This window comes from Delphinapterus leucas, chromosome 15, assembly GCF_059928025.1.
Source record: "Delphinapterus leucas isolate spDelLeu-1000000601 "Yukka" chromosome 15, BTC_Dleu_Yukka2, whole genome shotgun sequence".
NCBI classification, from domain to species: Eukaryota; Metazoa; Chordata; class Mammalia; order Artiodactyla; family Monodontidae; genus Delphinapterus; species Delphinapterus leucas.
Window position 1 is genome coordinate 19,469,495 of NC_143143.1, and position 144,179 is coordinate 19,613,673.

The 144,179-nt window shown below is 39.8% G+C and overlaps 1 protein-coding gene across 5 annotated transcripts; it reads right to left on the reverse strand.

Annotated features, from left to right (window-relative positions):
• Positions 1 to 495: 495 nt before the first annotated feature.
• TNRC6A (trinucleotide repeat containing adaptor 6A) lies at positions 496 to 97,701 on the reverse strand. 5 transcript variants are annotated; one of them, XM_089896007.1, is made up of 26 exons: positions 97,531 to 97,700; positions 97,109 to 97,156; positions 96,940 to 96,999; positions 75,553 to 75,640; positions 67,847 to 67,868; positions 50,692 to 51,075; positions 38,352 to 40,925; positions 36,834 to 37,010; positions 35,766 to 35,941; positions 34,605 to 34,637; positions 32,940 to 33,020; positions 32,514 to 32,565; positions 27,502 to 27,644; positions 26,963 to 27,109; positions 26,662 to 26,799; positions 26,062 to 26,190; positions 25,535 to 25,612; positions 25,064 to 25,274; positions 21,400 to 21,531; positions 10,292 to 10,450; positions 9,512 to 9,652; positions 7,990 to 8,097; positions 6,227 to 6,448; positions 4,011 to 4,081; positions 3,082 to 3,221; positions 496 to 2,565 (listed from the first exon to the last, which is right to left on the reverse strand). In XM_089896007.1, exons 1-26 carry the CDS (start codon positions 97,533 to 97,535, stop codon positions 2,190 to 2,192), a joined length of 5,895 nt encoding a protein of 1,964 aa, XP_089752133.1. In that variant the 5' UTR covers positions 97,536 to 97,700; the 3' UTR covers positions 496 to 2,189. The 5 variants fall into 5 exon arrangements, with proteins under 5 accessions (XP_089752133.1, XP_089752134.1, XP_022444211.2 ...); XM_089896008.1 differs by lacking the exon at positions 34,605 to 34,637 and having other exon boundaries at positions 97,531 to 97,701; XM_022588503.3 differs by lacking the exon at positions 96,940 to 96,999.
• Between the last annotated feature and the right edge of the window lie 46,478 nt (positions 97,702 to 144,179).

The following is a 144,179-nucleotide window of genomic DNA, read 5'->3' on the forward strand; positions in this document are numbered from 1 at the left end:
ACACCTGGCAAGTTGGAGCATGATCTGAAGTCATACACTGAAATACGTACACAGGTTCTGCCCCGGAGCTCCTGCAGTGAGGAGGGAGGAGGGCCGTGAAGGGGGAAGAAAAAGGCCAGTCCAGGCTGTGGCATTTCTCGTTGTGTAACAGAGGTATGAGAGTTTAACACTAGAAGACTGTCAAGTCATTAAGCTTCATGTTCCAAATGGTCTCTTGCTGAGGCTTGAGATGGGCACAAATGGTGGGGAAGATGAGTCACAGAAGAGTTTTGAGCGACAAGATCCCAAAGATGCTCAGAGGGCCGGAAGGAGCAAGCGACAGTTTCCCACTGTTCTCACATTATTTCAGGGTGAAATTGTGTATAAGTTCGGATAAAATATTCAAATATTTGCTTAGATTTTTACCAGTTGCTCTATGAGAACCCTCATACATAGCAACTTTGAAACTTTCATTATAAAAAAGAGCGTACAAATAAATTCACAAAAAAGAGACAATTAATGTTGAGCAGCCAAAAAGTCATGGTTTATTATATCTGAAGAAATTTCATAATTCAAACACAACCAAACTGTACATTTTACAATCACATTCTATTTGTAAACAGTTAAAAGCCACTGACTTCTTCTGCATCTTAGGACACAAACAGTTAGAATCAAGGCAATGAAATGATGGCAAATTCTGTACTGTTAAAATTTTTACCCTTGTTTAGTCTCTCTTCTTTGACTAAGCAAGCATTATAATACCATTTGTGGGCAAAAGAGGGGAAAGGAGAGAAAGAAATTTTAAAAATGGTGTAACTCGTTAGTTTGCAACAACATTTAAAATTTTCTTTATACAACGAACAATTCTGTAAGCCCAATACCTTGGTTACAGTATGCATAGTTACTGATTTCGGCTTTAAGGTACAACAGTTAAACATTAACACAGTCACAAGAGAGCAGAAACATATAGAGCCACTTGATGGGATTACAAAAAAATTATTACCTACTGATTATTAGCAAACCATCACCACTCACTAATAAAAAGACAGCATCTGAAAGCAGAATCTCAAACTCCAGCTTTAAGCGTTTTTTTGTTTTTTGTTTTTTTTCTTTTTGGCAGAGAAGATTCTTTAACAGAGCAATATGTAGTATCAGTGCTAAAAGTTGGGGTTTTTCTTTTTTTCCTATAAGAAACTACAAGGAGGGTTTTTTTTTTGTTGTTTTTTTTTTTTTTTAAACTGGGGAACTGGTTTTCCTGAGAACCATGCTCTTTGATTTAGGACAGGAATAGAAAAACAAAAGAACATGGCCAAATGCTGCTCCTTTTTCCCAGAGATAGAAAGCATCTTTTAAATCATCCTCCATTTTTTTTTTTTTTGTCTTTTAATTTTTTTTTTTAAATGATGGAAGAGTAAACATTTTTTTCTCAAAAAACAAACAAAAAAATCTGTAAACAAGAAGGTTCAACGTGGGAACCTTCAAAACAAAATGGAAAGCCTATTCAAAGTGCAGGGCCCGTCCTGGGTGGCAGGTGGGCTGCAAGTCACAGCTGTGGCCACAGTTTTTCAAACTGCAGAGCGAAATTCTTTAGTTTTATAACATGAAAAAACTGGTGCAATACTTTCATTTATAGTCCTAAGTCAGTATCATAACTTGATCTTTTAAACTCCACGATACCACAATAAGGTAGGCAAACATCAAGGCATAGTAGAGAGCGCACACCTTTTAAGAACATCCTTGAGTAAACATTTACACTGGAACAGCTGCCCCCCCATATTGCCGATTAGATGGAGAGAACATCATTCAGTGCAAAGTTAAAAGCTCATACATTATCAGCCCAAAAAAATGGTTTTGCAAAAAGAAAGAAAGAAGAGAAAAAGAATGAATGGGGGGGGGAGGGGTAGAAAGGGGAAAATTAAAAAAAAGAACCCAAAGGCTAAACATGATGAATATACACAAGTGAGCTCATTCTATACGGTGTAGCATGTATGGCGCTATTTGGGAGTGTAAATAGATAGATACCTTTTCACATTATAATATTGGCCTGCATGATTCAAGTATTCAAACTGATATGTTTCAGGGAAAACAAAGTGGAAAATGTGCAGAGAATAGCTGTTCCCACAGGTGGCCCTGGCTGCAGGCGGCGAGCCCAACTTAGTGCTCCTTTCTTTCGCGTCTTGAGGTCGCAGTTCTGAGTCGAGTCTACACTGTTACATGGACTCTCCACCCCCACCCAGGTGGTCAACAGAAAGAAAAGCGTTAATGGGGGACGGGCTGCTAATTCCCCGGGGGTCGCTGCTGCTTGGAGGACCCCACAAGCTTGTGGAATAATGTGGGGTCCCCCAGAGGGAAGTGCCATGAAGGTCTCCACAGTTAGTTCCCGACAGCCCAGCACCATTCCAGTGATTGAGATCGGTCCGGCTGGAGAATGAGTGGGAACAGTCGAGGGAGCCCAGCCGGCTCTGGCTGGACCCGAGAGACTGCCAGCTGGGAGAAGGGGTCAGAGACTGACTTTGTGCAAAGAAACGACTGATCTCCTCTTCACTGGCAAGCTCAGCAAGAATAGTAGTGTTCCCCAGTACACACCTGGAGGAAAGAGACACAAGCGGGCTAGCTGAGGGGTCTGGGTCAAAGTCACGGTGACACTGTCTCTGCTACAAAAGCAGTGGAGGGCGAGAGGGAGAGGGCGGGGCACACAAGGACCCAGCGTGCCCTCCCTTCCAGCCAGCGTGTGCCCCGGAGGCTGCACACGGCGGGGGCACAGCGCCCAGGGCTCTCCGGGTCCAGCCGTGCCACCCAGTGCTGTTGTGGCATCAAGATCATGTCTTCTTGTCTCCTAACAAGCAATTTAAGGGATTTTCTAGGGCCATTTGGATCTGGTGTGATGCATCCCTTTCTGAGTACTGCCCCTGGAGCCCAAGACACAGTGAGGCTGCAGCTTTTATGAAGCGCTCACTGCGGGACCCCAAGTGCTGGCCCAGAGATGGCACACAGAGTCACCAGCTGCACTTTCATACACACAAGGGAGCCCTAACGAGAGAATTCCAAGCTTGCAATCCCGAGGGCATTTTCCAGGTGCCATGCGCAGAATGGCCAACTTACATGTGCAGAGACTTTTGTGCCTTCACTACCTCTTCCTTTGAGCTGTAACGGACCAGAGCATTTCCATGCGGGAGGTTCAGGTGGAATGTGATCAGTGGGCCATGCTGCATGCACAGGGTGCGCAGAGTTGAGCCGTCAATCTAGGGGACACAGCGTGGGGACCGCCAGTTAGGTGCACCGCCATGAAGACTGTCCAGGTAGGTTGTCCCAGGCTGGGACTCTGGTCCTTTCTCTCTTGCCCAAGGTTCTTCACTCCTGGTGCCACTCTTCACTGGGACTCACTGCTGTGACAGGGTACAGTGCCCCCCTCCCCACCTCCACTGGTCCCAGAGCCATACCTCTGTGGCCTCTAGACTCCAGGACATTCCCCAGATCCCCAATTCCTTAGTTAGTCACTGCCCCTGCTGTGGCTTCATGTCTTCTCTCTTCCCTGCCCTGAGGACAGGATGCATCAAGGCACTGCTCCCTGGGGAGGAGGGGGGTGGGCTCTTAACACCCAGCCTCCAGAGGAGGGGGCAGTCCAGGGACTAAGAAAATGTTCTCATCTAAAAGGGCAGACAAGTTTTCTCAAAGTGCAGTACAAGGACCACCTGCATCAAATCCATCTGAATGCCCTTATAGAAATGCAGATCCCTGACCCTAGCCCAGATATGTACTAAATGAGAGTCTGTGGGGTGAGGCCTAGGACTCTCTATTTTCGGTCAGCTCCCGTGCAGTTTACAGTGTGAAAACCACTGGGTCAGACCACCAGCCTGCCTGAGGCATCTAAAGACCATTCTCTGCTGTTTTCTCTGCCCGGCCTTGACATCTACTCAGCACCACTTTGGAAGGCCTGGGTAGTCCCCATCTCAGACTTAAACCAGAATGCAAACCTTTGCTTCCATGCTACCTGGCGTATCCACATAAGCCAGGATACCTGATGTTCTTACCTGAGGTGTAAGGTTTTTCAGAACAAGCCAATTTGTTATTCTCCCTGAGCTGCTCTCACCCCAGCTGGAACCTAAACAAGGAAGAAAAAGGACAAGTCAGTTTTCCAAGACTGTGGCCTGAATGACTGTTCAGGACAAACATACTCCAGTCAAACTGCAGACATTCAGGAGGATCATCTGGGCTCGTGGCGTCCTTCTCTTCCTTCTTACTTACCTGTGCGTCTACATGAGGTATTTTCTCTGTGGGCCCAAGATGCCAGCTCACGCCAGCTCGGACCAGGTGTTAATTTCTGGGGCACGTGGCTCTGCCTCTGGGTGGAGGGGGCTCAGAGGGCTGCCAGCTCATCACATGGTGGGCTAGTGAACCAAAGGCCAGATGCCTTTGGGGTCTTCCCATTTATAAAGCTAGAACTATCGCAAATGGTAGCCTTTGGGGAATCGCCTCAGCTCACGATGATCTCACGTTATCAACTGATGACTGCATGCACGTCCCACAGGGTGTGAAGTTCGAGGGGATTTAAGAGCTTGCAGTCTTCCAGACATTCCTCGTTTCAGTCTGGGCTACCACAGGGGCTCCACACCTGGCTCTCCTGCCTGGCCCTACAGCATCATCTCTCCCTCCCAGCAGCAGAGCTTTAAGACATGATCAAGTCACTTCTGTCTACAACTACTTAAAAGCGCCTCAGACCTGATGAGGATGATTATAATTTTTGTGACTTTCTGTTTGAATATTAAAAAAAAAATCCCACAAGGACTCAGAGGCAAAAAATATACAAATCAATTTTCACTGCAAAGTAAAGGAGCTGTTACAGTGGAGGATTCCTGGACTGAACGTCAACATTATGACATAGTGTGCGTGTGTGGTAATTGCAGTCATTGTAGCTTTTGTTGTGGTCATCCATTTACAATGCTTGCTGTCAGTTTACTTATCGCTTGTAAAAACAAAATACAGTGTGTGTGTGTTAAAAAAAAAAAAAAAAAGAACTTAAAAACAAAGAAAACAGTGCCTCAGAAACACTCCGGGTGGCTTAGGAAGATGGCTGCGTGACACAGCTCGTGCCCACTCAGCTCGCCCTGAACACCACCCCTTGCCAAGCTCCAGCAACTCCAGCAGGAAACCCTTGTGCTTTCCCAGGTCTCTGCGCCTGGCACATGCTGCGCCCTCTGCTGGCCTGGCTGACTCTTACAGGCTTCCTGAGCCCATTCAACTCCACCAACCGCCTGAGGGTGAGGGTGCCACCAGGCACTTAGCTGGCATCCAAAACACATCTGTGGCCTGAAAGAACCACTTACACACGACACCAATTACATTAACTTGCATTCAGTAGCTCAGAACAGACTCATGTGCTTTTTTCACATAATTAAAACTTTCCCCCAAAGGAAACACTGCAAGTTTTATTTCAGCCAATCACCTGTCCAAAGATAAGAAATTATTAATGAGGTTTTACTACAATTTTCAGCCTGGAGGTGAGAAAGTTTGGTGCATTTGAGGGGCGGGGTAGAATGGATGAACTGGTAGACGAGCTCTGAGCTGTATTTGTGGCTGTGTGTGTTGTGTATGTTGGGGCGAGGCGGGTGGGGACATGATGCCAGTACAAATCCAGTGCTAGTCATTTACGGAAAGAGTAGAGAGGTAAGGGAACCATCTGTCCCAGTCTTCCTGGGACAGTCTGGCTTAGGCCTGTACAGTTAACTAACAGCCCCTTTTCACTCTCAAGCGTCCGTGTTGAATCAGTAAGTTTTATGATCATCCTAAGTACAGGCCAAGCTTTCACCCAAACAGACCCCGTCTTCAAGGCCCAGATGGGCTGCTCCCACCTCCCCAGGCCTGTCAGACGACACTTCTGCTCCATGTGACACGGCATTATGACAAGCCTGCCATGAGCAGGAAGTTACTGTACCTAATAAGATGAGCCCTTGAGGAACTTCTGAAAGAAAGGAGATCCCCATTCCATTAACTTTACCACCGACAGGTGTGTGTCTTTGGGGACATGTAAGTAAACTGGGCAAAATTTAAAATAAAATTTAAGACTCTCAAAAGCATGGCAATTGCAGAAGACAGCAATGAACTAGGAATCTTACGTTAAGTTCTAATCTTACTTTATAGAGGATAATGCAACGGTCTGCTGTTTAGGTCTCCGTTAAACTAGGCTGTTGGTACTGATTAGCGTTCAGCAAATAAACCACATGAAACCACCTTATGCATGTCGTCTTACCTGGGGTATACCTGGCGTCAGAATTTCCCCATCCTCCACCTACACGAAGGGGAGAATTATCCCACGTAGACAAGGGTGGCTTCTGACCAGTCAGTCCCGGAGGTGGGCGGGACGGAGCAGTGATGTTTTTAGGTGGCAAAGGGACCTTCCACAGCTCATGAGCCAGAGAGGTGTTTGTAACTGAACCAGGAGACCATGTCAATTTGGAATCACTATTTCTGGCTACTCAAAGGAAAAAAACAAAAGTGGGAAAGAGGGGAGATAAATGCTTTCAGAAAAGAGAAAATTTAAATAATGACAACACTCATTCCCCCACTAAAAGCAAATCAAACAAACAAACTTAAAAAAAAACCCAAATCAAACTAAACTGCAGAAGAAACAAAAAGCCAAAAGGAAACTGCTCCCTTGCCTCAAAACAGACTGCCTGTCTCATTAATAGTTTTAAGACCTGTGAGACCCTTAGTCCAGCGTATACAACTACATTGAACACTGCTTTGAGCTGCTCTAAAGTAGCAAGTGGGAACTCCATACCTTAACAACCATAATGAGCTGCTCAGGACCAACACTTAGGCCATTCGATTTTAGCATTGTGTTATTCATTCATGAAAAAAGGACTACAAAAGCAGCCCTAACTCAGGGAATCTTCACAGCAGACATTCGCTGGGGGCTACTCTATGCTGAGCGCTGGGCTGCTGGGCGCTTGGTGTACGCTACCTCTAATCCTCACACACATTTTACTGAGGTTCAGAGAGGTTAAGCAACTTGCCTATGGGTCCAGTGAACAGCCAGGAACACAGAAAACTAAACCGAAATAATACCAAAAAAAATGAGAGAGCAGAAGGGGATAGAAAATTTTATAACTTCTGTCACCATCAATTATTTTTTCTACCTGCTCATAAGGAGCATGTCTTTAAGTCAGCACGTCTCAAAGTGTGATGGGAAGACTGGTCACAACACAGCTTACTACTGGTCTGTGACAGTACAAATGCAGAAGTTCAGAGTGAGCGTTTGTAAACTCTTAACAGCAATCTGATGCTGCTGTAACTCCCAAGTGTGTACTCCAGCAACTCGAAGTTCAGGTTTACTGTATTTTACAAAAGTTACCAGTCTGCAAAGGATTGGGCATTAAAAGAATAAAAGGCCCGGGCTTCCCTGGTGGCGCAGTGGTTGAGAATCTGCCTGCCAATGCAGGGGACACGGGTTCGAGCCCTGGTCTGGGAGGATCCCACATGTTGCGGAGCAACTAGGCCTGTGAGCCACAACTACTGAGCCTGCGCGTCTGGAGCCTGTGCTCCGTAACAAGAGAGGCCGCGATAGTGAGAGGCCTGCGCACCGCGACGAAGAGTGGCCCCCGCTTACCACAACAGGAGAAAGCCCTCGCACAGAAACGAAGACCCAACACAGCCATAAATAAATAGTTAAAAAAAAAAAAAAAAAAAAAAAAAAAAAAGAATAAAAGGCCCTTCACTACAGACTGTTGAGGACTACTGCTTCGAACTAAATTACATTTAATCTGAGACAGCTCTCAGATGAGAGTGGCTAGTCAGTGAAACCTGATTATTTTAGTAAATGACTACTGGATACAGTAAATTTTAAAAGGGAGCAAATGGTGTTAAAAGTATCTTCCCAGGCTCAGAAATATACTCTCCCAGCTCCCTGAAAAGAAGACTCTGAATCAAAAGGAGAGGTAAACACAACGGCCCGGGCCCCAGGTTCTGCCCCTTCCTCTGCCAGAGCCTTGGCAAACTCAGGACAAGGCCCACCTGAAGTGCTTTGTGCTGTACTGCTGAGGGGAACGTTGTAGTTGGAGGCACGAATGGATGACCAGGCACTAGTTGAAGGCAGCGTGGTGTTCAAGGATGAGGATGACCCTACACAGGAAAAGAGCACAATTGGTCATCCCCAGAGCAGGGGACATGGTATTAGAGAAGAAGCAAAAGCACCCAGTGGACCTGCACCTTAACAGTATGCCAGAGAAAGGAAACAGCCATGTTCAGGGCCATGGGAACGGCGCCCATGACTGTAGCTTCCTTCCTGCCTTCAAAACAGCATGTGGAGAGCTTGCTCACTGTTTCCACCGTGGCTCAAGAGGTATCCCTCCCATTCCGGTCTTCTAATAACTGTCTGTGAGAACGCACCCCAACAATGGGATCCAGCAAGAGACAACAGCAGCCCTGCTTCTCAGCAGTGGGCTCCACCAGGGCTCCCAGTCTGTCTCTGAACTCTAATGACTTCTTATTGGGCAGCTCACCAAGGTGCCCTGGCACTGGCACTACCAGTGAGCCAGGCCTTTGTCCTCTCCCATCGTGCCCCACATTCAGTCTCGAAAACCTAGCCTTTCTTCCTATTTTTTAAAAAATCCCCTTGACCACTACCCTAGTTTAGCTCCAGACCCGACCATTATGTGGATCACTGCAACAGCTCCTGCTGCCAGATTCTTTCATTAACCACCAGGCTGTGAGGTTTTATTGCTGGCTCTGTCCCCACGCTCTCCTGTGAAGGCAGCGGCTTTAACTATTCTATACATAGTGGGCTGCTAAACTCAGTCGCTTTAGAATGATGAGGATTCTTATCTTACCACTGTGATCTGGCAAACACCTGTGTTACATTCTGTATTTAACAGAAAGTGCTGTTCTACATTTTCTTTATTACAAACTGTTTAAGGGGACAGCTATGAGGCTGTACGTTACAGAAAGAGAAGAGACCGTCGCTCATTTCATTCACCTTTCTTCTACTGCATGCATGGAGTACTTACAAATGCCTGGGGTGAAAGACAACCACGGGTAGGTGGGAGGAGGATTTCATTGGATAACCCACTAAAAGTGCACTGGACTGCAGCGACCCTTAAATTTTTCTTATTTTCACTCTCTGGGAGACAAAGAAAGCCAATTCCTTCTCCAGATGAAAGTTCTTTAACATCCAGAGTGTATAAACAAATAATAACATAACATCTTCCATAAGAAACACCCACTTCTTAATAACCACAATACGGAAACTTGTTATAAAATGGGTAGCGAACTTCAGTTGTTAATACAGTTACTGGAAAGCAAGTGTCTGCTGGTCCTTTGTGTTTACCACATCAAGTGATAATAAATCCTCATCATTTTAAAAGTGGCTAAAGAGTCACCTACGGGAAATCGAGAATTCTGTTATCACTGTCACGAGCCCCTTGGAGGTCAGGCGCTGTGCTGTGCTGGAGTGACTCTCGCTGCTCAAGCTTTCACATCTACTTTGAGCCACTGTCCTGCATCACTCAGAAATCCTGAGTCGTATCCGCCTACATACCACTGTTCCTGTCCCTGAGGTGGTCGACTTCCCGCACAGTATTAATTGAAAGATTGTTTATGACACTGCCAGGAGTGACATAAGGGTCAGTTTCAGGGTCAATGTTTGGATAACCTTTCCATGGTTCACCAGGGCGAAATTCTGGAAATAAAAATTTAAAATTAGTTCAGGCTTAATCAGCAGCTGAGAATCCATCAGTAACTACCCAAAAGTTTTATTCCTAAAGTCTATGCAACTATCAAGTATCTCCCAGTACTCTCAAACTATTTTCCAGTACCCTAACAGGCTGACTCAATATCACAATATACTGTTTTTTATGAATAACTTGCAACTTTTTTCTGGGTTTATACATTCTTAAAAGTAACACTTTAAAGTGCTTTATTACAAATCACAAAGCCACAGCAAGTTGGAGAGGACGAAACAGGTCATAGGTGCATTTCTGGTGATTCCTCAGTAAATGCAAATGCTGTCACCTCTGTCCCCAGACACAGCTAGAGAAGAACAATGAATGAAGGTTTATATCATTCTTCGAGCTGGCCTAATCCCTTTGTGGGACCAACCCCACCTTCACAGAACGGAGCATAAAGGTGCTGGCAGTGGGCCAGGTCACTCATCAGCCCGAGACCTGGGCTCAACTTCCCTTTCGCATTTCTGTGTTCTTCCTCATCCTTCGCGTAGTTCAGTGCAATCACAGATTCAGGGCCAAATCATTAGTATATCTAGAGGTATCGAAACCTTAATGGACACAAACTCTCATAAAAGAAGATGTCGGCATTTTACCTGGTGGCCAATTAACACTGCTAGAGCCGTTAGGCGATTTGGCACGTGGCCAGCCATCTCCTACTGAACCCGGAGGACTGGCTGGTGAAGTACTGCTGTTCATAAAGTCATAGGGAACAAATGGAGACTCTTCCAGCCTGAAACCACTTGAAATAGCACCTAAAGAGAGAAAATGGAAGGGAAATGTGAGCAAAATATAATATCACATTTATTTCTTGTAGTTTGTCAAATATAGTAAGAAAACTTTTTATTAGATCTGTGGGTTCCAAACTGTTCTGTAGATTATGTGAAGATGTGAGGAGAAAAGAAAGCCCTGTGCTTTCTTCCAGATTTCAATCACTTCTAGCCTCTGATATGAATGAGGTCCTTGCCCACGACGACAGTATATTTTCACAAAAAGCCAAGTAAATGGACAGAGGGCAGAAGGAGAGAATGTGTGTCAAGGAGCGGGCAGGGACAGCATGGAGAGTCTGGGGGAAAAGATTCTAGCCAGTGGGTGCGGCCTGCACAAAGACTTGAGGAGAAAAACTGTTCGGCACATTTGAGGAACTGAAAGACCATTTTGCCTGAAAAATAGTAAACGGGAGAGAGAACAACATGAAGGAGTGGGGCCCTGATCTTGAAGGGCAAGGATGACCAAGTACATTTTGTTTTAAATGCTTGGAATTCAAAGATCCTGAGGTGGGGTGTGCACACTCTAGCTGTCCCAGGCCCTACCACTCCAGACTGGACTATGCCCTGCCTGTTCCCCGAAAGCAGCAGAATTTACAACACCCTCAGACAGGGCTTTGTAGGACTTGGCAAGGAGTTCTTTATGCTGAGGGGTTTTAGGAAGGGAAGTAATACAATCCCATTTGTTTTGAGGTCACATTTGCTGCAGTGTGGAAAATGGAAGGAAGGCTAGCATAGAAGCAGGGAGACCATTGGGAGACACAACAGATGCATAAACTATGTATTTTGGAAGCAGAATGGGTACTATTCACAGATGGACTCAATGTGCAGATTGGAGAAAGGAAGAAATCAAGAATATCTCTTAGGCCCAAATATCCATCAACAGATGAATGCACAAACATAATGTGGTATATATTATCCAATCCAACTATAAAAGGAGTGAAATACATGTGCATGCTACAACACGGACGAACCTCGAAAACACTACGCTAAGCCAAAAATACGAGTCATAAAAGACCAGATATTATATGCTTCCATTTATATGAAATGTCTAATACAGACAAATCTATAGAAAACAAAAATATTAGTTTTTACTTATGGCTAGAGAGATGGGAAAATGGAGGTGGGAGAAATGACACCTAAGGGGTTCTTCTAGGGTAAGGAAAATGTTCAAAAGTTGATGGTGTGGGGCTTCCCTGGTGGCACAGTGGTTAAGAATCCGCCTACCAATGCAGGGGACAGATTCGAGCCCTGGTCTGGGAAGATCCAACATGCCGCGGAGCAACTAAGCCCGTGCACAACTACTGAGCCTGCGCTCTAGAGCATGCGAGCCACAACTACTGAGCCTGCATGCCGCAACTACTGAAGCCCACGCGCCTAGAGCCTGTGCTCCGCAACAGGAGAAGCCACTGCAATGAGAAGCCCACGCACCGCAATGAAGAGTAGCCCCTGCTCACCGCAACTAGAGAAAGCCCATGTGCAGCAACGAAGACCCAACGCAGCCAAAAACAAGCAAAAAAAAAGTTAAAAAAAAAAGTTGATTGTTCGATGGATACCCAACTGAGAATGTTACTGAAAGCCACAGAATTTTATACTTTAAAAGGAGAAATTGTATTATATGTAAATTATCTCAAACTGTTTGAAAAGGAGAATGCCTCTTAAACTTCTAGCTTCAATAACTTGATTGAAGGAGGTACAATTTCTGGAATGGGGAGGAGCAAGGGTGAAGAAAGTGAAACTGAGCAGGTCCCTGTGTGGCCCTCCCGTGTACAAAAGCCATTCCATGTCCCCCATTTCTTGTTTGTAGAAAAAAGGTTTCAGCCTCCTAGACCTTCCCTGAACCCCAAAGGGCAGATTCAAACAGTTACTAATCTGGGGAGTGAGGGAACGCAGAAACAAAGGAAAGGCAGTCAAGAAACAATAGTGTAGCCACCGGCCGGATCCTGGTTCCTCCTCAAAATCAAAAGATATACATCAAAAAAAAAAAAGATATACATCACAACCTGATAGAAATCTGAGTTCTTCTACAGGAACTGAGGCCCCCAACCCGGGTGGAGGATGGTAACTTCAGGCTGATCACAAACACTGGACCACAGACTGGATGGGACCAGAGGGCTAATGACTGAGACTCCTGGAACACCACCGTGTTATTTTCCCACCAATCAACCAGAGGAAGGTTACACCCCCTGTAGCCCCCCCCACCCCAATTTCACCTATAAAAATTCTTCCCCCCCTGAAAAGCATTGGGGAGTTTGCGCTTTTTGAGCACAAGCTGTCCATTCACCTTGTTTGGCCTTGCAATACTCCTTTCTCTATTCCAAACTCTGACATGTCAGTTTGTTTGGCCTCACTGCGCATCAGATGAACTTGGATTTGACAACAGAAGGAAACCAAGTGTCTTGTCCATTCATGTAGAGTTTGAAACCGATTTAAGGAAAGTCCTGGTTCATGGACTCAAGGCTGCTCCAGCTATGAGCTTCTGGTAAAATACAGGACCTCATGCCACTCACTGGTGGGCACTAACGTATCCGTGACTTGATTCAGTTATTCCACCAATTCCATTTCCCTCTCTTCTCTGGCTTCCTCATCTAGTTATTACTTTTATCGTAGTGAACTATGTATCTTAGCCTAATTAAAACCACTTGGAAATAAAGTGGGATATATAAAGTAGTAGTTGCAAGTAATACAGTAAGTAAGCATAACTGCCAAATTTGAAGTGATTAATTCTTACACAAGAACCAGCAATGATGAAAGCATCCGCCCCCCTTTTTAAAAAGAAATAATATCTACTTATTCAAACTTCATTTTATTTAAAAGGACAATAGACATAACTTAAGCGGCAGCCATGATCCAATTACATTCTATTAGACACTGCATGGGAGAGCATCAGAAAAATGAAATGTAAAATTTATGTGGTAGGTTTAGTTTAAGCAAATAGAGCTGGATTTACACTGGAGAAATGGTGCTGTCTTAGAGGTAGGGCACTCATGAGATGACAATGACGGCAATAACAATAATGATGAAAGCTGAGACCCACCGGCCACTTATGTGTCTAACCCTGTTCTAGTGCTTAGGCGCTTCGGAGTTATTGCCTTATCAATCCTCAAAACATCATAAGCAGTACTATTATTACTCCCATTTAGCAGATGAGGGACCAAAGTTCAGAAAGGTTAAGCTACTTGCCAGCAGCTAATAAACAGCAGAGTTAATTAGTAGCAGAGGTAGGTGTCAATTCTAGGGTCCATATTTATTTTGACATTTTGCCATTGTCTCAGCTCCCACTCCCTCTCTTAAGGAAAATTCCAAATGTGATATACCACTGTGTGGCAAATTAGCTTAGAATTCAGGGCTGCTTGATTTCATGTTTCAATGTTCCTTCAGTTACATGACAATTTCACATTTAATTTCTGATAATCATCAATCAGTCCAATGTGTACAAACCAGCAAACTGACCTTTAAGCCAAGTTTAGTCCAAGTTTCAAGATAAAATCCAATGAAAAGGGAAGGAATGAATGTAACAAAATATCCTTTTAATACTAATCAGAGGAACAATGATTTGGTGTTACTTAAGTCAGAAAACAAGAGTCTCTCCTGGCTCTTCCCTATTATTTTAAAATCACTAAGTCCTGTCAATCCTGCTGCCTACCTAGCTCTTTTTTCTCCTCCTGTGATTGCAAAGATTTCTGAATTACTTTGTTCTGGATCCCCCTGTATACAGCATAGAGCCAGATTTTGCTTTATGATCCAGTATGAATTTCTTTATAGATTCTTTAAAAACTCTTTGAAAATGTTGATTTATCTTTTCTGAAACTGTGGAAGGCTTACAGTTTTTGTTTAGTGGGTATCTTTATAACTTACACATTTAATCTTCATTTCTTTTTAAAATATTTTGATTGAGATATAATTGACATACAACATACTAGTTTCAAGTGTACAACATAATGATTTGCTATTTGTATATATTGTGAAATGATCATATAGCTTTTGAATAATGACACATGAGATCAGACTACTGTCATCTCGTTTGACCACGCTCTGGATTAGGCAGAAGTTTCCTAACTAATGTCTCTGTCCACTTCTACTCCCCAGTTCTTCACATTGCCTCTTCAAAAATGCCAATCTGATCATGTCACTTTCCAGCTTAAAACTCTTCAACAGTTCTCCATTACAGAGGAGTAAAATTCAAACTCTTCAGTAGTTTATAAGGCTCTTAAAACTCTAGCCTCTACTAACGCTTTATGGTTTTCCCTCCTTCCACCTCTGCCTGGCTAACGCCTGTTTATCCTTCATATCTCAGCTTAAGGGATCACAGGCCTCCTGGAAACCATTCCCAATTGCCCTCAACTAACTCTAAGACTAAAATAAATGTATTCCAGCTCCTGAACATTGTACTTTTCTCTGGCAATGAGGAGGGGAAAGGGATTTTCTAAACTCTGGTAAATCACAGAATCTTAGGACCATAAAGTATCACAAATACCCCAGTCCAAACCTCACCTGACCCACAATTCCCCTGTTAAGTGGCCTTGCCTCCACTCTACTTCCCTTAATGAATCTCGTTTTTTGACTCTGGAAGGTGTGCAGTACAGGGTTAGCACAGGGCTAGACTGCACATGGCAAAGAGCTTCAGGGACTAGTCCTTGATGGCTCCTGGGTTCCTGTAACTCACAGAATAGCATGCCAGATTAAGAGTTCCTCTGCATACATTGGGCCATGGCCATGCCAGAGAGTTTATGATAACAATGTGATTTATGGTGAACATCTGTTTTTGTTTGCATGGGGCCCGGGTCATGCTGTTTTGGTCTGAACTCTGAAGGGTCTGCAGGGGATTGGAGATTGACAAGCAGGTGTGCTCCATGTCTACACAACTGACCCCTGACAAAAAACTGAGGACACTAAGGCTTGGCTGAGCTTCTCTGGCTGGCAATACCTTGTACGTGTTGTCACACATTGTTGCTGGGAGAATTAAGTCCGAGAAACTGCACTGAGAGAGGACAACAAAAGGCTTCTCCTGGTTTCTCCTGGACTTTTTTCTATGTGCCTTTTTCCTTTGTTGATTTTAATCTGTATTCTTTTGCTGTAATAAACCATAACGGTGAGTATTACCGTTTTTCTGAGTTCTGTGAGTTCTTCTAGGAAACCAGTGTACTTGGGGATCTCTGACACGGAAGATTCTCTTGAATTTGCCCTTTCTTCTCTGCTCCACAACTATCTTACTAGCCCTCTAAGCTTCACTAGATGGGGATAAAAATAGAACCCACGTAAGATTGTGATGCAAAAGATCAGAGCCAGCCAAGCATCCCCACAGGCCTCTCCTGTTTCCAGGCTCAGCCCATCTCAGCCCAGCCTGACTACTGCTATTGGATCATTCCCGCTTAAAAAATGATCTCTACACTACTCTGGTACTATGGAAAAACAACCCCCGTTTTCTACAACATGGAAATACAAATGCCAATAAGGCCAATCAGGTTTTATATACAAGTGAAGCAACTTGCCTACAGAAAAAATATCCCATGGTCCCTCCTCAGACGGAAACATGACTACAGGGAAATACTTCTCTGGTTAGGGAGTACAGAAAAATATTTCTCCACCAATGGGAGGGAAGGTACAGGTGTGAGGGGAATGGGAAGCATGAGCCATGGGCAGTAGCCACTCAACTCTGGGTGGTGACTGCTCTGGAGCTTGGTGCTGGCAGACCTTCACATTTCTCCAGAGATGCCAGAAATCTGAATCTGTACATGAAACTTCCTGAATGTTTAAACAGATGTTGGTTCAAAAAAAATATTTTCAAAATAGTGTGTAACAAAGCATAACACTCAGACCAGTTTTGGGATCTCTTCCAGAATACAAAGTTAGATGCCAATTTTATTTTTATAAGGACAAAAGAACAAACTGCACCAAAATAATAATGGAAATAAGATGATGAACATTTCTCTATTTTTTTAATATAAGGAAAACTGAAAACAAAGCAAACAAATAAAAAGAGTATGCCTGAGAAGAAGATTCTAAGTCTCTTAGAAGAAAGAGAGATAGTAAGAGAAGGAAAAGAACCACAGAGCCAAGAGGAGCACTTCTGGGAGAAAATGATAGTATAAACAATTAGAGAATTATTATGGTAAGAAAAAGCACTTTCTTTAAACAGACTGAAAAGCTTAAAAAAAAAAAAACCCAAAAAACAAAACCCCAACCTTTTAAGACTTGAAATTTAGAGGGTTCTTATATACAGATATAAAACCAACCTGGTCTTTCTTTCTAGAGATGAAGACCAAAACCACACCAGGTCAAGGTATATTTCTGAAGTTATTTTTACAAGGAAGGAAAAAATACAACAATGAAGAAAGAATAAAAGCAACCACAGAGAAGAAATTCTATCAAACATTCTTGATTTTTAAGGGGATAAAGTAAAAGCCTGGAGATCTCAAAATAATATCCATGAAGGGAAGACTACTAGTCTTGGGCTGCTTCAGATTAGTTACAGGGCCTGCTAAAGTAAAGAAAATGAGAACATTTTGGGGGTGGGGAAGCATATAAAAATTTTGTAATTTGTATTAACAATAGAAAAATAATTTTAAAAAAGAAAAAATGACAGTTTCAAGATGTCAAGTTAAGTAAATAAAGAATAGTAGAATAAACTCACACTTATGGTCAATTAATCTATGACAAAGGAGGCAAGAACATACAATGAAGAAAAAGACAGTCTCTTCAATAAGTGGTGCTGGGAAGACTGGACAGCTGCATGTAAAAAAATGAAACCAGAACATTCTCTAACACCATATACAAAAATAAATTAAAAATTGACTAAAGACCTAAATGTAAGACCAGAAACCATTAAAACTCCTAGAGGAAAACATAGTCAAACACTCTTTGAGATAAATCGTAACAGTATTTTTTTGGATCCATCTCCTAAAGCAAAGGAAATAAAAGCAAAAATTAAAAAATGGGGCTTCCCTGGTGGTGCAGTGGTTAAGAATCCTCCTGCCAATGCAGGGGAGACGGGTTCGAGCCCTGGTCCAGGAAGATCCCACATGCCGCAGAGCAACTAAGCCTGTGCGCCACAACTGAGCCTGCGCTCTAGAGCCCACGAGCCACAACTACTGAGCCCGTGTGCCACAACTACTGAAGCCCACGCACCTAGAGCCTGTGCTCCGCAACAAGAGAAGCCACTGCAATGAGAAGCCTGCGCACCACAACGAAGAGTAGACCCTGCTTGCTGCAACTAAAGAAAAGCCCGTGTGCAGCAACAAAGGCCGGATGCAGCCAAAAATAAATAAAATAAATTTATTTTAAAAAAATAAACAAATGGGACTGAATTAAACTTAAAAGCTTTTGCCCAGCAAAGGAAACCACTGACAATGAAAAGACAACCTAATGAATGTGAAAAAATACTTGCAAATGATATGACTGATAAGGGGTTAATATCCAGAATATATAACAGCTCATACAACTCAACATATAAAAAAAAAACAACACCCAATTTAAAAATGAGCAGAAGACCTGAACAGTTTTGCAAAGAGGACATGCAGATGGCCAAAAGGCACATGAAGAGATGCTCAACATCGCTAATCATCAGGGAAATGCAAATCAAAACCACAATGAGATATCAGCTCTCACTGTCAGAATGGCTATCATCAAAAAGACCACAAACAACAAATATTGATGAGGATGTGGAGAAACGGGAACACTGTGCACTGTTGGTGGGAATGTAAATTGGCACAGCCGCTGTGGAAAACAGTATGGAGGTTTCTCAAAAAATTAAAAATACAACTACTAATGACCCAGCAATCCCACTTCTGGGTATATATCCAAGAGAAATGAAAACAGGATATCAAAAAGACATCTGCACGTTTGTTGCATCATTATTCACAACAAACAAGATATGGAAACAACCTGAGTGTCCATCAATGAATGAAGAAGGTGTTGTATACACATACAAAGGAATAATATTCAGCCTGGAGAAAGAAGAGAATTCTGCCATTTACAACAACACGGATGAACCTTAAGGGTATTATGCTGAGTAAAATAAGTCAGACAGAGAAGGAAAAATACTGTATATCACCTATACGTGGATTCTAAAAAAATACAACAAACTAGTGAATATAACAAAAAAGAAACAGATTCAGATATAGAGAACTAGTAGTTACCAGTGGGGAGAGGGGCAAGATAAGGACAGGGGATTAAGAGGCACAAACTATTAGATATAAAATAAGCTACAAGGATATACTGTACAACACAAGGAACTTAGCCAATATTTTGCAATAACTACAAATGGAGTATAACCTTTAAAAATTGTGAATCACTATATTGTACACCTGTAACTTACGTAACATTGTACATCAACTATATTTTAATTAAAAAAAAGAATAACAGGAACCTACACTGAAGTAAAGGAGAAAGAGCATCAACCTCCTTATTCTGAAGAAGAGAACGTTACTAGAATATGTTCATTAGATTGCTATGTATACAGGAATAAAACTATTTATTGTTTAAGCTAATTACTAAAAAACAAAAACTCACTGCTCACATTCCAGGTTTATGCAAAATCAAACAATAAAATGCATGATAAAAAATAGAAAACAGATACTAAGTTTAAATAGAGAAGATAAAATACAAAATTAAAATATAAAATTACTAATTGAATTGATTGAAAAACGAACTTATGATAGTAGGCTGCTTATAAGAAGACACCACCACCCACTACCTGCATGTCACATGCCAGGCAATGAGGTAGGAGCTTAATAGTTATTATCTCATTCAATCCTCAACAGTTTTATGATGCATCATTTCCACTTTACAGATGCAAACACTGTGGCTTAGAGGTTAAGAACTGGGATCAAATCCCAGGTCTATCTGCCTTCAAAACCTATGCTGCGGGCTTCCCTGGTGGCGCAGTGGTTGAGAGTCTGCCTGCCGATGCGGGGGACATGGGTTCGTGCCCCGGTCCGGGAGGATCCCACAAGCCGCGGAGCGTCTGGGCCCGTGAGCCATGGCCGCTGGGCCTGCGCGTCCGAAGCCTGTGCTCCGCAACGGGAGAGGCCACAACAGTGAGAGGCCCGCGTACCGCAAAAAAAAAAACACACAAAAAAACCTATGCTGCATGATGACACGCCATTTATATAACGCATACTATATACATACCAGTATGCCCTAGGTAAGTATGCCGAGCACTTGAGAATATATGATATACATTACACCTAAAACAGCAGTGAGAGGAAGGAAACATTTTTACAAAGAAACTGAGGGTCAGACATGCAAAACAGACATGGAAAAATTCATTTTAATCAGAGTAGACAGAAAACCATACGGCAGAGACATTTTTCTGGGTCTCCACGTCCTACCTCTCTACCCATTCTTCTCCAGGTTTCTTTACTACCACTGGCTCTAGGATTGTGTGTCCTTATTCCCTTCTATGCACCGTCTCTCCGGGCAACCTCATCCATGTCGACGACATCAACATTCTGATGAACACAAAATCTTACTCTCACCCAGATTTTTCTTCTGAGTACCAGGCCTCTAATTCTAATTTCTTACTGGGCTTTTCCACGTTGAGCTATCCCTAAAATACCACACTCAACAAGTCTAAAATCCATCCATTATCTGTCCCAGCAGGCCTGCTTCAATTCCTACATTTACTCTACCATTAACTGCATTACTGTCCACTCATCCTTTCACCTAGCAAATGTCCCCCGAGTGCTGCAATGTGCTCAGTGGGGCTACAGGTAAGCAAAGCATGGACTCTCTCCTCCAGGAATTTATGTCCTGTTACGGAAAAAGGCCTAAATGGATACTTACACAAGACAGATACACATAAGAGGTGCTATTCGAACACAAAGCCTGGAGGAGGCTTCTTGGAAATGACTCTTGAGCCCAGGGTAAGGTATAGGGTTGGACTGAGGAAGGCAAGAAGCACAGGAGGCACATCACAGATAATCATATATTTGCAGAATGAATTAAGTTAGTTACCAAGCCCTTTTGTCCTTAATTCTAACACTCTCTTCAATGCATCCCGTCTTCTCATGTCCGTTGCCCTCTGTCTCACTTAGACTTCTTTAAGCCTTAGGTGCCTTTAGATATCCACCATTTTCATGTTTAAAGTGATTTTTTTGGCACAAAAGTTTTCCATGATTGCTCAATACCTACTATTGCAGCTACACCTTCCTCCTTTCTCTCACTTGCACCTTCACCCCCAGACATGCCCACCTAGCAGAACTCACCAGGAGGTCCTGTCTTTGAACATTTCACATGCTATCCTCTCCATGGTGTTCTTTCTCCACTCCTTTGGTAAACTTGAAGACTCAGTTCAGACCCATGGTTTGTTATTCCTGACTCACTTCTCCATTAGATTTCACATTCTTATACTATTTATCCTATTGTATGTATTAACTTTTATAGCACCTATCACAGTGTAGTAAAGCTGTTTACATGTTTATTTTTGCTACCAAACAATGAGCTTCTTCAGGGCAAGTTATTTTTACTTGTTTACATAGTCAATTGTGCGCATGTATGTACATATGTATCTATGTATTCCAGGTGGCCTAGCACAGTTCTTGGAAAGCAGAAAATACCCCATTAACAATTACTAGATGAATAGAAAGGCACTGTTAGAAATCAAATTATGGTCGAAGTTTTTAATCCCTTACATCAGATTAAATTGAGTAAATGTTAAGTAAAACAATAAAATAACAGCAAAAAACTAAATGATCATCTAAAGAGGGAATAATTAAAAAATAAATGTGTAATCTGATCTGTTTTTCACAATAGCACAATAAAGGTCATTTTTTTTAGTTTTAACTAAGACTTAATAACTAATAAAGCACTTTTTAATAATGAGAAAAGGTTCTTAAGAGAATTTAGCTATGAAAATATATATATAAAATAAAGCCTAAATTTAATATTCTACAGTTATCTTTTTAAAACTCAAAATATAAGAATGTATTTTATACCATGTTTGCTGGAGTTTTGATCCAAAGATGTGTTCACAGAAATGCTGTCCACTGTAGTCCACTTCCTTAGTCTTGACTGTGGCTCTTTAATACTGTTCATATCCATATTTACATTCAAGTTTGAGTTCAAGCCTAAAAATAAGATAATAATTTTAAAAAACCACTTTATAAAATATAGCATCTTTTCCTTCTGGTACCACAACTTTCATTTTCTAGAAAAACATATGCAGCTAATCTAATGTTTTCAATCCTAATGTTCCTTAATAAATATCATCCTGCAAATGTGGCAGAGCCAAAAGATTATAGACAAAGGCAAGGCAGGCAAGGACAGACACTCTGGACTCCTGGCCGATGCCACGCAGATACAACGTCAGAAGAGCGAGCCATGGCTAGATTATCAAAGAAAGCAACACACAGAAATCCTAAACAGCTTGTCTAACACTCATTAATATAACATTTTCAAAACTGTTAGTACCATAAAACTGTTAGTACTATAATTGCATTAACTGTGGGAAACTACTCCATATAATATTATTTCTAAATTCCTTGGCAAAATTACAGAAAATTCTACGACAGCCAAATATTAAAGTTTCTCTCTCTATTAAAATATACCTCTTTAGGTACTTCCCAAGAGAAGAATTACATATGATCACTTTCAGTTGCTAATTTTTGCTTATAAACAATTTTCAACTGCCTGACCCGCCAAAGGATATTATCATTTAAAAGTAAAAATGTCCTGCTCTAACAATTGTACCTTAGGGCGAGACTCCCATATCCCAAGGTGCAACTTACTTGAACTTTGCTGATGACACACATCAGACTTAGATATTCTCTTGGAACAAAGATGGAAATTTCTATCTGAGATACTACAGTCAGAAAACTGACCATTAAGCCAGTGTTTCTTAAAGTGTGATCCTGGGGACCATCATCAACAGCATAATCTGAGATGCTTGTTAAAAATGGAAACTTTTCGGAATTCCCTGCTTCCACTGGGCACGGAATCAATACCTGGTCGGGGAACTAAGATCCCAAAGCCCGTGCATTGTGTCCCGCCCACCCCCCCACCCACAAAAAGAATTGATGATAGATGTTTTCTTAAGCTTAAGTATGCACAGGGTAAGAAATTACAAATATAGGGACTTCCCTGGTGGCGCAATGGTTAAGAATCCACCTGCCAATGCAGGGGACACAGGTTCAATCCCTGGTCCAGGAAGATCCCACGTGCCACAACTACTGAGCCTGCGCTCTAGAGCCCATGAGCCACAATTACTGAGCCCTTGTGCCACAACTACTGAAGCATGCGCGCCTAGAGTCCGTGCTCCATAACAAGAGAAGCCACCGCAACGAGAAGCCTGTGCACCACAACTACAGAGAGCCCGTGCACCACAACTAGAGAGAGCCTGCACACCACAACTAGAGAGAGCCCGCACACCACAACTAGAGAGAGCCCGGGAGCAGCAATGAAGGCCCAACGTAGCCAAAAATAAATAAGTAAATAAATTTAAAAAATACAGTTTAAAAAATAATAATTTAAAAAAGTATATAAATGGGCACACAACGAAAAGTAAGTCAGGGTGAGTTCTTAAAAAGTAAGTCAGGTTCTATTACTTTCTTGCTTCAATCTTCCCAGTGCTGAAACTCACACTAAGATCCTGCATGCCATGTGGCACGACGAAAAAAAAAGAAAAACACTTTTCAGTGGGAGCCAGAATCATTTAACACACATCGAGGTGGTTCTTAATCTAAAGTTTCAAAACAAATGGTTTTTAGATACTTGGGTCTGATGAGTCCTTGTGATACCAGGTCAAGCTTAAAACTTTAATAATATAAATCTCTAATACCACCCCTATTTGGAGAGAGTAATTAAATTTGCTGCTCTCTGGACTCATTAATTAGACCCAATACTTGGCAAGTTTTTTCTGTGAAGGTTTAGATAGTAAATATCTTAGGCTCTATGGGTCACATGGTCTCAGTGTCTCTATGCAACTCTGTTGTTACAGCACAAAAGCAGCCACAGGAAATACATTAACAAAAGAGCATGGCCGTGTTCCAATAAAACTTTATTTATAAAGTCAGGCAGCTGGCCAAATTTGACCAATGGGCTGTAGTTTGCCAATGCCTGATTCAGACAACCATACTGGTACTTGCCTGGGTTAAGCAGACTTCCTTTTTTTTTTAAATAAATATATGTATATATGTACGTATTTATTTATTTATGGCTGTGCTGGGTCTTCGATGCTGTGCGCGGGCTTTCTCTAGTTGAGGCGAGCGGGGGCTACTCTTCGTTGCGGTGCACAGGCTTCTCATTGCGGTGGCTTCTCTTGTGCGGAGCATGGGCTCTAGGTGCGCAGGCTTCAGTAGTTGTGGCACATGGGCGCAGTAGTTGTGGCTCGCGGGCTCTAGAGTGCAGGCTCAGTAGTTGTGGTGCAGAGGCTTAGTTGCTCCGTGGCATGTGGGATCTTCCTGGACCAGGGCTCGAACCCATGTCCCCTGCATTGGCAGGTGGATTCTTAACCACTGCACCACCAGGGAAGCCGCTAAGCAGACTTTCTTAATCAAGAAGAAGTCTCTTGCTGTAAGGGTAGCGAGGCTAGGAAATCCCTTATTTAGAAACTTATCTCCTCATTGGCCCAATTTATATGTCCAGTATGTAATCAGTGAGAGTCACTTCCTTTCACTAGTGAGACCAAAACCTCTCAGTGTACACTTGGGTATTCTTTTACCACTATACTGTTGTTTGGGATGACCCGGCTTCTCTGGTATTCACCTACAGTGGTAACTGACAAGGGAATGTAAAGAGATTGCTAACAACTCCTAAAACTCAAAGTTCCACCTGTGTCCTAGCTGAGAGTCCATGGCAATACCAGGGAGAGCCAAATCATGTATCAGGTTCAGCCAAAGTGAAACGGCACCAGGGGCAACAGCAGGCCCAACTCCTGCCCACAGCCCAGAACGTGCTAGTTAACTGACTCGTCTTCAACAAAACTGGGCCTGTTAACCAACAAAGCTGGTTTACAAGAGAGAAAGAAAAAGTTAAATGAATAGGGTGTGAACAATCAAAGGTCAAAATGTATTCAAAGGCACAAGAAGAAAAGGGGCCTAAGGAAGGAGAAGACATATAAGCCTGAAATTCCCAGAGGGAATAAAAAGCCTGGAGACGTCATAAAAAAAGAGAAGGGGGGGGTGCTACGGCAAAAGGAATAAAGGCAATCCCTTCTCTCACCCCTATTTTCTACATTTATGCCAGTAATCATTTATAAATATTTAAATAGTAATTAAAATTTCAGATGTGACTGTTCCCAGTTGTTTCCTCAAAGCAGCACTGCTCAAAATTTCTCTGGCGTGCTCTAATAATTTCAGTCCTCCCCTCTAATTCATATCCTACAATTAAGACATCTGAGTGTTAAAAAGAAATAATACCTTTACACTAACTCATTTCAAAAGAGCATGGGATTTTTTAAATAGTGTGATTTTCTTGAATGGAGACAGGCGTTCCTGAAGCATGAAGAGGCTAGCGCTAGAAGAGGCGTGGCCACCCTCTGAGAGGGAACAGCTAAAGATCAGCGTGGCACTCACAAGAGAACATCTGGACAGGTAAGACAGCAGGATGTTAACCTGTGATCATGAAGCACCAGCCGAATGCTTTGGCCAAGGAGAAACCCACCTATGGGGAAGTTGCTGAAAGCATTTATTGGTGATGGCCCTTTCTGCAGCTCAGGTGTAGTGTGGGGCATGACATTTTCAAGGAAAGACTTCATGGCTGGCTGATGGAGTGACTGCTGCTGAGATGGCGGAGTCTGTTGCTTCACCAGCAGGTTGGGATCAAGCTGACGCGACGGCTGCATCATCTGCTGCTGCACACCCAGAGGTCGACCCTTAAAACGACAAGACGACGTGAAAAACCGGAGGAAGGTCTCTACAGACACCTTCACGCCCCTTCACTTCTGAACTCACTTCCTTCTCAGTAGGAAGGTGAAGAATCACTATGCACCAGTTAATAAGACTTCTGGGCAGACAGAAGACTTAATGAACAACCTTTTCCATTATAGTTTAATAAAGGCATTTCGACTGTCTTCTTACAATGGAGTTGATATAAGTTGAGTACAAGCAAAGCAAGGGGAAGGATCAGATCTACCTGCTGGTCTTGCTGCTGCCGGTTCCCAGAAGGCACGCTTCTCTGACTCTGCGCCCTTTGCTGCTGCGCTAACAATCGCTGGAGGGAAGATTGCAAAAAGGTCATCAGTATCACGTCATCACAGACTAGCGTGCCCTAGAGTGACGGTGGCAGAGGGACCTACAAAGGCATGGTTTCATCTAGTCAATGCCCACATGCCCTGCCTCATCTAATATCTCGTTTGGACTCTCTGGCCTCCAGCCCTTCTATTGAATTCAATCTTTTGCTCAATCTAAACTTCCACTTCATCAGGGAAATTTTTCCTCCTCATCATACCCCGACCACCAGCCCAGACCTGGCTGGCCTTGCTCACAGAGCACCCTGCCCTTCGAGTTCACCATCTGTCTTCACACATGGACTGTTAGCTCCCTGAAGGCCATGACTATGCCCGTTTTGTTTACTGCAACACTTCCTGTGCACATTCTAGTGTTTAGCACACAGTAGACACTCAATAAATGTATACTGAATAAGGCTATTATTCTACTTACCTGTAACTGGGAGATCTGAGAAAGCTGGTTTAGTTGGGATAGCTGGTTCAGCATGGCTACCTGCTGAGGGCCAAAGAGCGGATTCAGGCCACCGTTGTTTGGTGCATACTTCAGCAATGAAACTGGAACCTTAGGATCATAATGGTAGGTTAATAACAAAAGTAACCCAAGCTAGCAAAATGTACTGTGTATTTTAAATTATCAGTAGAGCACTTAACATTTGTGGACTATGACTGGGGGGGGGATTGTGTTCTAACTGTCTTTCTTGACTTCACTAATTTATTGTTCACATATGTTTTCACGTGTTACGTATAAAGTGACAGAGATGAATCTTAAGCCAGTCAAATTTACTTTGCTATTGTCCTCCTCCCCTCAAGGTATTTTATGAAAGAGAATGATAAATTTTAGATTTAAATTATCTTTGACTCATTTTCTTCACCCTACCACATCCCTCTGTAATAATAACTAATTCAGAATTAGTTTCATCTCAAAGTTGCCAATAAATACTATGATGATCAACTAGTCATCTCATTCAAATATAAATTTATTCAAGGTTCTTTTCCAGGTAAAGGGTAGAGAATATAGTGGAAATTTATTCACCTGAGGGGAGAGTAATGGAGGAGGCACTTGAGCACGGAGATTAGGCTGAGATGAACTGAGAGGTTGTGCTGGAGGCTGCTGCATGCCCCGGGGTTGTGCTGCTGTGTTTCCAACACCAAACATACTGGGATTGCCATTCTACAAAAACAAACAACCACCACCAAATAACACTGGGATTCTTTAGGGACAAACACCTCATTACCACACTGAAACATTGATTTAAACACAGCAACTACATGTAAGAGAGATCTTATTACTTATACAAATCAACAGAGAGCCTAAAATACACATGTGGACTTACCTGTCTAACAGAATTCAAGTTTTGCATACCCAGCCCTGCTATGGAGCCAAGGGCCTGGTTAGGTAGTGCACTATTTGAAGGGGGAAGCTTCATGCTTTGACTGGACATAAACTGCATGTTTTGGGATTCATCTGCTACAATGCCATCCTGATTGGACAGACAGAAAGATGTGCAACACCAGCCAAGCAAACAAGTGGAAGGGAGAAATCATTGCAGGAACAGAAGAGAAGTCAATGACATTCCAGCATCAACAGGAAACAGGCAGAAAACAGAAGAGAGCGGATTAGTGTTAATTCTAGAGTACATAAAAAGAACCAAACATACTTTATGGGATTAAGAGGAAAATATAAATGCAACCCCTATGATAAATCGAGACATAAAAGGACAATGAACTACAAGTCCAGTAATATTTGGCACTGGGTTATAACACTTTATATTATATTAAATGTTCTAAACCGTTAATGAGAAAATTATGCTATTAAGTGTATTGCTTTCTTAGCCACAGGGTAAAACAAACAAAAAACAAACGAACAACTTACCTTATCAAAATAAGGACTGCGCTCCATGGAAGACTCTTTGGAAATCTGAGGCCTAGAACCAGGGCCTTTCCCGACCGTTCGATTGTAATCACCAATATTTAGGCTATGTTTATCTATCTCCATTCGTTTGTCTTGTAACATTCCTAATAAATGCAGGAGACTACGTTATCAAGTAGGAAGATAACTAACCTAGATGGTTTCAGATAAATGTACAGTAGAAAGAAAAGTACTCACTTCCAAACCAAAATGAATTCTGCCTTGACCAGGACCATGTGAAGAATGCACTTAATAAATCTTGCATTCCTCACAAGTTGGGTTTAGCGAATACTGTTATTTTATTGAACCAAATTAACTTGAAAATAGACTAGGAAATAGACGGTTAAGACATCTATTGGTCATCTATAATCTGCTTAATTTTAAAATAACAACATAGTTTCCAATGACAAACAACAGAAATAGCACTAAGACAAACCACCATCTAGCATATGCTTACAAAGTGCCAGGCACCGTTCTGAACATGCATTCTCATTTAATGCTAATAATTCTACTACCATCACTCCCATTTAGCAGACAGGGAAAGGTCTTCCTCTTTTCTCAGGGCTTGCTCCGCTCTCCTCATTCTGACTAAGCTGCAATAAATATGACCCCTCCTCTCACAGAAAGCCCATCTGGCAAAAAATCTTCACTCAAAATAGCCAGCTCCCAGGCTACAATCCTACTTAAACAAATCTCTAACTCCACGTCCTTATCATATTATACCCGTTCTGGGTTCTCTTTCTCCTCCTCTTTCCATAGCTGAGCCCACTTCTTTGTGCTTCTTCAATGCTGGGATGTACTCAGTATGTTTAAGGTCTCACTCTTTCAACTCTCTCTCTCAAACTGGCCTCCCCCAGGCTTATTCACTACCAAGGTGACCCTCAAATACTAATGCCTACTCTGAATTCACTCCTGTGCTCAGTCGCACATCTTTAACTGCCTGCTGAGCATAGCCACTTGAGTGCCCCTTTGTCACTTTTAACAGGTGAAACCAAGCACATGATATCGCCTCTAGACCTTCATGGGACTCAAAAGTGGCATCTTCATTCTCCTAGTCACACAGCCTTGAAACCCTGGTTTTTACCTTGCGAGAATACCTTTTCCTCCCATTTCCCTGTTCCTCAGGCTCCACATTTTCTCAGTCCTCAGATCTCACCCATAATTTCTTTGCAACTGCTGTCCTTCTTTGAGATGCCTGCTGCTGCAGCCACCACAACACTCACCCCTACTACCCTCATCCTAGGCAAGTGGAAAAAAAAATTTTAACAAAAGGATTCTTAAAATAGGTACAATTTTCAAATGCTGCTGCTTTCCAGAAGTACTGGTCCAGATATGTGAATAACCCACCCTTCAGCACTTGTAATTAAGAGCTCTCCCTTAAATGGCAACGAACTTTTTTTTTTTTGGCAATGAACTTTTGCAACAACCTCTCCTCTGTTCTCTTTCCCCCGTTAACGGTGTCACCATTCACTGACACACCCAAGCTAGCCATCTTGAACTCTTTTCCTCACTCTCCACATCTAATCTTGTAACCAAACCCAACCAACTCTTTTTCCAAGTCTCTCTCCAAGCTGTTCTTTCCTAACAATCCACATTATTTTTGCCTACCTAAATAAAATCTTTTCAAAAAGTGGCATGATACATCCTTTCTCCAAACCATTCCGCGTCACTTTATTCATTCATTCATTCATTCATTCATTTTTGGCTGCGTTGGGTCTTTGTTGCTGCGCGCGGGCTTTTCTCTAGTTGCAGCGAGCAGGGGCTACTCTTCGTTGCAGCGCGTGGGCTTCTCATTGCAGTGGCTTCCCTTGTTGCGGAGCACGGGCTCTAGGCACACGGGCTTCAGTAGTTGTGGCACACAGGCTCAGAAGCTGTGGCTCATGGGCTCTAGAGCGCAGGCTCAAGTAGTTGTGGCGCACAAGCTTAGTCGCTCCATGGCATGTGGGATCTTCCCGGACCAGGGCTTGAACTCGTGTCCCGTGAACTGGCAGGCAGATTCTTAACCACTGGGCCACCAGGGAAGTCCCCGCATCACTTTAAAAACCATCTGAGTGCCAAATGTGGCAGCCGCCCCTTGACCAATCCTTTAAGAAGGCCCTTGGCTAAAGTTACCAATGACTCGTCCTAACCCCCAGGATCAAATCCATCCCATGACAATCACTTTCCTCTTCTCAAATCTCTATTCTCATCTGACTACTGAAAAATTACTCTATTCTACTCTAACTTGTTCCATTTCTCCTCAGATCTCCCTTAAATGTCTTTATTCCCCCTGGAGTTTGTCTTTGGTCCATTACTCTATAAGCCTCTAGCCAACCTTCTTTTTTTATTAAACTTTTTAACCTTTTTTTTCTTTCTGGCCATGCTGGAGCAGCTTGTAGGACCTTAGTTCCCTGACCAGGCATCGAACCCAGGCCCTTGGCCGTGAAAGCTTGGAGTCCTAACCACTGGACGACTAGGGAATTCCCTAGTCAACCTATTTTTGAGGCTGTACTACCATCAGTGTCTAGTTACACTTATTATCTCCAGCCCTATCTCTTCTAAGCTCCACATCCAGATTTTCTACTGCTTACTGGACATCACCACATGGTTTTCATAGCAACTTTAAACTCAGTAACCTTGTCTATCAAACCTGTTTCCCCTACTATATTTCCTATCTCAAATAATGGCCAGTTATTGATTTATTGTCTCTCAGCTCCAAATTCAACACTTTCTGACTGCTCTGTGAAAATATCTGGGCTCTACATTTTTTTCCTTCACCAGTTGGCACTGAGGCTTTGTCAACAGAGGGCGCTGGAGAGACACTGCAGGCGGAAGTTTTGCCTACGTGCCCTTGGCGGCTTTGGCAGTGCTTCCAGCTTCTCCTGTGCCCTACACTTGCAGTACAGGGTGATCAGCCTCACTCGGAGGCCAGCTTCTCCCAGCATTCCCACATACCTCCAGGCAGCTTTGTAGCAGAGTGTCTAAGGTGAGACATCTCTCCATGAACAGCTTTTCCCAGCACCCTAGAAGGGTAGATTTCCAGCAAGTTCCAACAGCACAGCAGCACAGCAACTTCTCTGCCATTCAGTGAGCCATGGAGGAGGCAGAGCCTTGTCATCAGAGGAATAGATGCATATTCTGGATACGGACTTTCCCCCCCTGCCATCCATGGTCTCACAAAAGGCCTTATCCATCACTCCTCACAGCACTGTGTCTGATCAAGGAACTCATTTCATAGTAAAGGAAGTAGAGTAATGGGCTTAACTAACTGGTCTTACCACATATATCATCACCCAAAAGTAGCTAGCCAAACTGATAGGTACAAGTGGTTCCTGAAGACCCAGTTACAAAGCAAGCTGAAAGACAACATTCTAAAAGGATGGGCTTCTGTCCTACAGGATACAGTTAAGAACTGATGTCACTGAACCAGCTGGCAAGGGGGCGGGGGGCTCACCTGCTGGCTGGAGTGACTGACTCTGATTACCAAGGGGGACCTGGCTTCTTGCTACAAAACGAAGGCAGCAAAGACTCTGGAATCCGGGCAGGTGGGCAGGGGGTGGGTGTGTGCGTCTGGGGGTGCTTCTTAGTCATTCCATGCCCAGTAGTAAAGGTTAATGAAAAAACTATAACAACCAAAAAATCAGAGATGACTGAGGGCTCAGACCCTGCAGGAATGAAGGTTTGGGTCGCTCCACCAGCGAAAGAACCCAGAGCAGCTGAGGTGCTGGCTGACAGTGGGGAAGTATGGAATGGGTAGTAAAAGAAGGAAGCCAAAGATACCAACGAGAGCTTGTGACCAATTACAGAAATAAGGATGGCAGTAGTTTTGCATGTTATCGGTTGCTTATCTGTATAGGCCATCTTCTTTTCTCTTCCCTTTTTTCACTTTTTAAGCTGTTGAACAGCTGTTTAAGCTGTTGAGTTTATAATTTAGTCTTTAGGTTACTCCTTATATCTGCTATTCATATATTCATATATTCTTGAAGAGTCTCGTTATTATCTCTTCCTAGCCAATCCCTCATTCTAATAGTGATTCTTTACATTTGTATTAAACTTTCCCTGTTCAAACGACTATGTAGTTTCTCTCTTCTGCCTGGACTCAGACTAATACAACAACAGTACCACATATTAAACTGCCCAGGCAAGAAAGCTGGGAATTATCTTTTACCACACCCTCACCCTCATCCTCCACAGCAAATCGATTCAAGCCAGTTATCAACTTTTATTGATTCTAATTCCTATATCTACACTGAATTAAGATTCTTCCCACCAACTGTCTTAGTTTAGAGCTTTGAAAATTCTCACTGGCTACAGCAACAAATCTCTAACTGGTTTTGCTATGTTTAGTATCTTTTAGTCTTCCTCTGCTGCCAGTGTTTTCTGTCCCAAGATATTTTCAATCTACAGCCATGATTATTTTTGTAAAACGTAAGACCAAATCATTTCATTCTCCTGGCTTAAAGTTCTTTATTCCCATACTTTCAGAATAAAGCTCAGACACCCAAGCTCCTCATGATTTAGCACCTACCTAGTTTTCTGGCAACCTCACCTAAGTAAAGCTTTTACCGTCACCACACTCCCACCACCACAACCAATTTATATTTCTTCTTCCATTACATGGAACGACTTGCCATTTCCCCAGTATGGTTTAAGATATCTCTATCATGTAGCTGGGTCTTTGTACACACTGCTCCCTAAATTGAGAAGACTGTATCACTCAACCTGGATAACTTATTCTTGACAGGACTAAATGTGAGGTAATCAAAGGTTAACAGTATCACTACCTTAGATCTGCACAGTGATTTACACTTTAAAAGGCATACTAACTCATAAAACCCCCCCATTCTAATGTATGCTAGAGAGAATAGGAACACTGAAACAGAAACCCAGGTCTCCCTCTCCTGGTCAAGGTCAGTGCTCTTTCAGTAGGATCATGTCAGATAAGTTTCTCCATCAATGATGAATATAAAACTCAAACTGATTTAATTTTTTCTTACCTCCAGAAAGGTCCATCTTATTGCTCTGTACATTTTCTTCTGGTGAGTCTCTCTGAAGAAGGAAAAAGTAGCATGTTAGTAGACCTTAATTTATCAATGAAAATAAATTAAAAGTGAAGAATTTTACTTTATTTCCTTATTTGTGAAATTTAAGTGGATCATAAAACTTCATTTTTCACTGCCTAATATGATAAAAAAATATTTTTAAAAATAAAACTAAAAAAAAAAAGATACGTGATCAATGTTTTTAGCTAAAACTGTAAAAATAAAGAAGACGTCATGGAAAATTTTATTCTAACCTCAGCATATTCATAAGGACTCAAAATAATTATTTGTTAAGAAAACAAAAAAATGAAATTAGGGTATTAGGGTAAGTTTATGGATCACCATTAAAAGGGAAGGAGGTTGCCAAGAAAACATACTTACCGAAAAACTGATATTTGAAAACTGTTTAACAAATGGATTTATCCATGCTTCTTCTTGTTTGTTTCCACCTTTCATCATTCCCTTTGTAAAATAAAAGAGTAGAAAGATGCCATGGCCATCTCTATTTATCTGGGTATAGTGATGGATTAATAAAACTTCAAGACAATTCCCAACTCTCATTTTTAGCCAATAAATTTCTCCTCCAACCAACTCTTCTCACAGAGTTGTTCATAATTAAAAATCAACTTATTTGATTTTCAACTTCCTTTGCTCCAGTCCTCTGGTATAGCTGTAATGCACAGAGAAATCTCTAAAGGCAAGCAGTCAGAAGGAAAAGACAGAAGCAAAGGGCCTTGATGACCCACAAAAAGTTTAAAAGTCCTCTGGATAATGGAGAACTGTTCATCAGACAGTTTCCAATTTATAAATGAACTGTGTCCTAAAAGATTAACTATAATTTGGATTTGTAGAATTCTCACACAAAACCAAAGTAAGAAGAGTCACCAGGTTTCAGGTTAGTCCAAAGAAACCAATTAAACCCATAATTTAATTATGCTATGTGCACCGTACTGAAAAAACACCATATGTTTCCATATGAAAGAGTATTTTAAAATTCCAATTTATGCTGCCAAGAACACAATATCCCCAGCAGCAACTAAAGCTGGGATTCCTCCTACTTGGTGTTGGCTTTCTGTGGCTGCTTAGGGTATGGGAGGTACGGAAACTACTTGGAGACATGACTTCAGAGAAAAAATGGTCCGTGATTAGCAGTTTGGTAGACAGGGAGGCTGGAAGCCATAGAGACCAAGGCCTCCCATTAACGTGAGGATCACAGAACAATTCTCAGTTTGTTGCCTTCATTTCCCTTTCCCATTGCTACTACCTATTCCTTCTGACTGTGGAACAGAACACAGCTTCGTAATTTCCCCCTAACTGCAGGTCTCTGAAGCAAGCATCTAACCCTTTCCAAGGTTTCTGAAGTGGGCTTTGATTCCTTTTCCTTTTTCACCCCCACCCCATGCCTAACTGGTTGCCAATACCTGTCTCTTTTATTCCAAATGTCTCTCACAACAATCCCTTCTACTAAACATTTATTCTTGCTTCCCAATTCAGGCTGTCCTTTCTAACCAGAATGAATGCAGAAGCTTCCGAACTAAGATCACTAATTCTGGTCTCTCCTCTGTTCCAATTTATCTTTCATACTATCACTGGTTAGCTTTCTTTAAAGAAATTAATTTTAAAAACCAAACTGATGTTGCCTTCTATTCAATTTGATTGGCTCCATATTTTATACAAAATAAAGCTCAAATTCTCTGGCATGTTACTGAAAACACTTTGGTATCTGCCCCTAATCTAACTACAGATTAGATTGTCACCTCTTCTCTAAAATTCTGTTATTTTAGTAACATCAGGCTAACACTTTCCCTAACACACCCCACCCCGAGGCATCTTCCAAATTCAAGCTAACACTCCTTAGAGCAACTCTTAATGCCCCATACCAGACCCTGAGCTCCTTGAAGGTATGCTCTTATCCTAGTGTTTCTGAACCCCCAGCACCAAGCACAGTACCTGGCACACAGCAGAGGCTAAATAAATATTTGCAGTTGCTTTCTAAAAGATTTTTACTAGTAGAAACAAAGGAGAAAGAGTAAAAAGGCTACACACCCTTTCCCTTCTCCTTTTTTTGCCACTCAGACCCTGTAAGGAAAGACAAAGTCACAAAACAGCATGGTCCAGTGGGAAGAACACAGGGTTTGGAATTGGAAGACCTAAACTTAAGTCCTTGCTCTGTCACTTACTAGTTATGCAACTTTGGGCAAGTCACCACTTTTTCCAGTCTCAAATTCCTCATTAGTATTCTATCTCAGAAGGTTATGAGGATCAAATGATTCATGTAAAATATGGGAAAGCACTTCATAAGCTATATGGTGAGGCAATAGGCAAATTCAGCCAAATGAAAAATTTTAAAAATGAAAATGGCAGGTCCTAGACTTAGAATCCCAGGATCAAAAGGGAGGGACCCTGGCAGTGAGCTACTAGGTATCTGACTTCTAAGGTCCCTCAAAAACAAATTGTTCTCAAATAGGGTGGAGAGGATATATTAGAATCACCTGGGGGACTAGGCACATATTTTCAAAATGGTCCCCAAGAAAATCTGACACCAGTGTTCTCAAACCTGGCTCTGCATCAGAAACATTCAGAGAGCTTGTTTAGGACAAGAAACTTGGTCCAATTTCCAAAACAACAGTAGCCTAGGGTATAGGAAATTATACTTTTTAAACAAATGTCATACAATTCTGATGAAGAGCCAGGTTTGGGATAAGATCTGTCCACATTTAAAAGCAAAACAAAACTCTACTCATTCCTAGGGATTTTTGTCACAGGACCTTTCAGGGTGGAGAAGGGACAAAGATGGGGGATGAGTAAGGAGGATGGTAACTCTGGGTAATGCAGAGGTCGGGGACTCCAGGTGAGGAGGTGGAATGGGAGACGAACTGGCAGTGGGATGGAAAGAGTCGACATGGAGATTTGCCCTTCTCTTCATCCTCAGCACTGCAGGTACCACCCTGGGGTAAGGGGTTGTCCCAGGCAGCACTGGTGGAGGGGGAGGAGGAGAGAAATCCCAAGCTGTAGCAGTGGGGAGAAAGGAAGTTCCTGTAGTCTTATGTTTTTCTAGGTGGCTGCCCATACAAGAGGTTCTACCTAAGTTGGGGACTGCATGGACTATACTGATTGCATTAAACGGGTAGGCAGAACATTAATTTTCTGTGGGTAAACTACCTTTGGAATTTAAAGTTTCAAGGGCTTTGCCCTTGAAATGTTTACCTTCGATGACATTTTCTTTGTATATGGTGGCCAATTTAAAGATGAATTAAGCTCTTGAGATGAATTACTATTCCACATTCCAATCTCTACATCCTCTTCCTCTTCCCAGCCAGTGGGGCGATTTCCAGGCAATGGCATATCATCACCACACCAGCCATCTTGCATAGATTTTGGCCCTGATTGTGGATTTGTGATAAAGAGAAACATGCTTTAATCAAACAATTCTTTCTGGAGGCTGAGCATTCATTAAGCAGGCAGAGCAGGGGGAGAACCTAAAAAACCCTCTTTTATCTCCCTTACCAGATCTGCATGGCAAAAATGTATGTTATATGCTGAGCTAAAAGCTACATTAAACAAGAATTTATTTTTATTAAAATTTTCAATAAGACACCTGCCATGCTTTTACAAATCAGAGGGTTCCTAAACATGGGACATCGGTGGCATTCTTGCTCGTACTTGCTTAGCAAGCTGCATGGTGACGCACAGGGCCAAGAGGACGAACAGAATTTTAAAAAATTAATTTTAATACATATTTTTAAGGAGAATGGCCCAAAAGCATAGCAAGTCAAAAGCAGAAAGTATTTATTTCATCTCTATACTCGGCCTTTGGAATTCCTATGGGAATAGTGACAATGTTCATCTGAATATTGAGGGTCCTTCCTGAACTCTGTTCGTTTTCTGTGTAATATTCAGGGAATTATCTGGAACCTGAGCCAGACAGTTTGGACATGTGTCCCCATGACTATTATACTCAGTCTCTCGTGCTGGATAGCATGAAAGTTGCTTGACTATTTCTAAATAATCCAATTTGATAAAATATAATTTAGATTTGGTGAAGTACATGCAAATCATTAATAGTTATACACTTCTAAGAAAAAGAAAAGATAGGAAAATTCAGAAAGGTAAAAAAGCAAACCACATTAACAAGTTCAAAGAGCCAAACAAATAGTGAAATCATCCAGTATGATAATACATGGATACATTATCAATGACATAAGCATTATCCAATTACTTAATTATAGTCAATGAGATCACCACTGCTACAACCAGGAATTATCAATAACTTACCAGATTTGCTTAATGTTTGTGGACCAACAGAGCTGGAGCCCCACGTGGATGTGCTGGATGCCGCAGCAATGGGTTCGCCCCAGCTGGGACCACTGTCTATGGGTTTACCCCATGCTGAAGTACCATTATCCACAGTTGTGGCTGGAGTAGAAGTCTCACCCCAGGGCTCACCCCAGCCTTTAGAAAGTGTGGGAAAAGAAGTCATTAGCACACGGTAAAGGCAATAAGGAATACTTAGGGAACAAAAGAAGACGACCTTCACATTTATGTATTAAATAATAATGTTGTGATAGGCAGAAAGGATGGCATCTGTTTTATGTAAAGAAGACAAATAATTTCCCATTATTATAATTTAACTATATGGTATGAATTTTTTTTTCACCTCTTCTTTCAGAATTGCCCTCTGGGTGTACAGGAGATTCTTTTGAATAACCTTAATTATGGCAAGTCATCCTCCTTTGAAGATGAATTTAACTCCTGGAAAAGTCAAGTCATTCTGAGTCAAACCTAGTGAATTAAAGCAGGTGATCAAGCTGGGTACAGTATGTGTATAAAATTTTTACTATACGTACAACCTTTCAACATCACTGTTCTGGAAAAAGCAATTTACTGTAAGACTAGTAACAGGTAGGCATCCTACTTTTATACATGCTGAACAATGCTTCTTAAAAAATTTATTAGGTTGTCCGAAGCAAGGCAAAGCCAAGCCATAAACACGTTGTTTAAAAGAACCAAAACAGCCTTCCCCTTAGATACATACCTGTTTTTTCTAAGAATTATATCTAAATTAATAATACTCAGAAAAAAAGTTAGGTGCTGAAGGGTTAGTTCATGAAAACACTTCTGTCTCTACATCCAATGGAATATTCAATAAAACCTCCATTAACAAAGGCAACACATCTCGATGACAACTAATGAAAAATGTCATTGTCAAGGTAATTTGCAGAGGATAGGGATTAGTTCCTTGCTATAAGACGAAAGTGGAATATACTAGAAAGATATTATTAAATGTTTTAAGCAAACATACATACATGCTATATCCAATAGACTTAGATTTCATGCCTACTTAAGTAAATTCCTTCTAAGGCCAAATATAGTACCTAGTTTCTTAGAGAGCACTGTGCTTATTAGATGCTTGTTTTATTTCTGGGGATATTTTAGTCAAATAATAAAACCAAAACGTGATGGCTTGACTCAGAAGAACTGAAAAAAAGTGTACAGCATTCCAGCTTGACATCACTTTTCCAATTCTGCCTTCTACAGCATTCCTAACGGAGAATGGAGTATGTGGGATTCACAGCCAACACTGCCAAAGGCAGAGAGCTCTGTTCCCTGATGGTAAACACCTTCCCCATAATTTTCTTCCCTATAAACTTCTCCTGGATTAGAGTTAAAAAAAGCTTTGTGTGCACATCCAAATACTTGGTTAAACAAGTTTTATAATGACAGTAACTTGAAACAAGGTTCACAATACTGTGAAGTACTTTGTAACACAGGCTCCATAAAATAAAAACTCACCAGAGCCACTGCTTGCCTCCTTGTTCGAGATAGCACTTGCAGATGGTAGCAACTGATGTACCTGTGCTTGCTGGTCTGAACGGCTGCTGCCATTTGGGACATTTTTGTTCCACATGTTCACATTTTTGTAGTTGTATTTGCTTGGATCTCCCCAAGCTGAAGTTCCATCATCGATCTCCATTTTGCGACGTATGGATTCTGGGGATGGTTCCTCCCAGCCTGTGGGCTCTTCTTCTTTTGTTGGGGCTGGTATAGGTCCTCCCAGCCAGCCTGTACCAGGAGGTTTGCCTGTAGCTGATGGGATTCCCCAAGATCCGACATCTTGTTGCTTGTTCCAGTCTGGAGAACTGACTGGCTTTGACGAATCTCCCCAACCTAGAGACTGATTAGACTTTGGAGGATCTCCCCATCCCTGGGAAGGATTCGGTTTAGAAGATTCATCCCATCCTGATGAATTATTTGGATTTATGTTATTTCCCCAAGTAAAAGAACTAGTTTTACCAAGTTCGTTCCAACCAGAAACGGACCTATCACTGTCACTACCTCCTGAGCTAGATTTCTTATTAGCCTCACCCCAATGGTTACTCCTTGAAGTTTCTCCCCAGTTATCACTGGCAGAAACGGACCAACCTTGGTTTGATTTTTGTCCATCACCCCATCCCTGTTTGTTCTTTTGCGAATCATTCCATGCAGACTTCTCTTCTTTGCAATTCCCCCACTGATTGCTCTTGGCCATTCCTGTAGCAGCAGAATCATCTTCCCATCCCCCCTGGCAGTTTGAGCCTTTGGAATCTCCCCACCTCAGAGTAGGTTTGGGATCTCCCCACCCCGATACAGATGAGGTATCATTACTACTAGGGCTAGTCTTATCTGTACATGCCCCTGAGTTAAAAGTCTGTGTTGCAGAGCTTCCCCAGGCCTCTGTCCCATTGTCAGTCTTTCTTTCCCCTCTAGGTGATGTTTCGGTATCCCAGGCAGTATTCTGCTTAATAGGAGTCTGTCCCCAACCAGAGTTGGATAGGACACGTGGATCTAAGTCAGTTCTGTTTACAATGCTTTGGAGTAATGTGTGCTGATCAATTTTTCTTCTATCTCTACTCTGATTTTCCCCAGTTACTTTTTCCTCAAGGCGTCCAGTGCTTTCTGTACTACCTTCACTCTCCACTGTACCTCCCGTTTTGGCCCACACACTGTTTTGCTCATTTGTCTGAGATGTGGCAGAACCCTGATCCTCTTCCTCAGTAGATTTCCATCCGTTTGTAAACTTCTTACCATTGCCATTTGCACTGTCACTGGAATGCTGATTGCTAGGCAGTTTGCTCCATTCCACGCTGGGTATATTAGTGCCAGTGTTTTGTGCAGGAGTTCCCCATCCTCTTCGACTTCCTCCAGAATTTGCACCATTTCCCCATGATGCACTCTGGGAATTCACTGCCCCAGACTCCCACACACCTCCTCCTTTATTTGTGTTAACTTGAAAGTTAGTGCCCATAGGCCCATTTATGCCAGGCTGCATTAGAGTTGCATTCACAGTGTCACCATTAGCTTGGCCATTAGGGCTTGAACATTTGTCTCCAGAGTAATTAGAACCATAGGCACCCCATGTAGTACCATAAGAGCCTCCACTTTTTGACTCTCCGTTGCTAAGGTGAGAAAGGGAAGTGCCATTTACAACCGACGGAGCCTGTATCTGAGGATGATTCATTGTGCTCACACGCCAGGCCCCTGCATTACTAGGCAGTTCATTATTCTGTACTGAACCGGAGTTTGGTAAACTAGAGGTCACAAAGTTAGTAGTGTTATTTGGTCCAGTCATTTCAGTGGTAATATTTTGAGGTTGACCACTGAATGAAACCTTCTGTGTACCACTTACTTCAGATTCACAAGTTTCCTGAAGGCTTCCCCAGGTACCATGGGTAGAAGAACCACCCACTTTAGAGTTAATACTCTGATTGTTAGGCATCTGGCCTAAGGTACTGCACTGAATATTGATGCCAGAACTGCCACTCCCTACAGGCCCTTTTAGGGCAAGTCCGTTGTTCTCTAACACTGGCCAGGCACCATGGTTGCTAGCTGAATTCAAAGTGCTTGGATTTAACCCTCCATTTGATGAAGAACTTACAGTGCCCCAAGCATTCATTCTATTGTTGCTACTTTCTGATTTGCTTTCAGGAGCATCCACAGAGACCTGACATGTGCTTATTATGGCTCCATGGGAAAAACCCCATGGCCCAGTACTACTTCCATGGCCCACATTATTGCTGCTGCTACCAACCACAAACTTGTTTTGGGATCCAAGTCCAGTGCTATTCCGAAGGCCATCATTTTCACCACCTGTGCTCCCTGAAGCCATGATAGTGATGTTTCTCTCTGATTCAGAACTGGAGGCAGAATCAGCATCCACACATTCTGAAGCCAACTCTAGATCACTGCCAGGGACTGAGGGCCATGCTTCTTTTTCAGGCGAGTCGTTTACAACAGCATTCTTACAGTTTGTGCTAGAGTCACTTGTAGAAGACACAGGTCCCTGCTGCGAATTTTCATAATGGGATCCTGAAGTATTGTGGTTTATATCTAGAATAAAGAAGAAGCACAAAAATGTATGAAATGTTTGGAAAACTGATGAATATATTATAAATGTACATGGCTCCTCAACATCAACAAGCTATAATACTTGGCAGTATAATTACAAAGGCATTCGTTATATCTCAGCCACCAATTTTCCATATCCAATAATTAATTCCACATAGGCAGGGAATTTTGCTGCTTTCTTCACTGATGTTATTCCAAGAGCCTAGAGCAGTAGCTGGAACATAGGAGTTCCTCAATAAATATTTGAATGAGTGAATTGTTAACATATCAGCAAGTAAAGAATTTGGAGTCAGGAAGGACAAGGTAGTAATGATGTATCAGGATAATGGAGCAACCCAGGCTTGGAGGCCCAACATGGGAAAGAAGGGGCTGGGATATAAACGGTTAAAGACAAGTGAACAGGCCAAACTTGATAAAATGTATTAGAAATCCTTTTCTATCCACACTTTTTTAGAATAGCTTTTTCACAACTGTTTTGGGTATTACAACAAGTTTATAAGAATTATAAAGCCTTTTCCATTATATTTCCATTTCATTAGTGTTCATATTCAATCTGAAAAATACTACATGCAAGTAAAAATAATTTTAGTTCTACTCTCCTTCATAAAAATGTCTTAATAGCCATGTTTATTAGAAGACAACAGAAAAATGGTTGATATGCTGAAGATCAAAGTTATGATTAAAAAATCAATTGCTGACATTTGAAGACATTAATGACTGGTCACATAATCCTGTCGTAGACTTACTGCTACGTACTGATGTTATCATCTAGTTATTGTACTGCATGTAGGGCAGGCAGTTTTAGTGCTTCTAATGCTTTCCCAAATTCATTACTCTCATTCAGTTTAAGGATCTGGTAGATGGAAATCCTCAGAAATATTAACCTGCATAAGATGTTTGCATTTAGACTGTCCCTAGCGGGTTGTCCCTAGCGGGTTGCTCATATTGTAGTTCTCTACTACAGTAGTAATCAGAATCATATGCAGTGTTTTCTCAGTAATACATATGCTCAAGTCACATCCCAGATGCAATGAACCAACCACCAGGCATTGTAAGCCCAGAAAGTTAAGTGTCACTCACTATAAGGGTATTGCTAATATGGAAAATCAGGTTCATCTTGCATCATTTTCTCTCAAAGCACAATTGTTAAGCAGCAAAAGGTGATGAGCTAGAAAGAGTAGCAAAAAAAAGGACTAGACAGAGACCAGAAATATACACATAATTCACCAAATATAGATATACAGATATAGATATATAGATATATATAAAGCTCTGTGACTGTGACTTCTGCTCTCTGATTAAGAATCATTTGGCAGTTTTAAGCTGCCAGGTAAAGCTTTTCATCTTTCAGTGCCCATGGGGAGGATTTTTCTCATGAAATAAAGGATACTAACATGTCGCTCAGTCTCACTGGGTAAAGGCAAATCTACAGACCAGCACTGCACTGTCAGCAACACCATTTGGCGCTCTGGAGCACGTGCTTTATGTGCAATGTTGTCACTGAATCCTTGAAACAACCCTAGAGCACAGGCATTACCTTCACTTTACAGATGAGGAAATCGAGGCTCAAAGGTTGTAGAAAATAAGGTAAGAAAGGCAAGATTCATCATTAGGTAAAAAAGCAAGGTGACTCAGAACATGGCTGGAACTCTAGAGATACCCAGGTTCAAGTCTGGACTCTATGTAGTAGCTGTCTGACCAAACCTGCAAAATGGGGATACAAACAGTACGTACGTACTTCTTTACCTGGTTGTTTAGTTAACCTACTGTCATATGCCAAGTATGTAGCTCAGTGCCGGTTTCAAATAAGTGCTCCATGAAGGGCAGTTTGGTGTAGTAATTAAGAGCAAAACTCTGAAGCCAGCCTGCTTGGGTTTAAAAGCCGCTCTGCCATTTACCAGCTATGTGACCACAGGTAAGATCCTCAATCTTTCTGTGCCTTAGTTTCTTCATCTGTAAAGTGGGAATAGTAACAGTACCTATCTCAAACAGTTGTGAGGATTAAATGATTAATAATTAAAAGTGCTTTGAACCATATCTGATCCAGATTAGGTACTTAATAAATGAGGACCATTATTTTCATTAATTAATGTGTATCAGTGATTTTCAGTCCTATCTCTAAAGCACATGTCATTCCACCATGCCTCCCTCAAGAAGAACAAAATTAGAAATCATATACGAAATTGCTTACTTTAAATCTCCATTTAGATATCTCAAAAAGGATGCCAGCTCCTAGATTATACCCCTACAGGTGCCTCCTCCCAAAGGAAAAAACAATCCTGCTTCTTTACTAGTTTTCCTCATCTCAGTAAGTTTCCTAAAACCTAACATTTATCCTTGATTCCCTCCTGTGCCTAGCAAAACCAAAACATCACGAAGTCCCAAATCCATCCACTTTTCTCCAAATCTAAAACAATCAAGCCATCATCATCATCATCTCATGGACTATAGCAAAATGGGATGAAAAAAGATCCTAATTGTAATGGCCACAAAAACTATAAAGGAAGTTGGGGGGCTTCCCTGGTGGCGCAGTGGTTAAAAATCCGCCTGCCAATGCAGGGGACACAGGTTCAAGCCCTGGTCCCGGAAGATCCCACATGCCACGAAGCAACTAAGCCCGTGCGCCACAACTAGAGCTCACGTGCAGCAACTACTGAAGCCCGCGTGCTCTAGGGCTCGCGTGCCACAACTACTGAGCCAGTGTGCTGCAACTACTGAAGCCCGTGCGCCTAGAGCCCGTGATCCTCAACAAGAGAAGCCACCACAATGAGAAATCCGCACACCACAACGAAGAGTAGCCCCGCTCGCCGCAACTAGAGAAAGCCCACACGCAGTAATGAAGATCCAACACAGCCAAAAAATAAAAAACTATAAAGGAAGTTGGAATAAAGCTAACATAAATACTTTAAAAAGTCATATATGATTAAACTTTACTGCAGACCATAGCAGACAACTTAAGTATAGAAACTTGTTCCTCAATAGGAATATATAACAATGTTCCTTTTAAGTTTAATTCAATTATAAAAAAATACTAACAAGAGTCTGTAATTTGATTAAAGTGATTTAAAAGTTCACGTAAAACAAATAAGAGGATTAAACAAACTCCTGTTATCATGTAACAGTTAAATAGCACTGTACTACCAGAGTACATAAGAACTTCAATTGAACAGAAAAAGTAATCCAGAAACAGCCCCAAGTATATTATCTAAGGTTATATGTCAACGGTTAGCATTTTAAATCAGCAAAAGGAATATTCAATACTTTATAAAGATTTTTTTAAATGGACAACCTATCAAAAACAATACCAAATGATTCAGTGTTAAGACGAAACCAAGAAGTTACTTGTGAATGAGAATTTTTTATACATAAAAGCAAAGAAAGAAACCATTAAAAAAACAGAGATTGGACTACTTAAAGTTTTTCTTTTTTTTTAATGCCCAAATACATCAAAAGCAAAAAGCCCCAGAAAACAGCAGAATACACTTGGCAAACCAATTCTATCGCCTTTAATGTTAGTGAAACTTTCTCTCACAATCTGGTCATGACCTAGTTTGGAGGTGGTAATGTTCTAAATTTGCCTTTTGCCGTGTACTCCCATGCATTTTAGGAAAATAAGAGATGCCATCAGTAATTATTAGCTAAAATTCCATTTTTAATCTGGAACCTACTTGACACTTTCCCAAAAACCTAAATTAAAAGGCTATCTCAAAAGCTGCATTTACCAAGGCTGGATCACAAAGCCATTTTTGTTACAAAAAACACTGCAGCTTAGATAGAAAAATAAAAATCTAAGAGTAGGGGAGTGGGATAGGGAGTCAGGGTGGGGGTGGGGCGATTACTAGCCTGTCTAAAATTATAAAAAGTGCAGGACTCCTCAGCAATCATGACTAAAACATTTCAGAGTCAGAGACTACTTCAGAATTGGAAGAAGTCAAATAATATATTTCCCTTACACATAAGGAAGCCAAAAGCCATCATTACAAATGATCTGGAAGACAAACATATAGAAACATCATTAAGTAGAAGATGATAATTACACTTTTCCAGGAAAGGGGACAGTTCAGTATTACTGAGTGTAATGCGAAATACAAATTTTAAACTAAGATTTGGAAGACTGAACTTAACTGAGAAACATCTGAAGTCCAAAATGTCATCAGCATACTACTCTCATACAAAATTGCCTTAGGAAGACTGAGGGCAGCTCTAGCACCATACCTCAAAAAGAATATTAAAAAAAAAAAAAAAAAAAAAAAAGGAACTCCCTGGCGGTCCAGTGGTTAGGACTCTGCGCTTTCACTGCTGAGGGCCCTGGTTCAATTCTTGGCTGGGGAACTAAGATCCCGCAAGCCATGAGGCATGGCCAAAGGAAAAAAAAAAGAAGGACATAGCAGTGCATTATGTAGCACCTATTCAGAAAGAAGATATGTGGGGTAGAGCAAAGACTGGTGATAATTCAAGGGAATTGCATAATTCATTCAGGAAGAATTTAGATCCAGGAAAATTCATACAATTTCCTAATTAAATATGTATCATGTAACAAAATGGCTAAATATGTGCTTTCTGCCTTAAAGACTTCCAATCTCACCAAAAATAAAGACCTTCAGAAGTTAACAGTATTTAGGTTTTATAGTATTTCCAGGAAGTATGAACTGTTATCATTGGGAATATGAGAGAAACTTAGATGCACAATTTCAAACAGTACTTGAGTGAGAAAGTTAAAAATGTTTCCTTAGGGACTTCCCTGGTGGCGCAGTGGTTAAGAATCCGCCTGCCAATGCAGGGTACATGGGTTTGAGCCCTGGTCCGGGAAGATCCCACATGCCGCAGAGCAACTAAACCTGTGCGCCACAACTACTGAGCCTGTGCTCTAGAGCCCGCGAGCCACAACTACTGAAGCCCACGTGCCTAGAGTCCGCACTCCACAACAAGAGAAGCCACCACAATGAGAAGCCCGCACACCACAGTGAAGAGTAGCCCCCGCTCACCGCAAGTAGAGAAAGCCTGTGTGCAGCAACGAAGACCCAACGCAGCCAAAAAAACTTAAAAAAAAGTATCCTTAGTTATTCTAGCCTCTAGTCCAAGGGCTGGCAAACGTTTTCTGTAAAGGTCCAATTAGCAAAGATTTTAGGTTTTGCCAGCCAGATGGCCTCTGTGGCAACTACTTACCATAGTAGCTGGAAAGCAGCCATAGATAACATGTAAATGAACGGGCATGGCAGGTTAAAGAAGACAAATGCAATACCACAACCAAATGCAGTGTATGGATCATGACTGGTTTCTGGGGTAGGGACTGTGGGGAGACGACTATAGAAGACATTCATAGGGTTGTTGCTCTAGACCAGGTGGTGAGTGTCTGAACCAGGTCAATGGTGGCAGCAGTGCAGAGGAGAGAGGAAAGCTGAGAGATGTTCTGGAGTTAAGATCAGCAGGGCATGATAAACCAGTGGCCTGTAGACATGAAGAAGAAGGAGAGTTAAGCATGATTTTAAGAGTTCTAGATGGGTGACTGGATGAATGGGGTTGCCGACCTTTTGAGCAATGGGATCCAGAAGGAGAAACTGGTGTGTGGCAAGATAATGAGTTCGATTCTGGACATGCTGAGTTTGAAGGGCCCAACATCAGCTGAAGAAATCCAGAAGACATGGAACCTAAAACTGGGGAGAGAGATGAAACAAAGCCTTGGGAGGGAGTAACATCTGAAAACTGGTCAAAGAAAAATGAAAGAACGAAAGAGCTTTAAAAAGGAGGAAGTGGTCAATGATAAAAAACGTAGATATATGTTAAGAATGGAAAAGTCTATTTTGTAACCACAATTAAAAATAAAAAAAGTCTGGATTTGGCACACAGAAGATCAGTGCCCTTAGTAAGAGCTACTTTAGTCAAGTGAGCAGGAGCCAGACTCCAGAGGAATGAAGTGATGTATCAGAGATTCCAAGTCTAGAGTATTTCTGCAAGAACTCTAAAAGTAGAGAGAAATTCTACAATAGCCCCAAGAGAATGGGAGTTTAAAGGAATTTATTTTAAAGATTATAAAGACTTGAATATGTTTACAGACCAAGGGACAAGTTGAGAGCAAGAAGTGGAAGTTACAGGACAGCGAGGATGTGTACTACACCGAAAAGACAGTGACGAGCACAGCTGGATGGACAGTATTTTAATCTTTAAACATCTCTGGAAACTTTAAGTTTCTTAAAAAAATTGAAACGTAGGAAAATCTATAGTGTAATATAAAAAACACTCACACACCCCTCACCTTAAGGTATATACTACTAATATAATAGAAAACTCCTGTGTACCCCTCTCTTGATTACATCTCCTTTCTTCTACAGTAGGTAACTGAGTGGTAACCACACAAAATGCTATATTTGAGTTTACTCATAAGCAAAATATGTTGTTTTGCAAGCTTTATATTTTATATAAATGATATCACACTATAAACAAAGACTTTTTGGTACCATCTGCAAAAATGTGAACATGAACTACGTATCACAGGATATTGCTGAAAATATCCCTCTTCTGCTTAACGGTGACTGTGGTATCATGGTTGTATAGAAGACTATCCTTATTCTTTAAGAAATTACCTGTGGAAGTATTAAGGGTGAAGTGCAATGAACATTTGTGCACACGTGTGCATATGTATGTATATATAATGTACTAATAACGGATGGATCTGAATCTATTTAACTTTTCTGCATGTGTCATGTCAGCTGGATGATAAAAATGTGGGTTGGAACACTCTGCCCCATAAGAACAATACTGCTGCCAGCCCTGTTAAGCATAAGTCCCCCAAATCCTTTATCACACAGCCTTCAGGCCCCCCAATTCAAGGGTTTTTTTGGGGGAGGAGCAAGGCCTGATACCTTAAGGCTCTAAGAAATCAACTGCAAAAGAGAGGTCCTTCAGTGATGACTGAAACCATCACTAAGTGTTTGAGGCACAGCCACCAACTGGCAGCTCAGCCTGCCGCGTCGTGCGGTTTGACCAGCACAGGTTCTAAAAACTTAAAATGAGAATGTAAAGGTAGTCAGGCAGGGTACAAAATTAGTACATTTACCACAGTTCCCATTACTTCTTTTCATCCTTTACTCCACTTACCTGCTAGCCTATGAAGGCATTTAGTTTGTGTGACCTCTAATTCAGAAAATACCTAATGTCATCTAGGTACTATCCCTCTTCCTTGACTGCAGTGAACAAACGAGAAATGCATTCTGTGAGGACAAGGGAAGTGTATCCAGAACTCATCTTTACCATGCAAACTTGTAAGTAAATTTCTATGTATGTATTGCATGTATTAATTTAAATGTCAGATCTATTCCATTACCTATCTCTGTTCAGGAAACAAAAAAACCAAAAACAAGTACAAAGAGACAAAACAGTTAAGATTATGTTCTCACATTTCTGAACTACATGTAATTCACAACATGCAATTTTGGGGTTTCTGGGCTATTGTTCATGCTGTTTGTACTGTCCAGTACGCTGCTCTTGATTGATTGCTAAGCTATTCTCTAATCTGCAAAATGAAAATTAAACATGTTAATACAGTGTGTGGGTCATAAGCACCCCATAAGGGTTAGTCACTATATTATTATTATTATTGTTGTTATATTATTATTAGCCCTTCAGGAGCCAGGAGACACCTAAGAAGTCCTCCCTAATTCACAGACACCCAATGCCCTATTATGTGACTAGTGTTTCTATTATCATTTCTAGTAGCACCTACAAAAATATTTTAAGGTAAATACGTGACTATGCTGTTAAAGGGGGAGTCATAAATGTTTAAAACAAGACAAAAGCACAAGTCTGGTTCTTCTGCAGAATGCTTTGCCTTCATCCTCTGCATTCTCTAGCTGCGTGGGGATTTAATTTTAAACCTCAGGCAGATTGCTGCATCCTCCTTATTTCCATCGTAACCTCCACATTAACGCAGTCCACCTTTGTAAAGTTGTTTTAGAAACAGGTGGGATATTTTCCCTTCTCAGCCTTTTTTCGAAGACTTCTTCCTATGCCCACATCGTAGGCTTTCTTTTCATCTGAATGTATACCCATAACACTTTTGGGTTTCTTGACCCATACCAATTTTTGAGAAGTAAGATTCTTATACTCCCATTGTTTCCATTTCAAAAACGGCTTTGCTCTTTCATTTCCCAAATTGAAAAAGCATATTCAACATATATTTTCTAAATTTACTATCCCACTTTCCTGTTTGTTAATGATCATACCACTATTACTTAGCTTGCAGTAGGTACTCAAGCATTTGTTGTATAAATAACCTCTCCTAGGTTTTAACCACAATGATGCTGATGACTCAGTACATCTGCTTTGCTTCCAACCTGACTTCCCAGAAGAACTTCAAACCAAATTATTAATTGCTTGGCATTAGATCTAACATATCTAAGCCAGACTCTTCCTCCTGAAAAGTGCAGGTCCTTCGGTAAAAGTTTCAGGGAAGATAATTCATTCAGTGCCTAAATATTAGGCACTAAACTAGCTGCTTTAACATGTCACATAATATCATCCTCAAAGCAACCTTACAGATTGGGTACTACACTTTACAGATTAGCAAAGACAGTCAGATAAGTTAAGTGATTTGGCCAAGCTTATGCAAGAAAGTGTGTAGGGGAGTAGAAGTAAGTATTAACTTGGGCTGATAATTTAAGTTTGCATCCTTTCCAATAACGCGCTTCTCTAATTACCTATGCTCGAAAAATCACATCTGTGCCCTCTTCCTCCTTACCTATCACTACCAATATGCTGCCAAAGCAAAGCACGGTTGTTATGAACATAGCTTTGGAGTCAGACAGATCTCGATGTGAGTGCAGGCTCTGCTACTTATTAACTGTGAAATACCATATTACAATGTAGAGTAGCTCCTGGTATATGTAAGAGAGCATAGAGGTAGAAAGTGAATATTCTACCTGAGATAGTTAGGAAAGGCTGCTCAAACGAGACTCGAACACACGTAACAATTAAGTAACCTGCCAAGGTCACACATGCTGGTATATGGTGGAACTAGGACTTCAAAACCAGGTCCATCTGGCTCTAGAGACTCTGTTCATTACCAGTCTGCTACTGTTTTCATGTGTGGGAACCTTGATTATCCTCAATTCTCTATATGACTTGTGGTAAAAGTGTCAAAATAGTTCAATAAGTGAATGGACAAACCAGTCGTCAGAACATATCAAAACAAACTGGGCTTTGAGAAAACTGTAATCACATACTGGATTTATCTTCTGCCTCACAATCATTACTGAGCTGAGAAAAGCCATTCTGAGGCAATAACTGAAATGCATGTGCTCTGAACAGAATTTTCATGGGTGGTAGTCTCTTTGCGGCACGTGGTAACTGATCTCAAGCCATTTTTGTCTTGGTGCCTCAGTTTCCTCTACTGAAAAGTGGAGATAAGAACAGCTTACACCTCTCAGGACTGTTGAGGATTAAATGCAATAACGTGCACAGTTGCTTAGCACGTGACTTGGTGGGGGGGGGTGCTCAATTTTAGCGATAGTCTTATAATCAATTTTAGCTATAAGCTGTATATTAAAATGGGTAAAATCTGGAGGGAGAGCTCTAGTTAACCTACAGGAAACATTTTCAGATTCCCCATTCATAACTTCTGTATAGAATTCTTATTTTTACAACACAGATACTGATGAATACAAATACATATCACCAAACAGGCATGAGTTTATAAACTTGCTACACTGCTAATGACGACAGTTGGAGTCTCGTAAGAAATGCCTTCTCTCACCTGACTGGGTTTTGCTGATCTGCACCTCTCCGTTATTTTGTGGCTGTTGATTTGTTAGAGCACTGCTCTCTGACTGGCTGCTTAACACTTTAACAGCAGATCCCAGGTTTGCTGCTATGACAGGAAAATGCTGACCCCTCTTTAGAAGCTGCTTATGCTCCTGGTGGCGAAATCGAGGTGGAACGTCGCGCGGATGCCGAGGCAAGGCCTGTGGTGGCTGCGGCTGCGGCGGCTGCTGGGGCTGCGGCGGCGGCTGCGGCGGCGGCTGCTGACTGTTGGCTGTGGCTCGCTTGGCATTATTATTAGTGCTGGTTGCTGTGGAAGTGCCGTTATTAGAGTTGGCAGGCTGAGGCTGGCTTACACTGGGCTTTATCTGTTCTGGCACTAATCCCAACAAAAGAAAAGGGGTGGAAAAGATTAGCCAGTAAAGTGCACCTCCATTGCAAGCCATCTAAGTAAAAAGGCACTAAGAAAAACAATCCTAAAGGAACAGAAGCTTTACGTGTGCAGGGATATCCTTCCTCATTCACGGGCTCCAGTTTTCTTGAGAAGGATCACTGCCAAGCGTCAAATTTTACTTCTGCTAACTACCTATCTGATAAGGGAATGGACACCAGTCAGCATTCCCTGTCCTGGATGACAGTTCATGCTCACCATCTCCTTCCCATATTATCTCCAATTAGAGAACAAGCACTGTTTATACAACTCTGGAACTCACAATAACTAAAATAACAAAGGTGACAAATCAAGTTTTGGTAATCCCGAAAGAATCCTCAATTCCCCCGTAACTGTTCTTAATCTGCCTCATGTTTAATGTGCTTGGTCCCTATTTTTCATCTTTGAAAGACAACACAGAGTAAGGGTAGAAAATAATCCTGCTAGTTCCCTTACAAAACAGCAAAGTTAACACTGTTTTTTGTTATTAAAATGTAAAGCCTGAATCAAATAAGACAAATTCAGAATTGGGATGTATATACAAAGATCACAGACTGAAATCTATGAGACTAACCAAAATTGGAGAAATAACTTGGATACCCTGTCTTAAGCAAGTCTGAAAAACAGCTATCTGTCTAAGGTATGAACAACCAGAGACTATAGTGAATTTCTGGACTCCTAAAGGAGATTAAATAAGTAAATAAACTGAGGGAAATGCTCTAAACCAGTGAAAATATACCCCATCTCTAAAACTACAGGGAGGCAGCGTGGTATATGAACTTTTGGTGCCAGATGGACCCAGGTTTCAATCCCAGCTCTGCCTTTAGTAAGCTTTGTGTCTTTGGACAAGTTGTAAAAACCCAAGCCTGTGGTCTGTTCTGTAAAAGAGGGATAACACCTATTGCTTGCAGAGCTATCCTAAGGTTAAATATATTAATGTTTACAGAGCACCAAACACAAGGCTATACATGCATTCTCTGGTTTATTGTGCTTCGCCTTATTGCACTTAGAAGATATGGTGGTGGGTTGTTTTTGTTTTTTTTTTACAAATGGAAGGTCTGTGGCAACCCTGCATCGAGCAAGTCTATCGGCGCCGTTTTTACCAACACCACCTGCTCACTCTGTGTCTCTGTTTCACATTTTGGTAATTCTCGCCGTGTTTCAAACTTTTTCATTATTATTAGTTATGGTGATCTATGATCAGTGACCTTTGATGTTATCGCTGCAAAAAGATTATGACCCACAGAAGGCTCAGATAATGGTTAGCATTTTTTAGCAATAAAGTATTTTTAAATTAAGGTATGTACATTTTTTAAGATATAATTCTATTAAACAATAGACTACAGGATAGTGCAAACATAACTTTTACATGAACTGGGAAACAAAAAAATTTGTGACTCGCTTTATTGTGACATTCACTTTATCATTTTGTATGTGGCAGTTTTAAGTTATTAGTTTTTAAAATAAAAATATATATTCACTTTACTCCGGTGGCCTGGAACTGAACCCACAATATCTCTGAGGTATGCCTGTAGAGTGCCTATTTTTTAATGATTGGCATAATACCACTTAATACTTTTGTAGCAGTTTAATGTTTCTCTGAGATTTTGATGCATCTTCACAGATGCCACTGTCAGATAAATAAAGTGATGCGTCTCCATGTGATCAGTGAGGACACTCAGAGAAAACTGTTCAAGAGTTAAGAGCTCCAACCCCACCACTCACTAGCTACGCTATTTCTGTGTCTTTTTCCTTGTCTATATGGTATAGACAGTCTTGATCTAGTACCCAAAATAATGTAAACACTCAGTGAACAAAAGGTATTACTGTGGCCCAAATAAAAGAAATATTTATCAAATGCCTAAAATGTATGAGATTCTGCGATAAAGTGCTGGTCACATGGGTTGTTTCCAATAGCCACCCAACTTCCTCTTACAAACCCTCAGATCTCGAGCCACCTTTCATTTAACAGTTTAGCCTCACTATTGTCTTCTTTCTCTGAAATGGTGGATTTAGTCTATATCACTAATACTGATACTTTTTATTCTTAATATATGATCTTGACCTCTTATTTTTTAAAATCTGATTTTGATTTTTCTAAAGTAATACAAAAAAATTGTATTTCAGGAGGAATTACATTGAAAAATCACAAACATTCCATCTATTGCTTGGAATTCCTTCCATTCTTGAAGGCAAACCGAAAAGCCTCTTACTAGCATTTGGGCCAAGTGCATTCTAGGTCTAATTACTTTATGTAGAAAATTCTGTCTCCTAGACAATTTTATGCTCCCAGAATGTAACAATAATGTATATTCCTCTGTCATGAGGAAAATAAGGAACTAGAATATTCTAAAGTACCTCTGAAACCAAAAGAAGATCAAGTATATGTAACTGAAATTATAAGGCACATAAAAACTCTAACTCAGCTTTTACATGCCTAGTATTGGGCTCAGTATGGTATTTGGCAATTGAATGTAACCTTAAAGTGGTGCAGTTACCCACTGCTAAAATACAAGTTTGTCCGCCACTTTATTACTAAAGGGAAAAGATTGTGACAACAATTTAATACCCAAACAAGATGTTATTTATGTGAGACAGCAACAGGAAAGTGTTGTTTAATACATTCTAGGAATTAGAAGATATCCTACATGCAAACACTGTGAATAACCTACATGAAGACGTGTATAAGAACCCTAACACTACTTCAGAAGTGACTAGGAACTCAGAAGCAGTATTTACATAGGTCACCCAGCAATCCCACACCTACCTCAAAAATTCAAAGAACTCCTGTATTTCTTATCAATAAAGCGCCATGGGGAAAATAATGCTGAAAGAGATACTAGTTTCTAGGGCCAGAAAACTTCACTGACACCAGTGAAAACATTAAGACACGTAACTACTGACTATAATACTAAATAATCTAAGGTAAAATCTCAGATGTAAACATGGGATGTAGTAGTAAAGGAGAAGCTAACAGTGCACGTAGGTGTGCCAGGGTAAGGGTGGAGTTGCTGGGTAACAGATATAAATACTGAATAATTTTCGCTGCTGTATATGTGTAGTTAAAATTTAGGTTTATTATGTCAGTAAATATCTAAACCACTGGAAGGGGGAAAAATGACAAAACGATCCATTCAACAGACACAGAAAATGCAATAAAGAGAATTACTTTTAAATTGTGGTTAACATGAAATACAAAACGAAATGTCAAGCATAAAACTCAAAATATCTGTAATCAATAAAAATGTGAGTGGGTTAAATTAACTAGTTAATAAAAGATCTTAAACAGGGTTAAGAAAAGAAAAAACAAACTTAAGGAATATACTTATCAAAAATCACTCCTGAAACAAAATACAGGAAAATTGGTGGAAAAAAGTACAGAGACAGATATACTAACAAGAAATGCTAACAAAACTTAGATGAAAGCAACATTAATATCAGACTTTCAAAATTCAAAGAGAAAGCATTATAAAGATTTTGCATACTGATAAAAGAAACAAACTAAAAAGAAATAAACAGCTAAGAACCTTTATATACCAAATCTTAGTATCAAAACATGTAAACCAAGTGGGGACAGAAAAGAAAAACTGAGAAAAAGCAAAACCATGTATCTTGAAATGAGGTAACACCTTTTTTGACAAGTACCCGAGAAACAGTCATGAAGTGCACACACAAACCATCCAGCACTAAAGAAAACATCAATAAATTACAAAAAGTAGGAATAATACAGATGGTATTTCTGGATTACAATGGCATCACACTAGAAACACAGGCAAATACAACTGCCTTATTTAAATAAATTTTGAGTTGAAGAGGAAATAAATACCAAAACTGTAGAATTATATTAAAAAGAATAGTGAAAACAATACACATAATAAATTTTAAGGTATCATAGACTTAATTATCTTCAACAAATGAGAATGACTGTGAAGCAACCAACTCAAGTTAAAAATCAAACTAAAGGAAGCAGTAAGAAGGAATCAGTAAAAATAAAAGTAGAAATCAATGACTTTAAAAGTGAACCAATAGCAAATAAAGATTTGAATAAATATATGACACAGATATAAAAAAGGAGTATAAACAAAATATGCTATAATTTTACATTTTAATCTCTGGAATATTTTACGTTGTTGATTCAATAAAAGTTTTTTGGAATGCAAATAAGTGAACCAATAAATCCAAGGCATGGTTCTATGAAAAAAGTAAACTACCAATTAACCTAATTTTTAAAAAAGAAAACGGAAAAAAAATAAGAGATGATTTTCTAAAATTAAGATATTCCTTAAGGCTTAACTCATTAAATAATTGGAAAAACTGGAGGAGGGAATTATTTAACACTGATCCCAGAAGAAGCAGAAAAAACCAGATTAATTAGCATAGAAGAAGTGGAGAAATTTATGAAATCATCGATCAGGATCACATAGTTTGATCAAATACTACCATGCATACTTCTTCATTTTTTTTTTTAACTAGCATACTTTTAAGAGATATTTATCTCTAAATTAAATGCTATTTAAATTGTTGTAGGGCACAGCATAAGATGGAATACCAACATTAACACTGTTACAAATAAATCAGACAAAATTTTCGTAATCCCAAACAATGGAAATAAAAGAAGCAATATAAATAGTACTGGGGAAGAAAGGACATAACTTCAAATATAGAGATTCTGTAAAGACAAGAAAATACTATAATCTATACCAATAAAACAGAAAACCCAGCTAAACTGAGTGTTCTACAACATGGCTTGGCAAATCTTTCCTGTAAAGGGCCAGATAGTAAACATTTTAGGTTTTGCAGGCCATACAGTCTCTGTTGCAACTACTCAACTTGCTGCTGTAGCACAAAAAAGCAGCCACAGACAGCACATAAATGAATGGATATGATTGTGTTCCAACAAAACTTCACATAAAAAAAACAGGCAGTGGGCCAGATCTGGCCTGCAGGCTGTAGTTTTCCAGCCTCTGCTCTGTAAAATATAATTTACCAAAATGAGCTCACAGAAGAGTAGACGATCCTACGGAATAATAACAGCAGAGGACACTGAAAGATCTTGCAAGATTTACCTCCCTAAAAAGCACCTGGCTCAGATGACTTTACTGGGAGTATGTAAAGAAAATCCTCAAGAAGCATATATAATATCAATCTTACATAAACTGTTCCAGAACAAAGAAGTAAAGGTTCAAAAGACTGGCTGGATTCAAATTTTGGCTCTGCAACTTACTAGCTACATGACCATGGGCAAAGTACTTATCCCCTCTGTACCTGTTTCCTCATCTGTAAAACAGAGTCAAGTATTAATACCTACACCCATCGGGTTTTTGTGAGGTTTTAACAAGATAATAGATGTAAAGACCTAAAAACAGTACCTGGCACATGGTTAGTACTCAATGAATGTTAGTGATTACTATTACCATCTGGGTAAAAAAAGGGAGGAGGAATTAGGATGAACCCCAGGTTTCTGGCCTGGAATCCAAGTAGACAGTAGTACCATTTACTAAGATATGAAATAGAAGACAAAAACTAAATTCGGGAAGTATGTGAAAATGAGTTTAGTTTTTTTTTGTTTGTTTAATTGTTAGGTTTGTTATTACTATAGGACAGCCACTCTCAAACTTTTTGGTCTCAAGACCCCTTTACACTTAAAAAAATTGCTGAGAACACCAAAAATGTTTTGTTTATGTGGGTTACATCTATAGATATTTACCATCCTAGGAATTTAAACAAAGAAAATTTTAAAATATTTATTGACTCATTAAGAAAGCCCTTTATATATTAAAAATAAATGTTTTTTGAAAAAAACTTTCCAAAACAAAAAAAGAAAAGTATGCATTGTTTTACATTTTTGCAAATCCCTTTAACATCTGGCTTAACAGAAGGCAGGTGGATTCTCACATCTACTTCTGCATCCAATTTGTTGTGACTTGCACATTATGTACCCTCTAGAAAACTCCACTATATACTCATGAGAGAATAAGTGGCTAGACAAAGCCTTTCTACTATTATTATGAAAATAGTTTTAACCTTGTGGATCTCATGAAAGCTTCAGGAAGCCTCTCAGGTGCCCTTGGGTAAACTATGAAAACCACTGCTATAAGAATGCTACTGAATATATGGTTCTAGAATTTAGTAAAAGTTTGAACTAAAAATATGGATTTAGGATTCAGCATACAGGTAGAAAAAGAAGTTATGAAGTTGTAAAATAAGAAATGGCAAGACCCAACGAATAGGTTTAAATAGCAGACAGAAGAAGAGAAGTTATGGCAAGAATAAGTTACAACTGCCAGAGAAGTAGGAGCGCTGTTGTTTATTTTAGTAAACGGTCTATCTATCTAATTACTAAAGCAGGGACATCTTTCTCAAATTCTCCCTATCCCTTTAGGTCCAGTCAGTCTAAAGGTCCAATAGATTAATTATCTCCTTGATACAATCCAAATGCATCCTTGTATCTCCAATGTCACTGCTGTGATTTAGGCCCTCATCAATTTCATCTTGCAAAAACCTAATTGGTCTCCTTGGCTTAAGTGCTGATCTCATCCCATGCCCTTTTCACTCTCCCCAAATCTATCATCTCTCTGCCCCACATTATCTATATTATTAAAGTGCTCTCAGAATTAATGCAAAGTCCTTAGCACCACCCCTATCTACCACTTTTCCAGATTCATATCCTGCTACATCCACACACATCTCCTCTTCTGCATCAAATACCTCCAATTCTCTGAAGGGCATCATGCTCTTTCATGACATTCCTTTCTTGAAAATCTTTCTGTCTACCACCTTTCCTAGGAAACAACTAATCACCCCCCACTACCCCTCTATTCAGCTAATCTTAGAAGTATTTTATGACAACATCCCCTCCCCGCTCCCATAAAACTCTTAGGCATTCCTTACACCAGAAGTCCCCAACCTTTCTGGCACCAGGGACCAGTTTCGTGGAAGACAATTTTCCACAGATAGGGGTGGGGCGGTGTGGTTCAGGCAGTAAGGCGAGCGATGGGGAGCCGCACATGAAGCTCCCCTCCCTGGCCTGCCACTCACCTCCTGCTGTGCGGCCCGGTTCCTAACAGGCCCGGGGGTTGGGGACCCCTGCCTTACACTACATGTGCTCTGTAAGTGCAGGTTTCTTACTTCTTCTTCCTTTTTCCACGTGGTGGTCCCAGCACCAAGAACAGCAAATGGCATGTTCAAAAATCCTAGAGAAATCAGAAACATACCTTTTCCTGGGTCTTAGCTCTGCTTCTTCAAGGAACTCTTACCTTCCTACCCAAAATTTCCCATCTTAAATTACCAACACAAAGAGGAACATAGCTGATTTGTCCTTCTACAATCCTCTAGGTTTAGCTGACTGAGTAAATTCTTCCACCGAGCTTCATTAATGAATTTCTGGATGAAACCACCCTATTAACCAATTCTGCTCTTCAGCAAAACACCTTAGGCAAGGTACATCTGTTCTAACGTACAGATCTTCTTTAAGAGCTAGAGGATACCATACAATATTCACAATATGGTATTCCCAAGATCTTGGTTAATCTGTCCATCAAATTTTGTCCAAATATGTGAGATGCAGAAAAGTGGGATGATGAAAGATTTATTTTTCAGGCAGAGGCACGTGCTTTAAAAAAAAAAAAAGTCATCCACTGTATAGCACAGGGAACTCTACTCAATATTCTGTAATAACCTATATGGGAAAAGAATCTGAAAAAGAATGGATATATGTATATGTATAACTGAATCACTTTGCTGTACACCTGAAACTAACACAACACTGTAAATCAACTATACTCCAATATAAAAATCAAATTAAAAAAGGAAAAAAAAGATTGCCCTCAAGTCTCTCTTTCATAACTAACAATTCTAGAAGTGATCCCCAAATTTATTTAATTAAAAGTGCTATGGGGCATGTGTTTAAAACAAAAACAGGTTCTTCAAGCCTCACAGATTTACTAAATCAGAATCTGTATTTTTAAAAGCACATATCACGTGGTTCTCATTTCTGAGTAAATTCTGAAAACTAGATACTGTAGCAGCATCTACAGAGCTTCTGACTTCCATTTGTGAGTCCAAAACAAAAGATAATACGTAACAATTTCAACTGGAAGTTAGTGACAGGAACAACAAAAAACGTCCCAAACACACTGGGGGGAAAAAAAAGTTTGCAAAAGTTATATAATAAAGGAATTTTTAAATTTAATTTTTGATTAATTTGATTTTTTTAATTAGAAAAAATGGTCCCAAATATATATAAAAATGAAGTTCAGATAAATTAAACAGTTAGACTATACAATGCTAAAATTTTTTAAAGCTTTCAGAAAGCACAGGCAAAACTTTTTCTAAAATCTGAATAAACGGTAGGTTTTCTCAGCATAAAAATGAGTCAAGAAATCAAAGAGTAAAAATTGTTAAGTTTGAGCAAATAAAATTATGCAGTATATTTTATTTTTTCAAAGGTGTCTGTGTGTATATATTGATTCCAAATTAAAAGGCAAACTGGAAAATATTTGTCCTTTGGAACAAGTTAAAGGGATCCATTCCCTACCCCCCTCCCACTGCCCCCCCCCAATTTTCCCTAACCAAGGGGAAAAGGTACTGTTTTGGTTTAAGGCTGCTAAACCTAACATAGGAAAGCATTCAACAGAGGCACTAGAGTTTAGGACCGGAGTCTTAAACTAAGAATATAAATGTTATTTAATTTTGCTTTCCTTCTTCTAAACATATATTTGCATCTTCTGCATATGTACCCCCATGGGGTCTGATATTTAGATATTTCTACCTGGTATCTCATCCTCAGAACAACCTCAAACATATAATACAGTCCATAATCTTAGAAATTTTTGCATCAAACACATTAAATGGAATGTTAATGAGCTTCTTATACAGAGAGCTCATGTAAATAGATAACAAAAACTCTAGGCCCAAGAGGAAAATGGGTAGAGAATAATGGGCAATTCATAAGAGCAAAAAAGTACAATTAAACATATGATACTCCATTTTATCAATAAACAAACTGATTTATATTTAAAGCAATAAAATACCAATTTTGGCCTGACAGATTTATAAAGATAATATATCCCATTCTTATGTTGCAAGACATATTCCTTGCACTGTGGCAGAGACACTGCACTGTGATTCACCCATGCTGGGTTGGGTTCTACTTTAATGAGAGGAAAAAGCCAGTCATCGTCTGGGTGAGGAGGAACTCTGAAATGACTGGGGAAACTGCTAATATGATGTTTCAATGGACTAAAAGGTTGCTAGGATACTGCAAAACCACAGTTGTGGGAGTTACAATTTACCAAGTATCAGTTGGATGCCACACAATTTATCTAATACCTCTTTATCCTCACCATGATTCTATGTATTTGAATTATTACTTCCATTTTACCAATAAGGCAACTAAGGGAAGAAGAAGGCTGCCCATGACTAAACATCTAGTAAATGGCGAAGCTAAAATTTAAAACCAAATCTGACCCCCAAACTAATGTTCCTCCTAGTATACATTTTCATCTTACTTATAAGAGCAAAATCAAACTCTCCAAAGATAAAGGAATGACTAATTCTGGCTTAATGTCTTTGAAAGCTACAAATCAAAATTTTCTAACCAGCGTTTATAAGTTATCTATCACATATTCAGCATTAACTACCCTCCAGTGACTTATGTTCTATATTATATATCATTTCATTCCCACATTAAGTAACCTGGATTATCTCCTTTTAACAGAGTCAAACCGAAGTTTAGAGGTTACAGTACTTGCTCAAGGTCACAGAGATAAGAAATACAAAGGGAGTATCCAAATCCAAGTTTATCTGACTCAGAAGACTGGACTTTTAACCACTATGCCTGGTTTACACAAAAATTCCAGGATTATCTTATTAGATGAATCAATGCTTTTCGCTTCTGGCAAAATGCTGCCTTTAAGTAACATTTTATCAGGCGAACTTTCGCTAAGGCTACTGGCACTGAGAGAGAGAGCTCTTAGTAAGCATTCTGAAGCACAGCTACTATTCTAATTAGAACTACAAGTATATAAAAGTGAAAAAGATGATATATCATGTGTTTTTTCCTAGTCTGGAGCTTTCTTTTACCTGGTTATAACTGATAAAGCTATTCTTGCGAATCCATCCCGACTTCTACTCCAAAATTTAAACCAGAAGACTCCTGATTTGTTTTCTTTGAAATTGAAGACCTAATTGTTGCCCAAGCAGAGTATCTCAGGGCTCAGGACACAACCATACGATGCCTCCAACAACTATAGGCTCATTAGTCTCTGAATCTAGTTTTTGACAATAGTTTACTTTGTTAACTGCAGTAATCTCTGCTTTTCTCATATCTATTTCCTGTCTCCTTTGTCCTGCTCCAGTCTCATCAGACATCTGAATTCACCAAAATCTTTAATTTCTACTTATTTTAATAATTTATTAGTATTTATAAGCAAAACACATCTACATTTGGTAGAAATAAAATGGTTCTTACCTAAAACAAAAAGAGGTCCTTAGCATTCTTCATAACCTCCTGAGTACATAAATCTAGATTTACATGTATAAATCTATATAAATCATTTTTCTTTCTCAGTAGGAGAAAAGGAAAAATGGTGACTCTGATATACCTAAAAACAGTACTTTTTATCGACTCCCATGGAAGTAGAAGCCCATTTCCCCCCTTCCCGTTAGTGCATAGTTAGAAATCTTTTTGTTACACAGCTCAAAGACATCTTCATAGAAACACATTCACCATTAGTAAATTCTTAATCAGTAACAACCTCCTCTTCTTCAAAGAGGTCAGTACCCATTTGCCTTCAAAATCTCTCATAAAGCCAAAGTACTATCATGGCACATTTGGAATCAGAACCTGGTCTTCCAAATATTACCTAATACCTGCCTGTGGTACAAAAGTCATGTTTCTACCATGCATACTGTGGAGAAAAACACTGAACTGAACCCCGGTTCTAACAGCAGACCTTTCCAACCTGTGTGCCAGGAATCGGTTAGAGGGATGCTGAGGGGAGCAGCACTTCAGAGTCCAGGTGACCAGACTCTCTAGATCGTCATCCTCAGCTGAGAGCAGCCTCTTCTGTTTACAATAGCCCCACAAATGTCATTTTCTACATGTGCCATTATGTGAGTAAGGTCAGGCAATGTGCTTCAAGTCACAATCTATTTGCGCCTCAATTTTCTCCTGTATGCAGTACAGTGATCCTTTGTCAGGCCACCAAAGTTCCTGAATTTCATTACTGTAGGAGGCTTTGTGATTGAGAAACTTATGATCTCATGGAGAAAACAGAGTGCTAAGCTGAGATCACAGGTAAAAACATTTAAAACAAAGATGAGAATGGAAACACATTGGGGACAAGGACTTGGAGTTTGTTTTGTTCATGCACAGCAGTGACCACAACAGTGCATCAAACAGGGTGGGCACACAATAAATATTTCATGAATGTTAAATGGTTCCTGAAAAGTCAACCACTTCACACATCACAAAATTGTCGAAACCTCTCTGATTCAAAAAATGTTGCTGGTAATACAATTTTTTATTTATTTCTTTGTGCTCAGTCAACAGGGAAATACTATAAAATCTGTTAGAAGATCTTTCTGTAATATTTTTAAAAGATGCATTGTTTTAGTTCATTCATTGCATGTTATTAAACCATGGGCAATGGTGTAGCTCTCCTGTTCTGTCTTCCACGTAACTAACTACAGGGATATTTTCAAAGAAAAAGAAGCAGTAGAGCCCAGTAGGGTTAGTAGTCCAAGCCTTACTCAGACACCAATCGGCTGCATAACCAATAGGAAAGTTACTTAACCTTTCTTAATCTTGATTTTACCTGTAAATGGTGATAATACTATCCACTCTCATAGGGCTGTTGAAACGATTAAATGCAGGCTTATATTGTGCTAGTACACACTGATGAAGCCCTACTCCTGTATTAGTTTTTAAATATCCACTGCGTTAAGTCTCACAGTTCCCAGGCTGCTGCCCTGGTGCCTTCGCTGGGTCCCACACATTTCCCAAAATTCAATAGCTAAGAGTTACTCTTAGCACATTAAGATCTTAGGTCTGCTCCAGTACAGTGTTATGAATCACTGGTGCCCATTCACTATTAGTAATTAAATATTTAGAATCTCACCTTGACTAATGAAATATAATCAAGCACAATATAAATATAAAGCACAGTCCATGCTACAGAGTAGGTGCTCAGAGTTATCTATATCTTGACGCCTCCAATATGATGTGACATGCAGCTGATTTAACAGCTCTTGAATATTTTGATCACTCCCTAGATCAATGGATTTAAGTAATGAAATTGTGTTTGACAGAAAAACAGAAAGGCTAGAATTGAATACAAATAATGGTTTCCAACTATGGCAGGAACAAAAATGTGTTTTAAATGTTGATTCAATTCTCATGAGTTTTTAATTAATCCGGAAAGAGAATAGCCACAATTAACTATGCTTCCCTATGTGATCACCAGAAAACAAAATATCTGTATCAAATTTTCTCTACTCCTGCTTCCATCCCAGGCTCCCCTCACCTCCTTTAGGAGCTCTAGGGTTTGCTAGTCTCTGTAGTTAGCTTGCTTATGAAACCACTTGAAGAAAGCACTGGCATGATACAGACAGACAGAAAAATAAGTATTAGCTGTCAAAAATTAACAGTGCTTATTCTTTTGCAAGGAATGTACAATCAGTATGCTTCCAAAACAAGCCAGTGTCAGAGCTGGAAAGCTGTTTTTAAAAAATGACGTTTATTCTTGATAGAGTTCCCAGTCCTTCCCTGTCTTTACAATGTATAGGTCCACAGGATACCCATCCGTTCCTATACCTCACCATAATTTTTTTAGCGCTTCATTCCCCTGCTGTTTCAAAGAGATACTCATCATATACATATTTTAGAAAGGAATTTCAAATATCCAAACATTCAAATAGCTATGCTCCTTACAGTTTTTCCAAGTTCAAGTCACAGGTAAGAATAAAATTTTCAGAAATTTCATTATGTCACTCATTATAATGGTCCACATTTTTATGAGATGACGCATGAGTCCACTGCACCAAGAAATAAACATCATATTGTTTTCATATAAGAAAGCTGGTCAAGAATTTAATTTATGATACCTTACAAAAATCCAGCTTTTATATAGTTTCACCACTAAATGAGAGCAACATCAGCAGGTATTATTTAATCGGGAATGGCAGTAGCCTTAGAAAAAGAAATAGCTCATTAAGGCAGAATTCTACAGGGAGTGCCGGGCCTAACCAGTTACGCAGTCTGAGCACTAAAATCTTGACTCTTAACAACCAAGAAGGCTCTAGAACTATGTGGTCCAATAAAATTTAAAATTCAGTTCCTCAGTCACATTAGCCACATTTCAAGTACTTAAGAGCCACATGTGACTAAACCTGGGCTTTATATAGACCCTATAATACAGAAAGACAAAAATGATGCTGACAGTATAAACTATAATCCTGAATGAATTAGGTGAATTCTCCTAATTTTTAAATGTTGGCAATCAATTAAAAATTTAAAGGATAACAATAAAAACACTGTGTGGAGACCATAGGAGATGAGGGAGAAATGACAACTAAACAAATTACCTTGCACTGGATCCTAAAACAGAAAAGTTAATGGAAGAATTGGTGAAATCTAAATACAGTCTGGAGTTCAGTAATACCAACGTATGTCAGTTTCTTAGTTTTGACAAATGTACCACAGAAACGTAAGATGTTAATAATGGGGAACTGGGTGAGGTCTATATGGAAACTCTCTGTACTATCTTTTCAACTTTTCAGTAAGTCATAAATTATTCCAAAATAAAGTTTAGTAAAAAAAACAACGGTGTGAGCCAAACCCATACCACAAGCCTCCTAAATTTATAATCTAATCACTGCCATAAACACCATATATTGTACACACCACGAAAATAAATACATTTTCATGAATCAGAATAAGCGTGACCAAGTATGAAGGGAGCTGCCATCAAAGGAAGGATGAAGTGAGTAAAATAGCTGGCAAAACAACATAAAGCATTTTGAAGTGACTTTCATATACTCAGCCTAATATTCTCAGAATTGTGGAAAATCTAAAAAAAAGATTCAAATATGTTCATGTTTTATGTATGGATGTAAAAGAATGACTTACATTTGGAAAGGATATAAACAGTAGGTACTCAAAGGTCATGTCTGAAGAAACAAATATCCATGGACCAGTCAAAAATCTAAGATAGAATATAAGTGAGTGCCCCAAGCTTAATACACATCACAACATCCTAAGAAAATGGAAAGGGAAGGATCAAGGGCAGTTAGAGAGATCCACTAGAAGATGAGTTCTGAGAGCGTTAGAAAAGCTGAAAGGCATCCTTGGCTAAGAAATGGGATCAAAAAGAAACAAACAGGAATGAACATGAAAAAGATAAGAATGATCTGAAAAGTATAAAGGAGTGACGGGAAACAAGCTGGTTAGATCATGGGAGGTCAGATTAAAGCGGGACTTGAAAGTCAACCAGGAGTTTGGTTTTGAAGCAAAGCAACAAGGAACAACTTAACATTCCTATCCAGGCGAGTGGTGTGAGAAAAGTGGAATTTTAAGAAAATTAATTTGGTCATGTTCCTACTAAAAATTTTTTGGGGGGAGGCCACGCCACAAGGCTTGCAGGACCTTAGTTCCCCAACCAGTAATGGAACCTGTGGCCCCTGCACTGGAAGCTCAGAGTCCTAACCACTGGACTGCCAGGGAATTCCCCACGTTCCTACTGAATTAATTTGGCAGTGCTACTCCCTACATCATTCCGCATCCCTGTAACTTTCTTAGACATCCAAATTCAAAGCCACAATATCACCTTCTGATCTCACCAGTTGCCAATCCTGTCAATTACATCTCAAACATCTGTCATCCATCTCCTACCTCTACTGTCAAGACCTCAGTTCAAATCCTCATTACCCTATTCCTTCTCTTCTCTCTCTGGTACTGCTCCTTTTTGGTGACACTAGACACAACTGACAAAGAAATGTTCTTAAAGCATAGCTTATGACCATGACCTCTAAATGCAAGAACCTTTGCTAGCTCTCCACTCTTTAAGCAGCATGAAGTCCGTCCTCTGGTTCCCCCTACCTCTATGCCTATATTCGGCCCCTTCCCTTTAACACCCCTATACTCATTCTCTGAATATTCCCTCTTCTTGTCCACCTGCCTCTTCTGCCCAGTGTCTTTTTTCTGTTAGCTCCATCTTTCAAATCCCTGCCCATCTTTCAACCAAAACTTTCCATGTAAGTAATTGCTAGGTTTAAAAGAATGAAAAAACAAATGATGTCACCATCTTCTTAAGCTCTTCAGTGGCTCCTTGAGTACATTTAGCATATAAGGCCCTCTCTGACCTGGCCCCTGCCTACCTCCTTCAAAAAACCCTTCAACCCTGACCACTTATCACTAGGTATTTAATGCTCTTGGAATACCACCAATGCACATAACATCACATTATGTCTTGTCTCTGTGCCTTCTATCATGCTGATCCCTCTGCCATTTCATTCTTTCTTTGACCAGCTGTCTCATCTTTAAGACTCACAACCTCAAAAAGGTCTTCCTTATCTGTTCTTGTTCACTCTCATACAACTGCACCTAAAAATGTTACCTTAAGCAATGCCTTGGACTTCCCTGGTGGCGCAGTGGTTAAGAATCCACCTGCCAATGCAAGGGACACAGGTTCAAGCCCTGGTCCGGGAAGATCCCACATGCTGCTGAGCAATTAAGCCCATGCGCCACAACTGCTGAGCCTGCGCTCTAGAGCCCGCGAGCCACAACTACTGAGCCCCGCACATCACAACTACCAAAGCCCACGCACCTAGAGCCCGTGCTCCGCAACAAGAGAAGCCGCCGCAACGAAGAGTAGCCCACGCACCACAATGAAGAGTAGCCCCTGCTCGCCGCCAACTAGAGAAAGCTCGCACGCAGCAACGAAAACCCAACGCATATAATAAATTTATTTTAAAAAAAAAAAGCAATGCCTTACCTTAACCTCTAATAAAAACAAGCAGTTTTGAGTGCAGTATCAGCCAAATGCAGAGATTATACTTTTGGTATAGCTTACGTAAAAATTCAGAATCTTTAGGCCTAACAAGTTCAGCATCAGAGAGCCCTACACCTTTCATTACAGGTAGTCAACTCCTGGGAAGGTGAAGAACTCCTGATTCAGGATCTGAGAGGAATTAGGTTCCTGTTTCTTTACCACCCAGAAGTCTTTTGCTTGGCATGTACTGGGGGCTGTTCAACCTAACCATAATGTTAGCAATCTACTATTCTCAGTGATAATATAGAATGGATGTCAGTCTGCCTACAGGAAGGAGTGGGGGACAATATTATACAGAGAACAAGGAATAAAGTCCTAGAGGTAGCTCCAGACAAGAAGACTTTTAGATGGAAGACTGAAGGAAAGGCACATGTGCTCAAAGACTCCAATCAAGGAAGTATGTTAGGAAGTGGTAAACACCACTATTCTAGGAGATAAATGTAAGGTAGGTCTCGAAACAGTATATTTTTAAGGTGGTAATTAATATATACTACAATAAATCATAAACCCCAAAAGATGACTCCACGGTGATGTCACTGAAGAAGTCTGTCCCCACCCCCTGTTCCTTTCATGCTCTTCTCTCTCCCATCCTGGAGGTGAATAAAAATGCACATCAACAACCTTCCTTTAATGAAAAAAAGAATAAAAAATAGCTTTAAGCAACGTACCTTTGATTTTTTGTTCAGTGGCCTAAAATAAAAACAAACAAAAACAATGTAAATATGAAACTGAAAGAAATGGATTGTTATGATAAAATGCTCATATATTACTATTACATAAGACATACACATTTTTATTAAATAAGGAATTTGTCATTTAGATGAACTGCATAGGAAAAGATATGCAAAAAAAGCATGCTTTTCCCACAGATGTGCCCCATTGTCCCTGACACAGTGTTTATTAGTAAAAAAAAAATTCTGGAAATGCTTCAGTCACAAAGCAGAAAAGACACCATTGTATGACAGTATAATAATAATAATGATAAATGGAACTTCTCTTCATTTAGTTTTAAAATTATATAACTGTCACCTTTACCTTTAATGGATCTAATGAGTTTTTCAAATGTTTAAAGGGCTTCAAATTTTCTTATATCACATGATAAAACATGAATTAAGTTTTCTGGAAGAAAAGCTGCATAAAGCTTCTTTGGCCAAATTAGTAATACATTTAACTCCTGGAAGTTAGGCTGCTACAGTTAAGCATGGTGAACTTTTACGTATTTTTGGGTGGGAAAAATTTTGAAACATTTGTCACTTCTGACACATCTGACAATTCAATTAAAATGACTGTGTCCTGAAGTTAAACTGACATGGGCCCTGCTTCCCATGCCTGCCCCTACTTCCACTGTCTCTGACACAACAGGGAGAGGGGCTTGAGGACAGTAGGACTGCCTCAAGGTGGCTGGCTCAAACTTCAAGGGCCTCAAAAAGAACTGATTACAGACAAAGGCCACAAGTGAAAATCAACTTTTTGATTATGCCCAACTGTGTGGGAATCCTAAAAGAAAAAGATACAAGGATAGGCAGGGAGGTGAGGGAAGACTGAATAATTAGTAACTGAATAACCAGGAATTGCTTCTAAATGAAGATAAAGCTTTTCTTAACTGTCATAGGGCAGGATAATTCATTTTGCTTAGTCATATTAAATTGTTACCAAAAACACCATTTTTAAAATTATATCATTATAAAACTATATGGTAAAGAACTACATGGCAATTACCATAATATTGAAGCCACACCAAACATTAATCTTTCCCCGGAGAGCCAGAGAGTCGATCTAGGCACTGAAGTACTTTACCAAGTTTTAGAGCACTAGTGACACATAAAATAATGGAGGCCCATCTTTTACTTTATATGGATCAAAAATTAAAAAAAAAAAATTGATGGAAGGACAATGGCAAAAGACCAGTCAACTAGCTTGAACACTTCATTTATTTCTGGAAGAAATTGTTTTTAAAATCTGGTAATAGAAAAATAGTCTTATTAGAGAACTCAGTATCTGAATACTTCCAAGTATTACAAGCATCGTGTCAAACTATTAAGATAACATAATTTTCTGAAACCCAAAAAATAAACACGGAAATTATTCTGCATGTTGAAAACAGACTGTGTGCTGTTTTGTGCATTGTTTTGGGTTTTTTTTGTTTAACTCACCTGGTCTCTTCCACAGTTTACTTCCAAAGGAAACTAGGCTACAGTACATAGAAACCATGACCACATTACTAAACCCCGAGATATACAGTGTTGCTCTTCTAGGCCTTACAGCATAAAGGATATCTACTATGCCAACTCCTTTGGGAAAGAAACCTTCATGTTGCTTGAGAACAATGATCCACCTCATTCAGTATTGTGTCACCTACAGAGAACAGCACCAGGGGACACTCAAAGGAGTGTCTGAAGGACACCCATCAGAACACCAACTAATATAGTGAAAGAATATAAGTAATAGAACCCAAGAGCTCCCGATTAGGAGGAAATGGAACTGAAAGAGTTCCATTTCGTTCAAATAGGTTTTTGTTGGTTGGTCCAGGGAACTTGTATACTACTCAAACTATTAAAAAGAGAATTTTCCAAGTGTGGTCAGTGATTTTAAGAATATTTGTCTGCACTGTTCAAAATGGTGGTCACTATCCCATGTGTTTACTGACCACTGAAACAGAGCTAGCGTGAAGTGATATGCACAAAATACATACCAGATTTCTATTATTCAGTATTTTTTAAAAAGGTAAATAATTTCATTGATAATATTTTATACTGACTACATGTTGAAATAGTAATATTTTGGATATACTGGGTTATATAAAATATATTAAAATTAACTTCAACTGTTTTTCTTTGTTTGTTTTGTCTTACTTTTAAATGACCTTGTCATTTAAACCCTCTGGGTCTCAGTTTCCTAATCCCTCAAATGGAGAAGGAGAAAAAAAAACTGTTCTGCTTACCTTTTCAGGGCTATTGTAGGGCTTAAGTAAAATATAAAAAGATCTTTTCTGGATAAATAATACTATTCAAACGTGAGGTATCATTGTGGATCTTGTACAACAGAATTAAAGGATTCTGGCAAACTGAGAAGCAAAAGTATTTCTATTTTGAATATTTTTTTCTTAAAAACAAAAAACCTGAGCTGTGATTCCACAAGCAATTATCACAATTGCCTCAGTTTATTAGTGAAGGCATCAGACAAGTGGCAGACACACCCATGCCAGGTCCATGCCAGGTGCTTTGTTTCTGTCAGGCTCTGCACCACTTGTCCCAGCTCCTCGACCCCTAAGTGCACCTCAGTGGTTAAGAGCTCAGAGTCTGAAGCCAGACTGCCTGGCTTTGACTCCTGGCCCCACCATTTACAGTGTGACCTTGGTCAGAATTAGTCAACTTCTCTAAAGCTTGGTTTCCTCATCTATAAGACAGGAACAAAAACACCTACCTCAGAGTTGTTGTGAGGCTAAAAGGACTGAACTCATATAAAGAGCTTAGGGGAAAAAAAAAAGAGAGCACGCTTAGGACAGTGCCTAGCATACAGAAAGCATTCAACAGATATTCCCTAGTGCCCTACTCACCCATGCTTTGGCTCCTTCCTCTCACAAACTTGACTCAAACTCACTCCCAGCTCCCAGGTCCTACTTTTTTCCTCTTTTTCTAATCATCTAAAATGTCTTAACAGTGCCAGGCATTAGAAACTAAAACAAGGACTAAAGAATTAATAGTTTGATTCACTTATTTTAAATGAGATAATTACTGGTTAGAGATCTTTTCTGTGATTTCTCAGCAAGGAGCACACTGTCTAGAACCCAGGTCTGCTGAATTATATTTTTAAAAAAAGAAAAGAGAAGAGTAAGCTTAAATAAGGGCCAGGACTGTAAAGACAATACCTAACTGCCCTTGATGAGTACAATGCTCCAGGCCTGGTTATATTACCACTTAGGTTACTGAGAAAATTTGCTACTCAGACTGATGAATATGGTCTCTAGTCTCAGAACAAAACAGCCTTTGGGAGACATAACTAGTAAATACTAAAATTTCCAAAAAGGAGGAATGAAATTGGAAGTTTTCTACAATGTAAGTCTAATTTAAGCTCGAAATAAGTACATTTAAATCCACAAAGCCTTTTATAAAAATCCCTTCAAGCTTTTAACACAATAACAAAAACATCCATGAACACTGACTTTTAAACATTCTCAACCGAAAGATCCCAATTTGTGTTGGTGCCTCCTTCCAACCCTCAACCATTATATGCTTTCTAGGAACTACAATTACATGTTTAAAGTAAAGTTTATACTAAATGATCCCTCTATAATTAACCTATTTCTCATCCTCCTTTTTCCTCCTCACTACATTTCCCTCAAGAGTCCATCTAGAAATTTCTTCTAAAAACAGAACCTAGAGATAAATCCATGATAACAACCTACTACTACTATTGTTACCCTTTTCTTAAGTACAGAAACTACATTCCTGTGCTATATCAAATTATTTTCTGAGCCTAGAATCAGAAGGTAAGCAAATAGCCATAATTCTTAGATGTGAAATAGAAGGCTTTTCAAAAAATAAAAAATAAAAAATCATCCATTGATTTCTATTATTAACTAGAGATGTATGGAACTGAAATAAAATAAAAACCATGTAATTTTGTGTCAAAAATTTTTTAAGGAATTTAAATATTTAAATTGATATTTAACAGACAAAATTAGAAAAACTATCATAGTACAAATAGTGCAGTGAGCTTTGTTTGGTGTCTAATTGTTTATATAAGGAGCTGTATATCTAGTTTTTTATTTAAAATAGAAATTAACTCTGGTCTGAATTTAAATTTCTTTAAAAGACCACAGTTAAGGACTGTTAAATCTGTTCTCTGTATTCATGGCATAAAGACTTATTAAATGCCTTATAAAAACCACCATATTATCTCCAGCTTTAAAGTTCACCTTTAGTTGGTGAAAAATAAAGTGAAAGTATAAGATAATGTTCTGTACCAAAAGGATAAAGCCATAGCACCGAGTTTTGGAAAACCTAGGGGAATAAGAAGATTTCAATTCTATTCCTGTTCTGTCACCCTGATGGTGACACTTAACTCATTTTAATGCTTGTGTTCCTTATATATAAAATGAATGGATTAAAACAGCATCTGAAGTCTTTTCAGAAACAAAAATATATAGTTTTTTTCAAAGTGTGCATAGATTACATAAAACAGATTGTTTTTACCATAGTGAATTCATGTTTCAACATTTATATAAATGGGCCTGTCTCCCTAGCTTATGGAGATCTCTGTCACCTACCTGGATACACCTGCTGGCTCCTACTACAGACAAAAGACAAGCTCCAGGAAACTTATCTTAAAACTCCTGTGACTCACAATATATCATATGGGCTATAAGTGTGCCAACTTGGGATATTTTTCCTGTTATTTTGTTTTTAAAGAGCTATTTGGTAACAGCCTACAGAAATACCAGCTGTCCTCATTTCACCAATGGGTTGTATTCAAATTCAGTTGTAAGCTGGTTATCTAGAATTCAGAGAACAGTCTCATTTACAGTGGCATTAGTCTACTAAGCTTAACATTTATTAGAGATATTAAATATTCCTTTATACTGTGTTCAATCACTAGATATCACTTTTTCTATAGGATACATAGGAATCCCTATTAATGCTGAAGATCTGACAAAAGAAAGGGGGAAAAAAAAAAACCCTCCCCATCTCTCTAATGGTTATGGAACCATATCTCTGATGATGGTTCCAGTGGGACATAGTTGGGGTGAGAGCCTGGAACCCTACAGTGAGTGAGGCAGGGATGGAGTGGTAAACAGTATGAAGAACTCACTTCAGATTTTGTGAGGGGCCAAACGCCACGAAAATCATCATTCGTGTGTTAAAGACACTGCCTTGGTGATTTAGATTTGGTTATAAAGAAAATAAAGGTAAACTTTAACAATTAGAGTCATTTATTTGTATATGTTACAACTTAAAAATTATACTCACATTACATATTTAAAAATAAAATATTTAAAATTTTAAAAGTTCTCATTACAAGAAAAAAAATTCTCCAATTAGGTATGGATATGATTAACCAGATTTACTGGGGTGATCATTTCACAATACATACACAAATACTGAATCATTATGTTGTACAAATGAAACTACTAAAATGTTGTATATGCCAATTATACCTCAATAAAAAAAAACACTATTTAAAGAAATCATTCGAGGGACTCCTCTTTCTTAGAATTTCCTCAGTATATAGAGTAAATTCCAAATAAACATGCTTCATTATATAATAACTTAAGGCCTCTTCTCTAGTCATTTCACATACATCCTGACTTAGCAGCTAAATCTTGAACTCCTTAGAAGCAGGGATCAACATGGCCTAATGCATCATTCAGATGCTTGCCAAACTAATGATTCTACACAAAGTATACTCAAGCATCTTCCTCAATATATCTCAAGTTTCTTAGAGGCTCTTTTCATTAAGTAACTGGCCTTCACACACGGAACAAGAGTCTGATAAGCCTTCCCCCAACCTTAGACTTACAGAGGACACAACTTTTTCATAACAAATCCTAAGCAAAGACTGATCAAATTGCAAAGACGATCCTATACCAACAGGCCTGTGACAGAGGCCTAAGGCATTATCAATGCCAAAACTCTATACTAGGAGTCTATTCCAAACCCTATGACAATTACCAATGCATCTCTTCCCATCACTCTTGAGTTAACAAACGGCCGACAACAAGGGTCACCTATTAAATCAACTCATCCTCATCACTCTTAATCCTCCACAGTGCTCTGTACTCTGCTCTTCCCCAGTTTACTCGCTTCATCACACCCTAAACCCTGCAAGTTCAGAACTGAATTATATTTCTTTTCCCCTTTCTGTGTATCCCCTAACCTGGTTAACTGCTCCCAAAATGTACTCAGCCACTCACTCTGGAGCCTAAAAGTCAATCTAGGTTACTCTCCCTTCATATCCTTTCAACAAATTCTATGGATTCTTTTAATAGTCCCTTCACCAATATCGCAGTCTCTAGTTTCTACCCCTTCCAATCCAATTCCACAACTGGCCAAGGTTCTAAATACAATTTTAAAATACAAACTTTTATGTCACTCTACTAAAATGTCTTTGGTGTTTTCCCCAACACCCGATGGCCAAAATGGGAGAAGTGCCAACAGCTATGACCAACCCCTCCAGTCTCACCCCGACACTTCTACACTTGGCTCCTTCCCACCACCACCCCCTGCAATCAAAACCCATACTTTAACACATACAGGCTATAGACACTTAATTCTCAGTTTATACTGCTGGAATCATTTTCCATTCTGCTCCTTATTCACTTGGCTAATTTCTATTCTAAGAAAACTTCCCTGTCCCTCTACCCCATTTCAGGCTGAGTTAAGCACTTCTCTCTGTGCTTCAACAGATCCCTACCTGCTATAGTTTTGTATCCTGTTTTTCCCTACTATATAGTGTGGAGATAACTATGTTGCTCTAGTCTATATCCAGTTCCTAGCACAAAAAAGGTATATATTAAAAATTAAAATCATACCTTTTCATTAGAATACAGAAATGGAACAGTAACGTCACTGGGTCTTTTAGAACATTTTTAAGGTCCCTGAAACGTTGATGTAGCAGGAGATGAATGCCTAGCTCAGTTAACTGTCATCAGCCTCTAGTATTAATTTGGAAAAATCTTTACAGGCATCTTTTATTTTTCTGCAATTTGTGTTGCTTTGATTACAGTTTTTGATTAATGTATTGGTTAAAGATCTTTTGCAGCAATTATGTCTTAGGCTTATTTTTAAATATCTTAACATAATCTTCAAATTAAAAAAATCAGCCCAGGTACTAAATAAAAAGAGAAAAGGAAACTGACACTTTGTTTCCTATTATGTTTATTACTATTTCCTTTATTACTTTATTTTCTATTATGTGTATGTATTACATTATCTTATTTTATTCAACTCTCATTTTACAAAACATAAGGAAACTAAGGCCCAGAGAGGCTAAATAAAGTTGACGGCCACACTGTTCTGTATGCTATGGGGGAGAGCCTGATTTCAAAGCCTCTCTATGCAGCTACAAATTCCATGCTCTTCTCACTATAAAATGATGTATTATGAAAACCTAGGAGCACCTAATCGAAAAATAAAGACCTATGCAAAGCACTTACCTTCGAGAAAAATTATTGGCAAAATCAAATAACTATGCATTAAATTGTACACACTTAACAAGTTACTATTAATGCATATTCAAAGACAGTAAATATTAAAATGAATCTCCACTGAAGTTACAACATTAAATCAAATGCTTTAAATAATCCGATAAGAGTAATTTTCTTTTTTAATCTATGTTTAAACTGCTTAATATAATTAGTTTATACATATACTACCTTCTTTTGAGCAGCTTCCTTCTTTTTCTTGTCGTCTTTTTTCTTTTTCTTTTCTTCCATCAACTGTTCTTCTTCTTGCACTAAATCCCTGAACCACACAGTTGCAATTAACTTTCCCAAAATGAATTAATAACAGTAATGTTGCATATAGATTCATTTTCACTCTTATTAGAAGACATGGCAAATTATTCTTTTATCAGTCATTGAAATAAAACACAACTTGCAACCTCAGTCTAACTATACAGCCACTGCACAGTACTTTTCTTTAGTAAGCCACAAGTAGTAGAGCTTTTATCTTAATGTTATATCAAGGAAGACAACCTAAAGTTAGCAAATTTTACACTGGGAAACAAGCAACTTCCTCCAATTCTAGCATGTAAACAACATCTCATGAGCAGAGTTACCTTGCTTCTGGCCCCAATTATCAATTAGTAGCTAATGGCAATGCCTGGAACCTTCCCCACAATCCTCTCCTGACCAGGTATCTGGGGTATCTTCAGCTCTCCTTGCTCTAAAAAGCTTTATACCTATTTTTAGAACACAACTTATTCATAAATAGATGATTTGTATTTTAGCATTATACTAATTTCATATCCTATAAACATTCTAAACTATTCTATCAATACTTGGGAAACAATCCATAATGCACTAATGTAAGTAAGTTTGTTTCAATTCTTAAAATCAGAAATGTTCAAATTTGTCAACAGAACCTCTGGCTCGGGATTTCAAAATGAATGGGCAAGTGTATTTGTCTCCTCCTTTCTACTCTCCCTCACTGAAATGACAGGGAAAAGGGTACTAAATCTATTCAGAGCTGATGAATATACAAGAGCAAAGGAAGCTGCAACCTAAGAATAAACACAAGACAAGTCTTAAACGGCTTAAATGTGCCATCCTGTGGTAGAGCTCCAGAGAGGCTCCAAGATTAGAGCTGGTTGAGCAAAACAGGCACAGAGCAAAGACTGCATAGGAATACAAAGGCCACAACTACTCAGCTCTTTCCATCCACTTTCCATTCCTATATGGCTACATGGCCACAGGTAGCAAATGCATTTAAATCCAAAAAAACAATCAACACCCTTCACATACACAGGGCTCCCCATCAGCATCCCCCCAACCCTTTCAAGGTAGGGGACTACTGGGTAATGAAATCTACACAAAGATGGAGGAAACATACTCAAGTTACCTACATTAATTACCCTAGAGTCTAGAACCTAAACCTTCATTCATAATATCAACAGACAACCAAAAATCATGAGATACTTAAAGAAAATCAATACACAAAGAAAAAGTACCTAACTCTGCCCTGAGGAAGCTTTCCAGGGGGGACATTATGAATACCAGGCAGAGAAGGTTCAAGGGACATGAACTAGACACTTGGGAAATTGTAAATAATTCATTAAGGCTGGAATGCATATGGCAGTGGGGATGCAGTAGAAGATAAAATGAGAAACACAGACAAATACATACAAAACTAGAAGGGGTGCTATAGGTGCACTCCATTGAGATTACACAAAACTTAAGTTGGCTTTGCTGATGGAAGAAACTGAGAGAAGACGCAGGGAGACCATGAAAAACAAAATGAGTGACATTATGTAAATTGATGATAATTTAGTAAAGTTAACTATACAACTGCTAAAATCAGAAGTTGGAAGAAGAGGATAACTGTTGCTGTATTTCATTCCATTTTGTTCAAAGCAGCACTGTCGTGTGGCTAATAGAGTAGCAAAACAGATTCAAGCCAACTGTAATCATGACTCATTCTCTAGCATTCTGTGTGAGGGAGGTAATGAGACTGAGCAAGCTCACTCACTGTAATCCTGGAAGCCAAGGCTGGGATAGCCATAGCATGTGAGAGAAAGAATAAATTCGTAAACAAAAAAGTTACATCATTGTCATGTTACTCAACCAAAGCTGTTTACTAGCTCCAAATACTTAAACTCCTTCAGCCTCAGTTTCTTCATTAAAACTGGGGATAAATTACCGTATGCACCTACTTCCTAGCATTTCTGTAAGGTTTAAATGAAGAATGCTTACTTAACACATTTGAGTAAGCAACTCGAATGCCTAGTCAGGAACCCCTCTCACCAATTCTCAGTGGCATCTCTAAGACTGTATTCACTCTACTTTTGTCAAGATATTTAGGGTCACTTATTATGCAGAAACTCAGCAATCTTTAGCATTTGTTCTTTGTGTTTGCCTGTGAATTACAGACAAGTCCTCTTCTAACCTTGTTCTACATCACTATAATTTTACTCTATGGGATGTTCCTTTACTATTTAACCGGAATTTTTTTCTCCCTTCTCAAACTTCATTTTGAAGACTTTTTGATGACATTAGCAAATGTTTTCCTGACCAAAAATGGTCTCTTTAGTACTTAAAAGATGAACCATATTTCCTCAAGGAAATATTATAGTATCAGTTGATACCAGAAGCATAAGAGAAAAAAGTTCTCTTCTTCAATACTGTCATCACCACCAACTAACCACACTTTTCCCACATCTCCTTCAGAAAGCCAATGGAAAAAAATATATAAATATACCTAAACACTTCGACTTTCAGAATTTAAATGCTAGTAGAGAGTCATGTAAGATATTTGATTCTATCTTTCACCATATCTATCAAAAGGAATAAGGGTCGATGGATCTGATAGGTCTAAGTTGTCCATGTTGTACATGCTAAGTTGCACATGCTCCACAAAGACGACATTCCAGTCAGCAATCATTCATCCCTTGAAAGTTAGTAGCAAAATATCTCAAATATGCAAGTTCTGGATCTAGGAATGAGAACAAACCTCTGAGTGATTAAAATGTTACAGTGACTATGCTGGGCAGTTTAAATATATTTTCCCATTTGTCACTTTTTTAAAACGATAGGGACAGGTTTCCCTTCTATAGATGAAGAAACTGAAGCTCAGAAAGGTTAAGCGACTTGTCCAAGGTCATACGGCTAGTATACAGTGGAGTAAGGATTCAAATCTTGGTTCTCAAAGTCATGGTCCTTCCTTTCCCCTACACCATAATACCTCCCAAAGTACTAGCTCTCTTTTCAGAAGCCATAGAGAATAATCCTTTTCCTTTCGATAGGTTAAGTGATAGATCTTCTCACTTTTATCTTTTCTCCAGACTGTGTGCCTCCACAATCCTTTTCTTATTTCCTTCCACCTTTTATAAGAACACTTAAGAACAATATACTACAGGAAATACAAAGTACTGGAGTTCCAAAAACCATGGGGTGTATAATCAGGAGCAAGAACTGCAAAAGACTCAAAGACAAAGACTAAACAACCACTGGTTTTAACAAGAGGGGACCAGGCATTGGTGATATTTAAGACAGCAATTTCAGTATTTTTTATTTTGTGAATGTTTGTGGGAGGACAATGTGGGAGAAACAACTAGACCACAACCAGTGAATAGTTGTAAAGTCCATACTTGAGGAGTTCAATCGTTTTGTGGGGTTTTTTTGTTTGTTTTAAGAAGAAAGAGAAGTAGGAGAGTAGCTAAAAAGCTATCAGAAGTGAGCAAAAATGCCTGTCTTTTTAAAAAAAACACTCATGAAAAATGCAAGGTGCATGACAGAGTACATAGTATTCTACCATTTGTGTATAAAGTGAGAGAGCCTATGTATTCATATTCATCTGTATGTGTCTAAAATGACTCTAAAAGAACACCTAAGAAACTAATAGTAATTGTGGGGGAGGAAGCAGAAGGAACTAAGCATTTGGGGCCCGAGAGGAAGGGAGATCTCACTGTATAAACCTTTTCATACAGTATTTTAGTTTCTGAGCTATGTAAGTATTCAAAAACTTAAATATTAAAAATTTTCCAGTATTAATATTAAATTTTACTATTTAAAAAGTAAAAGGCTGTTCTGTTTCTGGTTTGCTCGGAGATCCAGTCATGAATGCATGCTATATTCTCTTAGATTTCTTTTTTGTATCTATTGAAATGGTTACAGAATTTTTGTCTTTTGATCACTGATATGATTAACTCTATCGATGGATTTTCTAGTATTGAACCAAGCTTTGCATTTCCTAGTATAAAGCCAATTCAATATATTATTTTTTTAAATAAATTGCTGAGTTTTCTTTCTAATAAAGGCAAAAAACTATAATGCTACACTATTTTTTTATACTAATTTCACTGGCAAAAATGTTCAAGAATAATAATATCCAGTGCTGGCAAAAATGAAAGTTAAGAGGTTCTTGCTTATATTACTGGTAGAAAACTACTATAACCTTTTGGAAAGTATTGTGGTAACAGTTTTAAAAATTAAAGTTACACATAATCTGAGAATTCCCTGGCGGTCCAGTGGGTAAGAATCCGCACTTCCACGACAGGGGCCACTGGTTCAATCCCTGGCTGGGGAACTAAGATACTGCGTGGGGGGGGGGGGGGGGGGGGAGGCAGGAATGAAGGAAGGAAGGAAGACATAATCTATCCAGCCACCCCATGCTTCAGAATGTGTCTTACAGAAATAAAGCACTAGTACACAAGGCCATATGCGTATGAAGGTTCACTGCAGGGTTCACAAGGGCTGAAAAGCAGAAAAACTGAATGTCCATCAATAAAGAAATGGCTTTATAATAGCATAGCATATTGGATTGAAAAAAAGTTGATCTGTTTATTGATTTGAAGGAATGTCCCTAACATTGTTAAATGAAAAAAAAGCAATTTGCAGAACTGTGAACAGTGTTAGCCCATATTTTTTAAAAGTTGTCTGTTTGTATATTTGTATAACTTTATACAAATTTAAGGAAAGACATGAGGAAATACCCTCCTGAACTAGGACACCAGAGTAACCTCACAACTGAACCAACTGTTTGGGGAAATTGTTATGTTTTTTAAAAAGCATATCCCCATGGAAAATGTTATGGTGAACATGCATTATTTTTGAAAATTAGTACCAAAAAAATGTTTTTTAAAAACATCATCTACGATTTGCTTTTACTACTCCAGTCCCCACCCCATCTTCCCAAAAAAGGAAAACAGAAAAATGAAACAAGATTGACAAAATGTTGACAATTGCTGAAACTGGGTAATAGGTACGTGAAAGTTCTTTATTCTGTTCTATTTTTGTGTATGTTTGAAATTTTCCATAATAAAAGACAAAAATGATCACAAGCCTCCAACCAAATGATTAAAGGCAACAAGGTGGGAGATCAGAGATAGATGAAGCAGATAACTGTGTGAACCAAGTGTCTTAGGAACAGGAAGAGAATGGGTAAGGCAAGCGTCCATAATGGCAGCAAGATAGATCTGGGATCTAGAAAGCCCATCCTGGAACTGCTCTTCCTGATGCTTGGTCAGTTTTCCCTACATTCCCAACACAAGTATCATTAAAAACAATCACTTCCAAAGGATACTCCTGTAAACTGCTGTTGGATATGGACTAGCAAGGACCTCTGGTGAGCAACTTAGAAATATCTATCAATATTAAACTTTTAAATGTCACTATGTTTATGACCCATCAATTTCAATCTAAGCCTCTACAAAGGGAAATGTACAAAAATAGATACTGCAAAATAATAGCCTAAAAGCCAATCAATAGGGAAAAATTAAACAAATCATAATGTACTCATACCATGAAATACTACGCATTAGTTTAAAAAAAAAAGGAGGGGAGTTATAGATTTCCATGGTGTGCAGAAAGGAGTTATTAACACAGAAGGTTTGAGACTGTGATCCTAAGAAAGGACTGCAAGGTTGGCCACTGGCTGGTGTCAAGGAACTTGGATTTCAGGGAGGTTCCCACCAACCCCTAACTGATATGGGTAAGCTTAGTACGAACAGTATAGTTTTGCTGAAAGCCTACTTTTCTTATGGCAGTTGGGAATTTTGGTACACGTTAGGCAGAGGGTACCTACATAACCAGCCCCTAAAAAAACCCCTAGGCACTGAATTTCTAACCAGCTTTCCTGGTAGACAGGTTTACATATGTTATCATAATTTGATGCTAGAGAAATTAAGCACATCCTGTGTGACATCACAGGGACAGGAATCTTGGGAGCTTATACCTACCTAGTTTCCTCTGGATTTTGTCCAATGTGCCTTTTCCCTTTATGGATTTTGCTTTGTATACTTTCACTGTAATGATTCACAGCCATGAGTATGACTATATGGTGAATCCTGTGAGCCTTCCTAGTGAATCATCAAACCCGAGGGTGGTCTTGGGGAACCCCCTGAACAAATGTGGCCTTACAGAAAAGATCTCTAAGACACACTGCTGAGCTGAAAAAATGTCACGGTCCAGATCATTATATCATTTGTTAGAAAAACAAAAACAAAATCCCATTAAAAAAAGTACACATCCACAGGATAGCAAGGAAGCGGACCCTCAAGGTACCTGGATGATCTGACTCTGTATCCAAAATCATTTAATAATAACCTACAAAATGTTTAATCAATAAATCAATAAGAATGTGCCTGGGGATTCCTAACGTCAAGCAGTCTGCTGTGTACTGGGAGAACCCAAGTAGAATACATGGTTTTAAACTACAATTTTGTAGGAACAACAACTGAACACACCCGCAATATGGAAACAAGAAATCATTTGGTAGAGGCCATAAGCAAGTTCAGGAAAATAAGACATGCATATGAGCTGTCACAGCTAAGCAAAGCTTCATGGAGCAGTAAGAAGTTGATCTGGGTCTTAAAGAAGAGGCAGGATTTCTAAAGAGAGGTGGGCTTTTTCAAGCAAGGGAGCACAAAAGGGCATGGACACCAGCAAAGCATGGAGAACTGTTAGCATGGCAATTTCAGGGTCCAGTGTTGACTGGGATAGAAAAGGGAGGAAAAGCACTGGGTAAAAGTAGGAAATAAATTTGCTCAATAGGGTGAGAAGACTGTTGCAGTAATCCAAGTAAAAGTGTTATGTCCTGAACCATGATGGTGGCAAGTGGAAATGAATAGCAAAGAATAAATCCAAGATAATCACAAGAAATTGGAATAGTTGACAGTATTATTAAGAATGGGGCTTCCCTTGTGACGCAGTGGTTGAGAGTCCGCCTGCCAATGCAGGGGGCGCGGGTTCGTGCCCTGGTCTGGGAGGATCCCACGTGCCGCGGAGCGGCTGGGCCCATGGGCCATGGCCGCTGGGCCTGCGCATCCGGAGCCTGTGCTCTGTAACGGGAGAGGCCACAGCAGTGAGAGGCCCACGTACCACAAAAAAAAATATATATATAAATATATATATATATATATATATATATATATATATATATAAGAATGACAAAAGAGAGACAAGATAATGACAACTCCAGATTATAGAAAGCAAAAATTTTTAAATGGAGGCTCTGCTGTTAGAAATGATTATAGAAAATAGGGGGCTACTTTCCATAGGGCCCAACTAGCCTATCAGTCTCAACCTACCATAAGCCAGCTCACCTTCACACAGAAGCCAACTGTATGTTACAAGCTAGTTTTGAAAATAATTTCACATCTTCTGCCAAAAAATGTTGTTCACCTACTTTTTCTCTTACAATTTATTGTTTTCTCCCAGCCTTCCTGCTTCTCCTTTTCCTATCTGCTTGTCAGCCTCTTCTTTTTTCCTCCTTCTTGTCCTCCTATGCCTAAATTAAGCACCAAAGCCAGTCTAGCACCACAACAGGAAGTCACTGGTAACCTTCAAAGCTATAATTTCACCAGATAGTAAAGATGGAAACCAAACTGTTGCAAAAGAGGTTAAGCATGATCAGATTTTCAAAAATTTAGCCATGATATGAAAAAAAAAAAAACCAGGATAAAACTGAAGTTGTTTTTTTTTTAAATAAGGAAGACTAGTACTTATTTGGAAGTAGAAAAGGGGTTAAGGAATAAAGGTATCAGAGAGGGTGATAATAGATGGGGTAACACAAGAGAAGCTTGTTTACAGTCACAGGTAGTTTATACCTGCAAATGCTAAAGTAGTTAAATAAAACTGATACATCCATAAAATGGAAAAACTATACTGCTGTAAAACAGATAAGGAAGGCCTCCATATTCTGATACGAAAGGATCTGAAAGGTATATAGTTAACTGGGGAAAAAACTAAGGTTCAGTATACTATCTTTTGTGTTAAAAGTGGGGAAGAGATAGGAATATATATCCCCCATGTGCTCGTATTTGCGTAAAGGAATTCTAGAAGCACACACATACAGAAACTAATAAAAATACCTATTTGTGATAGAAATATGTGGAGAAAAGAGGACAAAAGACAGGATGGCGGCAACACTGTGTATTTCTAGATAGCATTTGATTTTGAACCATAAAGCATAGGCAGGTAGTGAAGCACAGGCAGGTAGTGAAGTCAGCATATCTTCCTCTTAAGAATGAAGAGAAAATAAGAAAATAGGACATGATGAGGTATCAGTGAAGATACAGATGATACATAGTCTAGATCTCTTCAAAAAGTAGGAGGTTGAGCTTGAAGGGGGCTTCTACTGGCCTCATAAACTAAGCAATAAAATAATGCTAGTAAAGGATTACAACCCACTGAATAAATGAAGAATCCATGAGTCCCTACTAATATGAATAAATGGATGAATTAACAGGGTAAAGGGACAGATCATACAGTAGAATGTCAACTAATGTAGCAAAAATAATGGACTTAGAAAATCACCATTTAGCAATCTATTGACTCAGGCAAGAATCTTGATGAGAAATAATATATTTACATAGTTTCAAAGTACTCCCAACAATATAATTATTAATTACAAAGAGAAAGTACTAACTTTACAGTGGTGAAACCTGACATACACCAGGTAGTTGGTATTCAACTTACCCAAGTAGTTTAAGTTACCATCGCCAATAATGAGATAAATGGACATGATGCACCTCCTTATATGAGGCAATAAGCAAAACAACATCAGTCCTGTGCTGTTCCTGCCAAAAACACATAATGTAAATCTAATCAAGAGGAAACATCAGACAAATATAGATTGAGGGACATTCTACCAAATAACTAACCTGTACTCTTTAAAAAATATCAAGGTCTTCAAAAACACAGACAGACTGAGAAACTGTTCCAGAATACTGGTGACTAAACAAACTTGAAAACGAAATGCAGCCTGTATCCTAGATTGAATCTCTGACCAGAAAGAAGTTGTTTTTTTTTTTTTAATTTGCTCTAAAAGTTATTACTGAGACAACTGGCAAAGTTTGAGTAAGATCTGCAGATTTGCTATTAAGATTGTACTGAATAATACTCTTCCAATTTTGATAATGGCACTGTAGTTACTAAGAAAATGTCTTTGAATTTAGGAAATATTTATTTTTAAATTGAAATACAGTTGATTTACAATGTTTCAGGTGTCCAGCAGTGATTCAGTTTATACACAAACACACACTAACATTCTTTTTCAGATTCTTTTCCATTATAGGTTACTATAAGATATTGAATATAGTTCCCTGTGCTATACAGCAGGTCCTTGTTATTTTATAAATAGTAGTGTGTATCTGCTAATCCCAAATCCCTAATTTATCCCTCCCTCCCCTCCCCTTCAGTAACCACAGGTTTGTTTTCTATGTCTGAGTCTGTTTGTTTTGTAAATGACTTGATGTGTATTATTTTTTTAAATTACATATATAAGCGATATCATATAATGTTTGTCTTTCTCTGACTTAACTTCACTTAGTATGATAATCTATGTTTGCAGCAACACAGGTCCACCCATGTTGCTGCAAATGGCATTATTTCATTCTTTTTTTATGGCTGAGTATGTTAGGAAATAAATATTTAAGTTTTTAGGGGTAAAGGGACATCACGTCTCTAAGTTACTCTCAAATGGTTCACGAAAAAAACCATTATGCATGTAAAAAGAGAATGAGAAAGCAAAGGTGGTTAAATATCACCATTTGAGGAACACAGATGGAGGCTATTCAGGAATTTTTTGTCTAGTAAAATTTCTCTCAGACTGAAATTATTTTCAAATAAAAAGCGCAGGTCGGGGATAGTGATATTAGAATTTTAAAAGAACTGAAACCCCCCACCGTAGCAACAGGAGCACCGTACAGTTTACAAGGTGCTCTGAAGAGATCATCCATTTTGAACCACAATGCCAAAACACAGAATTTATGTTATTGCCATTTGACACTAAAAGAAACCAAGGATTGGAAGCTCTAAATGACCTGTACAGTGTAAGACAATGGTAAAGGCTGACCCCAAATCCGGTTTGCTAAACTACGCTCCTAAATCTACTCCCCTTTTGAGGCTTAGCAATTACTAGTTCCTTCATAATTCTTTCCAACTCATATAAAACTCACCCTTGACCTCTAATTAAACAATGCTCATTTTCTAATTATTTCAGATGTTAATCTTACTCTTCCAAATAGAACTAATTACTGTTCTGGGGACAAAAAGCAGTTCTACTTATATTAGTACTCCAATTTAATACCAATTCCTTCTTCCCTGCTGTTACTAACACTCTAACCCCATCCACCACCAAACATGCACTCTTTTCACTCTCTTCTACCCACATTCTACTTCTTTAAGGGCCAGTTTAAATCCAATCTATTCAAACAAGCATTTCCTGGGCAGCACAGCATGAGGTTAAGAGCTCTGGCTCTGATCCCAAAGAGATGTGGGCTTAAATCTCAACTCCACTACCGACTTGTGTAAGCAACTTGTTTAATTTCTCTAAAGCCTCCGTCTCCTTGTTTATAAGAGGTCTTAAACTGTACCTCCCTCAGAGGGTTGTTGTGAAGATTAAATTAGGTAATGCAGACGAAGTGCTTAAGAGATGCACATAAGTGTACACTAAACATTAGCTACAAGAAACTAGGTACAAAATATGGCACTAAACTAAAGTTAGGACACAAAGAAGACTGCGACCAAAGAAAGGAGAGCATACAGTAGAAAATGGAATTGACACACCTCTTAGAATGGCTGTCATCAAGAAGACAAGAGGTAACAAGTGTAGCAAGTGTTGGTGAGGACATGGAGAAAAGGGAACCATTGTGCACTGCTGGTGGGAATGTAAATTGGTGCAGCCACTATGGAAAACAGTATGGAGGTTCCTTAAAAAACTAAAAATACAACTACTAATGGCCCAGCAATCCCACTTCTGGGTATATATCCAAGAGAAATGAAAACAGGATATCAGAAAGATATATGCACTCCCATGTTTATTGCAGCATTATTCACAAGATATAGAAACAACCTAAGTGTCCATCAATGAATGAAGAAGGTGTTGTATACACATACAAAGGAATAATATTCAGCCTCGAGAAAGAAGAAAATTCTGCCATTTGCAACAACACGGACGAACCTTAAGGGCATTATGCTGAGTAAAATAAGTCAGACAGAGAAGGACAAATACTATATGATTATCACTTATATGTGGACTCTAAAAAACCTGAACTTGCAGGGGCTAGGGGATAGGAGAATTGAGGAGATGTTGTTAAATAGTACAAACCTGCAACTCCTGAAACTAAGGAGAATAAGTTCTGGAAATCTAATGTACAGAATAGTGATTACAGTCAACAATACTATGTTATATGCTTCAAAGTTGCTCAGAGACTGGATTTTAAATGTTCTCACCACGAAAAAGAAATGATAATTATGTGACATGATAGAGATGTTAGCTAATGCTTCAGTGGTAATCATATTGTAATACGGTAGACCCTTGAGCAAGGCAGGGGTTAGAGGCACTGACCACATGCAGTCAAAAATCTGCATATAACTTTACAGTTGGCCCTCCAAACCCACAGTTCCACATCTACTGATTCAACCAACCACAGATCATGTAGTACTGTAATATGTATTTAGTGGGGGGGGAAAATCTACATATAAAAATCCACACAGTTCAAACCCATGTTGTTCAAGAGTAAACATGCATATAAATATCTCAAAGCAGCAAGCGGTACACCTTAAACTTGCACAAAGTTAGATGTCAATTATATCTCAATAAAACACACACACATACACGGGCAATGCACTAACTGCTGGGGGGAAAAGAAAATGGAATTAATTTTGTTAATCATACCTAATAAAGTGGGAAAAAATTAAAAAGAAAAAATGGAACTGGATATATAAAAACAATTATTAATGCACAATGCAGAATGAGGCAGATGCCAAACCAAACAGCTCAAGACCCCAGATTCTAGATTCCAAACCAGACCATACCTGGTACCAAAAGACAAAGATATCACAAGAAAGGAAAACTACAGATCAATAACCCTTGTGACCACAGACTCAAAAATCCTTAACAGAAGACTAATAAATCGAATCTAGCAACAGATAATAAGGACTATATGTCTTGCCCAAGAAGAATTTATCCCAGGAATGCAAAGTTGGTTTAACATATGAAAATCAATGTAATACAACATTAACAGAACAAAGCATAAACCAACGTGACCTCAACAGACACAGAAAAAGCATTTGACAAAATCCAACACCCTTTCATGACAAGATAAAAACATTCAAACTAGGAATAGAAGGAAACTTCCTTAATTTGATAAAGGCCATCTACAGAAAGCCCACAGTTCACATTATACTTAATGGTTAAGACTGAATGCTCTTCCTCTAAGATTAGAAACAAGACAAGGATATTCACTCTTGCCATTCCTATTCAACATTTTACTATAGGTTCTGGTCAGGAAAATTAGGCAAGAAAAAGAAACAAAAGGCACCAAGATTGGAAAGGAAATTATAAAACTTATCTTTATTCACAGTTAATATGGTCCTATGTATAGAAGTCCTAAGGAATACACACACACACACACACACACACACACACACAAAACGGGTTCAGCACAGCTGCAGGATACAGGATCAACATACAAAAATCAACTGGCTAATGTTCTAAAACATGTATGAACGTTGAGAATATTATGCTAAGTGAAATAAGCCAGTCACAAAAGGACAAATATTACGAGTGGTTCTAGGAACCACTCAAGAGGTTCCTATAACAGTCAAATTCATAGAAACAGAAAGTAGAATGGTGCTTCCCAAGGGTAGAGGGGAGGAGAGAATGGGGAGTCATTGTTTAATAGGTAGAGTCTCAGTTTTGCAAGATGAAAAGAGTCACTGGTAGTGACAGTTGCACAACACTGTGAATGTGCTAATGTCACTGAAATGTACACTCAAAAATGGTTAAGACAGCAAATTGGCCATACCAAAATTTTAAATTTTTGTGCTTCAAAGGACATCAAGAAAGTGAAAAGGCAACCCACAGAATAGGAGAAAATATTTGTAAATCATGTATCTAATAAAGGACTTGTATCTAGAACATATAAAGAACTCTTACAACTCAACAATAAAAATATAACCAACTGTAAAATGGGCAGAGGATGTGAATAGACATTTCTCCAAATCAAACACACAAATGGCGAGTAAGCACGTGACAGGATGCTCAGCATTATCAGTCATTAGGGAAATGCAAATCAAAACCACAATAAGATATCACTTCACATCCACTAAAATGACTATAATCAAAAAGAACAATAACAAGTGTGGGTGAGGATGTGGAGAAGATGGAATACTCATACACCGCTGGTGGAAGTGTGAAATGGATGCAGCTGCTTTGGAAATAGTTTGGCAGTTTCTCAAAAAGTTAAACATAGAATTACCATATGCCCAGCAATTCCACCCCAAAGTACATACCCAGGAGAACTGAAAATGTACGTCCACACAAACACTTGCACATGAATGTTCACAGTATCACTATTCATAATAGCCCAAAAGTGAAAGCAACCTTAATGCCCATCAACTGATGAATGGATAAACAAAATGTGGTACAGCTATACAATGGAATATTTTTTGCCCATAAAAAGAATTAAGTACGCGCTACAACATGTATAAACTGTGAAAACATGCTAAGTGAAACAAGCAAGACAAAAGGCCACATATTATACGATTCTATTTATATGAAATGTCCAGAATAGGCAAATCCATACAGAGTATAGATTAGTGGTTGCCAGGGGATGGAGTGAATGGGGAGTGATTGCTAACGGGTATGGGTTTTTTTTTTTGGGGGGGGATAAAAAAATGTTCTGTAATTAGGTAGTTGTGATGATTGCACAATTCTGTAAATATACTAAACCACTGAATCATGTACTTTAAAAGAGTGAACTTTAGGGCTTCCCTGGTGGCGCAGTGGTTGAGAGTCCACCTGCCGATGCAGGGGACACGGGTTCGTGCCCGGGTCCGGGAGGATCCCACATGCCGCGGAGCGGCTGGGCCCGTGAGCCATGGCCGCTGAGCCTGCGCATCCGGAGCCCATGCTCCGCAACGGGAGAGGCCACAACAGTGAGAGGCCCACGTACCGCAAAAAAAAAAAAAAGACTGAACTTTATGGTATGTGAATTTAATCTCAATAAAGCTGTTAGAAAAAAAAATTGAGATAGAAATTGAAGGAGACATTCAGAGAAGGAGGAACTGAGGACAGGGCAAAAGGTAGAAGGGATAAAGCTAAACAGATGAGCTTAGCACAGACAAGAGTTTGGGCTTCCAGAGTCACTAGGGAGGCGGCAGAGGTTTCTAAGAAATAGTGAGTGACAGGCTCAGAACTGTGGCTTGAGCATGATTAACCTGCAGCAGTGTAGAGAATGCACATTTTATGTCCCTTTCTATTTTTACATGGTAAGATTCTCACTTATATGCCTCACATCACCTAGGGATTCACAAGAAGAATATTAAGTAAAACATATTTCTCTGACATCCTTTGTATGGTCAATTATCAAAGTAATGCTTAAAAATACATTTTAAATTAGTGCATATTTCACATCACACAGCACTATTTCCTTGTGTTTCGGGGGATCCTCCAAAAGAATAAGAGAAAGAAGGGACCCAAGTCAACAAAACACAGATGTCAAAATTATAAAAATATTCAATATCACTGCAGCAAGCTGTTCAATAAATGCTGGCTGACTCAAAACCACTAGTAAGAATAGCAAAACAAGTGACTTGGTTTAATCTTGTTTGTTATTATACAAAATCCAATCAATTGCTGTTTGCAGAAAATATCTTGTAAGGTTCAAAGTATAAAATTCCTTAATCAAGTTTCAATCTGTTTTGAACATTCCATCTGAAACGGGAAGTCAGCTGAGTCATGGTCACACAACATACTACTGCCTAAAATTCAAAATGCTTTTCCCTAGTTATAAGAGTAGAAATGCTAGGATTTCTGCTTCATAACCAGCTCACACAGAGTATGCAATTCATTTTAAAAGCAAGACCACTTTAATATGACATTTAAACTATACAGTTGGCCCTCCATATCCCGGGTTCCAAATCCACAGATTCAATCAACCAAGGATCAAAAAAAATTCCAGAAAGTTCCAAAAAGCATAACCTGAATTTGCCATACATGGGTAACTGTTCACATAACATTTACATTGTATTTACAACTATTACATAGTATTTACATTGTATCAGGTATTATAAGTAAACTAAAGATGATTTAAAGTACACAGGCGAATGTGTACAGGTTATATGCAAATACTATACCACTTTATATAAGGGATTCGAGCATCCTTGGATTTTGCTATGGGCTGGGGTGCGGGTTCTGGAACCAATCCCCCTCAGATACTGAGGGACAACTGTATTTTCATGTTGGTCTTTTGGGTTTGTTTTTTTTTTTGAGAGAAACTATGCCTTAGTTGAATGTTACTTTCTCTCTTTTAAATCTTAAAATCTCCCTTTTACTGACATTATTCAGCTCCTCTAACATCCCCCCTATAACACAATGTTTCTTAATATTTGCAGAGCCATGAGCCTTTGAAATCTGATAAATGCTGAGGATCATCTTTTTTTTTTTAAAGCACACATTCAGTTTTTCAAACTACCTCATACCACCTGTGGTCCCTCTGTGGAATCCAGGATGAGAAACCCTGTTCTGGTGGCACAATGCCACTCTAACTTCACTGGGGTATTCTTTTGAAGAATGCATATCACAAGCCCAGTCCTATGTTTCATTTTCTTACCAGGGTTCGGTTTACTACTGGTGAAAGCCAAAAACACGCAACTTTTATGTCTAACAATGGAAGAGCTACCTTCAGAATAACCCTTCAAAAAAGCTGCAATCATTATAGTTGGCCAATTTTAAAAAGACTTGTAATTATTGTAACTTCAACTATTTAAAATTATACCTCAGTTTCAACTAATTGTTTGACATATCCTAAAATGAAAGAAGCACTGAGCTAGTGTAAAGGTAAAAGTACTGGTTAAACTTTTAGCTAACTTCCTTCAAAGGGGTCAGGGAGAGAGCCTGATGTGATGCACTAAGAACAAACACATCACCTATGTGATATTCCTGCCAACAAGGTTTAACCTGAATCTAATCATACAGAAACAACCAGACAAATCCAAACTGAAGCCTGCAAAAACAACTAGTCTGGACTATTCCAAAATGTCCATGTCATGAAAGGGGAAGAAATGCATAAGGAACTGCTCCTGATGGAAGGAAATTACAAATGACTAAATGCAACCCTGGATTAAGGAACTGAGAGAAAAGAACAAACTACATTTTAAAAGATACTATTAGGGGTTTTCCTGGTGGCACAGTGGTTAAGAATCCGCCTGCCAACGCAGGGGACACGGGTTCGAGCCCTGGTCCGGGAAGATCCCACATGCTGCAGAGCAACTAAGCCCGTACGCCACAACTACTGAGCCCGTGTACCACAACTACTGAAGCCCGCGCGCCTAGAGCCCGCGCACCGCAACGAAGAGTAGCCCCGGCTCGCTGCAACTAAAGAAAGCCTGCGCGCAACAACCAAGACCCAACGCAGCCAAAAATAAAATAAATTAAAAAAAATTAAATAGCTACCCGACCCCCCCAAAAAAAGTCCAAAAATAAATAAATAAATAAAAGACATTATTAGGACAACTGGAAAAATTTGAATATGGACCAAATAGTACTATAACAAAGTTAAACTTCCCCGACTGTGATAATTTGACTGCTGTTATGTAGAATGCCCTTGTTCTTGGGAGATACATATTGTCTTATTTAGGGGTGAGAGGGCATGATAAAACAAATTTGGCAAAATATTAGTAACTGGTAAACCTAGGTGGAGATACATGTGTTCGTTGCACTATTCTTGCTACTTTGCTGAAGATCAGAATGATTTTTTAAATTTTTTAAATGAGAGGACATTTTCTCGATTTTGAGTGAGAGACGTCATAAGTCAGTCTGACAAGAATATATACAGCCATATCTATTTTAGTCTTTCCAATTACGGGCAATACTTCTGAGGTTGTCATAAAACAGAACTGTAAAGGACTGTATTTTATACTTGCACACTTACTTCAGATGCCAAAACTCACAAGAGTTACAGAATGGTACTCAGATTTTTTAATGATGTTTATATTTAAAACTTCCAGAGGGTCGTTACACATTTTAAAATTAAGCTTACAGTTTGTGATTCATTTATTCTACCAATTGATATACCACATAGCTGCCAAATAAAGCTAGAAAGAAACCTACTAATATGAAATTGCTGGCCTACAAACTACATCACAGGAAAGCAACAGAATTAACAAAATCAGAAGATGATTTTTTTTTTTTTCCAGATAAAGTTCGGTGAATTCCAAGAGCAGGGTCCACCTTATCTAGGAAGACCTAATGCTCTGGTTTACTCCTGCTGTCCCTAGTCTTTTCTTATTTAGCATGTCCCAAGTAAAGGTGTCTCAGATAAAAACGTTCCAGCTTAGATGCTACATTATATGGTACACAGCATCTTTAACGACTTCTCTTGATGACATTTAATGGTTGGTTTAGGGAGAAAAAAAATCAGCGTAACAGGAAGCATGTAGTTCTACTTTAGACAACACACCCTATATTACAGTAAATTAGTAAAATGGTCACAAAATATATTGAGGGAATTGTTCTCATGTTTTCAGAAAGAAAGGAGAAATCAAAGTTATCTCTTTTCTATTGTGCAATATAAAATAAAATGCTGCCTAGCTGTAAGAACCCTATAGTGAGAGTCAAAAGGCCTGTTTGAATCCCAGCTCTGTCACTTGTTAGAGACTATAACCTTGACCATAGCTTTCTCATCTGTAAAATGAAGGGATCAGAATATTGGCTGGGATCATGGTCCAGATCTAAATATTCAATGATTCTATCACTTTGGATACATATATATATTTTTTTAAGTTAGATAAGTTGAGTTACAAGAGATTTTTTACAACTATAAACTGTAACTTACCATCTTATCTCTCCAAACTCCTATTTCTGTTCTCACATCTATTCTGTTCAGAGGCTGGGTCAATCTCCCATTCAGCCAAGATAGAGACCCCGTGTATTTACTCCTCTCACAACTAATCACAGACTAAGTAGCTGCCAAACCCCATATTCCACATCTTTAGTATCTCACACTCTCCCCTCTTTTCTACTACCATTTTAATTCATGTCTTCATCACACCTCTTGCCCAGATCACTAGTTATCATTCTTCTATCCTATCACCACCCTACCTAAAAGCACGTAGTAGCTTCCCACAATGTAAGATTTATGCAAAAAGTCCTCAACCTGATATTCAAGAAACTCTACACCTGCCCCCACCCTTACATGCCAATCCAACTGAACTACTTACTATTTCAAAATTCCCTATACTTTCTGGACTTTGTGCCTTCATTTCTGCTGTTGTTCCTACAGTGCCTTTTTCTCTGCCTTTCAAAACTGATTCCATTCTTTAAAATTTAGTTCCGATGGCGATCTCACACATCTAGACATTACAGTTCTCTTTTGAATGCCCAGGATACCGACAAAAAGTGACAATTTTAATGGCCAACAGTAAATTAGATAGTTTACCTTGTGTGGGCAACTAAACTTATCTATTGTGCCAATTTTGTTTAACTGGCACCGGCTACCTGGCATGCTGTCTTGAGGGTTTGCAGTTTAGCAGAGGGAAGGGAGAATGGCAATGTAACTTTGTCATTCATTCAGAGACTAGAGTTTCCAAACAGGGGGTCTATACAATGGGAATTTGGAGTTCCATGGTATTAAAAGATATTTAACATTTAAAGATTTAACGTTAAAAATCCAAATGTTTGGTTATCTTCGTGAAACATGAAGATCTACAACAGTGTGGGTGATTTTTCCCTCCAGGGGACCTCTGGCAGTATCTGAAGACATTTTTGATTGTCACATCTGAGTATTTCTGGTAGATGCTGCTGAACATCCCACAATGCACAGGGCAGAATTCACACTAATCAATAATCTGGTCAAAATGTCAACAGTGCCCAGGTTGAGAAATTCTGATCTAGAAGTGTTGCTTGTATGTGTGGGTTGTGCCTCCCCAAAGATTTTTTCAAATTTTTCAAGGTGAAGAACCATGCCTCTTGTGAAGCAACACAATACAGTCCAAAGCATACCAGTGGTGTGGCCTCCTGAAAGCTACTTAACCTCTTTGTGCATCAAAGTCTTCACCTATAAAACAGGAACAGTAAAAGTACCTACCTCACAGTGTTCCAGGATCAGATGAGTCAATATAAGACCTTCAGAAAAGTGTGCCAGGCAGACAGAAAAAACACTCAATAAATTCAGCTACTTCCATTCTTCCCCTCCCTAGTGCCTAGTCTTCCATTTGGAACATATAAGATGCTCAAGAAATGTTTACTGAATGAATACAGGATAATGCCTTCCTGGGGAGAGCACAAATGGGTAAAGACATACTCTCCTTATTTGTGAAAAAGGAAGCACAGAGCTAAGGATGGAGTTGAAAGGAAGCATTTACCCACCTAATCATCTCTCTCCCACCTCAGGAAACTTTTAACCTTTAGGAAATGTTCCCGTCTCACAAGGTCCTTAGTACACAGTGCCCTGTTGTTTTTCCTTTTCATTCCTTCTGACCAACTGAACAGCCTTAAGTATATGAATGGAATGGTATCTTCTTTTGACTCTTACATCATCTACCTTGTATTAGTTATTTATGTACCCATGACAGTTCTCCTCCTAGATTGCACATGCTCTCTGTGGCCAGGGACAACACCTGACTCCTTTTTATAAAACCCTAGGGACCTAACAGACCTTAGCAACTAGCTGGCCCAAACCTCTTGTTTTATAGATTAGGAACAGAGAGACTAAGTGATTTGCCAAGAGTCAAGGTCATACTGTAAGTGCCAAAGCTGGGATTCAGACTCTCATACATAGATGATACAGACTCCAAGTTCTACCCAACTGTAATAGCATATAAAAATTATACCTGTGGTAGAGACAATTTTTAATTTATAGTCCCAGAAAACCTCCATAGGAATTACACTGATATAGTTACCTGACAAAGCAAAAAAAGAGAAACAGACTGATACCTCCAAGCTCCTTTCTGACATTACACCTTAAAAATTCAACCTGTTTTATTTAACGGTTTCATATCTTAACATTTCTTTAATAGCTTTTGACAAAACTTATTTAAATATCCAACAGTTATTTAGTCAGTGACATCGGGTTTAATTTCCTTTAAATGATCCTGTAATTATTTTGAATAACAGAAAATCTCTTGTTTGGTAAGACGATGACGTCCATCCTTCACCGACTGAACAGATTCTTTAATGATCACTTTAACAAATTAATATCTATAAAACTCAAAAGACTAGCAGTTTGAAATGATTCCATATGCTGAAAAATATTCAGATGATTTGAACTGTGAATGTTAATTAAGAACCTCAACACGAACATAAAACTTATAATCACCAAGCACAAACTACATTAAGACCTGAGATAGAGAAATTTTATTTTATTCTGTTCAAGTGAAAGAAAGCTGCTCACTGATTAGGTTAATCTAGAAGTTTCTGAGTGTCCCAATACGATGCAAAAGAAAACGGCGAATAAGAAAGGAAAAGACTGTAAGACAGAAAATGAATGTGAAAAAGAGTTAAATACGGTGCAATGCCCTGATGCTTAAGCAATTACAGCTCAATAAAGCTCAACATTTCCATAAAGGCATCGTTTAAAAAAACCAAAAAACCCCTTTGTGGTGAAGATTTAAATTACCAGTGCAAAAGCACTCAGGTCCAAGAGGAATGAGAACCACTTACTGGAACAGATTTTTAATTATTTTACCAGCTGATAAAAAGAGCACACACCGAACGTAGATATAAATGTATTTTCAAAAGAAAATAAAACGCAGTTTATGCTTGGTAAAGTTCAAGGGCAACACTGTTTCCAGTGCAACAGAATCCGCCTGACTACAATGTGTGGAAAAAAAAAAAATGCGAACACATAGTATCTTTTTATAAAGGCAACAATTTGAGTTTCAAAGTAATAACGGGGAAGCCAAAACAGTTTGACAGCCCGCCATAAGGGCCGCCTCAACCATGAGTCACACAATGCCTGCAACCATTTAAAATAGTAATTAATGCACAAGTCCCCTAATTAAATTCTAAAAGGGGGAGAATGCTTTAACTAAGTTTACAAGAATTGCTTTTCACTGTGTTCCCCCCACCCCCAAAGAAAGGAACACACGCGTAATTACGCATCTCCCCGCAATCCCTCCATGCAGTATTCCCTCCGGCCTCTTCTCCGTGTCCGCTCCCTGCGTGCGAAAGAAAATGACACCGGGTAACTTCTAAACCCAGCAAAGGCGAGCCAGAGTGGAAATACAAGATTAATAGGTCGAGAGGCGGTAAGCTCGCCCATCTTACCTGCTAAGATTTCTTTCTGCGTCTTTGGTAGCTTTAGCTTCCAATTCTCTGGAACAGAAAAGAAAAAGGGAGAAAGAGAGAGAGAGATGCGCATGAAAACGGAGCTGCTGCAGCAGAGGCTCGCGCCGGGGCCGGATGGGGAGGGGGAGGGGAGCCCGGGGGGGCTCACAAAGCTGCGGGGCTGCAACCCCGACTGCGGTCAGGCGTCGCGAGCGAGCCGCAGCCCCCGGCCTGGCCCCAGCCGTGCAGCGCCGCCCCTCCGGGCCTCCCGTCCGGCCTCCGCAGCAGCGCAGCCGGTTTCCCTCGCGCCGAGGCCCGAGGTCTCGGGGACGCCCGGCGCCGCCGCTGCAGCCCGCAGTCGTGGGCCCTGCGGCAGCGCCCGAGGCTCCTCCCGCCCTGAGGGAGGCCCCCGCCCCACTCACCTCATGTGTGTAAAGTGCACGAGCAAGTGGGGCGCGGCGAGTGAGGCTCGCGAGCCTCAAGCCCTCCGTAGCGCCGCGGGGAGAAGCCCGAGCCGCTGCACCAGCGCCATTTTCTACACCGACCCGCTGCCGCCGCCGCCGCCGCCACCGCCGCCGCTGCAGGCCCCAAACCGGAAGTGAATGCCCCACTCGGCAACCCCTTCCGGGGGTGCCGCGGCCACCGGCCTCAAGATGGAGGCCCTAGCAACTAGAGCCGCAGACTGGGTAGGCCCTTGGCAACCACCCCGGCGCGGCGCGGCCCCCGGCTGGACCTCCCTGCGGGGGTGGGGGGATCACAGCCTCCGAGGCGCCCCGCGCAGCGGCAGGGGGCCCGCCGAACTCCGAGCCCAGCCTTTTTTGGCACGGCCGCCTCGGATTCTGACTTGAGTCCCTCTCCTCCTTTGCTGCGACACAAGTTTCCTTCCCTGCTGCCCGGCCCCTCCCCCACCAAAACACAGCAGAAAAAAAAAAAAATCGCATAAACCGCAAATTCTACCCCAGCCGCAGCATGATGATTCCTCGCTGCTTTTGAAATCCGCCACTTCTAATTATTTTTGACCTTGGGCCAATTATTTAACCTCTCTGCTTCTCTGTCTCCTCCTGAGGTAAGAATGCATACCTGAGGATGACAGGTTTAAAAGCGATTTTTATCCTTCGAATTTTGCAGACCATTTGACTCAGCAATTCCACTTGCATGAACTTCTGTTCAAAAAATAATCCTAGATAGCTACAGATAACGTCACCATCGTGATATTAAGTCCTGCGTAGATGGTGGTGAAAAATTGTGAACGGCCAAAATGTCCAACATTACGACATGGCTTTAAAAACTGAACTCCTGTAAATAATGCTGCAATGAACTTTGTGGTAAATGTCTCTTTTTGAATTATGGCTTTCTCCGGGTATATGCCCAGTAGTGGCATTGCTGGGTCATATGATAGTTCTATTTTTAGTTTTTTTAAGGACCCTCCATAGTGTTCTCCATAGTGGTTGTTCATAGCAGCACTGTTTACAATAGCCAGGACATGGAACCAACCTAAATGTTCATCAACAGATGAATGGATAAAGAAGATGTGGCACATATATACAATGGAATATTACTCAGCCTTAAAAAGAAACAAAATTGAGTTATTTGTAGTGAGGTGGTTGGACCTAGAGTCTATCATACAGAGTAAGTCAGAAAGAGAAAAACAAATACCGTACGCTAATGCATATATATGGAATCTTAAAAAAAAATGGTACTGATGAACCTAGTTCAGGATTAAAGAGGTAGACATAGAAAATGGACTTGAGGACATGGGGTGGGAGGGTGAAGCTGGGGTGAAGTGAGAGTAGCATCGACATATATACACTACCGAATGTAAAATAGTAGGCTGCTGGGAAGCGGCAGCATAGCACAGGGAGATCGGCTCTTCGCTTTGCCATGACCTAGAGGGGTGGGATAAAGAGGATGGGAGGGAGGCTCAAGCGGGAGAGGATATGGGGACATGTGTATGCATATGACTGATTTGCTTTGTTGGGCAACAGAAACTAACACAATATTGTGAAGCAATTACACTCCAGTAAAGATCTATTTAAAAAAAAAAACTGAACTACTGCACGCGTTAGGATACTATAAAAATGCTGGAGAGGAAGGGTAATGGCACAGCGGAAAATGGTTACAATAGAATAACTAAAAAAGCAAGTTCCTAAGTAGCTCACACTGTGAAAGCATGTAGATACAGTAAGATACTTATATATGAAGACAGTAAGCTACATATGTGTACATAAAGTAAAAATATATACCTACATGTAGATACAAGATACCTACGGGTAGATACAGCAATATACATACCTGTATATACAATAAGATACATATATTCGTGTGCATATGTGTGTATTCTTTCCATCCTCTCAAAACGCTTTCTCTTTTTTTTCTTTTTGGCTGCACTGGATCCTCGTAGCTGCACGGGCTTTCTCTAGTTCTGAGAGGGGGGCTACTGTTCGTTACCGTGCGCAGGCTTCTCATTGTGTTGGCTTCTCTTGTTGCAGAGCACGGGCTCTAGTCACATGAGCTTCAGTAGTTGTGGCACGCAGGCTCAGTAGTTGTGGCGCATGGGCTTAGTTGCTCCGCGGCATGTGGGATCTTCCCAGACCAGTGCTGAAACCCGTGTCCCCTGCATTGGCAGGCGGATTCTTAACCACTGCGCCACCAGGGAAGTCCCTCACAACGCTTTCTCCCCCCTGATCTAAAGATGATTCCAACTCTGTGCTTGCAATCCATTCCTTCTCAGGAACCTCACTTTACGGATCATCCCATTTTCCTCTTTCTACTGCTCTGATCCTTTCATTGCCTTTAAAACATGCCCAAATCTCTCCCATTAAAAAGAAACAAAACCTCCCTTGACTGCCCAGTTCCTGTCCTCTGTCAGGGAGATGTGTAATAAGTTAATGCATAAGGGGATGAATGGATGCACAGAAAGTCCTAAAGCATATGTACCAAAATGTTAACTGATGATATAGTTAAGTTTTTAATTTCCTTCTTTTAATGTATCTGGCTTTTTTTTTCCATTTTTATACAATGAGCATGTAAAAAAAATTTTTCTTAAATCTGGTTTACAAAGTGTAAAATGTAGGGGGCACCAAATAAATGCTAGTGACTTTGCTTTTCTTGCCATATCCCTAAGTTCGATTCATCCATGCATATATTTGGGTTTGTTTTCTTTTATTGTTCTTTCTACTTAAAGCATTAAAAATTATATTACAGCATTTCTTTAGGAGTTAAAAAAATGAACATGTGTATATAGAACAGTATGCTTTCATACCAGGTTTATGAATAGTTTTCCACAAAAGCATAAAGCAATGTAATATTTATCAACGTTTACACAGCTGTTAAGATTAACTGATTTTTTTTTAAAAAATTAGACTTTCTTAGGTTTGAATAAATCATTGATTCTCATTTGGGGCAATTTGGCTCCCTAACCCGCACACAAAGATTTAGCAATTTCTGGTTTCTGATGGTCACAACTGGATGCTACTGGTACCTAGTGGGTAGAGGCCAGGGATTCTGCTAAACATCCTACAATGCACAGCACAGCCCCACTCCCCCCAGCGTGAGAGTATCTGAACCAAAATACCAATAGCACCCAAGGTTGAGAAACCCTGGAACTAATTCCCAGCTCCAGGGAAGCTGAGAAGATATAATTTCTTGAAGATCTTTCCAGAGTGGTTTGACACAATCACATATGACTCCTAGAGGGCTGCATTATGAAGGTATACTAATCACTTTTTGATTATCTCTTAAACTTGGTGCATAGGGGTAGGTCAAAGAAGAATGACAACAGAAAACCAGCACTGATTCCTTATCAGAAACCTACCGGACTTCCCTGGTGGTCCATTGGTTAAGACTCCATGCTTCCAATACATGGGGCATGGGTTCAATCCCTGGTTGGGGAAGTTCCACATGCTGCATGGTGTGGCCAAAAAAAAAGAAAAAGAAAAAAGAAGGGCTTCCCTGGTGGCGCAGTGGTTGAGAGTCTGCCTGCTGATGCAGGAGACACGGGTTCGTGCCCCAGTCCGGGAAGATCCCACATGCCGCGGAGCGGCTGGGCCCGTGAGCCATGGCCGCTAAGCCTGCGCGTCCGGAGCCTGTGCTCCGCAAAGGGAGAGGCCACAACAGTGAGAGGCCCGCATACCGCAAAAAAAAAAAAAAAAAAACAAAGCCTACTAAGGGGTCTTCTCTTATTATTCTTTCTCTTTATTAATAATTAGTCTCTCTATTGAATATTTCCCATCATCATACAAACATATGCTAGTAACTTCCACAATAAGAAAAAAATGCAAACAAAACAAAAAACAACTCCATGGATGCCTCATTCCTCTCCAGCTTCATTTCTTTTCTTTTTTTTTCTCTCTTTCCCAGAAAAACTTCTTGGAAAGGTGTTCTATACCAGCTGCGTCCAGTTGCTCACCTCCTTTCCCAGCCCACTCTAACCGGACATCCCCACTCCTTCCCACAAATAGCTCTTATCAAAGTCAGAAATGACCTTGAAGCTCTCAAGCTCAATAGTAACATTTCTATCCTGCTCTTGATTTACTTCTTTTTTTTTTTTTTTTTTTTTTGGCTGCCTTGGGTCTTCATTGCTGCACACAGGCTTTCTCTAGTTATGGCGAGAGGGGGCTACTCTTCGTTGCAGTGCGCAGGCTTCTCATTGCGGTGGCTTCTCTTGTTGCAGAGCACGGGATCTAGGCACGTGGGCTTCAGTAGTTGCAGCATGCAGGCTCAGTAGTTGCAGCACATGGGCTTAGTTGCTCCGCGGCATGTGGGATCTTCCCGGACCAGGGCTGGAACCCGTGTCCCCTGCATTGGCAGGTGGATTCTTAACCACTGCACCACCAGGGAAGCCCCTGATTTACTTTTTAGCTGTATTTGTCACAGCTGACCAGTCCTGCCTTCTTAAGAGAGCTTCTTTTCCGGAATGTCTTGGCAGCACACTCTCCTGGGTTTCTTTTTATCTCTCTAGCCATTTCTTGTTTTTGTATCCTTTGCCATCATCTCTTGCTTTGTACCAAATAAATGTTGGAGAACCCCAAGGCTTTGTTCCAGACTCTTCCCCTTCTCTGTCTCTCAACTTTCTCCTTCGGATGGGTAATTCTATCCTTTCTCTTGTATTTAAGTACTATTTAAATGTAGATGACTCTCAAATTCATATTTTTAGCCCATATCTCACCTGTGTACCCCAGAATGCTAAAATGCCAGTCTGTCTGGGCAACAAATATATGTGCTAGGTACTGTGCTAGGGCCCAGTTCTCAGCAATACAGGAGCAACTACTCCTGTGCATTAAGTCTTAAGAGGCAGACAGATTTTTTCTTTTTAAAGCAAACTATAAAGTGTATAATTATAAACTATGACAAGTGCACAGAAGGAAAGAAATGTTGTGCTAAGCATGAAACAAAGGAACATTACATAGATTGTGTGGTCAAAGAAGGTTTCTTTGAAAATGTAAAGCTTCATCTGAGAGCTGAAAGATAAGGGGCAGCCAACCCAGCACCTAGGGAACAGCAGAGGAAGGGTCTCAGGCTGGAGGCTTAAACTGTGGGTCCTTATTGTGGATGAAAACAGGCATCGTATTGTATTTAGCTTTAAATCCACTGGTGCCAACATTTTTACTTACTTGTATAAATAATTAGGAACAAAACCAGAAACAAGGTTCTGTACAGAGTAATGCGTTTCACTAACATAGCTGGTTTAAGTAAGCAAATGCCATTTCCTACAACAAGCATATTCTCTAGATTAAGTGAATGTTATAATATGTTGCATGCCTTATGGTTGAAGTTTCCAGTTTGAGAATTTGTATATAACATTAAATGACTTTCCTACCATAGCTTTTTATGGAATAGCTCTGGAAGAATCTGTAACTATCTCAGGAAGCTTCTTGCTTCTTCTTAGTGAGCATAGTAAGAAACAGAGGCTATACAAAATTAAACGTAAATAAGATCTTTTCTCCATTTGTCTTTCTTCCTTGGGTTTTTTGTTCCTTTGGTTTCTGAGGTTACCAGAGCTTAAGTATTCTTCAACCCTCTCTTCCTTATCTAAGAAGGGCAAATGACTAGCCTAATACTTGAAAAATTATGTACTTGAAAGGATTATTTTTTCTCCCAAGTCTCTACCAAATACCATCATGAAATCTATATATATATATTTAGACAAAGCTCACTCAAAATATTTTTAAATTTAGAAAAATTTTCACAATAATGTATAAATGGATATTGAAAACATGAACACAAATGAGATTTCCTGGAAAGAGTATAATTATTTTATTTAACTGAAATCTATTTGGTACTTAATACATGCCAATTATGCATTGTTCTAAGTGCTTTAAAAATATTAACTGATCATTATCATTGTCCTCACACAGCCCAATGATGTTATCCCCATTTTACAGATGAGGATAATTAACTTGCCCAGAGTCACCTAAAATGTGGTAAAAATCAAGCAATTTGGCTTCTGAGCCTAGATCACTAACCACTACATTGTAGATCTTTTTTTCTCAACTCAATTAGACCCCACAGCTCCCTTTGATAAGAAATATTTTGTAACACCACCCTTTCTATCCCTAAATGATCATCATAGATAGTATAAGCTACCTAACATATAATTTTAAAATCACATAAAATGACATGTCTGAAATAAAGAAGTCAAAGAAAAGTAAATAAAATAAAATGTCTTTCACTATGTAAATACTTGGAAATGGTCTACACTGGAAGACTCAGTAAAGTCGGCAGATCCTGGCATCTATGTGTTGAATCACTCCTACAAATGCAGCAGTGTTGAAATAACTACTCATACACCAAGAACTGTAGTGATGCTGGAGATGTAATTTATCTGGAAGAGAGGACAACTCTCAGTCAAGTTCTGAACAACTAGAGAACAATTCTCTTTCAATTTAGGGGAACATAGAATTACTGAAAATTTAAGTGTATAGTAATGCTGAATAAAGTAAAGAGTTAGGTCCTTGGATAATTACAAACATGCTTTCACTCATGAGAATGTCGGGGGGGGTCCTACATTTTGTGGGACTGTCCCTGTCCAGCCCCTCTCCACTGAATCCCACCTCTTTGTGACAGCCCAAACCCCTTCAGCAGTTTCCCCCACCCCTCTGAGGAGTGGAGGTGAAATATTACCCTATGGAGAACCATTGCTGTGGACTGAGGAAAGAGCAGAGGAATGCTACTCCAGTGACAACCTAGCAAGGCACGATTAACAGGATTAAGGGTAGTATAATGGGGACAATTGATGCTCCTCAGATTGATGTGTCAGAATTTAGCCTTATTCCAGACTTCCCTGCTGGTGCAGTGGTTAAGAATCCACCTGCCAATGCAGGGGGCAGGGGTTTTGAGCCCTGGTCCGGGAAGATCCCACATACCGCGGAGTAACTAACCCTGTGTGCCACAACTACTGAGCCTGCGTGCTGCAACTACTGAAACCCGCGTGCTTAGAGCCCGTGCTCTGCAACACGAGAAGCCACCGCAATGAGAAGCCTGCGCACCACAACGAAGAGTAGCCCCGCTCGCAGCAACGAAAACCCAACGCAGCCAAAAATAAATAAATAAATAAATAAATAAATAAATAAAAGAATTTAGCCTTATTCCTTCTCTGTCCCATTCCCCCCACCACACACAAACCTGTCCCCAAAGAGACAGTTTCCCCCAGGTAGCAGTAATACCCGGCACTAAGCTGCCCAAGCCGGAAACCTGAGTCAATTTTGACTCTTCCCTCCCTCTCATCCAATATATCACTGTTACTTTGTTTCCAAACTTCTCTTATTTTTCCCTTCCTCTGTTTCTCCACTGCCAGCCCCCATGGTATACCCTGAAAACGCCACCGATTCACTTTTATTTCCCTTTCTTTTTTGTTGTGGTATAGTTTACATACAATAAAATGCACACTTTTGAAGTCAAAAAAAATTGACGAGTTTTGACACATAAATACACCCGTGTAGTTATTTGTCAAAATAAATACCAAAATTAGTGTAACCAAAATCACTATATAGAACACTTGGTCAGCCCTGAAAATTCCCTTGTGCCCCTTTTCATCACTCATCTGATCCCCCCCGCCCCTGGCCCTCCACACACACCTGACACCAAGAAACCACTTTTCTGATTTATATCACTATGGGTTAGTACTGTCTGTTCTGGAACTTCATATAGATGGAGTCATATAGTATGCATATATATATACTTTTGTGCCTAACTTCTCTTGCTGAACATATCCTAGTCATTCATATTGTTGCATGTGTCAAAAGTTCATTCCTTTTTGTTACTGAGAATTATCCCATTAAATGAATGTACCACGGTTTGTTTACCATCCTCTTGTTAACTGACACTTGTTTCCAGTTTGAGGCTATTATGAATAAAGCTGCTATGAATAAAGCTGTATTCTTGTACAAGTCTTTTTTTTCTTTCTTTTTTCTTTTCCTGTGGACAGTAGACATATGTTTCTATCTCTCTTGGATAAATAGCTAGGAATAGAAATACTGAATCACAGAATAAGTTCATCCTTAACTACATGAGAGGCTATACAGTGTTTCTGAAGTGGTTACACCAGGTTACATTTCCAATCGCAGGAGGGGCTCTGATGCACCACATCCTCACCAGCTTTATACATATTCACATGAAATCATTCACCGTTCAGCAGCCTCAGTGATTTTTCTTAAATTGAAAACTTGATCATCGTACTCCTGAACTTAAAATAATTCAAAGGCTTTCCAGGGCTTTTGATTCAAAGCCCAGTAACTTTAACATGGTCTGCAAGGTCGCCCAGTGTTATCTCCAGCCGCCACCCCTCTCTCCTTGCTCCAGACAATTCAATCCAAGGGCTTTTGTTTTTTTTCTTGGCCATGTCACATGGCTTGCAGGATCTTAGTTCCCCAGCCAGGGGCTGAACCGGGTACACAGCCATGAAAGTGCCAAGTCCTAACCCCTGGACCACCAGAGAACTCTCCAAAGGGCTTTTCTTTCGTTTTCTAAAACGTGTCCGGTTCTTCACCCAGCCTTACCATCCTTCAGCTCTCAACCACATGTCACTTCCTCAGGATAGACTTTTTGACCACCACCTGCCTTGACTTTATTAGGTCTCCCAATTACATATTCTAAAGGCATCCTCTACTTCTGCATTCTGGCATGATCACATCTGTAATGTAGTACTTCTATCACTGTTTAATTTTTGATTCTCCAGATTCTTTGTAAGCTCCAAGAGAGCAAGGACAATAACTGCCTTGTTCTCACTATATCTTTCGCATCTAGCATGTTGCCTAGTACATATTAGGCCCTTAATAAAATTTACTGGATGAAGGAATGATTCTTCCATGCTTGCTAACCTCCCTCTATCCAAATATCCACACTGCTGCCAAACTGGTTTCCTAACAAGTAAGTCTGATCAGGTGCTGCTGCTGCTGCTAAAATTTCTTTGTTTTAACACCTTTATTGGAGCGTAATTGCTTTACAATGCTGTGTTAGTTGCTCCTTTATAACAAAGTGAATCAGCTATGTGTATATATATATCCCCATATCCCCTCCCTCTTGCGCCTCCCTCCCACCCCTCTAGGTGGACACAAAGCACCGAGCTGATCTCCCCGTGCGATGCAGCTGCGTCCCACTAGCTATCTATTTCACGTTTGGTAGTGTCTATATGTCCATGCCACTCTCTCACTTCATCCCAGTTTACCCTTCCCCCTCCCCATGTCCTCAAGTCCATTCTCTAGTAGGTCTGTGTCTTTATTTTTGTCCTGCCCCTAGGTTCTTCATGACCTTTTTTTTTTTTCTTAGATTCCATGTATATGTGTTAGCATACGGTATTTGTTTTTCTCTTTCTGACTTACTTCACTCTGTATGACAGTCTCTAGGTCCATCCACCTCATTACAAATAACCCAAGTTCGTTTCTTTTTATGGCTGAGTAATATTCCGTTGTATATATGTGCCACATCTTCTTTATCCATTCATCTGTCGATGGACACTTAGGTTGCTTCCATGTCCTGGCTATTGTAAATAGAGCTGCAGTGAACATTGTGGTATATGGCTCTTTTTGAATTATGGTTTTCTCAGGGTAGATGCCCAGTAGTGGGACTGCTGGGTCGTATGGTAGTTCTATTTTTAGTTTTATTAAGGAACCTCCATACTGTTCTCCACAGTGGCTGTATCAATTTACATTCCCACCAACAGTGCAGGGGGGTTCCCTTTTCTCCACACCCTCTCCAGCATTTATTGTTTGTAGATTTTTTCATGATGGCCATTCTGACTGGTGTGAGGTAATACCTAATTGTAGTTTTGATTTGCAATTTTCTAATGATTAGCTACATCGAGCATCCTTTCATGTTTCTTTTGGCAATCTGTATATCTTCTTTGGAGAAGTGTCTATTTAGGTATTCTGCCCATTTTTGGATTGGGTTGTTTGTTGTTTTTGATATTGAGCTGCATGAGCTACTTATATATTGTGGAAATGAATCCTTTGTCAGTTGCTTCGTTTGCAAGTATTTTCTCCCATTGCGAGGGTTGTCTTTTCGTCTTGTCTATGGTTTTCTTTGCTGTGCAAAAGGTTTTAAGCTTCATTAGGTCTCATTTGTTTATTTTTGTTTTTATTTCCATTTCTGTAGGAGGTGGGTCAAAAAGGATCTTGCTGTGATTTATGTCATAGAGTGTTCTGCCTATGTTTTCCTCTAAGAGTTTTATAGTGTCTGGCCTTACATTTAGTTCTTTAATCCAGTTTGAGTTTATTTTTGTGTATGGTGTTAGGGAGTGTTCTAATTTCATTCTTTTACATGTAGCTGTCCAGTTTTCCCAGCACCACTTATTGAAGAGGCTGCCTTTTCTCCACTGTATATTCTTGCCTCCTTTATCAAAGATAAGGTGACCATATGTGCATGGGTTTACCTTTGGGCTTTCTGTCCTGTTCCATTGATCTATATTTCTGTTTCTTTGCCAGTACCATACTGTCTTGATGACTGTAGCTTTGTAGTATAGTCTGAAGTCCAGGATCCTGATTCCTCCAGCTCCATTTTTCTTTCTCAAGATTGCTTTGGCTATTCGGGGTCTTTTGTGTTTCCATACAAATTGTGAAATTTTTTGTTCTAGTTCTGTGAAAAATGCCATTGGTAGTTTGACAGGGATTGCATTGAATCTGTACATGGCTTTGGGTAGTACAGTCATTTTCACAATGTTGATTCTTCCAATCCAAGAACATGGTATATCTCTCCATCTGCTTGTATCATCTTTAATTTCTTTCATCAGTGTCTTATAGTTTTCTGCATACAGGTCTTTTGTCTCCTTAGGTAGGTTTATTCCTAAGTATTTTAATCTTTTTGTTGCAATGGTAAATGGGAGTGTTTCCTTAACTTCTCTTTCAGATTTTTCATTGTTGGTGTATAGGAATGCAAGAGATTTCTGTGCATTAATTTTTTATCCTGCTACTTTACCAAATTCATTGATTAGCTCTAGTAGTTTTCTGGTAGCATCTTTAGGATTCTCTATATATAGTATCATGTCATCTGCAAACAGTGACAGTTTTACTTCTTCTTTTCCGATTTGGATTCCTTGTATTTCTTTTTCTTTTCTGATTGCTGTGGCTAAAACTTTCAAAACTATGTTGAATAATAGTGGTGAGAATGGGCAACCTTGTCTTGTTCCTGATCTTAGTGGAAATGCTTTCAGCTTTTCACCATTGAGAATGATGTTGGCTGTGGGTTTGTCATACATGGCCTTTATTATGTTGAGGTAAGTTCCCTCTATGCCTACTTTCTGGAGGGATTTTATCATAAATGGGTGTTGAATTTTGTCAAAAGTTTTTTCTGCATCTATTGAGATGATCATATGGTTTTTATTCTTCAATTTGTTAATGTGGTGTATCACATTGATTGATTTGCTTATATTGAAGAATCGTTGCATTCCCGGAATAAACCCCACTTGATCATGGTGTATGATCCTTTTAATGTGCTGTTGGATTCTGTTTGCTAGTATTTTGTTGAGGATTTTTGTAACTATGTTCATCAGTGATATTGGTCTGTAGTTTTCTTTTTTTGTGACATCTTTGGTTTTGGTATCAGGGTGATGGTGGCCTTGTAGAATGAGTTTGGGAGTGTTCCTCCCTCTGCTATATTTTGGAAGAGGTTGAGAAGGATAGGCGTTAGCTCTTCTCTAAATGTTTGATAGAATTCACCTGTGAAGCCATCTAGTCCTGGACTTTTGTTTGTTGGAAGATTTTTAATCACAGTTTCAACTTCAGTGCTTGTGATTGGTCTGTTTATATTTTCTATTTCTTCTCAGTTCAGTCTCGGAAGGTTGTGCTTTTCTAAGAATTTGTCCATTTCTTCCAGGTTGTCCGTTTTATTGTCATGGAGTTGCTTGTAGTAATCTCTCATGATCCTTTGTATTTCTGCAGTGTCAGTTGTTACTTCTCCTTTTTCATTTCTAATTCTATTGATTTGATGAGTCTGGCTAATGGTTTATCAATTTTATCTTCTCAAATAACCAGCTTTTAGTTTTACTGATCTTTACTATCATTTCCTTCAATTCTTTTTCATTTATTTCTGATATAATCTTTATGATTTCTTTCCTTCTGCTTACTTTGGGGGTCTTCTGTTCTTCTTTCTCTAATTGCAGTAGGTGTAAGGTTAGGTTGTTTATTTGAGATGTTTCTTGTTTCTTGAGGTAGGGTTGTATTGCTATAAACTTCCCCTTAGAACTGCTTTTGCTGTGTCCCATAGGTTTTGGGTCGTCATGTTTTCATTATCATTTGTTTCTAGGTACTTTTTGATTTCCTCTTTTAGTTCTTCAGTGATCTCTTGGTTATTTAGTAGTGTATTGTTTATCCTCCATGCATTTGTATTTTTTACATATTTTTTTTCCTGTAATTGATAACTAGTCTCATAGCATTGTGGTCCGAAAAGATGCTTGATATGATTTCAATTTTCTTAAATTTACCAAGGCTCGATTTATGACCCAAGATATGATCTATCCTAGAGAATGTTCCATGAGCACTTGAGAAGAAAGTGTATTCTGTTGTTTTTGGTTGGAATGTCCATAAGTATCAATTAGTCCATCTTGTTTAATGTATCATTTAAAGCTTGTGTTTCCTTCTTTATTTTCATTTTGGATGATCTGTCCATTGGTGAAAGTGGGGTGTTAAGAGTCCCCTACTATGATTGTGTTACTGTCGATTTCCCCTTTTATGGCTGTTAGCATTTGCCTTATGTATTGAGGTGCTCCTATGTTGGGTGCATAAATATTTACAATTGTTATATCTTCTTCTTGGATTGATCCCTTGATCATTATGTAGTGTCCTTCTTTGTCTCTTGTAATAGTCTTTATTTTAAAGTCTATTTTGTCTGATATGAGACTTGCTACTCCAGCTTTCTTTTGATTTCCATTTGCATGGAATATCTTTTTCCATCCTCTCACTTTCAGCCTGTATGTGTCCCTAGGTCTGAAGTGGGTCTCTTGTAGACAGCATATATACGGGTCTTGTTTTTGTATCCATTCAGCCAGTCTCTGTCTTTTGGTTGGAGCATTTAATCCAGTTACATTTAAGGTAATTATCTATATGTATGTTCCTATTACCATTTTCTTAATTGTTTTGGGTTTGTTATTGTAGGTCTTTTCCTTCTCTTGTGTTTCCTGCCAAGAGAAATTCCTTTAGCATTTGTTGTAAGCTGGTTTGGTGGTGCTGAATTCTCTTAGCTTTTGCTTGTCTGTAAAGGTTTTAATTTCTCCATCAAATCTGAATGAGATCCTTGCTGGGTAGAGTAATCTTGGTTGTAGGTTTTTCCCTTTCATCACTTTAAATATGTCCTGTCACTCTCTTCTGGCTTGCAGAGTTTCTGCTGAAAGAGCAGCTGTTAACCTCATGGGGATTCCCTTGTATGTTATTTGTTGTTTTTCCCTTGCTGCTTTTAATATTTTTTCTTTGTATTTAATTTTTGATAGTTTGATTAATATGTGTCTTGGTGTGTTTCTCCTTGGGTTTATCCTGTATGGGACTCTCTGCGCTTTCTGGACTTGACTGACTATTTCCTTTCCCATATTAGGGAATTTTTCAACTATAATCGCTTCAAATATTTTCTCAGTCCCTTTTTCTCTTCTTCTTCTGGGATCCCTATAATTCGAATGTTGGTGCATTTAATGTTGTCCCAGAGTTCTCTGAGACTGTCCTCAATTCTTTTCATTCTTTTTTTCTTTATTCTGCTCTGCAGTAGTTATTTCCACTATTTTATCTTCCAGGTCCCTTATGCATTCTTCTGCCTCAGTTATTCTGCTATTGATTCCTTCTAGAGAATTTTTAATTTCATTTATTGTGTTGTTCATCATTGTTTGTTTGCTCTTTATTTTTTTTTCTCTTTATTAATTTTATTTATTCATTTATTTTGGCTGTGTTGGGTCTTCATTGCTGCACGTGGGCTTTCTCTAGTTGCGGCGAGCGGGGACTACTCTTTCTTGTGGTGCATGGGCTTCTCATTGCGGTGGCTTCCCTTGTTGCGGAGCACGGGCTCTAGGAGCATGGGCTTCAATAGTTGCAGCACATGGGCTCAGGAGTTGTGGCTCGTGGGCTCTAGAGCGCAGGCTCAGTAGCTGTGGCGCATGGGCTTAGTTGCTCCACGGCATGTGGGATCTTCCTGGACCAGGGCTCGAACTCGTGTCCCCTGCATTGGCAGGCAGATTCTTAACCACTGTGCCACCAGGGAAGCCCTGTTTTCTCTTTAACTCTTCTAGGTCCTCATTAAATGTTTCTTGTATTTTCTCTATTTCCAAGATTTTGGGTCAACTTTACTATCATTACTCTGTATTCTTTTTCAGGTAGACTGCCTATTTCCTCTTCATTTGTTTGGTCTGGTGGGTTTTTACCTTGCTCCTTCATCTGCTGTGTATTTCTCTGTCTTCTCATTTTGCTTAACTTACTGTGTTTGGGGTCTGCTTTTTGCAGGCTGCAGGTTTGTAGTTCCTGTTGTTTATGGTGTCTGCTCCCAGTGGGTAAGGTTGGTTCAGTGGATTGTGTAGGCTTCCTGGTGGAGGGGACTGGTGCCTGTGTTCTGGTGGATGAGGCTGGATCTTGTCTTTCTGGTGGGCAGGACCACATCCGGTGGTGTGTTTTGGGGTGTCTGTGAACTTATTATGATTTTAGGCAGCCTCTCTGCTAATGCATGGGGTTGTGTTCCTGTGTTGCTCGTTGTTTGGCATAGGGTGTCCAGCACTGTAGCTTCCTGTTCATTGAGTGGAGCTGGGTCTTAGCGTTGAGATGGAGATCTCTGGGAGAGCTTTTGTTGTTTGATATTATGTGGGACTGGGAGGTCTCTGGTGGACCAATGTCCTGAACTTGGCTCTCCCACCTCAGAGGCTCAGGCCGGACACCTGGCTAATTCACCAAGACCCTGTCAGCCACACGGCTGAACCACCCTTCTAATGTATCTGAAACTCACTTTGACTTTACTTGTCTAGTTTTCCACAATTTCTCCCAGAGCCCAGTGGCTGTAATTAAGGATCTTGAGCACAGGTTCCAACAGAGCAGAGGGGTAGTGTACTGGAGCTGAAGGACCTAAAAATTCTTAAAGAGATCTCTGTACTCTATAGAATATTAACTGAAACCCCTTGCTTAGCATAAAAGAACCCTTCTTCAAGAGCTCTTACTACATAACCTACCCTATTTCTTAGAATTCCTATTTTGTGTTCCAGTTACACTGAGTTATTGCTACTTTCTCATGTTTTCCAAAGCCTCTCTGACTTAAACATGTTATTTCTTCTGGGTGGAACATCTCTCCTATTATGTCTACTTAACATAAACTACTTCAAAGCCCAGCTCAAATGCTTCCTACTTTAATAAACCTTCGCTGAGGTTCTCTGGACCTCATACTAATATAGATGGGATTTATGTATCAAAACTAACCTAGACTTCACTGATTGTTTTCCCCTCCTATTCAGGTGGAAACTCAGCCCCCCTAGAAAGGACCCCTTGAGCATTTAGGGCTGGAATCTTACATGTTCTCATGAGATAATTCATTTTATCCAGTCACTGCTGCCATGTAAGGTCCATAAGAGTGGGGACTTGTCTGTGATGTTCAGAGTTGTATTTCTAGTACCTAGAGTGGTGCCCAGGAATATCAAACATTGAATTAATATTTGTTGAATGATGAAGAATGAATGTTGTCTTTCTTCCAAGCAGTCCCACCAGGTGTGTCAAGGAGCATCATTGTTCTCCCAGGTACCTTCTTGTGACCATCTTGACTACCAGCAAGAAATAGATTCTCTTAGACATCTGCTTACTTTCTTGGATCTGCTGGGTTTTGCTTTATCTTACAGATGCAAGCAACATTCTTTCATAATGCTTTTGTTTTCCCACCAGATCCACCAGGCACCTTCATTGTTTTGTTGAGGATAAAGTAGGTACATCTACCTTTTACTATGTCCCTCAACATTTACTGCTAAAGTAATCAGTTATTGTTTTCCCTTTTTCTCTGAATTGAACAAGGATAATGGCACCTGCTTTGCCTTGAGGGCAAATCTCCTTTACTCTCAGTCCGTTAATTTTGATGAAGAAATGCTGCACTGAGCATTTTTATATTTAAATTTTTTTATACCCACTGACCAAATTTAGGATAATTTTAACACTAAAATAAATATAGTAAGGGATTATAACCCTCTGAATAAAACAGGAAACTATACATCTGCATAGACACAAATGTATATCATTCATTCATTCATTAAACATTAGGTGAGGAATAGGCGCTTCCTCATCCACTTCCAACCAAGGTGGAGCAACCAAAACTCTATTTACCCTCCCTTCTGAAAAAGCTAAAAATACAAACAAAATTTATGAAACAACAGTTTTTAAGATATTAAACATCAAGGAGTGAAAGAGAGTGATCCCTGAGAGAGGGGAAACAAATGAGGTGAGCCCTATGATTGCCCTAGATTACCGTTTGAGGATAGTTTCCAGGCAATGGTACAGTGGTACAGGGAGGGGGAACCTAAGCAGAGAGGACTCCCTGAATTGAGACAATGTAGCTGAGAGTCTGGAGCAGTCAAGGTGGCTAGATTAACAGGTCAGAGGCCCAGAAAGCAGAGAACCACACACAAGGAGGGCTCTGGAGATCTGCAGAGGGTCATGTTTGGGTCTTTAGTGCCTTCATGTCATGAAATAATTCAAGATTAGGAAATATTGGAAGGATTAGAGGAATAGAGTCAGATAATAACAGGCTTCTTGTTAGAAACAATGCAAGCAAGAAGACATGGAACAACATATTTCAATCATTAAAAGAAAAAAATATTGGTCAATCTAGAATCCTATTACCTTCAAAAATACTTTTAAAATTAAAGATGAAATAAAGACAGACTTTTCAAGCTTAGAAAATCTGAAATAATTGTCACCAGCAGATCTGTACTACAAAAAAAAAAAAAAGTGGTAAAATGAAGTCCTCAGACAGAAGGAAAATGAGCGAGATAGAAATCCAGATTATATAAATGAATAAAGCGTACTGCAAATGGTACCTACATAGGTAAATCATAGATAACTATGAAAAATATTTTTCTTATTATTTAAATATCATTAAAAGATAATTGTTTAAAACAAAAATGAGAAAAACATATTGTGGGGTTGACAACATATGCTGAAATAAAATGTAAGACAAAGTAACACAAAATCTGGGAGGGGAGAAATGGATGTATTGTTGTAATGTCTGTTTACTAAGGTGTATACTATTGCTTAAAAGTAGACTATGATAAGTTAAGACTGTAAATGTAAACCCTGCAACAACTGCTAAAATAATACAATAAATAGTTATGGCTAATAAGCCAACAGAGGAGTAAAAAGGTGTAAAGTAAGGGTTCAACTTTATTCTTTTGCAGGTGGATATCCAGTTTTCCCATCAGGTGTGTCATTTGTTAAAAGACTGTCCTCCAACTGCCATTTGTTAAAAGACTGTCCTCCAACCATTAAAAGTTCTTGGCATCCTACAAAGTAGTAAAATGAAGTCATAAAAATTACAGAACTAAAAGTATACAGGAAAAAAAAAAAGGAAAATGGAAAGAAAGAACGAACAGGACAAACAGAAAACAAATAGCCAAAATGTAAAATTTAAATCTACCAGGTCACATCAGACATAAGTTGTCTAAGCATCTCAATTAAAGGCAGAAATAGAACGGATAAAAATGAAGGATCCAACTGTATGCTGCATACAAGAACCCCTTTAAATACTAAGACACAAACAAGTTAAATGCAAAAGGATGGAAAAAATAAACTAGGCTAACACCAATCCAAAGAAAGCTGAAGTGGTTATATTAATACCAGACAAAGTAGATTTTAAAGCAATGACTATTACCAGGGAAAAAGATGATTCTTTTGTAATGATAATGGGTCACTTCATCGGGAGGGCACGACAATCCTAAGTTTATGCAGCTGCTAGGAGGGCTTCAAAACAGCAAAAATTGACATAACTGAAAGGAGAAAAAGACAAATCCACAATTGTAGCCAAAGATTTCAACACCTCTCACTCAATAATTGATAGAACAAGTAGACAGAAAATCAGTAAGAACATAGAACACATGAACAATATTATCAACCACTTGACTTAATTCACATATACAGATTACTCCACACAATAACAGCAGAATACACATCCTTTTCAATTGCACGCAGAATGCTTATGAAGATAAACAATATCCTTAGCCATAAAAAGTCTCAATAAATTAAAGAGAATTCCAATCATACACGGCATATTATCATACTCAACAGAATAAAATTAGAAATTGATAACAGAAAAAGATCTGAGAAATCCCCAAATATTTTGAAACAAAATAACACACTTCTAAATAACCCAAGGGTCAAAGGAGAGATCAAAAAGGAAGTTATAAAGTATGAAAAATGAAAATATACCAAAATTGGTAGAATGTACCTAATGCAGTACTTAGAGGGACATTTATAGCACACTAAATATCTATATAGAAAATAAGGTCTCAAATCAATGACCTCAGTTTCTACCTTAAGACATTAGAAAAAGAAAAGCAAATGAAACCCAAAATAATAAGAAAGGAAATAATAAAGATCAGGATGGTAATAAGTGAAAGAGAAAAAAAGAGAGAGAGAGAGAGAGAGAGAAATATCAATGAAGCAAAAAACTAGTTCTTTGATAAACTAGTTTTATCAATAAAATTCATAAATGGTTAGCCATGAAAAAAGATAGAAAACACAAAGCAGTAATACCAGAAATGAGTGAGGTGATAACACTACAAATTCAATAGACATTAAAATGATAATAAGGGAATATTGTGAACCAGCTTATGCCAAAAATTCAGCAACTTACATAAAATGGTCAAATTCCTTGAAAGACAAACTAAAAAACTCACTCAAGAAGAAAGAGATGACCTGCATGGTCCTTTATCTATTTAAAAATTTAACTTTATATTTAAAAACTGTCCCATGCAGAAAACTCCAGGTTAAGGTTCTTCATTTATTCTAGCAAATATTTAAGAAATAAATAATGTAAAAATCTACCAAACTCTTCCATAAAATCAAAGAGGAGGAACTATTTCCCAATTCCTTCTAGGAAGTCAAAATTACTCCAGTAACAAAGGCTAAGATATTACAAGAAAAGAAAACTACAGACCAACATCTCTAATAAACACAAATGCATGAATTTAAAATTTTTTTGCAAAACAAACCCAACCATATATAAAAAGACATATAAGTATTCCACAACCAAGTGGTGTTTATCCCAGAAATGAAATCAATGTAATTCATCATATTATAAAACTATAAAAGAAAAACCACATAGTCATCTCAATAGATGCAGAGAAAACTTTGGACAAAATACAATATTTATTCCTTATTTAAACAAAAAAAACCTCATAGCAAACTAGGAATAGAAAGGAATTTCCTCAACATGATAAAGGGTATCTATAAAAATTCTACAACTAACATTGTACTTAATGATGGAATACTGAATATTTTTCCTCTAATATCAGGAATAAGACAAAGATGCCTGCTTGAACGTCTTGTATTCAACATTGTTCTGGATGTTCCAGTCAATGCAAAAAAGTGGAAATGAAGAAGTACAACTGTCTTTATTCACTTTCTATGCAGAGTGTTCAATGGAATCTACAAAAATGCTACTAGAATTAATAAGTAGGTTTAGTAAGGCTGTAGGATACAAAAGCAACATACGAAAATCACTTATATTTCTATACAATAGCAATGATCAGTAGGAATTTGGAATTAAAGATCACAACCATTTTCAATGGCATCAAAAATATGAAATGCTTAGGGATAAATCTGACAGAACATGTGCAAAACCTGTACCCTGATAACTACAAAATATCACTGAGAGAAATTAAAGTGTACCTAAATAAACAGAGGTATATGGTGTTTATGAATCGGAAGACTCATTAGGATGTCAGTTCTTCCAATTTGATGTATAGATTTAACGTAATGATAATCAAAATCCCATCAGGTTTGTTTTTGGGGGGGTGGTTTGGTAAAAATTGACAAGTTGATTCTAAATCTCATCTAGAACTGTAGAGGACATATAATAGCAAAAATAACCTTGAAAAAGACCAAACAACTGGTGGATGTAGACAACCCAACTTCAAGACTTACTAGAAAGCAGCAGTTATCAAGATAGACAAATGGATCAATGTAACAGAACAGAGTCCAGAAATAAACCTATACACATATGGTCAATCTATTTTCAGCAAAGGGTGCAAAGACAATTCAGTGGAGTGAAGATAATCTTTTCAATAAATTTTGCTGGATATTTATGTGCAAAAATAGTACCTCAACCCTTACCTCATATCATATACAAAAATTAACTCAAAATAGATAATATACCTAAATATGAAAACAAAAACTAAAAAACTTTGAAAAAAAACTCAACTACTTTTGGAAGTAGATATAGGAGAAATCTTTGTGACCTTGGGTTAGGCAATGATTTCATAGTCACCAAAAACACAGTCCATAAGGTATCAGAATTAAACATTTCCACTCTTTAAAAGATGCTGTTCAGAGAATGAAAAGCCACAGACTGGGAGAAAATATTTGCAAATCACATAAAGAATTTATATCCAGAATACAAAAAGGAGTCACAAAACTCAATAATAAGAAAGCAACCTATTTTTTTTAATGGGCCAAAGATTTGAACAGACCTTCAGTAAATAAGATACATACATGCTCGAAAGCTTTAGTAATTAGAGAAATGCAAATTAAAACCACAATAAGATACCACTACTCACCTATAAAAAATGTCCAAAATTAGAAAGACTCATTATACTATTGTTGGTAAGGATGTGAAGCAACTGTAGTTCTCATACACTGCTGGTGGGAATGTAAAATTACTCGATTATTTTGGAAAACCATTTTGATAGTTTTTTGAAAAAGATAAGCACACACCTACCTTTTAACCTTGTGATTACATTCCCAGATTCTTACCCAAGTGATATGAGTGCATTTGTCCATACAAAGACTTGTGCATGAATGTTCATAGAAGCTTCATTTGTAACACTTCAAAACTAGAAACAACCCAATTGTCCATCAACAGAAGAATGGATAAACAAACTGGTATAAATCTATATGGTGGGATATTCTTCAGCACTTACAAGGAATGAGCTATTGATATATACAACATGGATGAACTCAGACCAAAATTAGTATGAATTGTATCGTTCAGTTTATATAAAATTCTAGAAAGTGCAACTTATTTTATAGTAATAGAAAGTAGATCAGTGCTTGCCAGGGGATGGGGAAGATTCAGGGAAAGACGAGAGGGAAAGATTACAAAAAGGCAAGAGAAAACTTTTGGGGGTGATGGATATGTTTACTATTTTGATTGTGGTGATGGTTTCACAGCTGTATACATATGTCAAAACTTATCAAATTATACACTTTAAATATGTGAGTCAATAAAGCTGTTCCCCCCCCCCAAAAAAAAAGTCTGGCAAGGAACAGGATATTTACATAATTTCAAAACACCTCCCACAAAATACTCAAAAATGTAAAAGGAAAACGAGTAACTTTACATTGGAGAAGCCTGACAGACACCCCCTTAGTCGAATGATCAAAGTGAACATCATCAAGAGACGGATACTTCTAAATCTAGCACCACCTGGTAGGATGCAATGAGAAGAACACAGCATCATTTTGTGCTGTTCCTGTCAAAGATTCATTACTTGAACCTGATCATGAGGAAACCTCAGACCAACTAAATTGTGGGGCATTCTTCAAAATAACTGGCTTGTAATTTTTTTAAGTGTTAAGGTTATGAAATCAGGGAAAGACTGGCTGAAGGAGTTTAAAGAGATATGGCAAACAAAAACAATGCTTGATTCTGAACTGGATCCTTTCCCTACAAAGACATCATTCAGATAATTATGGACCTGAAAAGGGTTTGAGGATTAGATGATATTAATGTTAATTTCTGGATTTCAATCATTGTATTAAGGTTATGCAAGAGAGTTTCTTAGCTCGTAGGAAATATACACTAATTTATTCCAGGGTGATGTGGCATGGATTTGGGTCTATTTTCAGGTTGTGTCAGCAATTTACTCTCAAATGGTTCAGGGAGAAAAAGTTCTTTTTCTGTACTTCCAACTTTTCTGTTAATTTGTGATTGTTAAAAAAAAATTCTTCTATTTGCAACTTTGTTAATGTGCTTGAGATATCTGTGGAACAGATTCATAGAAGTGGACTAACTGGGTCAAAGGTTATGAACATCTTTAAATGCGGTAAGTATCACCAAATTGCCTTTCAAAGAGATTGTGCCGATTTATAACCTGGCCAACAGTTTATGAAAGCATTTATTTCCTCTCACTCCTTTTGGACACTATTAAACACTTTTATCTTTGCCAATCTGTTATCTCATTTTAATTTATATTTCTTTAGTCACTAGCAAGGTTGAGAAATTTTTATATGTTTAAAAGCAATTTGGACTTCTTTTTTGTGAACTACATCTTCATATCCTTTGTCCAATTTTAAAGCTATTCATATTTTCCTTTTTATTTATGAGCTCTTTGTATATTAAAGAAATTGTTTTTTTGTAGTCTGAATTGTAAACACTTTTTTTCTAGCATGTTATCTATCTTTTAACTTAGTCTATGCTGTTTTTATACTATGCAGCTATTTTAATTTTTATGTTGCCATTTATTCCTGTTCAGCTTCTGAGTTTTGTGGCTTGCTTAGAAAGATTTTCTTCAGTTCAAAATTATATGTGTGTGTACACATGTTCATGTTTTCTTATTTTTTGTGTCACTTATTTACATTTAAATTGTTTATTCATCTGGAATTTATTTGGTGTAAGAAATCAGATAAGCACCCAGCTTTACATTATATTTTCTCAAATGGCTAGCCAATTACCCCAGTACTGATTACTCCATCGTATGATTTTATTTCTTTTCTCCCTGATTTGAAATACAGCTTTACCGTATACTAGCTTCTCAAATGTACTTAGGTCTATTTCTGAATTCTAACCTGTTTCGTTAATCTGCCTTTCTTTTCATGTACCAGTACCAAACTTTTTTCATAAAAGCAGCTTTATAATATGCTTCAATGCATACTAGGGTTAATCCTTCTTTATTAGTTTTCTTCTTCAGAATTTTCCTGGCTAGCCTCACTTGTTTATTTTTCCATTTGAACTTTAGACTCAGCGAGTCTACTTCCAAAAAAACCTCATAATGTATTTTTATTGATATAAAGTTAAAAACAAAGGTTAATTTAGGGAGAATATTCATCTTTACACCATTAAATCTTCTTATAGATGAACAGGGTATGTATTTTCATTTGCTTCTTTCATTTTCCTTCATTTTTGTTTTGCCAACATTGTAAAAGTGGGTGTTGGTGCTCTTTTAAGTACAATATTTTTCTTCCTTTTTTTTTTAATAGCTTTTTTTCTGGAACATAAAAATGCTGTTGATTTTGGATATTTGTTTTGCAGCCAACTACTTTTCAGAATTAATCCATTGTGTATAAGAGATTTTCTTAACTTTTTAAAAGAGATTTTTCAATAGTACTCTTGGATTGTTTAGATATGTAATTATATTAGCTGCGAATAATCATTATATTGTCTCCACTTTGGAATTCTTAAACTTCTCACCTTTAAATCTTGGTACATCTAGAACAATGTTTAAAAATAGCTGTTTAAAAAAAAAAAAGCTGAATGATACTCAATACTCTGTAATGACCTATATGGGAAAAGAATCTAAAAAAGGGTGGATATATGTATATGTATAACTGGTTCACTTTACTGTATGCCGGAAACTAACACAACAAGGTAAATCAACTATACTCCAGTAAAAAATTTATTAAAAAGTTTACTGAGATGCTTTTATGATTGATAAAACAAAAATTTCAATTAGTGGGAAAAAAAAAAAAAGCTGAATGAACTACAAAAGTGAACACACACATGTAACTCCACACATCCCCCTCCCAGTTTCCACCCCGACACCCCTCCCTCCAGGAAACACCACCCTTGTTACAGCAAACAGGTTGCGGTGCATCATGGTTTTGAGATGCTCCTGGATTCTGGTTTGCTTATCAATGATATGCTGGCTTTGTGGAAAAAGTTGACTTTCTTTATATAGTAGGTTGAAAATTACTCAATTGCCAATATTCAACTGTTTTGGAACTACAGAAACAATAATTGCATTGGAGAAGATTTAAACAAATTAAAGGACATCCAGAATGCTTAATATCGTTAAGATGGCAGCACTCCTCAAATTGATTGAGAGATTTAACACAATCTGCATTGGAATACTAGCTGGATTCTTTATAGAAATTGCCAAGCCAGTCCTAAAATTTATATGGAAGTATAAGGGACCCAGAATAGGCAGAGCCATCTAAAAAAAAAGAACAAATTTGGAGGACTCATATTTCTTCTTCTTTTTTTTTTTTTTTTTTTTTGCGGTACGCAGGCCTCTCACTGTTGTGGCCTCTCCCGTTGCGGAGCACAGGCTCTGGACGCGCAGGCTCAGCGGCCATGGCTCACTGGCCCAGCCGCTCCGCGGCATGCGGGATCTTCCCGGACCGGGGCACGAACCCGTGTCCCCTGCATTGGCAGGTGGACTCTCAACCACTGCGCCACCAGGGAAGCCCGAGGACTCATATTTCTTGATTTCAATATTTACTACAAAACATAGTAAATAAACAGTTTGATACTGACATAAAGATAGACATATAGATAAATGGAATAGAATTGAGAATCTGGAAATAAACCCTCACGTTTATGATCAATTGATTTTCAACAAGGCTATTAAAACAATGAGAGAAAGAGTAGTTTTTCAACAAATGGTGCTGGGACAACAGGATAGTCAAATGCAAAAGAGTGAAGTTTGACCCCTAACTTATGCACATAAAAACATTAACTCAAGATGGATCAAAGGCCTAAATGTAAGAACTAAAACTGTAAAACTCTTAGAAGGGGCTTCCCTGGTGGCGCAGTGGTTGAGAGTCCACCTGCCGATGCAGGGGATGCGGGTTCGTGCCGTGGTCCGGGAAGATCCCACATGCCGCGGAGCGGCTGGGCCCGTGAGCCATGGCCGCTGGGCCTGTGCATCCGGAGCCTGTGCTCCGCAACGGGAGAGGCCACAACAGTGAGAGGCCCGCGTACCGCAAAAAACAAAACAAAACAAAACAAAAAAAACAACCCAGTCAAAAAATGGGCAGAAGACCTAAATAGACATTTCTCCAAGGATGACCAACAGTTAAATGAAAAGATGCTCAACATCGCTAATTACTAGAGAAATGCAAATCAAAACTACCATGAGGTATCACCTCATACCAGTCAGAATGGCCATAAACAAAAAGTCTACAAATAATAAATGCTGGAGAGGGTGTGGAGAAAAGGGAACCCTCCTACACTGTTGGTGGGAATGTAAATTGGTGCAGCCGCTATGGAGAACAGTGTGGAGGTTCCCTGAAAAACTAAAAATAGAATTACCAGATGATCCAGCAATCCCACTTCTGGGCATATAGCTGGAAAAGACAGAAACTCTAATTAGAGCAGATACATGCACCCCAATGCTCATGGCAGCCCTATTTACAATAGCCAAGACATGAAAGTAACCTAAGTATCCATTGACAGATGAATGGATAAAGAAGATGTTTCATACATATATATGAATATATATATATGTATATATATAAAAACACACACAATGGAATATTAGCCTACAAAAGAATGAAATAATGCCATTTGTAGCAAAGGGATGGACCTAGAGATTATCATATTAAGTGAAGTAAGTCAGAGAAAGACAAATATCATATGATATCACTTATATGTGGAATCTAAAAATAATGATACAAATGAAGTCATTTACAAAACAGAAACAGAGTCTCAGACATAGAAAACAATCTTATGGTTACCAAAGGGGAAGGGGAGGAGGGATAAATCAGAAGTTTGGGATTAACAGATACAAACTACTATATATAAAATAGAGAAACAACAAGGACCTACTGTATAGCACAGGGAATTATATTTAATATCTTGTAATAACCGATAATGGAAAAGGATCTGAAAAAGAATATATAAGTACGTGTGTGTGTATATGTATATATATATATATATATATATATATAACTGATTCACTTTGCTGTACACCTTTAACACATTGTAAATCATCTATACTTCAATTTTTAAAAAAGGCACATAACAGAAATAAGAAATGTGCAAAGGATCTATATGACATTTCTCCAAGACAAATGGCCAATAAGCACATGAAAATATGCTCAACATCATTAGTTATGTCGGAAATGCAAAAAAACCAAAACGAAAAAAAACCTCAGTGAGATATCACTTCACACGCACTAGGATGGCTATAATCAAAAAGATAATAACAAGTGTTGGCAAGGATGTGGAGAAACTGGCACCCTCACGCACTGCTGGTGAGAATGTACAATGGTGCAGCCACTTTGGAAAGCAGTCTATCAGTTCCTCAAAAAATTAAACATATAGTTACCATATATATTGACCCATCAACTCCACTTCTAAGTATACACCTAAGAGAGATAAAAACATGTGTCCGCCCAAAAACTTGCACACAGAAGTTTTTAACAGTTCTATTCATAATAGTGAAAACGTAGAAATAAATGTCTATCGACTGATGAATGCCTAAAGAAATGTCGTATATCCATTCAACGGAATATGATTGGGCCATAGAAAGGAACGAAGTACTGATACCAGCTATGACATAAATGAATCCTGAACACATTACCCTAAGTGAAAGAAGTCATTTGGGAAAGATCACATATTATATGATTCCATTTACATGAAATGTCCAAAATAGGTAAATCCATAGAGTCACAAAGTAGATTAGTGGTTGCCTAGGGCTGGGATGGAGAGTTGGGGGAATGGGGTGGGAGATAAAGGGTATTGAGGTTTCTTCTTGGGATGACTGAAATGTTCTAAAATTGGTTATGGCGATGGCTGCACAACTCCCATTGAATTGTACACTTTAAATGTGTGAATGTAGAGTATGTGAATTATATCTCAAGAAAGCTGTTGCCAGAAACATGTCAATTTCACATGGTTCAACCCAATATCGTCCAGTATCTTAAATAGCACTGGCTTATATGGTATGGCTTGAAGATGTGATAGAGTTTATGTGTGAATCTGGGAAGAGAAGAGGGAGTAAAAAGACTACCTGCATGAGAAGATAGGAAAGGAGGCAACCAGTGGGGGCAGGGGGAGGTTTGTTTGCTTGCTGAGGATGGGAGAGACTTAGACTTCCCATATAGGAGGAGGAGAAAGAACCAGCAGAGTGGGAGATGTTGAAGAAATAGGAACAAGGTTGATGGATGACCTCCAGATTCGGGGCGGAAGCAGTCACCTGGGAAGGAGTCCAGTCTCTCTCCCATAAGGCCAGAAGGAAGGGGGAGAGGCTGAGTGCAGATACTAATTAGTTGATGGTGCAGAGAATTTTTTTTCTTACTGGCCTCAATTTTCTCTGGAAAGAAGGCAAAATCATTTGTAAAAGTAAGAGAAGAGAGATCAAGGTCGTGGGTTTGAGGAGAGGGGAAAGTTAGAACTTAGTAAGGGGAGTGAGCGAGCAACCCAGGGGGCCTTGGGAGCCTGAAGACCCGGCTGCCAGCAGAGGAATAGATTCTGAAGTGATGCTGAGACAAGACCCCTGCAGTTCTTTCCTGCAGCCTCATTCAGGAGCCATCGCCTCCTGAGTCATTCCTGCTTCGGGCCAGACAACCCCAATTCTTTCAATATTACTCATACATTTTGGCTTTGAGCCTCTTACTCTCTGGATAGTCTCCTCTGAACTGGCTGCCTTTGGCAACCTTCCTCCCAGAACTGAGTGTTCTTTGCTGGTGAGCGCTGATCCAAGTCGACCTCCCTGGTTCTGAGCCCTATGCTTTCATTAATTCAACCTAAGATGACTAGATTCCCCTTGGCAGCCTCATGGCATTGGGTTAGTGACAAACAAATCCAAAGAGCAGACAGAAATCTGTCTGATAATACATCAGCCCCCCTTGTTAGGCACGGGAAAATGTGGGGTGGAAGGAGACCAGTGGTTTGTCAAAGAAGCTAGAAAGATATTTAACATGTTGGCGAATGTCTAAATGTGTGGGATCAGGGAACAGGGTGGAGACACATAGATGGGACATTCCCCAGGGGTGGGTAAGGCCAGCCAGACTGGCACATCACCATCACCTTGAACCTAATTACTGAGCATAGCCAATCAAGCACCTTTACCCTGGAGATCCTCAGCCCATTAGGGTTCAGGAGTATCACAAGAGAAAGGGGAGGGTGCCAGGGAACCCTAAGAAATATCTTTTGACCCCAGCTATTGGAGTTATACTGGAGTTACTGCTGGTCTAAGTCTCTGGGCAAAGAAGATGTGGCACATATATACAACGGAATATTACTCAGCCATAAAAAGAAACGAAATTGAGCTGTTTGTAATGAGGTGGATAGACCTAGAGTCTGTCATACAGAGTGAAGTAAGTCAGAAAGAGAAAGACAAATACCGTATGCTAACACATATATATGGAATTTAAGAAAAAAAATGTCATGAAGAACCTAGGGGTAAGATAGGAATAAAGACGCAGACCTACTAGAGAATGGACTTGAGGATATGGGGAGGGGGAAGCGTAAGATGTGACAAATCGAGAGAGAGGCATGGACATATATACACTACCAAATGTAAGGTAGATAGCTAGTGGGAAGCAGCCGCGTAGCACAGGGAGATCAGCTCGGTGCTCTGTGACCGCCTGGAGGGGTGGGATAGGGAGGGTGGGAGGAGGGAGACGCAAGTAGGAATATATGTATATGTATAACTGATTCACTGTGCAGAAACTAACACACCATTGTAAAGAAATTTTACTCTAATAAAGATGTAAAAAAAAAAAAAAGTCTCTGGGCACCAGGAGGCATAGGGTTCCTGATTCTAGAAGGGACAGTATAAAGTGTGGTTGAAGGAACGTAGCCTTTGGTGTCAGATGTAGACTTCAAGCCTGTCTCTGCTACTTATTTGCCATGTAACACTAGAATTTGACACACTGCTTAGCCTCTTGGAGCCTAAGCTTCCACATCTGTAAAATGGAAATTAATTAATATCCCTTCTCTTCAGGGCTGGCTGTTGAGGAGATGATGTCAGTGGCCGTCCAGTGCTACTTTCCTGTTCATTTTTGGGCCTTTGTTTTGGTTGTTCCCTCAGAAGCACATTTTACACAAGCCAGATTTGCCTGAATATCTCCTGGTCATCCTTTGCATCTCATCTGGCTCTCTTCTGTCTCCTGCAAGCCCTTCTTGATTAGGTGTCCCTCTCCTGCCCGCTTCGCTTACCCCCTTCCCAGGACTAACTGCACCACATCAGAACTCTTTACCTGTCTGTCTCCCTGCCAGGTCGGTGAAGGCAGAAGCAGGATCTTGCCACCATCGTACCCCCAGTTCGAGGCACACACTGGGCACTCAACAGATAAATGTTGATGAAATGAAGTTCTGAAGATGAAGTGAGATCATGCAGGTTTAGCTCACGCTTCCCAAAACACACTAGGAACACGAAAGAATACTTACCCACTTTGTACCCTCTCTGTAGGTGCTTTGGCTCCCTTAAAATTCTCCCCAAATCCTGTGGGGAGACTCCAGGGAAGAAAGCACAGACTCTGGAAACAGAATGCATGGGTTCCTATCCTGCCTCTGCCACTCACCAGCTCTATGATTCACCCTATCTGTGCCTCAGTTTCCTCACCCATGAAATGAGTCATAAGGTTGCCATGGAGATTAAATAAGCTACTATTGGCATAACGCTTGTAACAGTGCCTGGAATGTAGTAAATACCATGAAAGTATTTAATAAACATCTGGAAAATGCCCCACACCAGTCCCCCTGGCTGTCCCTCCATGCTCCTTCTCTCCCACTTCAGCTGCCTGAGATGATCTCCCACTGTTGTTGCTAACAAAGATGGCGGGACATCTAATCCAATCTTGTGGAGTCTAGGCAACCTCTGTCTCGGTTAGGTTGCAATCAGCCACACTCCTGTGATTACTGAAACCGTGGCTTCTCCCACTTTAATGTGCCTCTGAATCAACTGAGGATCTTGTAGATTCTGATTTGGAAGCTGGGGCAGGCCTAAGATGATGCATTTCTAACAAGCTCCCAGCTGATGCTGATGTTGTAGGTCCACAGACCACATTCGACTTAACAAGGACCTAAACAATAAGGATTGGTTTTTCTCACAAATAAGTGAGAAACAGGCATATCAGTTAATATTAGAAAGAGGATTAGAAAGAAAGAAATCAAAAGGTACCCCGACATAGGTAGTTGCTACCATTGTTTTAAGCATTTTAATGTTGTCAGGGTCTGTGATTCTCTTGGCCACAAAATGGCTGCTTCAGCTCCAGCCATCAAGTCCAAGACCCAGGCAGAAAGAAGGGGGATGGGTCAACAGGAAGGCCAGTTCTGAGCATGCCTTTTTAATACAAAAGCAAAAGCTATCCCCCACGCCTCTAACAAAGCTCTGCTTACATCTCATTGGCAAGAATGCTTTCCCATGGCTACCACTAGCTTCCAGGAAGGATGGGAAGGTGTTTGGGCACAGTCCTGCCTAAAACAAAATGGGAAAGAAAGAGAGGAATGGATAAGAGATAAGCAACTGGCAATACCAGCCAGTCTGTGCATATGCCCAGATTCATGTACACACCACTTCTTGTCACTCTCAGAAAATTATGGGATTAGTAAAATAATTTTTCTCTGCCTCTATGGTTCAGGGATGGTGCATAGTCTCGGAGCTGAACAAGCCTTTCAACCTTTAGCACGAAGCCTTTCCCAGGAAGCTTCTCAAACTGTCATACACATAAGGAGGGCAGTGAAATATTGAAATTCTGCCCACTCCTGCTATCAATTGTTTCCCTTCTTCTATTATGTTTATTTTTTAAATAACAACTTTATTGAGATATAATTCACATACTATAAAGTTCATCCTTTTAAAGTGTATAATTCGATGGTTTTCAGTATAGTGACAGACTTGTACAACCATCACCACTATCAACTTTAGAACATTTTCATCACCCCCAAAAGAAACTTCATATCCACTAGCAGTCCCTCCTCACTTCCCTCCCCCCAGCCTCTGGCAACCACTAATCTATTTTTTGTTTCTATGGAATTACCTATTGTGGATATTTCACACAAATGGGATTATACAATATGTGATATTTCACTTAGCGTAATACCCTCTGTATTCATCCATGTTGTCACAAATGGCAAGAGTTTATTCATTTTTATGGCTGAGTAATATTCCATTATATATATATATATTTATGTATATATATATATGTATGTATATATATATATATATATATACACATATATATAATATCACAGCTTCTTTATCCATTCATCTGTTGCTGGACACTTAGGTTGCTTCCATATCTTGTCTATAGCAAATAGCGCTGCTACGAACATTGAGGTGCATATATCTTTTCAAATTAGTGTTTTCATTCCTTCCTTCAATTAAGCTAGTTTGCACTGGGCTTCGGTCACTGGCAGCTGAAAGCATGTGGCTAATACCATCAGGCATTGTAACTTAGGATGGTTATAGGCATGGGCTCCAGCAGCAGACAAACTCGAGTTGAATTCCCCTCCTGTCACTTGCTAACTGCTTGACCTCACTTCCAAAAGCTTCAGTTTCTTCAGCTTCAAGAGTGGAAAAAAGAAACACCCTCATGGTGGGATTCATTGAGAGGGCCCAGCACACAAGTGCAAGGAATATCACAGTGCTTCATGGCTTTTATCTAAACCACAGCGAATGCTGCTCAATATTCTGTAATAACCTAAATGGGCAAAGAATTTGAAAAAGAATACATACGTGTATATGTATAACTGAATCACTTTGCTGTACACCTGAAACTAACACAACATTGTTAATCAACTATGCTCCAATATAAAATAAAAATTTTAAATGAATGAATAAATAAATAAACAAACAAATAAGCCAAATTAAAACCCTGGGAGCTTCATCAGCTCACTGGACCTGCTCAGCTGCCCGTGCTGGTGAGTGATGGTCGTGGGAGAGCTCTCGGGCCTTGCTCTTGGATCAGTGCATTTAGCACCATTGTCTGAGTCCATGTGTTGGGCTTTTAAAGATAAGTGTCTTGGCTTCTGTTGTGTGGAGCTTGGACAGAGGGTCCTTGGCTAAGATGGGAGCCCCAGGCCACAGTCCAAATGGCCACATGAAATCATTTCCCTCCGAGGTACTGCCACCTCCCCAGGGTGTTGTAAGAGGTAGGACATGGGTGGGGACATGCCAGTCTCTGTCCCCATGTCTAGTCCTGGGGACAGTTCTGCTCCACTTGGTATTCATTGCTCTGTCTCCCCTCCATCTAAGATACTTGCCTTTTCCCCTCATCCTCAGCGATGACCCAACATAAGTCCTGCAACAAATAATATTTTGAAGAACAAAGCCAGAGATGGGGGCTGTTTTGAGGTTCCTTCTGCTTTCCTCCATATCAACCAATCCCTTTCAGGTGAGAGAACACAAAGTCTGGTTTCCTTCTTGGAGCAAGGGAGGGAAAAATCCACTGGGACCACACTATGAATTAATAGCTGGCTAAATTATCTTGCCATAGTATGAGTATGTGTATATCATTATTTTTCATAATACTACTATTATTATTTTAAATATACTTCAGTTGGGAATATATTTGCCAGTTCACCCTAGAATAAATACAGCTTTGGCTCAAATCTGAGACCTCAAGGATTTGTCATAAATCGTTTAGTGCAGTGTCTGGCACCTACTGGAACCATGATAAATACTAGTTTTCCTCCCAGAAGGTTCACTAAGAACAGTTCTGGGTGAGGTGTTAGATATTAAGGGTTGACTGTCTTTTTTTCTTTATTTTTTTTAAGGTGCTGGCTGGCAATATATTATTTCTTTTTTTTTTTTACTTGAAGTATAGTTCATTTACAATGTTGTGTTAGTTTCTGGTATACAGCAAAGTGATTCTATATATATCTATTTTTTTTCAGATTCTTTTCCATTATAGGTTATTACAAGATACTGAGTATAGGTTCCTGTGCTATACAGTAGGTCCTTGTTGATTATCCATTTTATATATGGTAGTATGTATATGTTAATCCCAAACTCCTAATTTATCCCTCTCCCCCTCCTCTTTGGTAACCATAACATTGTTTTTCTATTTTTAAAGTTTATTTTATTTATTTTTTAATTAAAAATAATTTTTATTGGTGTATAATTGCTTTACAATGTTGTGTTAGTTTCTGCTGTACAATGAAGTGAGTCAGCTACACATAACGTTGTTTTCTATGTCTGTTAGTCTATTTCTGTTTCGTAAATAAGTTCATTTGTATCATTTTTTTAGATTCCACATATAAGTGATATTACATGGTGTTTGTCTTTCTCTTTCTAACTTACTTCCCTTAATATGAAGGTCCATCCATGTTGCTTCAAATGGCATTATTTCATTCTTTTATATGGCTGAGTAATACTTCATTGTATATATGTACCACATCTTCTTTATCCATTCATCTGTCAATGGACACTTAGATTGTTTCCATGTCTTGGCTATTGTAAACAGTGCTGCTATGAACATTGGGGTCCACATATCTTTAGGGCTGACTATCTTTTAAATAAAGAGTGAAAATTACAGAATTACATGTACAGTATGACACTTTAGTTTTTTAAAAAGTGCATAGACAGCAACAGTATGTGGATTCTATAGAAAAGAAGAAACGTTTAGAAAAACATCCAAGCACACTGGGCCGAGGCAGGGGAGGGGAGCCCAGGATTGACAATGACAACTGAAGGGGACTTATCCTTACCTGTTACATTTTAATTGTTTTAAGAAGATATTCATATATTTTGTGTACAATTAAAATCATTTTCTAACGAGTTAACTTATGATTGAAAAACACGTGGGCCGGAGGGGAGCCAAGTAGCCCCGAGGAAGGGTATGCACAGAGCACCCTTGGCTTTGCTTTTTGGCCCTTGCGTCTCTAACATGGGGTCTCCATAACTACATGGAGTTTTATTTGTTTGTTTGAGAAAGGGACAAGGAACCCATTATCTGAAATCTGGTTGACTCATTGCTCCAAATATCAAAGATCTTCACCTTTCTGGGTCTGTTCCAGACCTCCAAAAACCCTAGGCAGCCCCTGGAGATTATGAATTTGGAAGCAAAAAGGAGGAGATATGTAGGCAGTGAAGCAAGCGGGAATCAGAATATTGGTGAAAAGACTAGCCAGGTCTGGAGGTCAGGCTGACCTATCTTTACTCTCCAGAGACTTTTATATTTCCTCTCACGGAACACATTTGAAAGACCGCATTTATCTAATCAAACATAGCTTTCATAACAAATTTATTTTCTCTTTGGTTGTCTTATCTAATACTACTAATTGTAGCTGCTGAGAAACATGAATTTGGGATTAAGCGGAGTTACTCCCTAAATTACCATCATACAGTCAAAAAGCAAAACAAGGGACTCAGTGTTGAACGAACCCAGGTTCAGAGCTCCTGCCACCGTGCCATCTTGGGTGGCATACTTTACATAACTCACTTTTTGTTCCCTAATCTATAAAATGGAGCTTAAGTAAAGTAATATTTGTGAACCGATTGGAACAAAGCTTTTGGTTTTCTTATAGTAGGCACCCAATCAATGTTAGGGTTACTTTATCTAGGAAAGATGTTTCTGAACCTTATCAGCCACAAAATAATACAGAAAGGTACCATTCCTTGAGAGTTTTTGTTGAGAAAAACCTCACTTTTGAAGACCATGGAATGAGAACTTCTGGCTGAATGATTTCTCTTTCTGACACTCCCTATTTCTCTTCCCTTAAAAATTATTTTTCTTCATAGCACGTATCACCACCTAACCAACTTTATCCGTGTATTTATTCTTTTTGTTTATTGCCTGTCCCTCCACTGAGACGTCAGCTCTATAGGGGCAATGATTTATGTCCGTCTTGTTCTCTGCTGAGTCTCTGGCAGCTAGCCTAGTGCTGGCACATAAGAGCTCCATGGATGCATGAATGAATATTCCTAAATTTTCTCCAGGTCTGCATAGGGTGCCACCATCTCAGAACGTTTGGAGTCTGAGGAAGGATTCTTGTCAAGGTGTATATTTTAGCCTCCAGTCTTAGGAGTCTCCTTCAGTTTGTCCTTGACCCATGTCCACACCAGGGATCTAACAACATGGTCCTGCTTCAGTCTCAAATCCAGCTCACTTTCCTCACTGCCACCAGAGGGCTCTTTTTAAAGCACTGGATCTGGTCATGTAGCTCTTCTCTGGAGGAATCTATGTTGCCTCTTGATGGCTAGATCCCCATGTTACATGTTTATACCAGTTAGGAAGCTCCTGGATTTTTTTTTAAACCAGAAAACATACCTTCAACTGAAACAATGTGGACATGAATTGAATCCAATAAACAGTCTGATTTGACCCCATGGGTCCTGCTCCATTGGCCTTGGCTCAGTCCTACGGAGGTTTCATTCATGGGCTTGTAGAGAGAAAACAGCTTCAGTGCTTGGCCTCGCTTCCTAACTCAGCAACGTCCAGAAGAGGAGAGATCAATATACCTTTTAAAAAAATTTTTATTGAAGTATAGTCGATTTACAATGCTGTGTTAGTTTCTGCTGTACAGCAAAGTGATTCAGTTGTACATATACATACGTTCTTTTTCATATTCTTTTCCGTTATGGCTTATCGCAGGATATTGAATATAGTCCCTGGGCTGTAGAGTAGGAACTTGTCCGTCCATTCTATGTGTAACACTTTGCATCTGCTAATCCCAAACTCCCAATCCTTCCCTCCCCTACTCTTTCTTCCCTTTGGCAACCACAGGTCTGTTCTCTGTATGTGTGAGTCTGTTTCTGTTTTGTAGGTATGTTCACTTGTGTTGTATTTTGGACTCCACATATAAGTGACAGCACATGGTGTTTGTCTGTCTCTGTCTGACTTACTTCGATTAGTATGATAATCTCTAGGTCCATCCATGTTGCTACAAATGGTGTTATTTCATTCTTTTATATGGCTGAGTAATGTTTCATTGTGTGTATATATATATACGTCACAACTTCTTTATCCATTCATCTGTTGATAGACATTTAGGTTGTTTCCATGGAGAGACCAATGCATCTTAAGGCTCTCTCTCAAATGTCATGAGCCCTTGCCTCACTTCCCTCTGGACTAGGTTGGGTCATTTCCCCTTCTTAAATCAGTCCCTGCCTCTAGGAGAAAGCCATGCTGTGGTTGACCTAGGTCTGGATTTCTGAATCAATCACTGACTTGGAGGATGTAATATCATAATTGGTTTTTATCAATCAGGCTCCTCCCTTCTCCTGCTTCCATGGTGCTGAGTGTCACTGCCTCTAGTGGCTTCTGAATGGTGGAGAGGAGGTGGGAAGGGTGTTGAAGGAATAACACAATTTGCTTCACAATATATCTCACAGCACCCCGTATACTATTCCTTCAATTATCACAATTATTATTTTGAATAAATGCGAGTAAATGAATAAATGAATGAGTAGCGTTTCATCTGCTAGAGATGAAAGATGTTCAAGAACGTTGGAACAGCCCATAAAGCCAAGACTTCTTAAGGTTTGTTACAACTAGAGCCTAGGATGATAGGGCTGGGGAGAATTTCCAGGAATTAGGCCAAGTGAGTGTTTCAGAGTTCTTCAGAAAAACAGAACTAATAGGTTGTATATAGAAAGAGATTTGTTATAAGGAATTGGTTCACAGGATTATGGAGACTGAGAAGTCCAGACCTAGGAGAGCCAATGGTATTGTTTCAGTCTGAGTCCAAAGCCTGAAAACCAGGGGAGCTGATGGTGTAAGTTCTGGCCTAAGTCTGAGTCTGAAGGCAGAAGATTGATGTCCCAGCTCAAAAACAGTCAGAGAGAAAGAATTCTTTCTTACTCAGCCTTTTATTCCAGTCAGGCCTTCAACAGATTAGATGAGGCCCACCCACACTGGGGAGGGCTGTGCTTTACTCAATCTACTGATTCAAATGTGAATCTTTACATCCAGAAACACCCTCACAGACACACCTCACCCATAAATAATGTTTAATCAAATATCTGGGCACCCTTTGGCCCAGTCAAGTTGACACATAAAATTAACCATCACAGTGGGTCTTAGTCAAATTGTAGAAGGTCTTGAATGCCATGATAAACAGGTTGGATTTATCCTTTAGTCTTTCGATCATTCACACATTCTTTTTTTTTTTTTTTTTTTTTTTTTTTTGTGGTACGCAGGCCTCTCACTGTTGTGGCCTCTCCCATTGCGGAGCACAGGCTCTGGACGCGCAGGCTCAGCGGCCATGGCTCACGGGCCCAGCCGCTCCGCGGCATGTGGGATCTTCCCGGACCGGGGCACGAATCCGTGTCCCCTGCATCGGCAGGCGGACTCTCAAACACTGTGCCACCAGGGAAGCCCCCCATACATTCTTTGATTCCCTGCTCCATGAACTGTGCAAGGAGGTAGGGATAAGATGATGAAATAATGCAGATATAATCCCTGACCTCAAGGAAGTATTGGGAGATACATTCGATCCCCAGGTATCTGCAGAGGTTTGGTTCCAGGATCCCCCGCAGATAACAAAACTCATGGATGCTCAAGTCCCTTATATAAAATGCCATTGTATTTGCATATCGCCTATGCATATCCTCCTGTATACTTTAAATCATCTCTAGATGCTTGGCGCGCTTATGCATGTCGGTACCATTGGGCATCTTCTTCCAGAGCAAGTAGAAAACTTGCTCTGGAAGATAGCCTTTCTCATCTATGAGTTTCTTGAACTCTCCTGGGAACAGTGATGCTGCTTCAGCATCGGCCAATTGCTGATTCGCCCCTGATTTTTAAGTTCTTGAGGCTGCAGCTTTACAAAGCCAGCCAGCCAACCCCTACCAGCCTGCATCTCCTTCCTCTCTCAAGCCCCTCACGGTAGTGCTCACAGAGACTGGGTGCTTTTTCACACATAATTTTGCCACCATCAGGGACATCCTTCTGTGACATGTCTTCTGGCCACGCACTTAATGCTTTCTCAGGCTTTGCAGGTACTCTATCACGAACCAGAGAGACCATTTTTGCCATTGTAGGGCCAGCACTGACCCTTCCACGAATTTCAGCTTCTTTCTGCTTCCCTGTGTAAATGCTCGATTCGTTCTTAGCAACCTTATTCCCACTTCCGCAAGCCACATGCTGCTTTTCAAAAGACTAAGATTTTTATTTTCTTGTTGAGATGGCACTTTAGGCTCCCTCTTAGCATTTGATGGATCGCTTTGACCACTTAATTGCTCTTTAGAAGCTTTTTTTTTCCCCACAGAAACAAAGGGTGCACACAACACGAGGAGCAGGGGAACGAGAGGTGAGGCAAACAATGCTCAAGTGAGGAGCGCTGGAGAGATACCGAGGACCTGTGCGGGGGCCCGAGGCCACAGAAGGGCGTGCCTACACATCACTGCATTCATGTGGATTCAGTACAGTGCTCAGTAGGTGGCAAATTCAAGTGTTGCTTTTTGGAAGTTTCTGGATTTTTTTTTTTTTCAAATACTTTCGATCTGAAGTTGGTTGAATCCACATACGTGCAACCCAGATATGGAGGGCCAACTGTATAGCTAATTGGATAGCTAATTATCTACATGCTACCTCTTCTGGGAAGGTCCCTCTCACTGCTCAGCACCCAGTTCTCCAGGGGGACCCGTCTCTCCCTCCTCTGGGCTCCCAGGGTCCCCTGAGGTAGTGGTAGTAACACAACAGGTCTAAGAGCCCTGTCCTATGTACATGCACTCACTTACGTAGACCTCACACAGCTCTATGTGATGGGCACCAGGACCGTCCCCATTTAACAGTGAGTGTAAGTAACTTGCCCCGAGACACAGAGCTAGTAAGTGGTAGAGCTGAGACCTGAACCCGCCCGTCAGTCCCACTCCAGGAGGCAGACTCCTAAACACCACGCTAAGTAATGTCCTCAGGTGGGTACCAGCATCATCCCCCTTTTACAGATGAGAAGACTGAGGTTCAGGCTAGGATTTGCCTAAGGCCATGGAGTTTAGGAGCTGAACCTGAAAGCAGGCAGGTGGCAGAGACTGAGTTTCTTCCCCGTCACAACTCCACACCACCCCTGAAGAGGGCTTTGTGGAGACACCATACTGTATATGTTTATTTCCACGCCTTTCTCCATTCTCCAGTAGAGAGGCTCCTCAAGACTGAAGACCTGATCTATTTCCCTCTGTTTCTTCAGCTCTAGCACAGTTTTGGCATTTGACCCAGTACGCAAATGTTTGCTGAATGAATGAAACGGTGAATGAATGAATGATTGTTAGTGAAGTTCCCATACCCAGGGTATGGCCTGTGATCGAGAGGGTTTTGAAATATTCTCTGCAAACTGGCCTGTTTCCTCGGCCTCAGGAGGAAAAAAAAAAAATGGTGAAAAGAAAGAAAATGGGGCGTAACAAGGATTCCGGGCTGGATTCCATGACGTCACCCTGAAGTTGGATGTCTGGACTGGTAAACAAAGGCTCTTGTGACAGGGGCCCTGGCTGGCCACTCGGCCGTGTGGGAGAGGCAGGGAAAGCAGCCTGCCTCAGCGCTGGCCTCCACCCCAAGCTTTAGCCCAGGCGCCTCTGCATTCAGCAGGTATCTCATCCAAGGGAAAACCAGGACAGGAAATCACGTTGCCATGGAGACAAGAGAGGCCCTTCCAGACACAGGGGAAAATAAACACATTCTGGTTGGACTTAACCCCCACGAAGCCAGGGTAGCCTCACCTCCTAGTCTAAGAGGTCCTGGTTTTCTTTAGAAATGTCCAGTGGCCTCTCCTCCAAGGGCCCTTAGCACCAAGGGCTGAATGACAGCTCCAGCCTGCTCTGGGTCCCCAAGGGCAGTGTCACCCCAGGGCTGAAGGAGGAAGCCATTTTTCTGCCTGGACCTAAGACCTCAGTCTCCTTCACGGCTGGAGGCTCCCTGCTGACAAGGACTGACATTTATATGGTGCTTGCTGGGCGCCAGGCAAGATCTATTATCTCCCCCTGTCCTCGCGACAACTCAGTGAGGAAGGCATTGTGTTATTGTCATACCCATTTTACTGATGAGAAAGCTGAAGCACAGAGTCCTTGTGACTCACCCAAGGTCACCAGATTGTTGATGGTGGCATCAGAATTTGAGGCGCTTGGACACTTCTTGGTCAACAGAGTACAGCACTTAAGACAGGACTTTGGGAATTCCCTGGTGGTCCAGTGGTTAGGACTCCGTTGCTTTCACTGCCAAGGGCCCAGGGTTCAATCCCTGGTCGGGGAACTAAAATCCCACAAGCCTCGCAGCATGGCCAAACAAACAAAGACAGGACTCTGGAGCCTCCAAAACTAGCTGTGTGACCTTGAGCAAGTTAATTAGTGTCTCTGAGCCTCAGTTTCCCCAGTGGTATAGAGCACCTGCCTTGAAGTATTGTTTTAGGGTTAAATGCAATGCACGTTTATTGAGCACTTGCTGCACGCTGGGCACTATGTTGGGCCTTGAAAGTACAGCAGGGTGGAAGACAAATACAGTCCCAAGATCAAGCAGCTTATAGATGGACAGAGGCACATTCAGGACAGAGGGAAGTGCCCCCCTGGGAGCCCCGAGGCAGGAAGGAGTTGGCCCCTTGGAAGAACTGGAAGCCAGAGGGGCTGCAGTTCCGAGCAGCACGGAGAGTGCCGGAAGCTGGATCACATAGTACGCACAGTAGATTTCTCTCTAATGGGAAGAGGTGGGGTTCCTTCCCAGTCCTGATGCTGTGAGATTACAGAAGAAAGTCAGGTTTCACGGTCACTGTCAGGGGTCAGTCCTACTTGAAGGGGCCTATGCTAGGGGTTTGCTAGCCAATGCCAGACTGAGAGCTAAGTCTGGCCAGCTGCGTGTTTTTGTACGCGCCTGCCAACTAAAAATGGCGTTTATGTTTTTAAGTCATTGAAAAAGAATTTGAAAAAATATTTTGTGACATGTGAAAATTATATGAAATTCAGATTTCCGTGTCCATAAGTAAAGTTTTATTGGAACACAGCCACACCCACGTTGGCCAGTGGGCTCTGGCCGCTTTGGCGCCGTGCCAGCGGGTTGAGTACTTGAGACAGAGATGCACCGCCTACAGAGCCGATAATACTGAGTGTTTGACCCTTGATGGAAGGAAGTGGCCAAGCCCTGGACAAGACGCCTCTGGCTTTGCAGAGCAGAGTGTAATTAGGGAGAAATCGTGCATCTGGATCTTTGAAGGGCAGCGACGCCGGGAAGCGGCAGCTCCCTGCGAGTTAGCAGTGACGCGCGTAACAAGGTGCTGGGTACCACGCGTGTTGACTTCTGAGGTCCTCACCACAGTAGGTACAAAGATGATCCTCACTTAACACACGAAGAAACAGGACATATGTCCTTGGGACCTGCCCAATGTTACACAGCTGGCGGGTGACAGGCTCAGGATTTGAACGCGGGCAGTTTGCGCCCTGCCACCTCTCCAAGGTGGCGTCAGTGATGAGGCCGGTGTCCCCGGGGACGCCGCGCTGGACGTACAGCTGAGAGCGTGACTCCTCACCGCACCTCACCTGAGCTACCACCTCACCTGTCCCAGAAGCTGCAGGAGAGTCTTTCGAGACCACCACAACTCCTTGGATCCCGCCCCATGTTGGGGGACTTCATTACTTGACAAAGTGTTTGTGGTGACAACCTCCTACTTGCCCTCAGATCCAAGTTCCACAGCACTTCAGAGCACAGGGCTTGGGAGCCCTCCAAAACTAGCTGTGCAACCTTGGGCAATTAATTAACCTCTCTGAGCCTCGGTTTTCCCATTGGAATGTAAATGCCTACCTTGAAGGATTGTTGTGAGGGTTGAATTCAGGGACACACTTATTGGGCAATTACTGTATACTGTACGCCCTGTGCCTTTGGGAGGCCAAAAACATGGACGATTCCCAGGGCTCCCTTGCCCTGTGGCTTCCCATTGGTTTTGACCAATAGAGAGCTAGAGAAGGTGAGTGGGGGAGGAGAAAGCTGGAAGGATTTAACCTCCAGCTTCCTCCCTGCTGGGTGGGTGTGACCTCCTTAGGGTCACAGCTCCTGCCTGGTGGCCCTTTTCACACGGGCTTCTCAGTCTCCAGGTTACAGTAGTCACTCTTCCCCTTGGCCCCTTCAGGTCTAGGGGTGATAACAGAACCCAATGTAATTAGTCCCTGGGGATACTTATGGTTTTCTGACACCCTGCCCTCCTTTGGAAAGTTTCTTTATTAAACGCCCTTTCCTGCTGGGACCCCGACTGGCACACTCTTCATTTAAATTAATTTCCCAAGCATGGTAGGCTCAGTATATTCTGCCCGGTCTCACAAAGGATCTGCTCTTCAATTCCCCAACACGATATTTGTAGTTGCGAATCCCATCACAACTTTATGTCAGAGATGAATTATATCCCATACTTGTGAGGGTGTAGGGGCTGTAGGTATTTTTATATACTGACGGGTAGGAATGCAATACAGTAAAGACTAAACACACGGGAATTTGACAACATGTTTCAAAATGTTAAGAAATCCCATTGGGGCTTCCCTGGTGGCGCAGTGGTTGGGAGTCCGCCTGCAGATGTGGGGGACATGGGTCCGTGCCCCGGTCCGGGAGGATCCCGCATGCCGCGGAGCGGCTGGGCCCGTGAGCTATGGCCGCTGGGCTTGCGCGTCCCGAGCCTGTGCTCCGCAGTGGGAGAGGCCACAGCGGTGGGAGGCCCGCATACCGCAAAAAAAAAAAAAAAGAAAAAAAGAAATCCCTTTGACCCAATAATTTCATCTTCAGGAATTTATCTCAAGAAAATAATCGTACAAGTGTGAAAAGATGTTCTATTATAGTCAAATTGTCTATCAGTAGTTGACTAGATAAATTAATTCACCCAGTGGATTTTTTTGAGTACCTACGGAGAGCTTCAAGCACTGTTCTAGCCCCTAAGGATCTAGCAGTAAACAAGTTTGATGAAGTCTTATTTTCGTGGAGCTTACATTTTAGCAGTTGAATTAATTACAGCACATGTATATAATGAATGACATGCAAAAAGACAAAAAAAATTAGTAGTTCCAGATGCATGAGTATATAAAGATGTCCGTGATAGATCATTAACAGAAAAAAAATCTGGCTACAGAACAGTAAGTAAAATAGGATTCCATTTTTATTTGTTAGATTTAGAAGAAACTATGGATGAATATAAAACAAATGTAATGATTATTAATTGGGGCAATGAGGTACTTATGGACTTTCATTTTGTATTTTATACAGCCTATATTATTTGAGTTTTATTGGAATAAGCTTTGCCAATTGAAAAAGATATTTTCACTTTGAACAATAAATCTCTAAGCCTGCGTTTTTCCATTTAAAGTAGTATTTACCTTTTTAATTTAAAAAATTATACATAAATACATTCTTTGTGTTAAAGTTTCAAAAAATATAGACAAAGTTTAAGCTCTTCTTGACTACTCCATGGTAACCACGGCTATGAGTTATGTTTACCTCCAGATTTATTTCCATACATACATTTACTTGTAGCTACAGAAAATATATTGTGTATTGAGGTTTTTTTCTTTTACATGAATGATATCCTACAATAAGTATTGTTCTTCACCTTGCTTTCTAAAGTCCAGTGTTGTAAACGCCTTACATTAGTACCAAAAGATTGGCTTCGTTTCTCTTAACCACTCCACGGGTACACCAAGTTAATTCAGGCCCTTAGAAGGTTTAGCGCTTGTAATTTAAAATTAAGCCTTAGGTTATTTTTACACAATAAATTACCCCACAATTTAGCATCTTAAAACAACAAATATTTACTATCTCACAGATTCTGGGAATCAGGGTCTTTCACAAGCCTGCACTCAATGTGTTGACAAGGACTGTGGTCTCATCTGATGGCTCAGGTGAGAGAGAATCCACTTCCAAGCTCACTCACATGGTTGTTGTCAGGCCTCCTTGCTGTCTGTTGGTTAGAAGTTCTTCCTCAGTTCCTTGCCACATGGGTCTTTCCAGAGGCTAGCTCACAACATAGTAGCTGTCTTCCCTCAGAGACAGCAAGAGAAGGCATGAAAAATGAAAGCCAGAGTTTCTTTGTCACTGAACCTTAGAAGTGACGTCCTATCACTTTTGCCACATTCTATTCATTAGAAATGATTCACTAGGTCCAGCCCACATGCAAGGGTGAGAAGATTATACAAAGGCAGGAATATCAGAAGGCAAGAATCATTGGGGACCATCTTGGCCGTTACCTATCCTGAGAAAGATAAGCAACCACATGAACAATGGATATGATGAACGATAATAGAGGAAGCACAGGTAATTCAAGGCAGGAGCTGTGTAAGGAGTTATCCATTCATTCAACAAGTACTGAGCCCAACAATTATGTATTGTGACCAGGCACTAATCTAGGTTCTGAGCAAAAAATGATAAACAAGGCAGACCAAGCTCAGGCTCTCATGGAGTTTACAACATAGCAGAGGCAAGACAAGGCAACCAGAGAGGTAATGAGCCTAAGAAACAAGACAGCAGTCGTGCAATTCATAAGGGATTTAACAGGTAGACTCACCACAGTCTGTTGGTGACAGGATGTGGTGAGTGAGGGGGAGGGAGGAGTTCAAGATGGTTCCCATGTTTCAAGGCTGGGCAACTGGTGGACTCTGGTACCTTGCCCAAGAGGAAGAAAACTGGAGGGGGAATAGACTTAGAGAAGGATAATAAGCTCAGTGTTGGATGTGTTGAGTCTAAAGAATCTCTGAAACAACGAGGTGATACTCAGGAGGCAATGGACACCAGTCTAGGAGCTCAGCAGCGATGCCTGGACTCAAGACAGAAAACAAGACATCAATGGCGTGGTGGTGATATTTAAGCCACACCAGTGAATGGAGAGAGGAAATAAGGCTAGTGGAACCCTGAGGAATTGGAACATCTATGCCGTAGGGAAAAGGAAAGAGGAGGCAAAAGGAGAGAGAAGACAAAGGAGCAATCAGAGAGTGGGGAGGGAGTGTCATGGATTCCACAGGAGAGAACTGGAAGCAAAAGGAGTGAGCAGCTCTGTCAAACCCAGTTAAGATGTCTCCCTTGGGGCAGAAAAGTCACTGGTGACCATGATGAGAAGAGCTTCAGAAGTGGGGACTGGGGAAGGGAGAAGGTTGAGGAGTGATTGAGGGGTGAGGAAGTAGAGATAGTGAGAGTAAATCATTCTTGACTTTTCTTAATCCTATTGGCACATATATGAATACCGAGGCATTATCTGAATTAAATGTCCATCCTTGACGTTATTTTAGTGTCTGCGAGGCTGTCAGCTCTTCCTTTCTCATTCAGTCCTAATACTTTTGTTGGGAATGGTTCTATTAGGCAAGAAGGATAGGATTGCTTTTGACAAGTGGGGAAAGAGTAGGAAGAAAAGCCGGGGTGGGGGGACACAACTTTCTGGACTGTGATTGTGAAGTTGTGTTACCTTCAGTCAACAGAGAAGCAGAGGTCTCCAGGAGTGCAAAGGCTGAGGTGCTGTGAAGTCCTAGATCCCTTATGGGTACTCAGTATCTCCTATCTAAACTGAATCCTCTTCCAAAGCCGAAATGTGTCCATATCCTTTATTAGCAAGATGGAATCTTTCTTAGAAAATTCAAGCATTTACTATCTAAGTAAGAAGAATCTCAGCTTTTCTCACGCAAACTATCTTTTTGGACTGCTGCAGTATCAACTTGTTCTTTCTGTCCACCAGAGGCCTTGCTTCTTGAATTTTTTTTCTTCCCCTTGGGATCAGAAAACTGTATGAAATTGGTGGTGTTGACTGGAGAATTTGAGTGGATTGACTGACATGGTTCCTTTGGCAGAGTCTTTTCATAATCTTTCTTGTGATCCTTTTGAAAACATTTACTTCACATAATTGTTCAGATGTAGACCAGCCTGTATATGTGCGTGTAGGGTGGGGGGGGGCGTGTTTTAAGAGAAATAATGCTTTAAAAGTTTCCTTTACAGGTGTCACCTTCTGTCACAATACACTGAACAATTCATCTGCTTTTGTGTGTCACTCTGTTGCAATAGAGAGAAAAGGATGTCCCCACCTCCACCTGAAATCCAGGCTCTATTACTTGCAAAGTCCATTTCTAACTAGTCCCAAATTATCAATCCCACCCAGGAAAACTGGCGCCTTGCTCTTTGCGGACCCACTGATTCATTTAATACTGTTGTACTTTTGAATCACTTACAAGTTGGAAATAAAAAGTGGACCATTTCTAAACATTAGCATTTGACCTGAATCGACCTTCTATTGGGAGGTAGCATTTTAGAAAGAGGTGGCCAGGGCTGGGAGATTCTAGAGCTAATTTGCCATTGGCATTTTCTTGTTCACTTGCTTCCCAAATAATCATATCCAAACAGCTGTTTTGTTTTTATTTTGTGCCATCCCCCCAGTTTCATTTTATTAATATATGTTCAGATACTGACTTGCATTTAGGACCTGAAAACAGGTAAGTTTTGCAAAATGCTGTGGACAACAAAAATGATTTGTAATCTGTAGACTTTACTCCTTGGGAGAGACTCATCCAGATGTTCCTCAAACAGACTTTTATCATGTATAACAGTGCACCATGGAGGAGGATTTATGTAGCTCCTTCCATCTTCTCCTCCTTCCCATGATA

Bases quoted from the DNA above. Each gene is read 5' to 3' on its own strand.
- TNRC6A (XM_089896007.1), bottom strand. The intron at 97,000-97,108 runs GTAAGATGGGCG...TTTCGCACGCAG, and splicing joins GCAGAAAGAAATCTTAGCAG to GGAGCGGACACGGAGAAGAG. The intron at 35,942-36,833 runs GTAAGTTATTGA...ATCCACAATCAG, and splicing joins ACAAACATTAAGCAAATCTG to GGCCAAAATCTATGCAAGAT.